Genomic DNA, 109,936 nt, shown 5'->3' with positions numbered 1-109,936 from the left:
TATGCACTGACAGGGGATGAAGTTAAGAAAATTTGCATGCAGCGGTTTATTAAGATTGATGGGAAAGTCCGAACTGATATAACTTATCCTGCTGGTTTCATGGGTAAGTGGTTAGTTGTAGGCATTTCCAAGAGGGTAGCTGGTTTGTTTGAATAGTGGTGGACATTTCCCATTTCTTGGCAGTTAGATCTGGGGAATAAAGATTTGAGTGCACTTTAAATTTTTCAGTGCAGTGTAGACAAAAATCTTAGAAAACGATCCTTTTTGAGATGGGAAGCACATGGGGCTGTCTTGCGGGTTCCTGGGTGCGTGATGTTCAGTGTGGAATTGTTGAGAGGTAACCATATTAACCTTACTTATTGCTTGATATCAGATGTCATCAGCATTGACAAGACAGGAGAGAATTTCCGTCTGATCTATGACACCAAGGGTCGCTTTGCTGTGCATCGTATTACTCCTGAGGAAGCCAAGGTGAGTTATTGGGAGCAGGCCCATTAAATTTGGTTGTAAATTACTGGAAATACTGTGACTCTGCTGGCATTTAAAGTCCTGGTGGTAGTTGTTGAAGTTAACGTCTCTCGTGGCATAAATACCTGCTGGTTAAGTAAGATTGGCTTGAAAGCTGGTCTTGGTCGGCCCTTTGCAATGTGCTCTTTGTGGGCCTAGCTTTACCTGGGGGAGGAAAAAGTGACTGATCCTGGAGGCGGTAGTTGAAGAAAACTCAAAGAAGATTAGTCTTTGATTCTTTTTTAATCTGCTTTTCTGTGAATGGTTTTCACAAAAGTTTCGGGCTTCTTGAATTACTGGCTATAAATGAAGGTTAATTCAATTGGGTGATGCTCCAGCTTGTGCGGGCTGGAGGGCATGTCTAGTGAAATCTGTGGTTATCTGATTTACTTTAAGTATTTCTAAAATCCAAAATGTGGAATATTTGTTGATTAGATAAGCTGGCAATACAGTTGCAATTTGTAAGGCTAAACTCAGTTGTGATACAGAAGGGCCCATTAAGATAAGAGACCTGTTAGGAAACATTGCAGAATGTTGGAGGAAAGGCTAAAATATTGGAGGGGGATGATGGTGGTGGCGATTAGATCAGCAGTTTAGTCCGGCAATTGGGCAAGATGTGGGCTCTTCAATGCCTTGGTGATGTTAGCGCTGGAAGGAAGATGAATGTTAACACTAGCCTACAGAAAGGACGGTGTCTGACACTTGTGAATGGATTTTTTAAGTGAGAGGAGAGACAAATGTTCAATTCGCTGGTTTACTCCACAAATGGCCGCAATGGCTGGAGCTGAGCCAATCCGAAGCCAGGGGCTTCTTTTGGGTCTCCCATGCAGGTCCCGAGGACAGAACCATCCTTTGCAGTTTTTTCTAGGCCACAGTCAAGAGAGCTAGGACTGGAACCTGCAATGCTGGCGCTTGTAGGGAGGAGGGTTAGCCAACTGATCCAAAGTCACGGTCATAGTTCAGTATGCTATAATTGAGGAAACTTGTGGGTCCTGTGTAGATTATTGCCTTGAACTGCCAATTGCGTTTTCAAGGCAGTGACTGGGGATACCGTGCACATGAGGTAGACTGAGTAGTCCTTGTGTTTGTCTGCAGTACAAATTGTGCAAAGTGAGGAAGATCTTCGTGGGCACAAAAGGAATCCCTCATCTGGTGACTCATGATGCTCGTACGATTCGCTATCCTGATCCCCTAATCAAAGTGAATGATACCATTCAGATTGATCTGGAAACTGGCAAGATTACCGATTTCATCAAGTTTGACACTGGTAAATTTTTGTTTATTTTGCTTCCAGATAATGCTTCATTCCTTGAAGTTGGTCAGTAACTTGACTTCCCAGGGTAGATGGGCTGGAGTTCATCTTGGTTGTACATAAATGAGATGGAACAAAAATACGGCCCAAGTTCTAGTTCAATAACAAATCCTGTGGAGTAGTAAAGTCAGGAGAATGTTGAAACTTTGGATTATTAACAGGCTTGGTTCCTTGCTTGATATGGTTTTTTTCCTTTTGTCTAGGTAATCTGTGCATGGTGACTGGGGGTGCCAACCTTGGGAGAATTGGTGTGATCACCAACAGAGAGAGACATCCTGGCTCTTTTGATGTGGTGCATGTTAAAGATGCTAATGGCAACAGTTTTGCCACTCGGCTCTCCAACATTTTTGTTATTGGAAAAGTAAGTGATTTCTTTCTCTGGTTTCTAGGGAAACATAAATGCAGACAGCTGGGGGTACAGCACCTGAGATCCCAGTTGACTAAAACTAGCATGAAGCCTTTTAAAGGATGGGGATCATGCAGGGCTGGACTTTTTCAGCGTCAAAAAATCAGTGGGGAGTTTTGTTTGCTTTGGTTGGTTGGAAGTGGCAGTAATGGAATGAATAGAACTTACAGGTACCTTTTTAAATTGTTTGTGGCTGTGTTTTCTTGGAAATGAGCCAGCCTTAGGCAGTACTTAACTTTGACTTATTTCAACAAATGCTCTGTACCTGTGCCATATGCACAGTGTACCTTTTTTTTTTTTAAGATTTATTTTTATTACAAAGTCAGATATACAGAGAGGAGGAGAGACAGAGAGGAAGATGATCTGTCCAATGATTCACTCCCCAAGTGACCACAACGGCCAGTGCTGTGCTAATCAGGAGTTCTTCTGGGTTTCCCACACTGCAGGGTCCTAAGGCTTTGGGCCGTCCCTGCTTTCCCAGGCCGCAGGCAGGGAGCTGGATGGGTAGTGGAGCTGCCAGGATTAGAACCGGTGCCCATATGGGATCCCGGCACGTTCAAGGCGAGGACATTAGCCATTACATTATCGCGCGGGCCCACACAGTATACTTTTTAAAGGTGTTACTTGCATCTCCCTGTGGGTAAAGTGTTTTAATATTGGTCCCAGTAAGCAGTGAGTACTTTTGATTACTGGAATCTTGTGACTGGCTACTAAGGGAGTTGATGCATAGCAGATTTTCAAACTCCTTGTTTTCTTTTCCAGGGCAATAAACCATGGATTTCTCTTCCCCGAGGGAAGGGAATCCGCCTCACCATTGCTGAAGAGAGAGACAAGAGACTGGCTGCCAAGCAGAGCAGTGGATGAAAAAAATCTCTAGATGAAATGTTTTTTAAAAAGAAGCCTTTGTGCAGGGCTTAATTAAACACATGGTGTGATGAATTGGCATTTGTTGTGGCAGTTTCTTTGCATTTTAACACTGCAAGTGATTGAGTCGGCTTGGTCCATCTCTGTAACCCTTCCCTTCCCGTGTTAAGGTTGGTCAAAGGCAGTGGTGGGGCAGAGCACACCAGATTCTAAAGAGGAGCATGCCCAGGGGTCTCCTAGGTCCAGATTTGGCCCCATCAGGTTTTTCTGGCTTTCCCACTGACAATCATGGCATGGCTAGGGCTTGAACAGTGGAACCTGGGAGCCCAGGGGCAAGGAAGAACAATGTGTTGGCCAAATCCACTAGGGATATGAAAATTGGCTTGCTAGATAATTGCAAAGTGATTCCTGCTGGGGCTCTACCAGTTCTGGTGAGAGGTTAGGTCAGAAATAATGGAAATGGTGCCTTTGAAGAACAGCTGAGATTGAATGATCTCCAGTCTGTAATTAAGGTTTATTTATTTTACTTGCAAGTGGGAGGTCTGTTCCACATCTCCCCAAGTGGGTACAGCGGCCCAAAAGCTTGGGTCATCTTCTGCCCTTTTCTCAGATCATTGAAAGGGAGCAGTAGGGATTCATGCCAGTGCCATGGGTAGAGAATTTAAATTTTTAGCTAAGGATCAGAAAAAAAAATGCTAGAATATGAATGTCGTGGGAATGTAGTTTTGGGGGGGAGGGTTTTATTGACAGCTCTCATCTGCTATACATCCCCAGTTGGGCTGAAGCCAGGAACCTGTAACCCAATGTGAATCTGTCACGTCAGCATCCTAATTTCTGGGCCACATAACCTGCTCCCACTACCTTTAATATTTGTGATGTTTACATAGAGGGATACGTGCCTATGAAGGACTGCTGGTGGACAGATCCCACAGCCAGTAGTGTTGGGTGTCATCTGTCACTTGTATCAGCCAACACATTCCTATGCATATAGCTTAGTTCTACCTCAGCCCTGTATGTCACACTAATTGGCAGGTACTGTGTCCCAGCCCAGCCACCCTGTAATAGAACTGGTCCTCGGAATGCAGCAGCCTAGTTGGGGTAAGTCCAAGTAACCCTTATCCCGGGTTTTTGTCCATATTGGCTTCTACAGTGGCCTATCTGGGTCTACCCTAAATCCCCTCTGGCACACCTGTGGACTTAGTTCAGCCCTACCCAGCCCTTATGTTGACAGTATTCTACCTTGTCCACCCTGGCCCATCCCCAGCCCTGGTTCTTGATGCTCCCCAGGAATAGCCACAGCAGAGCAGGGGAGTGCCCATAGTTCCCTGCCAGTCATGTTCCCAGCCCTGGATCTTGCACCTGCCAGAGGGGGACTGTGGTCTATCCTGATATGACTTGTACCTAGTGCCAGCACTTGCCCAGCTATTGCTGTGGCCTAATACAGCTGACCCACACACATCTGGGCTCCTGGTGCATGCCAGTGGGTACAGTATCCCAGCCCAGCCTGGCAAACCCCTACTCCCTGCTTTCAAGCTCAGCAACGCAAGAAAGCAGCTCAGCAATTGAGTCAAGGTTCCCAGCCCTGGGTCTTCCTGTGCCAGCAGGTGCTGCAGCCCACGCTGAGATGGACTACCCCAAGTTTCTTCATTCACCAGTAGGTCCTCCAGCTTGTCTTAGACTAGCCCACCTCCTGTCCCAGCTCCTAATGGCAGGAGCAGCAGCGTAGCCCAGGCTGGCTCGCTGCCAGCCCTCAAGTGAACTGATGGGTATTGCAGTCCAACAATGCCTGGCCTGTGCCACATCCTCTGTGCCAAGTGTACACAAGTGCCAGTGTGTGCACTGACCCTCCCCAGCCAGCTCCCACATCAAGCTCACAACATAACGCCAACAGGTGCTGCAGCCCAGTCTAGTCTAGCCTAGTCTAGTCCATCCTAATCTAGTTCCCAAGCCCAGCTCTTGAACTCACTAGGTAGAGCTATGCCTAAGTAGGGGAATTCCTCATGTTTTCCTACCAGGCCCACTCCTAGCAATGGATCTTGTGTGTGCCAGCAGGTGCTGCTGCCTAGACTGACATAACTGACCCGTAGTCCTTGCTTGCACTCACTGGAGGGTACTATGGCCTAGGCCAAGTGGCCTGCAGCCTAGCCTGACTGACCCAATCCCAGACTGGTTCTTCTGTGATCAGCAGGTGCCACAGCTTAGCCTGGCCTGTCCCACACCCATTCTGTGTGAGCACCAGTGGGTGCTGGAGCTCAACTCAGTTTGGGCCATCCCCAGACCCAGCCCACATTTGTACCAGTGGGTACTGCAGCCTTGCCCAGCCTGCTCCACCCGCAGCCCACAACTCTGGCTCTTGCACTCACCAATGGGAGCTGCAGCTGAACAGGGTAGTCCCTAGAGTTCCCCTACCAGGCCTGTTCAGAGCATTGGGTCTTGAACAGCTGATGTATGCTTCGATCCAGGCTGGCATGGCCCAGCCACAATCTGAGCTCTCACTTGGTGGGTGCCCCTCCTCTAAAGCACTCTGTCTTAGCTCCCTTACCTACCTACAAGTATAGTAAGCTGGTCCAAAGAAGACCCCAGAAGTCATTTCTGCCCTGTCAAACATGCCCTCAGCCACCCTTACTCCAAAACATCCCCTGATCCCTTCCCCAGGACAATGTGCAGGTACCCCACTTGGGGGCCAGTGTGGCATGTCCCGGCTGGGAGTTCCATGTCTTTCCCATTTATCTTTAAAAAATAAAGAAAGAGGGCCTGGGGGCGTGGCCTAGCGGCTAAAGTTCTCACTTTGAACACCCTGGGATCCCATATGGGCACTGGTTCTAATCTCGGCAGCTCCATTTCCCATCCAGCTCCCTGCTTGTGGCCTAGGAAAGCAGTCGAGGATGGCCCAATGCTTTGGGACCCTGCACCCACGTGGGAGATCCGGAAGAGGTTCCTGGTTCCCGGCTTCGAATCGGCGCAGTACCGGCCATTGCGCTCACTTGAGGAGTGAATCATTGGACGGAAGATCTTCCTCTCTGTCTCTCCTCCTCTCTGTATATCTGACTTTGTAATAAAATAAATAAATCTTTAAAAAAGAAAGAAAGAATAAACAACTATGCCAACACACTGGTATAGTTAACACACATTTAGCATTAACCAGGCCCAGAATACCTGCCTGCTACTGGCTGCTTTTCTTCTTGCGGTGTAGCACTTGCCTAGGTACAAGGTAACTTAGGCAGTTGCTTACAGTTGGAGTTCTGGGTTTTTGAGTTTGGGCTGGCATCATGCCACAGGATGATTAAGCTGCCACCTGTGATATCAGCATCCCACATTAGTACTGGCTCTGGTCCCAGCTGTTGAGCACCTGCAAAGGCATCAGCAGATGGTTCAATTTCTGAGGCCTGTATTCTCCCAGATCTCTGTTCCTGGTTTCTGCCTGGAATAACCCCAATTGTTTGGGGAGTGAACTAGTGAATGGAAAATCTCTCACTCTGCCTTTCAAATCTTGGGGCCAAAGAGTACCTTGGAGAACATCTCATTAGGGAAGCACACAAATGGTCCTGAGATGAAAAAAAAAAAAAAAACTGAAGCAAAGCAGAATCTTAATGGATTGGACAGACTAAGCATCACCCAGTCAGGAACACAACACACCACGACTTTGAATAGAACAAATACAAATAGGACTTATGTAGTATTTTTTTATAACTTGCAGTCATTTTGGTTTTTAATATTCAAATTCTATGTTGTCTGTGCAAAACTAGATAGGGAATAACCTATCCCCTGTCCCATGTCATTTAGTCTGTATAAGCTTCCTCCTATTGTTACAATAAATTCGATTTTACTGATAACTAGTAAAGAGATGGGTCCAGAGCGTGTTTGCTTCAAGGTTTTTTTGAGAGTTAGGCATTTGGGATAGTAACTCGGGCTGCTGCTTGGGATGCCTGGATCTCTAAACTCAAGATGATCCGTGTGCTGTTTCATGGTTCCAGCTACAACCTATCCAAGCTGTTAGGAATTCAGGGAATGAAGCAGTGAATCTCTTGGAGGCTGGTGTTCTGGCAGCAGGTTACATGGGTACTTGTGATATCAGCATCCTATACTGGAGTGCCAATTCAAATGCTCTGTAGCCCATGAGCCCGGGAAAGCAGCAGAAGGTGGCCCAAGGGCTTGGATGCCTGCCATCCACATAAGAGAACAAGATGGAGTTCAGGTTCCTGATTTCATCCTGGCTCAACTTGAGGTTGTCAGAGGGAGTGAACCAGGAGGTGAATGGTTAGTCTCTCTCTCTTTCAAATAAGCAAATTTGATTTTTGAAAAGCATGTATAGGGCCCAGTGCAGTAGCCTAGTGGTTAAAGTCTTTGCCTTGCACACGACGAAGATCCGATATGGGTGCTAGTTCATATCCCAGAAACTCCACTTCCCATCTAACTCCTTGCTTGTGGTCTGGGGAAGCAGTAAAGGACAGCCTAAAGCCTTGGGACCCTGTACTTGCGTGGGACACCCAGATGAAATTCCTGGCTCCTGGTTTCGGATCAACTCAGCTCCACCTGTTGTGGCCTTTTGGCAAGTGAATCAGCAAATGGAAGACCTCTCTCTCCTTCCATCTATAAATCTGAATTTCCAATAAAATAATTAAAAAAATAAAAAGCATATATACTTGCCTTTCCAATGAAGTGAAAATAAGATTTAAAAAATTAAAGGGGGTGGGGGCAGCAAGTAGCTCAGAGGCAAACGCCTCGCCTTGCATGCACCGGCATGCTATATGAGCAATAACTCGTATCCCGGTAGCCCTGCTTCCCATCCAGCTCCCTGCTTGTGGCCTGGGAAAGCAGCAGAGGACAGCCCAAAGCCTTGGGACCCTGCACCCACATGGGAGACCTGGAAGAGACTCCTGGCTCCTGGCTTCGGATTGGCTCAGCTCCAGCTATTGCAGCCGCTTGGGAAGGTGAATCATCGGACTGAAGATCTTCTTCTCTGTCTCTCCTCCTCTCTGTATATCTGATTCTGCTATTGAAAAAATAAATAAACTAAATCTTAAAGGGGAGAGGGCTTGTATTGTGGCATACAGGTAAAGGTGCTGTTGGACACCAGTTCATATCTCGGTTGCCCCACTAAACATCCAGTGCCCTGCTTGTGGCCAGGGAAAGCAATGATGGATGCCCCGGGTTCTTGGGCCCTTGAACCCACATGGGAGACCCGGAAGAAGCTCTGGGCTCCTGGTATCAGCCTGGCCAGCGCTGGTTACTGAGACCATTTGGAAAGTGAACCAGCAGATTGAAGAGCTTTCTCTGTCCCTCTCTGTAATTCTCCCAAACAAGTAAATGCATATATTAAAAAAAAAAAGTTACATAATGTGGAAATCAGATCAGGCCACTCTGACCTACTGAATGGCTCCTATGTACTTACTCAGACTAAAAGCCACAATCATCACAAGGACACAGTGGCCCTCACAGCCTGGCTGCCAATGGCATCTGCTGCTCCTGCCTGGCTCAGATTGTTCCAGCTGCAGAGACCTTGCTGATTTCCAAACACAGATGGCACTCTCCCGTCCAGCTCTTTGCAACTCCTCTTCATTTTACTTATGGGATTTGTGCTATGAACATTCACAGGAACCGTGACAAAACAATAGTACAATGATCACCGAATACACACAATGGCTAAATTCAGTCATTGCTAACATTTTGCCTTATTTACGGACGGCTGTTTCATGATGAGATTACATCCTGAGAAACCCATCTAGAGTTGAAAGTAACTCTGTAAGTAAAAGTCCATTTGCCATAGCTAACCTACCAAGTAGCACAGCAGGGTACATCGTGGAGTGTCAGTTCTCTGCCACTGCGATCATACGGTTGGCTGGAAGCTACATAACAGGACAGTATCGTAGCATGTATAGGTAACCCAAGAGCTGAAAGCATAGTTACTACTTGATGCATATCACTTTCATAACATCATAAAGCAAAGCAATTGTAACTCAAATCAGTGTAACTTGACTATTTTTTCTTAAATCTTTTTAAAAGTTTTTTCTAAAACTTCGTTTATACAAAACAAAACTTTGATGGGCCCAGTGCGATAGCCTAGTGGCTAATCCTTGCCTTTCATGTGCTGGGATACCATATTGGTACCAGTTCATATCTCATATCCCAGCTGCTCCACTTCCCATTCAGCTCCTGCTTGTGACCTGGGAAAGCAATTAAGGACGGCCCAAAGCCTTAGGACCCTGACACCATAGGAGTGACCCAAAAGAAGCTCCTGGCTCCTGGCTCAGCTCAGCTTCAGCCCTTGTGGCCACTTGCGGAGTGAACCAGAAAACAGATCTTTCTCTTTGTGTCCCTTCTTTCTGTATATCTGCCTTTCCAATATAAATAAATAAATGTAATTTTTAAGAGTGTGCCATGTGCAGTTCTTTCAGACAACATGCTCAGTGGTATCATTTTTTTCAAAATATTTCATTATTTTAACATTGGGAAGTCAGATTTACAGGTAGAATGATAGAGAAAGAGAAAGATCTTCCTTGCATCTGCTGGTTCACTCCGTAAGTGGCCGCAACAACTGAGCTGCGCCGATCTGAAACCAGGAGCCAGGAACTTCCTCCAAATCTCCAACACAGGTGCAGGGTCCCAAGGCTTTGGACCGTCCTCTGCTGCTTCCCCAGGCCACAAGCAGGGAGCTGGATGGGAAGTGGAGCAGCTGGGATATGAACTGGCACCCATATGGGATCCTGGCCCATGCAAGGAGAGGATTTAGCCATGAGGCTACCACGTTGGGCCCCGGTATCACTTTTTAAAAGATTTTTTTTTTAATTTTTATTTTTTTGGAAAGGCAGATCAGGTTTTAAAGAGAGAAGGATATATACAGAGAAAGATTGTTCATCCTCTGGCTCACTCCGCAAATGGCCTCAACGGCCACAAGTGAACTGATCCAAAACCAGGAGCTTCTTCCAGGTCTCCCATGCGGGTACAGAGTCCCAAAGCATTGGGCTGTCCTCTACTGCCTTCTCAGACCACAAGCAGGAAGCTGGGAGGGAAATGGAACCGCCGGGACATAAACCGGCACCCATATGGGATATTAGTGCTTGAAGGAGGGTTAGAAAATTGAGCCATCGTGTTGGGCACAGAGGTATCATTTTTGTAGCTTGAAATCAGCCACAGAAATTGACAAGCACTACAAATCGGGACTTGGCTTGGTTCTGTTGATTGCTTTTTGTCATAAAAGATTCGTTTATTTTTATTTGAAAGGTAGATTTTACAGAGAGGGGAGAGACAAAGAGAGAGGTCTTCCATCTGCTGCTTGACTGCCTCAATGGCTGCAGCAGCCAGAGCTGAGGCAATCTGAATCTGGGAGCCAGGAATTTCTTCCGGTCTCCCATGCGAGTGCAGGGACTCAAGCTCAGGGACTCAAGCTCAGGGACTCAAGCTCATCTGCTGCTTTCCTAGGCCATAAGCATGGAGCTGGATTGAGGGTGGGCCAGTTGGGACACAAGCCATCATCCAAATGGGATCGTGGTGCTAACAGGCAGAAGCTTAGCCTAGAAGCCATGGCACAGGCCCCTGATATAGCACACTCTTACACAGTATGTCCATAGCACAGATATAAGAAGCATAATTAGGGCCCAGTGCCATGGCCTAGCGGCTAAAGTCCTCTCCTTGAACTCGCCGGATCCTATATGAGCGCCGGTTCTAGTCCCGGCTGCTCCACTTCCCATCCAGCTCCCCGCTTGTGGCCTGGGAAAACAGTCGAGGACGGCCCAAAGCCTTGGGACACTGTACCTGCATGGGAGATCTGGAGGAGGCTCCTGGCTCCTGGCTTTGGATTGGCGCACTCCGGCCGTTGCAGCTGCTTGGAGAGTGAATCAATGCACAGAAGATCTTTCTCTCTCTCTCTCTCTCTCTCCTCTTCTCCGTATATCTGCCTTTCCAATAAAAAATTTTTTTAATAAAGAGAGAAAAAGAAAATCAATGCTGGTATGAGCCAGTTCCAGCACAGCAATCCGTGTCTACTAGTACGTCACGCTGATATATTGAGCAGGTTGCCAAGGACTGTTGAGTGTGCTGGATTGGTACTCCTCTCATGGGCCTCTGGCTCCATCTGCTTGGTAATTTCTTCCACGGGCTACTTCCTCCGCTTCTTTCCAAGCCTCTGTTGCACACGTCCCACCCAATCTCTAGAGCACAGCTTGAACTGTCAATATCTCTTCAAAACCTCTTGTTCAAACACACTGCCAGTAGAATCCGGTCCAGACTCAGACATTGCTTCAAAATGTTTTGGCATTAATGTGGACTGGGTCTGGGGTAGGCTGGACTGGGCTAGACTCCAGCACCCACTGGTGCTCATGAGAACCAGGGTGGGTGTAGGATAGGCCGGGCCAGGTTTCTGCTCCTGCTGAGCCATGCATGAGCTGTGTCTGGGTGTGGACTAGGCGTGGCTGGGCTGTAGCATCCTACAGTAAGAACCAAAAAGAATGAGGACTGGTCAGGAGAGGCCACTGTTTCTGCTAGGACAGGAGGTGGACTAAGTAGGACTGGCCCATGGACCCACCAGTGTGCGCGAGATCTGGCATTGGGAGAGGTTTTGATAGAGGAGCCTGGGGAACTCCTCTGTCAGGGCATAGTCCCTGCAGGTGAGTGCAAGAACCAAGACAGGGTGCAGCCCAGACAAGGCCAGGTTATGGCACTGATGGCCTTACCTTTGCTTCAGGTCTGGGGCGAGCCAGGCTGGACCAGTTCATATCACCTACTGGTAAATCCAAGAGCCAGAATGGTGTGTGGGTCATGCCAGGTCAGGCCGTAATGCCAGGCAGTTCATATGAGGGCCGGGACCGGGAGCTGGCTGGGCTGGCTAGGCTGTAGTCCCCACCAGTATGAGCTGAAACTGGGGGTGGGCCAGGCTCTGCCAAGCTGCAGCACCCACTGACAAATACCAAGGTGAGGCAGGCCACACCAGACTGTGCTGTTGCACCCCACCAGCACACGTGAGACCCAAGGGACAGTGGGCAAACCCGGTAGGGGAGCTATGGGGGGGCTCCCCTGCTGGGCAACTATTCCCACTGGATAGCATGAGAGCTGGGATTGGAGGCAGACCAGGCCAGGCAGGGCTACAATAGGCCTGCATATAAGCTGGACTGGGGGAATGCCAGGCTGGGCAGACTGTACCTACTGGTACATGTAAAAGCCAGAGTGGGAGTGGGTTGATTGGGCTTTGTTGTAGCATCAGCTAGCAGATGGTGCCTTGAGGGGACGAACTCTGTGAAGTTAAACTGCAGTACCACCTGGAGAATGCAAGATCCATGAGTGGGAGTGAGCCCATGAGGGAAATAATGGGCACCTCTCTGATGGGCTGCAACTATCATTGATGAGCATGGAAACCAGGACGAGGGGTAGGCATGGCTTGATGGAGAGTGGCACCCGTTAGCATCAGTGTGGACTGGAAAGTGAGGCTGGTTGGGAGATCTAGGCTTCAATGCCCATTGACATGTACGAGAGCAGAATGAGATGTGGGACAGACTGGACCAGTTTGCCATACATGCTGGCAAACACAGAAACAAGGGCAGGGCTCAGGCCTGGTGTGGGTTATTGTGAGTTGCTGCAATTAGGCTACAACTCCCACTTGTTTCCATGAGGGCCAAATGTGTTGTTGGCAGGCTGGGCTGGATTGAAACACCCATTAGTTTGTGTAGAAGATAGGACTGGAGACAGAACTGACCCAGCAATTTCAAGTACCAGTGTGTACGTAGGTAGATTTGAGCCGGACCCTATATTGACATGCACACACAAGAATCAGGTCTGGGATCACCTCAGATGAGGTATCTTTGGGGATTCCCCCCAACTGAATCACTGGACTCAGAACTGCAAGTATGGAGAGAATTACAGGTTCCAAGTTCTGACTGTGGAGTGCATGTGCCAGAGCTGGACCTCCTCAGTGGCTTAGATGGACAGCATATCCAGATGCACATGGAGGATATGGCAGTATACTGGAGCCTGCAGAGGACACCTGGTACCATAACAGAGGATGGAGGAGAGAAGAAATTGACCAACAACCGCAGCCAAGAGTTGGCAATGAATAACTGCAAATGGAGACTCAGGTGGACTGTGTCAGCCAGGGGATTCGGGACAGATTTCAACATGAGAGGACTGGAAGGATGGGCAGCAATTCAGAACTGTTGAATTATCAAAACCATTCGAGCAGGACCTTCAGAGCATGCCCCACATCAGGGAACCAGGGATGGTTGGGAGAATGGGTGTGGCTTCCTATATCTCCCCGCCCCCCTTAAACAGTAATGAAAAAACAAAAAAAAGAGAGAATGCAAAAGCAATGGTCTCACCCACTTTCCTCTAGCCCTTGACCCTTTGCACTGCACTCTAATCAAATACGTTAAAATCATCAAAAATAAAATTTAAATAAAAAAAAAAGAATCCAGTCCAGACTTCTTGTACTATCCTTATAAGCCTTCCACAATATGGTCCTAGGCTATTTCCTCCACAGAAGGTCAGCACAGTAGTTGCCAATCCCCATGTCCCTGTTAATGCTCACGACTTCTTGAACATCAGATCCACACAGTCACCTGCCTCGTGGACATCTCCTGAATATCTCAAACTCAGCATGTGCTAAACCGAAGTCATCTTTTTCCCTTTCTCACTCCATCTTCAGGGTGCTTTTAGCACAATAGTTACCGGTTTTCTTTTATGCCCTTAATCCCATCTTTCCCTTTAGATTCTTTGGATACTACTTTTTCTCCCAGTAACATTTTTCTTTCACTCTGTTCCCCTGCTTGCCCCCTCCAGTGATTCATTTTCTGGCTCACTCTCATCCTTCAGATCTTTGCTGATCAACTGCTGCTTCCGGGAAACCTCTGGGAAGGTTAGAGGCTCACCCACACTATTTCCCTGTTCTTGCCATCCTAGAATTTGCCACATTGTATTTAAATCATGTATTTAATTGTCTGTCTTCCCTCAAAGACTATGAGGGCTCTAAGGCTAATACTGATCATCACTCTGAAACCAGAATTTGCCCACTCCCTAGCACACTGTGGGTAATAAGCAAATAAAGGAATGAATGAGAGATGTATCATTCATTTCCTCTCTAGACCCTCCCCTCTGTCTGTCTGATTTCTTCACAGTTGCCCAAGCACACCTTGTACTTTCTCGCTTTGGAAAACAAAAACAAAAATCCATAGTTTTTGCTTGCGCTTAAGGAGACTAAGTCGGAAAATGTCACATTCTGAAATTGGAACTAATACAATCAACATTGAATAGATGAGGTCAGCCATCTGTAAAGTAATCCACTTTAAACGGTTAGTTTGTAAATATGATACCAGTGAAACAAGAGGGCTTCTCAGGTCTCCATGGTGATCAGCATGCTGCTGCAGGCTGGGAATCTGCCAAATAGAGAGAACGTGATAATGTCAATCAATTGTAACCCGATTGCTAGAGATAATGCCGGACAAACAGGAGAGCATTGTCTGCAAGGGGTGTTGGGAGAGTTGAACCCAAGAGCACCACATTGTGTGTCATCATCATTAAATGTTCCCAACAGCCTTTTGCAATTTACAGGGTACTACCACATTATTTCCTCTGTGAATCTCCACAACAACCGGGCAAAGGGGGGGGGGGCTGATGCGCAATTTCAAAAGGTGACAAAGAACGCCCACACCTTCACTAAGTCACAGCAGATGAAAGGCTTCTAGACTCAAGGGCAGAGAAGTCATGGCAAGTTCTCACAGCGACCACGTAGTCAACCCACACACTTTGTTCAATCCCATTCTGTGCTCAGTGAGTAGCTTTCAGCTTTGAAGAGGTGTGACTCAGGAAGGAGGTGGCTAGGATCCTGTGAAGGGAAGCAGGTTGAAGGGAGGTGCTGACTGTTGCCAAATCAATCTGTGGTTCAGTTGGCATTTATTTATTTAATTTTAATTAATTTTAGAAATGATTCGCTTTATTTGAAAGAAAGGGGGGAGGGAAAGAGAACAGAAGAGAGACAACTCCCACCTACTGGTTAACTTCTCAAATGTCTGCAATGGCCGGTGCTGGGCCAAGCTGAAGTAAGGACCCAGGAACTGCATCCAGGTTTCCCTCATGGATGTCAGGAACCCAAGTGTTTGGGCCATGTTCTGCTGCTTTCCAAAACAGCTTAGCAGGGAGCTAAATGAGCAACCAAGCACCAGGACTCCAACTCATACGGAATGCTGAAGTTGCAAGCTGCAGCTTACTTCAAAGCACCACAAAACTGGTCCTGTTCATTTCTTCAACAAAAATACTGTGCCCAACAGAGTGCTAAGAGCTTGGAATAGATTGGTGAATAACACACAGGGCTGCTTGTCAAACTGACAACCTACTTCCAGCACCTGCATGAGTAGACTGTTGCAAATGTGGTCAATAGATGTTCTAAGAAGCCAGGATCAGGAATCTCAGGAAAAAGCCAGCTGCACAGGAGTGGAGGGTGGGGGAGGGGAGCAGGCCTGGGAAGGCTTTCTAGAGGAAAGAATGCCTAACCCACATACCTGAAAGGGATTAGCAAGACTCAAAAGGGCTGGAAGAATCACAGGATGGGGTGAGAAATGTCGGAGTCCAGCTCCAGCTGAGTTCGGAACTCGAGAAGGGTGCCTAGATGAGGCATAAAGAGGAAAGGAATGGAGAACTACGATTTCATGATCATAATGGACAATGTGAGAAAGCTGTCGCCTTTATTTATACAGAAGCAATCACAAGCCTTGGCACAGATTTTTGACGTCATGGTCAAGTGGGTGTATCCAAGAATAATTCTGCCAATTTATTTCACCTAAAAACTCCAGATTCCTGCTACAAATCTAATTCTACAACTCAATCTTGTATCACAAAGAAAAGGAGACCCTAAAGATCAAGGAAAGAATGAAACCCTAAATACAGGTCCCTTGATTAGCATAAAGTCAATGGGGACAGCCAAGACAGCATGAATAGAAGGTCCTTTTGCAAGACGTTATTATTGACATTAACCTCCAAGTTCACATTGAGTAAAAGGCCAACTCCAGAGCAGCAAACAATGCCTGAATGGATTAGAATTCTTAGGCAGGGTGGTCCAGTGTCCATGCAAAAGAAGGTGGAGTTGCATTCAGGTGGTTGTAGGGACATCCACTGGGCCCTGCCATGCAGCGGGAAATTCCTTGCGGCCCTGCCTGCAAAGGAACAATCCTCTTCACACCCTCATGTCCCTCACATTCACTGCACGGACCCCAGCAGAGAAGGAATTTTCAGGTGGAGAGAGCAGGAACTGAAAAAGCTGGGGGATAAGAAGTGAAAGGAAGAGAAGGCATTGTGAGAAACGAGAATCAAAAACCCAAATTAATATCACCATCTAACAGTAAAAAAATTGTAATACATTATAACAAGATTGAGCTACCCATGTGGATAACTTGCATGAAATTTTAGTTTCTGGGTTCAGCCTGGCCTCGCCTTTGCTGTTGTGGCCATTTGGAAAGTGAGCAGGCACATGTAAAACCTCTCTGTTTCTTTTCTCTCTGCCACTCTGTCAAATAAATAAACCTCTAAAAACAAGGGGGGAAATGTGTATATATGGAATACAAATGCAGTTCTTTCAAGTAGCCTCCTCCGCCCCACCCCCTCCCACTGGAAAGGCAGATCAGACTTAGGAAAAGAAGCAGAGACAAAGATCTTTCATCTGCTGATTTAATCTCCAAGTGGCTGCAACGGCCAGAGCTGAGCCAATCAGAAGCCAGGAGCCAGGAGCTTCTCCCAGGTCTCTCACATGGGTGCAGGGTCCCAAAGCCTTGGGCCATCCTCCACTGCTTTCTGAGGTCACAAGCCGGGAGCTGGATGGGAAATGGAGCAGTCAGGACACTAACTGGCACCCACTTGGGATCCCAGCGCTTGTAAGGTAAGGATTTAGGCATTGAGCCATTGCACCTCAGGGTGGAGGTGGGGCGGAAATAGTTTTATCTGCTATTTGAATCTCCAAAAACAACTGACTGGAATGTCTTGTCAAAAAAAAAAAAAAAAAAAAAAAAAAAAGGTTGGGGCAAAGCTTTTAAAAAAAAATGTTAGGGGAATTGGAAATCCTTAGCTCATTAAATCAATTTTAATTTATATCACTGGTCCTGATAATTTTGTAGTAACCAGAACTAACTGGCAGCAAGTGACTAAAATATATAGGTGCTATGCCCCTTGTCTCCCTCACAACCAGGACAGCCCTACTGGGAGAGTTTGGGTTTTTTGTTTTGTTTGTTCTAAGATTTCTTCTGTCCACTGGTTCAATCCCAAAATGGCTGCAATAGCTGGAGCTGAGTTGATTCAAAGCCAGGAACTTCTTCCTGGTTTCCCACATGGGTGTATGCTCCCAAGGCTTTGGGCCAACTTCTACTGCTTTTCTAGGCCATAAGCAGGGAGCTGGATGGGAAATGGAGCAGCCAGGCCACAAATCCAGCACCCATATGGGATCCTGGCTCGTGCAAGGTGAGAATTTAGCTGCATCAGGTTAGCCCTGAGTCTGATTGTTAGGTTTTTTTTTTTTCTTCTTCTTTCTTTTTAAAGATTTATTTATTTTTATTTGAAAGTCAGATTTACAGAAAGGAGACACAGAGAGAATGATATTTTATCTGCCGGTTCCTTCCCCATGTAGCCCCAACAGCCAGCGCTGAGCCTATCTGAAGCCAGGAGCCAGGAGCCTCTTCTGGGTCTCCCACATGGGCACAGGGTCCAAGGCTTTGGGTCATCTTCTACTGTTTTTCCAGGCCACAAGCAGGGAGCTGGACGAAAATTGGAGCAGCCGGAATACAAACCAACACCCATTTGGATTCTGGTGCTTGCAAGGCAAGGATTTAGCCAATAGGCAATTGTGCTGGGCCCTCAGATTTTCTTTTAAAAAGCTCCCTGGCTTAGGGGCAAGTGCAGTGCTTGACATATCCACATCTCATAGTGAAATGCCTGAGTTCAAGTCTCGGCTCACTCCTGACTCTAGCTGTCTGCTAACGTGCAACCTGGGAAACAGCAGTGATGACTCAAATAATTTGGAGACCAGGATAGAGTTCTCAGCTTGGTCCAGCCACAGATATCATAGGTATTTGGGGAATGAACCAACAGATGGGAAATCAATCTCTAATTCCACCCTTAAGATGAATAAGTATGTTTATTATTATTTCAGATAAATAAATAGATCTCTGAGAAGAGAGATTTTTCATCTTCTGGTTTACTCTTCAAAAGGCTGCAATGGCCATGGCTGGAATAGTTCAAAGCCAGGGACCAGGAGCATGTTCTGGATCTCCCACATGGGTGCAGGAGCCTAAGCACTCAAGTCATCTTCCACTACTTACCCAGGTATATTAGCCTCAAGCTGGATCAGAAGTGGAACTGTCAGGACTCAATTCCATATGGGATTCATCCATATGGGATACTGGCATCACAGGAAGCAGCATCACCTGATCAATAACAGTGCCATTGCCTTAACATTTTTTTTAACTTTTATTATTATTATCATTTTATGATACATTTCCATAGGTCCTGGAATTTTTCTTAGCCCTTTCCCAAGTCCCTTGCAGTCCTCCCCACCCCCCCCCCGAGTTCCCCTATATTATTACTAAAGTGTAGTTCTTTATAAACAATCATATGTCCATTGCTGTGTGTATGGACAATGGCAGAGAGTCCAGCTTCCTATTGTCAAGATATACCTAATAGTTTCATTAGTAGTCCATCTTTGATGTGGAAGTGGAGATGCACACTGCACTGCATCCTCACATCTGGACATTTTAGTCTCCATTACACAGGCACCACACATCCTTCTTAAATGAAAAAGCCACAATACAAAATCAACAACAGGAAGAAACAGAAATTTACGCCACCATGAATTTCTCAAGAGGTTTTGATAGTTCAGTAGTCCTGAATTGCTGGCGATCCTGGCACTTCAATCACAATGAAATCTCTCCCGAATCCTCTGGCTGCTGTAGTCCACCTTAGTGTCTCCGTCTGCCCAGATCTTCACTGCCACCGTTTGTCTGGGGTAGTTGGTCAATTTGTTCTGTCCTCCGTCCTCTGCCATGGTACCAGGTGTCCTCTGGAGGCTCCAATGTACTGCCAGAGCCTCCATGTACATTTGGATACGCTGTCCTCTGCTCCATCTGAGCCACTGAGGAGGCCCAGCTCTGACACATGCACTCCATGGTCAGACTATGGAACCTGCAATTCTCTCCATGGTTAGGCTTCTGAGTCCAGCGGTTCAGTTGATAGGGAATTGCCAAAGAAGCCTCATCTGAGGCCATCCAGACCTGATTCTTGCGTGTGTTTGCCAATACATGGTCCGGCACAGTCTGTCACCCAAATTGGCCTACACACACTAGAAGTTGCAATTGCTAGGACAGTTCTATCTCTAGTCCCGTGTTTTACACAAACCAAAGGGTATTATACTCCAGCCTGATCCTGCCCACCACATCCTTGGCCTTCACCCAAACCAGTGGGAGTTGCAGCCTAGTGGGAGTGACTTGCAATAACCCCCACCATGCCCACCCTCTACCCTGGCTCCTGTGTTTGCTAGTCCCGTCTGTAGCACATCCATTCATCTGTTGTACATGCTGATGGGCTTTGAAACCCAGTTCGTCCCAACCAGCCCCACTATCCTATCCACACTGGTGCCAGTGAATGCCACCATCTGTCTAACCATGCCTGCGCCTCACAAAATTTGTCCCCCTGTGTCCGCATCTGCCAGCTGATGCTGCAGCAAAGCCCAACACACCCACTACCCCTCTGACTTATGCATGTGCCAGGAAGTACAGTCAGCACTACCTGGCCTTCCCCTGATCCAGCTCATATGTAGGCCATCGGATGTGGCCCTGCCCAGCCTGATCTGCCCCCATCCCAGCTATCATGCTCACCAGTGGGAGTAGTGGCCCAGCAGGGGGGCCTTCATGGCCCCCTCACTGGGGCCATCCCCACCAGCCCCAAGGTTTCACATGTGCTGGTTGGGTGCTGTAGCCCAGTCTGGCACAACCCGCCTCACCTCGGCATTTGCCAGTAGGTGCTATATTCTGGCCAGGCCAGGCCCACCCCCAATTCCAACTCACGCTGATGGGGGCTATAGCCTAGCCCAGCCCTGCCAGACCCCAGTCCTGGCCCTCATGTGGACTGGCTGGTATTGCACCCTGACCTGGCCTGACACACACTCCATTCTGGCACTTGGATTTGCCAGTGGGTGATATGGACTGACCCAGCCTGGCCTGCCCCAGACCTGTGCCAAATGTATGCTGGTGGGTACCGTATTTTGTCCTGGTCTGGGCTGCTCCCCATTTTAAAAATAATCACCTGCAGGGACTGTGTCCTGACAGAGGAGTTCCCCAAGCTCCTCCATCAGAACCTCTCCCAATGCCAGATCTCGCGCACACCAGTGGGTCCATGGGCCAGTCCTACTTAGTCCACCTCCTGTCCTAGTAGAAGGTTCTTGTGCTGGGATCTACAGCCCAGCCAAGCATGGTATGCACCCAGACACAGCTCACACATGGCTCAGCAGGAGCAGAGACCTAGGCTAGATCATCCTACACCCACCCTGGTTCTCATGAGCTCCAGTGGGTGCTGGAGTCTAGTCCAGTCTGGCACATCCCAGACCCAGTCCATATTAATGCCGAGGTACCCTGCAGCCATATCCAAACCAGACCGCAGCCTCCACCCTGGCCCTCGTCCTCACCAATGGAATCACTCCCTGGCCAGGGTGTCTCCTTACCTCCCCAACCAGGCCTGCTCCCATCCACAGATCTTGCGCATGCCAGTGGTTGCTCTGACCCAGTGTGGCATAGCTTCTCATCTATCTTAGCCTTTGCCCTCAGGTGCTGCATCCTGGCCTGGCCCAGCCAGCCTCCAGTCCTAACTCTCGCTGGCAGATGCTATAACCTGGCCCTGCTCAGTCAGCTCCCATCCCTGACTCATGTGAACTAGTAGGTGTGATACCCTAGCCTGGCATAACCTGTACTCCATCCTGGTTTCTGCATTTGCCAGTGGGCTGAGTTCTGTTCAGCTCTGTCTGCCCCACCCCCTTCCAAAACCAACCCACACACTTGCCAAAGGATGGGGCTACTTTGCCCAGCTTGCCCACCCCCTAGGTCTATAACACATGTTCATCAGTGGGAGCTATGGCCCGGTAGGGGAGTTTCCCAGGTTCCCCCACTCAGCCCACTCCCAAACCCAGATCTCACATGCTCCAGCAGGTGCTAGGTCCTTGCCTGGCATAGCCTGCCCCTCCATCTTGGCCTTGTATTTCCACAGGGTTGGGTCCACATGTACCCCATGGATTCTACCCCTAGACCTGGTTCTCTTGTATGCTGGTTAGTGTCATGGCCCTGCCTAATGTGACCTGTCCCCTATTCCAACACTCAGACAGGTACTGGGATCCAGTCTGCTAGACAGGCCCCCAGCCGTAGCTTTCGTGTGGTATGGCATGTGGTGGTCAGCAATGCTCTGTGCTAATAAACCCATCTCAGGACTCCCATGTGGGCTGAATAATCAGTGTGACCCATACAGATCTTCCAATCTCTCACCTCAAAACCACCAGTTTTCAGTCCTCTCATTTACCTCCAAATACAGTAGCTTTGTCATTAAGTGTCTCTCATGATTCATTCCTCACCTACACATACATTGGCCATATCCAATGATGTCCCTAGGCAGTAATTGATGCACTCAAGACCCAGAGCTTGCTGCCGGGCAGCCAGCAGGTGGAGCCTGGAGCCACAAGCCCGGGACCCTCCCTCGACCCAGGAGCAATAGATGGAGAGCTAGGGTCCAGAGCAGGTAGCTTGGCTTGGCATGAGTTTTTCCAGCTACTATCACATGGCTGGGGGAGTAAGGCACCTGCTTTGCCGCTCAGACTTAACTGGGCTCTGCCCTAACATTTTAAAAAAGCTTTTGCCCAATTATTTGACAAGACATTCCAGTCAGTTGTTTTTGGAGATTCAAATAGCAGATAAAACTATTTCCGCCCCACCTCCACCCTGAGGTGCAATGGCTCAATGCCTAAATCCTTACCTTACAAGCGCTGGGATCCCAAGTGGGTGCCAGTTAGTGTCCTGACTGCTCCATTTCCCATCCAGCTCCCGGCTTGTGACCTCAGAAAGCAGTGGAGGATGGCCCAAGGCTTTGGGACCCTGCACCCATGTGAGAGACCTGGGAGAAGCTCCTGGCTCCTGGCTTCTGATTGGCTCAGCTCTGGCCGTTGCAGCCACTTGGAGATTAAATCAGCAGATGAAAGATCTTTGTCTCTGCTTCTTTTCCTAAGTCTGATCTGCCTTTCCAGTGGGAGGGGGCGGGGCGGAGGAGGCTACTTGAAAGAACTGCATTTGTATTCCATATATACACATTTCCCCCCTTGTTTTTAGAGGTTTATTTATTTGACAGAGTGGCAGAGAGAAAAGAAACAGAGAGGTTTTACATGTGCCTGCTCACTTTCCAAATGGCCACAACAGCAAAGGCGAGGCCAGGCTGAACCCAGAAACTAAAATTTCATGCAAGTTATCCACATGGGCAGCAGGGACCCAAGTACCTGGGCTATCTATCCTCTGCTTACTTCCCAAGCAGATTAGCAGGGAGCTGAATGGGAAGGAAAGCAGTCAGGACTCGATTTGCCACTCTGATGTGGACTGCTGGGCCACAGTGCAAGCCACCAAACCTTTTCTTGTCATTATCTATCTATCTATCTATCTATCTATCTATCTATCTATCTATCTATCTATCGCGATTTTTTATATGTATTGTGCATTGTAGGGCCTGGCACAGTAGCCTTAGTGGCTAAAATCCTTACCTTGCACATCCATATGGGTTCCAGTTTGTATCCCGGGAGCTCCGCTTCCCATCCAACTCCCTGCTTATGGTCTGGGGAAACAGGCAAGGACTACCCAAAGCCTTGGTACCCTGCACCCATGTGAGGGACCCAGAAGAGGCTCCTGGCTCCTGGCTTCAGATTGGCTCAGCTCCAGCCATTGTGGCCACTTGGGGAGTGAAACCAGTAGACGGAAGACCTTTCTCTCTTTCTTTCTGTAATTCTGACTTTCCAATAAAAATAAATAAATCCTAAAAAAACTTATTCCAGAAGCAATAAAATCAGTCTGCATGACTTAAAAAAATGTACCTTGTCTTAGGTGTTATAGGTAATGTAGAGATGATTTAAATTATAGAGGAACATAGGCTATATGAAATACAATGGAATTTTAAAAAGTTCTTGGAAAAATGAAATTGAAGGTGAGTTTATTTTGGCACAAAAATATTGAAACAAGTGCATAGGTATTGGATAGCGTCTTTTTCCATGAACTTTCCTAATTTTTTAAAGATTTATTTATTTTTATTGGAAAGTAAGATATACAGAGAGGAGGAGAGACAGAGAGGAAGATCCTTCGTTTGATGGTTCACTCCCCAAGTGACCGCAATGGCTGGAGCTGAGCCAATCTGAAGCCAGGAGCCAGGAACCCCTTCTGGGTCCCTCACATGGGTGCAGGGTCCCAAGGCTTTGTGCTGTACTCGACTGCTTTCCCTGGCCACAAGCAGGGAGCTGGATGGGAAGCAGGGCAGCCAGGATTAGAACCGGAGACCATATGGGATCCCAGCACGAGCAAGGCGAGGCCTTTAACCTCTACACTATCGCACTGGGTCCAAACTTTCCTATTTTTAAATACATGTACATTTATATATTTTTATTCGAAAGGCAGAGATCCTCTGTCCGTGGCTTCATTCCCTAAATGCCCACAACAGCCAGGCTTGGGATAAGATAGAATATTGTAGTTGGAACTTCAATCCAGGTCTCCCATATGGGTATTAGGCTCCCTAGCATTTGAGCCATCACTTTCTGCCTTCTACAGTGTGTATCAGTATAAAGCTGGAATGCAAGGTATAAATAGGACTCAAACCCAGGCACTGTGATACTAGATGCAAAGACTCCAAGTAGGTTTCTTCACTGTTGCACCAAGTACCCAATGCTAGGCATGAGCTTTTTTGAAGAGTCCTTGTATAATTGTTTTTTAATTTTTTTCCTCCTGAATAAATTTATCGTTTATGTCCTTTTTCTTTTTTCATGAATGGTTTGAAATACTCATACTACTACAATTTAGGACTTGAGAACCTATGGATTTTTGTATCTGCATTCCCAAGTGCCAGGTAAAGTGCTTTGGCATATAGCCAAAAGTGCCTGATGAATGAATGAAATTCCTTAGTAGGACAAGTCCACAGGAATAGGCAAACTCATCCCTTAATTTAGGTAGGTCACCTTTCTGCTTTCTCCTACCCACCCCTGAAATGCTGGCTCGGGCAAGAACCTTTGTCCAGTGTTCCTGCTTCCCTGTCTTCCTCTCCGAGCTCTCTCTCCCCACCCCTTCCCCAACCCTTTGCCCACCTGGGTCCAGGCTATTATGTGGGGATGATAATTATGCAAGTAAATTAAAGTTGTTTTGCATGGAGCTAGGCCTCACGCAGGTTGATTTGTGTGCTTTCTGGGCACTTGCGACACTCCAGAAATGCCATAGCAACGGCCGAGGGTTGCGGGGCTTGTGGGAAGAGAGTGGATCCAGCCGGGGTGTCAGCCAGGACCCAGGCCATCATGAGGCAGGGTTACTGTTGCCTTCTCAGCCTCTACCTCTCTGAGCCGGGGAATAACAACAGGCAGGGCATAGTGGGAGCAGAAATGAGCTGATGACTTGACCAACTGCAGGACGGTGAAACAAGGGCTGGCTAGTATTATGATGAACTATTATTATAACGACTCCTCTTGCCTGTGGCGTGTTATTTTTTCCTCCAGTGTTATTTATTTATCTGTATTGTCTTCTGCCACTTCTCCCCACCTTACCACGGTTCTCTGTCCCGCCCAAGCCAGTGCCTGCCAGATTTCATGTGGCAGAAGAGGGGTTCCCGCTGGTCCCCCTTTATTCTGTGCATAGATCACCTTCCCCTGGGACACTTTTTAGGGAGGAGACCCACAGAGAGACACTGCAGGCTCATCCTGCAGGGGTCGTGCCACTGATTAAATTACAGTCACTCTGTCTCTTTGGTTATTCAGATTGGCTGGGACGACGCCAGCTGGAATTAGTGACAAATTTAAAGCAAAGAATATTGACAAAGAAAGGCTGTTTTATTGCCTGCAATGACATACAATACTACAAAGGCGGCTCTCTAAGTTAAGGAGAGCTTTTAGCTAGTAAATTGACAGAAATTCTGCTAATTATCTGGATAGACACAGACCTCAAGCCCCCAAAATCAGTTTTGTCTTCTTAGGGAGTTGAAAAGCGACCCTTCCTTCTCCAACCCTTTCTTCTATCTAAAATCTTTTTTTCAGAGAAGGCTTTGCAAACTACAAAGCACCACTGAACTCTCCATTCATCCAAATATTGTTCCTTGCTCACTGTGTGCCAAGGCTATTGTCAGGACTCATGATAAAGACACAGAGCTGATATGCTGAAGGAGAAACAGATGACCTGGAAGTAACCAGAGAAAGGGGCAGTTTCTATCAGAATGAGACATGTGCAAATTATTTTTTTTTATTTTATTATTTTTAAGCAAATTATTTTTTAAGTTTATTTTTATTGGAAATGGTCTTTCTGATTTATAGAGAGGAGGAGAGACAGATCTTCCACTTGCTGATTCACTCCCTAAATTGTTACAACAGCCATTGCTGAGCCAATCTAAAGCCAGGAGCCAGGAGCTTCTTTCCAGGTCTCCAACTGAGTCAAGGATCCCAAGGCTTTGGGCCATCCTCCACTGCTTTCCCAGGCCACAAACAGGGAGCTGGACTGGGAGTGGAGCAGCCGAGCCTCGAACAGGTGCTCATGTGGGATGCTAGTGCTTACAGGCAGATTAGTCAGTTGAACCATTGCACTGGCCTCTACATGCACATTAAAAAAAAAAAAAACAACTTTCAAAATGTTATTAGTGATGATGTTTACATAGTTGATCAGGGTGGAAAGGGTCGAGGATCAGGGAGTATTGGATGAGATTCTTGTTTACACATTTTTTTCTTCCTGTATATGAAGGAGAGGGGAATACAAGCGGAATAACCATGCCCAGCTTCCCACCAGCCGCATTACCCCGGGGATTGGGAAACTGCTACCCGATGTTATCCCAAGTCCCCACTGTGGAGCATTTTCTAGTTCTGAGATGCTGCTGATATTGATCGCCACTCCACAGATGAGGAAAGCTTTCCAAAGTTGATTGGCTGTCATAGTCTGCCTCTGAGTCTTCATTGGCCCAGAAATTTGCTGTCAAGTTTCATCGGAGTAGTTGATCCATTTGTTCTGCCCTCCATCCTCAGCAAACCAATGGGTGCTGCAGCTTAGCCCAGCCCTGGCCAACACATGTTCAGCCCTCACGCACCATAGGAGGAGCTGCAGCCCAGTCAGAGCAACCCTCAGTAACTCCCACTAGACCAGCCCCCAGCTCTGGTTCCTGTGCCTGCTAGCATGTGCTGTCGACTGGTCCAGTCTGCCCCACATTCCATTGGGATCTTATATACATCATTGGGCATTGAAGCCTAACTCAATCCAACTGACTCCACCCTCCAGCACACACTCATGTCAGCGGGTGCCGCTGCCTGTCTAGCCAGGCCTGCCCCAGTCCTGGTTCTCTTGCTTACCAGTGGGAGTGGCAGCCCATCAGAGTGCTGTTTACAACCCCTCCAATGGACCCACTCCCCATCCCAGGTCTTGCACTCTCCAGGTGGTTTTGCAGTCTAGCTTGACAGGACTTGTCTCCAGTCCCAGCACTTGCCAGCTAATGCTGTGGCAAAGCCCAACACCCCTGCCCTTATTTCTGGCTCATGCCCGAACAAGTGGATACAATTGGCTACCCCAGCCTGACTCTCCCCCTAAACCTGGTTCACATATAAGCCAACAGATGTTGTAGCCCTTCCCAGCATGGTCTGCCCCCAGTTTCAGCTCTCAAGCTTGCCAGCATGAGTGGTGGCCCAGCATTGGAGTCCCCATTGCTCCCCTACCAGGCTCAATCCCCCCAATCCTGGTCTCGTGTGTGCTGGTGGGTGCTGCAGCCCAGACAGGCATAGCCTGTGTCACCTTAGCATTTGCCAGTGGATGCTGTAGTCTGGCCTGGCCCAGTCTGCTCCCTTTCCAGGTCATGCTGGTTGGAGTTGCTGCCCAGTCACAGTCAGCTCCCAGTCCTGGTCCTAATGTGAACTGGCTGGTGATGCAGCCAGACCCAGCCCATCCCGTATCCTATCCTGGTTCTCAGATCTGCCAGTGGGTATAATGAACTGGTCTAGCCTAGCTTGTCCCCATACCTGAGCCACATGTATACTGGCAGGTACTGTAACCTGGTCTGCCCTGGGCTGCTCCTTGCTTTGGTTCTTGTGCTTACTTGCAGGGACTGTGCCCCTACAAAGGAGTTTCCCAACCTCCTCTATTGGGTCTCTTCTTAGTGGCAGTTCTTGCACACACTGATGGGTCCTTGGCCCAGGCTGATTGAGTCCACCTCCTGTTCTGGCAGGAACAGTAGCCTTGCCCAACTGGCCCATATCCAATCCGGTTCTTACTGTTAGGTGTTACAGTCCAGCCACACCTAGTTCATGCCCTGATGTAGCTCTCATTTGGCCTAGTGGGAGTTGAAACCTAGTCCAGGCTGTCCAATACCCACTCTGGCTCTCATGAGCATCAGTGGATGCTGGAGTCTAGCCCAATCTGGCATGCCCCAGAACTTGTCCATGCCCACACCGAGGGACACTGCAGCCACGTCCAGCCCAGACCACCTGCATTCTGGCTTTCACACTTACCAGTGGGAAACACACCTAGCTAGGGCATACCCTAAGCTCCCCAACCAGGCCTGTTCCAGCCCCAAATCTTGTGCATGCTTGTGGTTACTCTGACCCAGCTCTGCATGCCCATCCCGTCTTGACCTTTGCCACTGGATGCTGCAACCTGGTCTGTCCCGGCTTGCCCCACACACACATTTTAAAAAGAAGAAACATTTCCTACTATTTATTTGAAAGGCAGAGAGAGACAGAGATACTTCATCTTCTGGATCATTCCCCAAATGACTACATCAGCCAAAGCTGGGTCGGGCTGAATCCAGGAGCCAAGAAATCCATCTGGGTCTCTTGCATGGATGGAAGGGATATGAGTACTTGGGCCAAAACCTGTTGTCTCCCAGGCTGCTCATCAGCAGGAAGCTAGATCTGGAAGCAGCATCGGGACTCAAAACCAGGAACTCGGATAAGAGATGTTGGATGTTCCAAGTGGGTGTCTTAACGCTGCTCCAAAGGCCTGCACAATTCCACTTTAAAATTTGAGCACTCTAAGGATGTAAAAAGGATCAGAGTGTGTTTAGCTACTTTAGAGAAGGTGGGTGTGGAAAGGTTTCACCAGAGAGATGGTTGAGGTCTGAGTGATAAGGAGCCAGCCACGCTAAGATTTTAGGTGAAAGTGCTCCTGGCAAAGGGAACTGCAGTTGCAAAGACTTGGCTGCAATGGACTTGGTTGTTGGAAGAGCAGAAAGAAATTCAATGTATCAGAAAAGAAATGAACAAACAGGGTGATATTTGAAAAGGCTGTAGCACAAAGGGTCTTGTGGATGATAGTATGGAGTTCACATAGTACTAACAGGGTACTGCTAACACAATGAAAAGTCTTAAGCAAGGGACTGACCTGATCTGGCCTGTAGGTTTTTAAAAAGGATTGTTGGGCACAGCTTGAAGCACAGATTAGATTTTCTTTCTTTTTTTTTTAAGATTTATTTATTTATGATTACAAAGTCAGATATACAGAGAGGAGGAGAGACAGAGAGGAGGAGACACAGAGAGGAAGATCTTCTGTCCGATGATTCACTCCCCAGGTGACCAAAATGGCCGGTGCTGCGCCGATCCGAAGCCAGGAGCCAGGAACCTCTTCCAGATATCCCACGCAGGTGCAGGGTCCCAAAGCATTGAGCCGTCCTTGACTGCTTTCCCAGGCCACAAGCAGGGAGCTGGATGGGAAGTGGAGCTGCCAGGATTAGAACCGGTGCCCATATAGGATCCTGGCGCATTCAAGGTGAGGACTTTAGCCGCTAAGCCATGCCGCTGGGCCCAAAGATTAGATTTTCTAATAAGGAAAATGTGTGTGTGTGTGTGTGTGTGTGTGTGTGTGTGTAGAGAGAGAGTAGGGAGTGTGGGGGACAGCCAAGAATAGGAGTAGGGAGACCAATAAAAAAATTTTTTTCCCCGTAAACTCCAGATGACTTAGGCTTGGATGGTTGCAGTGGACTTGGGGAGAAGTGAAGGACTCAGGATGTATTTTGGAGATGGAAATGTGATGCTTCTGGTTTCTAGGTTTGGAGATGAGATGCTGTTTCTAGCTTCCAGGTTTTGAGCTTGTGCAACTGGGTGGATGGTGGTGCTATTTACAGAGATGAGGGCGATAAGAACGTATCAGATTTGAAATGGGCTGGAAACTAACCTTTCTGCTTTGAACCATTTCAGTATGAGAGGCCAGAGAGACCTTGATATATATAAGATTCTGGAACTCCACGAGAATCTTGAACCTAAGACAGGTGTTTAGAAATCTTTAACATTTAGTTAAGAGTTTTTGAGATTCTTGGTGGTTTATTTAAAGCTAACTCTAGGCTAGGACAGAAGTGTGGCAAGATACCTGCTATTATGGACTACAGCTCTGTTCTTTTCCCCCACCCCTCTAAATGCACGTGTTGAAACCTGAGATGCTATAAGGAAGTGGAGCCTTTCTGGGGTGACTAGGTCATGGGAGTCATGTGAGTGGAGTCCATGCAAATGAGGTTATTGCTCTTCTAGGAAAGATCACACAAGCTCTCTCTCTCTCCATCAACACAAGACACAGGAATATGTTTGTCTGCAAAACAGGCTTGGGGTCTGCTGGTGCTGAGACCTTGGATTTCCTAGCTCCCAGAACTATGGGAAATAAGTGTTTGTAGTTGAAGTTACATCAGTCCATAGTACTTTCTTATAGCAGCCAGAAGTGATTAAGATGGCTGCCTCCTTCCCTGCCTCAGAAACAAACTTGCCCTCCACTTAAATGCCCTTGACTTATCTCAGTTGAGGTATTCTCTCTGGGCTGGCATTGTGGTGAAACAAGTTAAGCTGCTTCTTGCATCCCATATATGCATGGATTCTTCCTGGCTGTTCCACTCCCAACCCTGTTCCCTGCTAATGTGCCTGGAAAAGCAGCAGCTACTGGCCTAAGTATTTGCGCTCTGGCACCCAGGTGGAAGAACCAGATAAAGGCTCTCGCTCCTGACTTCATCTGGCCCATCCCTGGCTACTTAGGCCATATGAGGCAGTGAATGGAAAATTTCTCTCCCTGTCTCTCCCTTTCTCTGTAATTCTGCTTTTCAAGAAAGAGAGAGAGAGAGAGTGACAGAGAGAGAGAGAGAGAGAGAGAAAGGAAGAAGGAAGGAAGGAAGGAAGGAAGGACGGACAGACGGACTTGCCACAGCACTGGCCCCAGAATTCACCATTTTAAAGTGCAAAATTAAGTGTCTTTATGTTTTTGTATGAGTCAACATACAAGACATATTGATAAATGCCTGTCCTCACCTTTATCACCACCTGTATACTCCTATTTATGATAATGGCAGAGATCTTTTCTGATTTGTACCTTTGAAAAGTTTTTATAGAAAAACAAACCCTTGTTTTGACTCTCAGCTTCTTTCTACAAAAGTTCCAGGCTCTCAACCCTGACAAAGCACCCAGGGCCAGCATTGTGGCACAGTGGGTAAAGTTGCTACCTGTGATGCTGGCATTCATTATAGGCACCAGTTTTAGACCTGGCCACCCTGCTTCCCAATCCAGCTCTCTGCTAATGGCCTGGGAAAGCAGCAGAAGATGTCCCCAGAGAGAGAGATAGAGATCATCACCTCACCTATGGAGATTCTCTAAATGCACTTTCCTAGGCCCTATCTCCTAGGCAGTGTCACCACTGCCCTAGTGCTAATTGAACAGTTCCAGTGCTCCAGTTGATTCCTTTACTCCTGCCACAGGCAGCCAGCATTCATTCATTTAGACTGTTTTTGAACTTCATATAAATGATATCTAGGAGTATATTATTTCATTTTTTAGATTTGTTTATTTTTATTTGAAAGACAGAATTAGACAGAGAAAAAGAGAAACAGTGAGCAAGAGAGAGAAGGTCTTCCATCTGCTGGTTCACTCCCCAAATGGCTGCAATGGAGAGAGCTGAGCCAATATGAACACAGGATCCTGGAGCTTCTTTTGGGTCTCCCACATGAGTGGCAGGGGCCCATGCACTTGGGCCATACCTTGGTGCTGGCACTGCAGGTAGAGACTTAACCAGATATGCCATGGTGGTGGCCCAATATGTTTCATTTTGAAATTAAAATTTTTCAGTTAGCATTTTTCAGTTATTCAAATGCTTGTGTTGATCACTAGTTCATTATTTTGTACTGCTGAGTGGTGTTGTTTCATATGGATATATCAAAGTTTGTTCATTCACATGTCCAGGGACATTTGTGTTATTCCAGGTTTTTGCCTACTAAGAATAAAGCTGTGTCTGTGTGTGTGTGGGAGGGTGGGGGGGCTGATGTGGTGACATATTAGGCTAGTCCTCCACCTGTGGTGCTGGCATTCCATATGGGTGGCTATTCAAGTCCAGGCTGCCCCACTTCTGATCCAGCTCCCTTACTAATAGTCCGAGAAAGCATTAGAGCATGACCCAAAGCCTTGGGATCCTAAACCTATGTGGGGGATCTGGAAGAAGTTCCTGACTCCTGGCTTTAGATAAGCTCAGCTCTGGCCTCTGCAACCATTTAGGGAGTGAGCCAGCAGATGGAAGATCTCTCTCTTTCTGTGTATGTCCCTTTCTGTAACTCTTTCAAATAAAATAAATAATACAAAAGAGAACATTAAAATAAATGAATAAATAAGGAAGAATAAAGCTTTTGTGAACATTCTTGTTTAAGTCTATTGGTAGACACATGTACTCATTTTCTTAGAATGTAATTATTGGATTTTATACTAAACTTCATTTGAAGCTGCCAGATTCCCAGGTAGTAGTACCAATTTAGACTCCCACCAACAAGCCACGAGAGTCATAGTTGCTCCACATTATTGCCCACCCTTGGTGTTACCTGTCTTTAAAATTAGGCACTTTCTTAAGCTTATGTAGTGACAGTTCATCGCAGTTTTAAATCTCATTTCAATAATGACTATCTTTTTGTGTGCTATCAGTCATTCTTAATGCCTTTCTCATGAGATGTCTGTCCCAGTCTTATGCTTACATGTCTAAGTTTCAAATTTATGATTGATTCGTAGGGACTCTTCATACATTCTGCCTATTACCCCCTTATCATTTATATGTATCACAAGTTATTTATTGGTTTTAAAAGTCCCCAGAGATTCTGACATAATCCAGAATTGAGAACTGGTAAACCACAGGTCAGCTCCATATTCTCTTTATTTTTATGGGTGCCAAATCTGCCCCCTAGCAACTACGCCTGAGGACTAGGTTTATTAGTCCTTGTGAGTGTCTGTGGCTGCAGGGAAGTTTGAGAGTGAAGACCATTTTTCCATTCTTTCTCCTGCACATTTTGCTGACTTCTTGGACTGCTGCATTCCTGTGAACTCTTCTCTCACATTCCGACTCTAAGACTTAGGAAAGTCTCTTTTAGATTCTACCCTAGAATTTTTCATTTGTGAAACTTGATCTTATTGTCTGATTAATCCCGACCACATAGTGATGGTGTTGATCAAAGGACAAATGTATGTTATCTCCTGGCAGGGCAAGCTATGTCCTAGACAAAGCAAAGGTGTGACCTTAAATGTCCCTTCTCAGCCATTATTCCCAAGCTGCCTACCTGTCTGCTCAAAGAGGAAATCATTTTCTAGTAACCTTGGCAACCTGGTCTCATTGAATCTGCAGCAGACTGGCGACATGACCTTGAATAAGGCAAATAACATCTCTGAACCTTGATTCTGCAACAGGTAAACTTAGGTGAACATTTCTCTTGTCTCGAGGAAAGTGCCTGACATAAAGTAGTTATTCACATAGCATTCATAACATCAAGAAGGGTTCCGGCAAATGTGCTTCCAGGAGCAGCTGAACCAGGCTATGAGAGGAACTGTCTGCCCTAGAACTTGCTCTGCCCCTTGCCTCCGTGCCTTCAGAAGTCCAGACTGACCAAGACCACTGTTGCTGTGTTGTCCTCACCCTGCCCTTCTTGGCTAATTTGAACAAAGCATCCCAAGAGGGCCCGTAGGCTCTTTAAGCTCAGAGCAGATGGCTGGGAAGCCAATTCTCTGGGACGCAGAGTTCCTGACTCAGATCTGGGCAGGGGGCCAAGGCCTTCGAAGGGCTGTAGAAAAACTTAACCTTCAGTCGTATCCCACTCCTTTTCACCCCCAAGAATGCGTAGTTTTTACTATCTGAATCTTTTAGTGCCGAAGAGGAACAGAAAATGGGCCATAAATATTATGATGAGGTATTGGCTTAGAGTCCCTTCTTGGATTGGCAATGAGAAGAGGTTTCACTCCAGTTTGGGGGAATGTACGGAGTGTTTCTCTGCTGCTGCAGGAAGAGGATGGGGAGAGCTAAGAAAAAGCTCCTGGGGAGCTCCCAGGAATGCTTTTGACCCTAGAAACAAGTGTGAAAACAGTGTTCAGAGAATCCAGCAATACTAGGCACTGGCAGGAGCTCATCCACAGTCATGCATTGGTGACTGTGTCCAAGTCCAAAACTTCAGAAGGGAATAGAAGAGAGGTTTCCAGTTCCTGGGTGTAACTTAGATCCCACTGTGCTACTTCCAGGTTCATCTTGAGGCAGGTATAAGGGGGAGACAAGGGTCCAGCATAATGGCTCACTGGCTAATCCTCCACCTGCAAGCACTGCCATCCCATATCAGTGCCAATTTGTGTGTTAGTTGCTCCACTTTCCTTCCATCTCCCTGCTTGTGGGTTGGGCAAGTGGTGTAGGATAACCCGAGTGCTTGGGTCCCTACACTCGCTTGGAAGACCTGGAAGAAGCTCTTGGCTCCTGGCTTTGGATCAGCTCAGTTGCCCAGTGCTTGAGGCCATTTAGGGAGTGAGCCAATGGATGGAAGATGAAAAGAAAAGAAAAGGAAAGAAAAGAAAAGAAAAGAAAAGAAAAGAAAAGAAAAGAAAAGAAAAGAAAAGAAAAGAAAAGAAAAGAAAAGAAAAGAAAGGAAAGGAAAGGAAAGGAAAGGAAAAGAAAAGAAAGAAAAGAAAAGAAAAGAAAAGAAAAGAAAAGAAAAGAAAAGAAAGGAAAGGAAAGGAAAGGAAAGGAAAGGAAAGGAAAGGAAAGGAAAGGAAAAGAAAGAAAAGAAAAGAAAAGAAAAGAAAAGAAAAGAAAAGAAAGGAAAGGAAAGGAAAGGAAAGGAAAAGAAAGAAAAGAAAAGAAAGGAAAGGAAAAGAAAAGAAAAGAAAAGAAAGGAAAAGAAAGGAAAGGAAAGGAAAAGACAAGACAAGACAAGACAAGACAAAGCCAACACTGAAGTGGCTGGAATAAGTATGTTTTCCCTCTCTCCACTTTCTTGTTGCCTAATCCCCAGTGCAGTCTTGGCCTCATTTTCGTTCTCTAATACAGTGCCTATTGCTCCCCTTTTCATTCTTGTTTTTTAAAGATTTATTTATTTTTATTGCAAAATCAGATACACAGAGAGGAGGAGAGACAGAGAGGGAGCTCTTCCGTCCAATGGTTCACTCCCCAAGTGACTGCAACAACCAGTGCTGCGCTGTTCCAAAGCCAGGAACCAGGAACTTCCTCCAGGTCTCCCACGTGGGTGCAGGGTCCCAAAGCTTTGGGCCATCCTCTACTGCTTTTCCAGGCCACAAGCAGGGAGCTGGATGGGAAGTGGAACTGCTGGGATATGAGTCAGCGCCCATATGGGATCCTGGCGCATGTAAACTTAGGAATTTAGCCACTAAGCTACCACACTGGGCCAGGTATTTCCCCTTGGCACTACTTTATAATTGGAAATTTGAAACTTCTTTCTTCTGTTTTTAAATACAATATGCAGTATGTTATTGTGAACTATGGTTTTCCTACTATGCTATGTAACACTTGCTTTGATTTGAATTTGATTTGCCCACATTGCCAAACGGCCACTATTCCTTCCACCTCTCCAGCACTCCCCACCTATAGGAATCACCATTCTATATTTTTTTCCAGCTTCCACATGCAAAGAAAACCTGTGCTATTTGTCTTTCCATGTCTGGCATATATCACTTATCATGCCCTCCAGTTCATTCATTTTGTCGTAAATGACAAGACTTTATCCTTTTTATGACAGTAGTATTACTCTATTTTGTACATAAACCACACTTTCATATTCATTCTGGTAATGATGGACACCTTGGCTGATTCTAGTCTTGACTATCGTGAACCCTTTTTCATTAAACATGGTTGAGAAACTATTTCTTTGATACAATGAGTGCATGTCTTTTGGACATACACCCAGTAGTGAGAATGCTAGATCAGACAGCACTTATGTTTCTAGTTTTTTGAGAACCCCCCATTCTGTTCTCCACAGTAGCTGCTCCTATTTACATTCCCATCAATGTAGGAGAGCCCACCCCCTTTCTCCTCATCCTTGACAGCATTTGTTATTGCTTTTCTGATAATGGTTACTTTAACAGGGTGAGATGTTATCTCACTGTGGTTTTGATTTGCATTTTCCTGACAGCTAGTGATATTGAGCATCTTTTCATATATTTGTTGGACATTTATATTTCTTTTTATAATGATCTAGTCAGGTCCTTTGCCCATTTGTTATCTGTATTGGTTATTGGTCACTGTTGAGCTTTTTTGGGGAGGGTTGCTGGATGATTCTGGATATTAATCCATTGTTGGATAACTTACAAATATTTTTTCCCATTCTGTCCGATGTCTCTTCACTCTGTTGACTATTTCCTCTGTTCTGCAGAAGTTTCTGTGTTTTGTAATACTCTGTCTAGTTTTGTTTTTGCTGCCTTTGGAGTCTTCTCCAAAGAGTCATTGTCTATACCTATATCTTGAAATGTTTCCTCTGTTTTCTTCTAGAAATTTCAAATTTTAAGAACTTACATTGAGCTCTTTGATCCATCTTGAGTGGTTTTTTTTTTTTGCATATAATGAGAGGTCAGTACTAACTTGAGTTTTCTACATGTGTATATTCAATTTTGTCAACACCATTTATTGAAAGAACTCTTCTGGGTCTAGTGTTGTGGTAAAGCTGCTGCCGGCAATCCTCACATCCCATATGGGTGCCAGTCCAAGTTTTGAATGCTTCACTTCCAATCCAGCTCCCTGTCAATGCACCAGAGAAAGCAGTAACAGGTGGCCTAAGTTCTTGGGGACTATGCCTCACACATGGGAGTTCCACACTTTTGGCTTGCCCAAGCATGGTTATTGTGGTCATTTAGGGAGTGAACTTGCAGATAAAGAGCTCTTTCTCTCGCTCTGTCTCTCCCTCTATCTCTGTAACTCTGCCATTCAAATAAATAAAAATAAACCTAGTTTTAAAAAGATTATCCTTTCTCTAATGTATGTCCTTGGCACCTTTGTACCAGATCAGTTGTCTGTAGGTATGTAGATTAATTTCTGGGCCCTCTATTTTATCCCATTGATATATGTATTTGTCTTTATGCCAGTCCCATGCTGCTTTCACTACTATAGGTTTGTAGTATGCTTTGAAGCCAAGTATTGTGATGCCTCCAGCTTCATAGTTTTTGTTCACAACCTCTATGGCTATTCTGGGTCTTTTATGGTTTCATATAAATTTTAGTTTTTTTTTTCTAATTCTGTAAAGAATGCTGTTGATGTTTTGATAGAGACTGCATTGAATCTATAGAGCATGTTAGGTAGTTTGGATATTTTATTGATACTAATTCTTCCAATCCATAAACAAGGAATATCTTTCCAGGGTTTTTTTTTTTTTGCCCTTGCTTATTTCCTTCATCAATTAAATTTTTATTCTAGAGAACATTTACTTCTATTAAACTTGTTACTAAATGTTAAGTCTGTATAACTATTGTGAATGGAATTTTTAAAATTTTTCTTTTAGCAAGATAATTGTTGGTGTATACAACTTCTACTGCTTTTGTATGTTGGTTTTGTATCCGTGATTTTGCTGAGTTGGTCTATCAGCCTCTAGAAGCTTTTAGATGATGTATTTAAGGCTTTCCATGCACAAAATTATGTCATCTGCAAACATGGATGCTTTAGCTTCCTTCAATCCAATTTCAGTTGCCTTTATTTCTCTTCTCTAATTACTCTTGCTAATATTTCCAATACTATATTAAATAACAATGGTGAAAATATACATTATGGCCACATTGCACTTCAGAAGCTAAATAATTTTTCTTCCATTCAGTGTGATACTAGCTGTTGTTTTGTCATATACACATAATTTTGAGGTGTATTCCTTCTATACCTAATTTGTTGAGTTTTTGTCTTGAAGGGACATTGAATTTTATCAAATGCTCTTTCTACATCTATTGAATACTAATGAGCTCTTTAGGTGTTATGCTTCCTTGCTTCATTATGTTTCCTATATCCCTGGGTTGACATTTGTGCATCTTGTGCAATATTTCCTCCTTCTTTATGGGGTAGCTTTCATTGGAAACAACTTTTTTGTTGTTGTTCAGATGGAATGTGCAGTGTCAGTTAGGTAGCTGCTTTGGCTTTGGTTCCAGGTGAGCCAAAAGTATAACCACTGAGTGATGTCTTCAGTTGTTCTAAATGCCAGTAGTATCTATGAATATCACAGATGCCTAGTCTGCATCAGTTTGTGGAGGTGGTAGTATGACTTTGAAGTGGACAGGGCTTTCAAAGGTATGTATTTTCAGGTCCCAGAGAGTTGGATGTCAGTCACAACAGGATTTGTGATGTTAGGAGCCACAGTTCTGGTGTTGTGGGACCCAGAGGGGCTGTCCACTTGTCCCACCAGGCAAACCTGAGTAATGTTGGGGCTTGTGACTCCAACAGCTGTGTGCTAGAACTCTATGATGTGGATGAGACCTGCTCAGGTCCTGCTCTGTGGATGTGGGTAATGTTGGGACTTAAAGTACCTAAGATCCCAGTCCTGGCATTGGGAGATGTGAAAGGAACCTTGTCCAGGTATTTGGGGGTGAATGCAGGTTATACTGGGTGTTGTGCCATCAAAGGTACAGACCCAGAGCAATGGAAATGCAGAGGAGGCCTTCTTCAGGCCCCAAAGGAAAGTGCAAGTGATCCTTGGACTTATGGAAGCAACAGTGACAATCTCAGAGCTGCAACACACAGAAAGGTTTGCTCCTAGCTCCCGCAGGGCATGGGTGACTCTGAGGCTTCTGTTCCAGCCATTCAGAATCCTGTGTTAAGAGATGCTGCAGAAGACTTGCTCATGTGTGGTCCTCTGGGTCATTCTGTCAGCTGCTGTTGGCACTGAGCCCCAAGATGTCAGGGGAAACTTCCCTATATCAGGTAGCAAGTGTGGCTCCAGGGCTTGGGCAGCAGCAGGATGCCTAGGGGGCCCTTTGAAGCACTGATTCAGATTCTGGGAACTTCTGGCAGCAACAGTGCTGCATGCTAGCTGCTAAAGTGAAATGCTGTTTAATTGTAGCCCTACTGCAGCAACTTGGGTCTCAGAGTTTGGGGATATGGGTTCCTTTTTGGGACTAAAAGAGTTGCTCACACTCCAGTCAGTTTTCTGGCCTGGAGTTAAGGCCAGTGAGGTCTGTGGCATTTCCTGTATTTAGAGCCATGAGTCTGTGGCAATGACCGAGGCTGTGGAGCCTTCTGCTTATTTCCTGGCCACATGGCATGCTCGGAGCTGGACAGCTGGAGCAGGAGCTGCAGCACACTCTGCTGGCTATTGGAGTCTCTCTGCTGTTTACAGTTTCTGTGACTTCAGTGTTCCTTCAATTTATTGGAAACACGGTCATTCCTTTGTTGTTCTGGTTCTCTGACAGATATGAGTGTAAGGCCTCTATTTGGCCTCTTGGAGTCTAATCTTGCTCTCTTTAGGATTAGAGAATTGACAATGCATCCAGCCACTCAACAAATATTAACTAATCAGTTTGTGTAAGCTCTGTGCTAAACTTTGTAAAGCTGTAACTGGGAAAAAGTTATATCTCCTGTTGGGAAGAATCAGGATTGCCTCCTGGATGAAGGGAGACATGAACTGAAAAAAGAGGAGTGTATAGTGAGGTGAAAAAGAAAGCACTTGGGCCTAGTGCGGCAGCCTAGTGGCTAAAGTCCTTGTCTTGCATGCACCAGGATCCCATATGGGCGCCGACTCATATCCCAGCAGTTCCGCTTCCCATCCAGCTCCCTGCTTGTGGCCTGGGAAAGCAGCAGAGGACGGCCCAAAGCCTTGGGACCCTGCACTTGTGTGGGAGACCCAGAAGAAGCTCCTGGATCCTGGCTTTGGATTGGCACAGATCTGGCCATTGCAGCCACTTGGGGAGTGAATCATTGGACAGATCTTCCTCTCTGTCTCTCCTCCTCTCTGTATATCTGACTTCTGATTAATTAATTAATTAATTTTAAAAACTAGAAAGGACCCATATACTGGTGTTTGCTTCACTCCAAACCCTAGGAAGGAGACTTAGATGGCACTCATCAGAGACTTTCCGATTTGGGGTAAAGATTCTGCTAATAATAATCATAATAGGGCCCGGCGCGGTGGTGCAGTGGTTAAGGTCCTCGCCTTGCACGCCCGGGATCCCATATGGACGCCAGTTCTATCCCGGCAGCCCCGCTTCCCTTCCAGCTCCCTGCCTGTGGCCTGGGAAAGCAGTCGAGGACGGCCCAAAGCTTTGGGACCCTGCACCTGCGTGGGAGACCCCGAAGAGGCTCCTGGCTTCAGATTGGCATAGCACCGGCCGTTGCACTCACTTGGGGAGTGAATCATCGGACGGAAGATCTTCCTCTCTGTCTCTCCTCTCTGTATATCCGCCTTTCCAATAAAATAAAATAAGTCTTTAAAAAAATAATAATCATAATATATAATCCCTTTCCCCAATATATAATCACCTCCCCAATTCCCACCCCACCCCAGCCCAGTTCCTATCATCCCTCGCCAACCCAGGAACTAAATCAGTTGCCATTCTCAGGAAATTCAGTTTCTACCTCCCCCTGCTGGAGGAGACATAGATGACACGCGGCTGGTACAGAGCTCATTCCAGCCCTTTCCTTCTCCCTACTGCTTCTGGCAGGACAGAATCATCAAAACCTTAGTCCCAGTCCCCTTCTCCACGCCCCAACTACACCGCTTTACCAGATCTCCAGCCTGGAAATAATTAGGTCTCTGGGGAACACAAACTAAATCTTTACTGTTTCCAAATCCGCCCCCCCCCTTTTTTTTCCTGCCCCAAACTCTTGCTCTCCTTGCCTGTAAAAACTGCATTTGGTTTATGTCTAACTCTTAAAACTCTCTCTTCCAGAGACCAACACCATGTCATACTGTGCTGGCATCCTAAATGGGTGGTGGTTCGAGTCCCTGCTACTCCACTTCTGATCCCTGTTTATGGCCTGAAAAAGCAGCTGAGGATGCTGCAAGTCCTTGGGCTCCTTCACCCAGGTGGGACCCAGAAGAAGCTCTGGCTTCTGGATTCAGATTGGCTCAGCTCTGGCCATTGTAGCCATTTGGGAGCTAGATTGGTGGGCAGAAGATCTCTCTCTCTCCTTCTCTCTATGGAACTGCCTTTCAAATAAAAATTAAATCTTAAAAAACAAACAGAAAAAGAAAAAAGCAAAAAAGATACACAAACCACCAACAACAAAAAAACTTCTCTCTTCATTCTCAGTCTTAAAGAATAGAATTTGGGGCCCAGAGTGGTGGCCTAGCAGCTAAGTCTTTGTCTTGCACGCACCAGGATCCCATGTGGGCGCCGGTTCTAATCCCAGCAGCCCCGCTTCCCATCCAGCTCCCTTTGTGGCCTGGGAAACCAGCAGAGGATGGCCCAAAGCCTTGGGACCCTGCTCCTGCATGGGAGACCTGGAAGAGCTCCTGGCTTTGGATCGGCGCAACACCGGCCATTGTGGTCACTTGGTGAGTGAATCATCAGATGGAAGATGTTTCTGTCTCTCCTCCTCTCTCTATATATCTGACTTTACAATAAAAATAATCCTAAAAAAAAGAATAGAATTTGGACAGCCAATTTCCCTCCCTCCTCCTCACATGCAGGGAATCCATGGTCTGTGCTAGGAAGAGCACTAAGTTGGCAGTTGAGGAAACTAGGGCTTTTTGTTTTGTTTTGTTTTGTTTTACTTTTTGGAACCTAGGTTTAATGCCTTTCTTCTGCCACTGCTTTAGGCAATGACTTTGCATCATTCAGATTTTTCTTTCTTTCTTTTTTTTTTTTTTTAAAGATTTATTTTTATTATTTTTCCATTGGAAAGGCGGATATACAGAGAGGAGAGACAGAGAGGAAGAGCTTCCGTCCGACGATGATTCACTCCCCAAGTGAGCACAACGGTCGATGCTATGCCGATCCGAAGCCAGGAGCCTCTTCAGGGTCTCCCACGCGGGTGCAGGGTCCCAAAGCTTTGGGCCGTCCTCGACTGCCTTCCCAGGCCACAAGCAGGGAGCTGGAAGGGAAGCGGGGCTGCCGGGACTAGAACCGGCGCCCATATGGGATCCCGGGCGTGCAAGGCGAGGACTTAACCACTTGCGCCACCGCGCCGGGCCCCAGATTTTTCTTTCTTAGTGGAAGTTTCCTCACTTCTGGCACTGGACTGGACTCCAGAAAAAGTTCCAACTCTAGCATCAGCTTTCTCAGTTCTTCGTATCAATCAAACTTTTTCTTGTCTTGAAGCCCTTGGTCATACCATTCTCTCTTCAGGAAACATTCCTCCCTTCCCTGTTTAATTCCTCCATATGCCCTTCTGCTCCCAGCTCCTCCAGACATGGTAAGCTTTCAAAACTTCCTGTAGTTTTCTTTCCAGCAGTCATCACATTTGTAACTTTGCACATACCTATGTGATTATCATTACAAGTTCATGGGACCACTGTGTGGTATAGCACACTAAGCCTTTGCCTGACAACACTGGGAACCCACAGGTGCCGGTTCTAATCCCAGCTGTTTCACTTCCCATCCAGCTCCTGCTTGTGGCCTGGGAAAGCAGTTGAGGACGGCCCAAAGCCTTGGGACCCTGCACTCATGTGGGACACTAGTAAGAAGCTTCTGGTTCCTGGCTTCAGATCAGGTCAACTCCAGCCATTGCAGCCACTTGGAGGAATGAAACAGGGGATGGAAGATCTGATCTTTGTCTCTCCTTCTCTCTGTAAATCTGCCTTTCCAATAAAAAATAAATACTTTAAAAACAAGATTTATTTTTTATTTGAAAAGTAGGCACATTAACGGGGATCCAAATCAGAAGTGGAACAGCCTGGACTGGGACTGGTGCCCATATGGGATGGTGACAATGCAAGTGGTGGTCCTGTTACACCACAATGTTAGCCTCACAAATAAAATCTAAAAAAAAAAAAAAAAAAAAAAAAAAAAAAAAAAAAAAGAAAAGAAAGAAGAAAAGAAAAGAAAAAAAGAAACAGAAAAAACTAAACTCTAACCGCAAGAACTTGGATTTTTGCCTAGCCCCCATGGTAAAGGTCTAACACATATTTATTAAATAAATAATTAAATGAGTGGATAAACAAATCCCTACCTTCACTTCAGGTATTTATTTATTTATTTTTTAAGGAGGATATTTATGGGTCTGGCACAGTGGCCTAGTGGCTAAAGTCCTTGCCTTAAACGCGCCAGGGATCCCATATAGGTGCTGGTTCTAATCCCGGCAGCTCCACTTCCCATCCAGCTCCCTGCTTGTGGCCTGGGAAAGCAGTCGAGGACAACCCAAAGCCTTGGGACCCTGTATTGCATGGGAGACCTGGAGGAAGTTCCTGGATCCTGGCTTCGGATCAGCATAGCATCAGCCATTACGCTCACTTGGGGAGTGAATCATTGGACGGAAGATCTTCCTCTCTGTCTCTCTTCCTCTCTGTATATCTGATTTTGCAATAAAAATAAATAAATCCTGAAGAAAAGAAGAATATTTATTTGGAAGGCAGAGTTACGGAGTAGGAGAAATAGACTGAGGGACAGGGAGAGAGAGGGAGAGAGAGAGGGAGATCTTCCATTTGCTGGTTTACTTTCCAAATAACCACATCTGCCAGGGCTACACCAGATTAAGGGCAGCAATGCAGCCAGTGACTTAATCTACTGTGCCACCAATGCTAGCCCCTATCAGGTGCTTTCTGTATGAAACTAGTGTAGGATTTAAGACTGCCTGGAAAAAAAAAGACCGGCAACTCACAAGCTGAGAGAAAGTCCATCTTCCTATGCCTCTGTTTCCTTAATAATAGAGGATAATAATAGCATCAGGTCCCTAACAGGCTTGTTGTGAGGATTAAAAGATTTGTATTTGTATTTGTGTCTATGTTGGGTCAGCATTGTGGCTCAGCAACAAAAGCTGTGCTTATAATACCAGCATCCCAGTCTTGAGCACCAGGTTGAGTCTTTGCTACTCTAATTCACTTCCTGCTAGTGTCTGGGAAGGCCATGGGAGTTGGCCTAAATGCCGGGCCCCTGTAACCCAGGATGGGATTCACGGCTCCTGACTTCAGCCTGGCCATGATTTTGAGCATTTGGAGAGCGAACTAGAGATTTCCCTCACTCTATGCTTTTATTTTACTTTCCCCCTCACTTCCTCTCTTCTCGGTCACTCTGCCTTTCCAATAAATAAACAGATCCATCTATATATTTTAAACAAGGCTTAGTGTATGTAAAGCATACAGAACAAGGCCTGGCATTTATGTGCTATATGAGAAGTTCTCAAAAGTTTCGTGGAAAACACATACTACAAAAAACATCCTTGGATCTCAAAACTTTTTACATCCAAAATAAACTTACCTTTTAATTCCATTTATCATCAGGTTTTGAAGCACCCTTATGAGTAATAGCCAATTGTTCTTATTCTGCCTCATCTAGCTCTCCATTTACTCATTCTGAAACACTCCTACAAAGCCTCATTATCTTATTTCCGGTCTGTGAGTGCCGGTGAGTCAGTGCAATTTGCAAATTAAGCTGGAAGTTTTGCTTTAAAAATTTTTTATTATGGAAATTTTCAAATATAGAAACACAGAGAAGAGGATAATGAACCTCTGTAACAAGCTTCAACAATCATCAACATTTTGCCAATCTTTATTCATGTATAGTTCTTTCTTTTTTTCTCCCTACTGGAGTATTTTAATTTTAGTCCCAGATGTCATATCACTTTGTCTGAAAATATTCCAATATGTGTTTCTAACAGATGAAGGCTCGAAAAAACTCCCTGTAACAGTACCATTAGCACTCTTAAAAATTAACAGTAATTAGGGAGGGCTTTTGCAACACCTTTCCCTTGAGAGAAGTGGGGGGGATGGGAGCTCTCTCTTCAGGCTAAATGGGGAGTGAGGAGCAGCCGAGAGAGTTAATATATGTAAAGTGCTTTAAACAGGGCCTGCTACATGATAAGTGGGATAGAGCAGCAACTATTATTTGGATTCTTTTTTATTTTCTCCATTTATCCACTCTAAAGCCCCTTGCACCCCTCTTCTTTCTTGGCTATGAACATGGATGACCTGTTGCTTGTGCTGCGGTGTTTCCTTGGGTCAGTGGAGCTCTGCAGTGGGAGCTGGGACTCCAGACAGCATCAAGAAGGGCCCAAAGCTGCCCTGTGGCATACTGACTAAGCCACCACCTGCAAAGCCAACATCCCATATAGACACCAGCTGATTCCCAGCTGCTCCACTTTGTGTGTTGGAAACACAGCATAAGATGGCCCAGGTGAATGGGCCCCTGCTACCACATGGGAGACCTGGAAGAAGCTTCTGGCTCCTAGTGGTCATCTGGAGAGTGAACCAGCAGATGCAAGATCTCCGTTTCTCTTCTTCTTTCTATAGCTATTACTTTCTTTTACAAAAATTTTTTTAAAAAATATTTTAAAAATTTTAAAATATTTTAAAATATTTTTTTAAAGATTTATTTATATTTATTGGAAAGTCAGATATAGAGAGAGGAAGGGAGACAGAAAGATCTTCTGTCCAATGACTCACTGCCCAAGTGACCACAATGGCTGGAGCTGAGCCATCCAAAGCCAGGAGCCAGGAACCTCCTCTGGGCCCCCCACGCGGGTGCAGGGTCTCAAGGCTTTGGGCCGTCCTCTGCTGCTTTCCCAGGCCACAAGCAGGGAGCTGGATGGGAAGCGGAGCTGCCGGGATTAGAACCGGCACCTATATGGGATCCCGGCGCTTTCAAGGTGAGGACTTTAGCTGCTGGACCACCGTGCCGGGCCCCAGATTTATTTATTTTTATTGGAAAGTCAGATACACAGAAAGAAGGAGATAGAGAGAGAGAAAGATCTTCCATCCTCTGTTTCATCCCCTAAGTGGCACAAGGGCTGGAGCTGAGCTTATCTGTGGCCAGGAACCAGGAGCTTCTTCCGATTTCCTACATGGGTGCAGGGTCCCAAGGCTTTGGGCCGTCCTTGACTGCTTTCCCAGGCCATAAGCAGGGAGCTGGATGGGAAGCGGGGCTGCTGGGATTAGAACCGGCGCCCATATGGGATCCCGGCATGTGCAGGGAGGACTTTAGCCACTAGGCTACTGCCAGGCCCAAATAAATTTTAAAATAATAAAAAATGGTTCACTTATTTTTATATGAAAGGCATCATTGCAGAGACAAGGAGAGACAGAAAGATTGCCCATCCCCTGGGTCTCTCCCCAAATGGCCAAAATGACTGGAGTTGAGCTGATGTGAAACCAAGACCTGGACCTTTTTCTAGGTCTCCCACATGGATGTAGGGTCCCAAGCACTTGGGCCATGCTCCAGAATTTTCTCAGGCCTATTAGCAGGGAGTTGGATTGGAAGTGGAGCAGCTGGGACTTGAAGTAGCGCTCAAATGGGATGTCTGTACCACAGGCTTAGGGCCAGGGCGGCAGCCTTGGCCTGGGAGTTTAAAGGAAGCAGAGCCCTGCAACTGTGTAGAAACAAGGTCAAGCAAGGAAGTCCAGTATTCACAGGGCAGACAAGTGGACGTTTCCTCCTTCCTTCCCAGGGATTAGGCCTGTGTGATTACTGCCAGCTGGAGATCAGAGAGGCAGTAGGCAGGTTCTGGGTGGCAGTTCCTATTAGCCTTTCTTCACAGCCCACAAAGGCCCACAAAGGGACCAAAGCCCTACTCTGCTTCATCTCGAATTCTCAACATTTGTAGGGATATTAACGATGATGGTGCAACCCCAGCTCTAAGTGCAAAGAGGCATGGCTTTCCTTGGACTCTGGAGGAAGGTTTCAGTGCTCTCATTTCATGACTTGTCTACCTACTTCTTCCCTATGTGTTCCTTATTCTCCTCTTCTCACTCTTCATGTACCCAGGACACCTGGACACTCAACCTACTCTTAGTGCATATGCGTTACTCTAACAAAATACCATGGGCTAGGTAATTGCTAAAAACCAGAGAATGTTGTTCTCATAGTTCTGGAGGCTGCATAGTTTGTGATCAAAGTGGCAGCTGGGTCGCTTTATGAGTATTGATCTCCACTTCCAAGATGGTGCTTTGTTGTATCTGGAGATGGTACAACACTGTGCTCTCACATTGAGGGAGCGTAGATACACAAAGGGGCTATTTAGTCTCTTTAGCTTTAAGGCATTGATCCATTCATACCTTCAGTGCTTGTTAAAGGTCTGCCTTGAGGGATAGGCACTGTGGCACTTCGGGTAAGCTCCCATTTGGGATGCCTGCATCCCACATTCAAAGTGTCAGTTCAAGTCTTGGCTACTCCACTTTTGATCCAGCTTCCTGGTAGTGCACTTGGCGGCAGTGAATGGTGGCCCAAGTATTTGGGTCTCTGTCATCCATATGGGATACCTAGATGGAGTTCCTCCTCACTTGTAAATTTAGCCTGGCTGAGCCTTGGCTATGGAAGGCCTTTGGAGAGTGAACCAGCAGACAGAAGATAGGTTTCTCCCTTTGTTACTGCTCTACCTTCCAAATCAATCAATCAATCAATCAATCAATCGTTTAATAAAGCTCTACCTCGGGGCCAGCACAATGGCTCAACTGATTAATTCTCCATCTCCAATTCCATATGGGTACTGGTTTATGTCCTGGCTGCTCCACTTTGCATCCAGTTCCCTAGTTATGGCCTGGAAAAGCAGTGGAGGATGGCTCAGATCCTTGGGACCCTGCACCCATGTGGCAGAAGACCTAGAAGAAGCTCCTGGCTTTGAATCGGCTCAGTTCCGGGCGCCGTGGCTACATGGGGCATGAACCAGCGGATGGAGGATCCTTCTCTCTGTCTGTCCTTCACTCTGTAGATCTAACTTTCAAAAAAAAGTAAATAAATAAATAAAATAAGTCTTAAAAAACAGATCTACCTTGGGCTGTCCACTTCCCACATGGGAGTGCCAGGTTTTGTCCTGACTCAGCTGCAGAGAGTTTCATGCAGAAAATGGCCTCAAATTTTTGCACCATGTGGAACACCTGGATTGAATTCCTAGCTCTTGGCCTTTGGGAAATGAACCTGCAAATAAGAGATTTCTCTGTACTTTTCAAAAATAAAATAGTTAAATAGATTCCTTTTTTTTTTAAAGTAGATTCTTTTAAAAAGAAATGAACAGTGCTATCTATAATCATAAATTTTTCTGAGGCAGTAATATTTTCAAAGGTGAAAGTCAGGGGCCAGCGCTATGGCATAGCAAATTAGGCCACTATTTCTATCAGCAGTGTGCTGGCTCAAATCCCAGCTGTTCCATTTTCCACATAGATTTCTATTAATGGGCCTAGCAGAGCAGTAGAAGATGGCTCAATGCATAGGCCGTAAAACCACCTGGGAGACCTGGATGAAGTTCTTAGCTTCCACCAGCACTGGATCTAGGTGTTGTTGCCATTTGAAGAGTGAACCAGTGCAGCGTCTCAAGGCTTTGGGCTGTCCTCCACTGCTTTTCCAGACCACAAGCAGGGAGCTGGAAGGGACGCGGAGCAGCGGGGATGTGGATCCCGGGCGTGCAAGGCAGAGGATTTTAGCCACTAGGTTACCGCGCTTGGCCCCCAAGGCCAGTCTTAACTACCCTAAATGCCCATCCCCCTACTTATTTCTTCGGTGAGAACTTTCCTTTGGTTCTTTACTACGATCCTCCCTCAATCTGAGTGTGGTCATGGAGACTACACCTTCCTGGTTGTTTAAAGTACGCTCAGTGTCAAGTCACTGGCGAGCAGCTACAAGAGGGGAGTCTGGAAACCCAAGAGTGGGGTGCGCAGGAGGTGCGCTCATAACCACCGAGCGATATTGTGAGCAAGTCTTACAATGACAGTACATACACCTATCGGCCTAAGCAGGGATCGGAACGGCTTGTAAATGAGACAGAGTGACGTAATCCGACCCGCGCCAGAAACGCAGCGATTGTGTCGTAGCTCCAGCGAGTTTAGGCTCAGGCGCAAGCGCAAGACCTTCGTGGGCGGGACTCAGGCTTTGGTGCCGGAATGCGAGGCCGCGGATTGGCCTGCTGTAAAGCCGACGTTCTGCCGTCTTTGGTGGGCGCACAGAGCATGCGCGGGGCGGGAGCGCGCGAGATTGAAGCGCCCGCCGAGATACTTGAAACTCAACTCGGTCATGGAGCCGTCCCGGGGCTTTGCGGAAGCCGAAGCTTTGAGCCCAGAGCAGACCGCCCGTTATTTGAGGTATATTTGGGATGCCAGGCGGGCCTGGCTTGCAGGCCCTGGTCCGGGGCCGGGGTGGGGTGAGTGGTGGAGTGGCCCTCGGACCCTCCATCGGGCCCGGACTGCTGAGGCGGAACTATGTGAGGCTCGCGCGGTCCAGAGACTCAGCTCTGAGCGTAGGCCAGGTTTCCGGAGGCTAGAGAACGCTCTGGTCAAATAATCTTCCAGTCCGAGTGCTTTCAAAGCTATAACTTCAGTGGACTCTCTCCGGCGTACCAAGCTCTCAGGCTTAGGGGACACAGAGCTGAGTAAAACACCGGCCCTGCCCCCACGGTCGTTTAGAATCTGGTGGAAACGGACCGACAAACCAGGCATTTCTGCAGTGTTTGATAACTGCTTGTAAGAGGTGTAATGTGCAGAGCACAGTGTTGTAGTAAAAGAGATGGCCAGCTACAAGGGTCAGGGGAGGAAATATTTGAGCAGTGTGTTGAAATTGTGCTAGAATAGACATTAACATTATACATAATAGAGTAATAGAATAGAATTATACCTAATAGAATAACATTAAGTTTGCCATCGTAATGGTTTTTAAGTGTACAGATCAGTGGCGTTATGTTTTCTTTATTGTACAGTCGTTGTCACCGGTCATCTCCAGAACTGATTTAGTTCTACCAGAGTGCTACTATTTCCGCTAAACAACTTCCTTTTTCTCCCTTCCCCAGTCCTTAGCAGCCACCATTTTTCTGTCCTTATGAACTGACCACTGTATGTTGATTACCTAAATGGAGGGTGTTCAGTGTTCACTTACCATAAGGTTCATGCTGTACCATATGCCAGATTTCATTTTTCAGACTGAGGGTATGTTTACTATCTGCTGAAACTTGCTGGAGTTGCTTCTGTTTCTTGGCTGTTGTGAATACTGCTGATGTATATACATGGGTATGTATGAGGAACCTTCGGAAAGTTTATGCAAAATAGGGCCAAAAGATGAGTTTGTTTTGCTGTAATTTTTTGAAATCCACACTTTATTTTTTTTTCACAAGTTATTTCATAGTAAAAAAAAAATCTTGAACTGTTTGAAGATCATCTGTATGTAGTTTCACTTTTTTTTTGCACCAAAATGAATTAATCTTTTAAATCAGTTTTTCCACAGACTTCTGCTTTGAAATAATCAATTTTATTTGTTTGAAAGGCAGAGTTAGAGTTACAAGGCGAGGATTTAACTACTAGACCATCGCACCTGGCCCACGGGCCCTCAAACTTATTTTAAAAACAGATTTTTTTTTTTAAGATGTTGTTTATTTTTATTGGAAAGTCACATTTACAGAAAAATCTTTCATCTGCTGGTTTACTCTTCAACTGGCTGCAACGACCAGAGTTGAGCCCATCTAAACCCAAGTGCTAGGAGCCTCTTCTGGGTCTCCCACGTGGGTGCAGAGTCCCAATGCCTTGGGCCATCCTCTGCTGCTTTCCCAGGCCACAAGCAAGGAGCTAGATTGGAAGTGGAGCAGCTGGGGCACGAACTGGTGCCGATATGGGATCTCGGGGGCATTCAAGGCAAGGACTTTAGGCACTAGGCTACTGCGCTGGGCCCCACACACTTCTTGAATTACTGTTGTGAATAGTCTTTTTGAGCCTGTGCTTTCAGTTCTTTTAGATGTACACGAAGAAGTGGAATTGTTGAAACATACAGTAATTCTTTTGCATTTTTATTTGTTTTATTTATTTGAAAGGCAGAGAAAGGGGAGAGAGAAAGCCCAAATGAGTACGGGAGCACTCCCATCTGCTGGCTCATTCTCCATATGCTTGCAACAGCTCCTGAAGTCTGGAGTTTGGAACTCAGTATGTGTCGCCCATGTGACTGGCAACTCCCAAGAAGTTGGGCCATCACCTGCTACCTCCTAAGGTGTGCATTAGCAGGAAGTTGGAATCATTTGCAGAGCTGGGATTCAAACCTAAGCCTTGAGCACAGCATTTCCTTGTGTGATGCTGAGATTCTTCCCAGGGCCCTAATTGTTAGGCCAAATGCCTGCCCCGTCTGTTTTTAGATAGTTGCCATCCTAATGGAATAATGTGCTATCTTGTGGTTTTGATTTGCATCATTAGATAAGTGATGCTGAGTATCTTCGCAGTGTGCTTATTGGCCGCTTGTATGTCTTCTTTGAAGAAATGTCTCTTTAACTTCTTTGCACTCTTTTTAGTTGGGTTGTTTCAGTATTGTTGACTTGTAAGATACATATATATATATATATTTTTTTTTGTGGGCGCCAGTTTATATCTCGGCTGCTCCATTTCCCATCCAGCTCCTGCTTGTGGCCTGGGAAAGCAGTCGAGGGTGGCCCAAATTCTTGGAACCCTGCACCCATGTGAGAGACTCGGAGGAAGCTCCTGGGTTCAGATTGGCTCAGCATTGGCTGTTGCAGCTACTTGGGGAGTGAACCAGCAGATGGAAAATCTTAAAATTTTTTAAATGCATTCTAGATAGTAACCCCTTATCTGATACGTGATTTCCAGGTATTTCCTCTAGTTCTGTAGCTTACCTTTCCCTGTGTTGATTATGTCCTTAAAAGGTGTTAAATTTTAATGTAGTAAAAAGAAATGTTGGATAGGAATAATTGTCTCCCTTTTTAAAAATATGCTTTTTAAAGATTTTTTTTTTATTGGAAAGTCAGATTTACAGAGAGGAGAGAAAGATCTTCCATCTGCTGATTCACTCCCTAAGCAGTCATAACGGCTGGCGCCAAGCCGATCCAAAGCCAGGAGAAAGGGTCTTCTGGGTCTCCCATCCTCCACCGCTCTCTCAGGCCACAAACAGAGCTGGAAGGGAAGTGGAGCAGCCAGCGGGGACACAATCGGCGCCCATATGGGATCCTGGCACATGCACGGTGAGGACTTCAGCCAGTAGGTTACTACACCAGGTCCCCCCAAAATATAATCTTTAAACTGTTTAATTGTTTGAAAGGCAGTGACAGAGAGAGACCAATAGAAATATATTCAGTCTGCTGATTCACCCACCTACATGGTTTCAGCAGCTAGGTCTGGGCTACACCATAACTAGGTCAGCAACTCTAGCCTGGTCTTCCATGAGGGTGGCAGAGGCCCAAGCACTCTGGTCATCTTCTGCCTTGCCAAGTGCATTGGCAGGAAGCTGGACTAAGGTCACGGCCTCCAGGACCCAAATGAACACTGCAGTATGGACTGCGGTGTCTCAGGCTGTGACATAACTTGTGCCATAATGACAGCTCCCAAAATCATGTTTTTAAAGGCTGTTAGAGTCAGAAGGTCTCTGTACAGAGGAGTAAAAGTATATCTTTGGGCAAGTTATGTAACTTCTTTAGAGATAACTGGGAAAGCTGTGTGGTGCGCTAGAATACTGATGTTAGAAGTGGGTTATTTTGAGTAAATCAAGCCTCTGTGACTTGTAGCTCGGCGACCCAAGGAAATCGGTTGACTTATCTGAGCTTAAGCTTCAATTTCCTCATTTGGCAAGTGGTGGTATTGAGCCCCAGGACCTTACCTTTAGTCCCTGTCTCCCTTCCCCTGAGCAAGCAAGTGGATTTCCTACCACCCTAAAATTGTGCCCCTCATTCACTCCCCTCACAGCTTCTCTCTTGACGTTTTCAGTCTCCACAATTCCCACTCCCCGAGCAATCACGTTTTTCTTTCAAAATCCCTACCTCTCTGCCTCTCATAGTTCCCATGTTTCATGACACCTCCACTCTTACAGTCCCTCTTCTTTTCTTTTTTTTTTAAGATTTATTTATTTTATTACAGAGTCAGATATACAGAGAGGAGGAAAGACAGAGAGATCTTCCATCTGATGATTCACTGTGCAAGTGAGCGCAATGGCCAGTGCTGTGCCGATCTGAAGCCAGGAACCAGGAACTTCCTCCAGGTCTCCCATGCGGGTGCAGGGTCCCAAGGCTTTGGGCCGTCCTCGACTGCTTTCCCAGGCCACAAGCAGGGAGCTGAATGGGAAGTGGAGCTGCTGGGATTAGAACCGGTGCCCATATGGGATCCAAGCGCGTTCAAGGCGAGGACTGTAGCCACTAGGCCACACCGCCGGGCCCCCCACTTCTTTTTTTAAGATTTATTTATTTTTATTGGAAAGGCAGATTTACAGAAAGGAGAGGCAGAAAGAAAGATCTCCTGTCACCTGCTTCATTCCCAAGTGGCCGCAGTAACTGGTAACTGATCTGAAGCCAGGAACTTCTAGGTCTCATGTCCCAGGTGCAGGGTCCCAAGGCTTTGGGCTGTCCTTGACTGTTTTCCCAGGCCACAAGCAGGGAGCTGGATGGGAAGTGGGGCAGCCAGGAAACAAACCAGTGTCCATATGGGATCTTGGTGCTTGTAAGGCGAGGAGTTAGCTGCTGAGCCATCCCACAGTTCCTCTTCTGTACCTCCTAATCTTTGTCAGTCTCTCCTGTCCTTGCTGATCCCCTCATGGTCTTCTAACAAAATGTCCCCTTCTCTGTAGCTCATAATTTTGCCCTTTGCAACAACCCTACTCTTTTACACAGTCTCTCTCCTTCCCTGTCTCGCTTCTTTGCTGTGTAATTCCTGAAACGAAACTGAAACTTGCTGTCACATAATCTCTGGAAACATCTTACTTCTTTTTAAAGGTTTTTTTTTTTTTTAAGATTTGATTATTTTTAATGGAAAGTCAGACGTACGGAGAGAAAGGTCTTCCTTCTGCTGGCTCACTCTTCAGGTAGCCTCAACAACCAGAGCTGTGCTGATGTGAAGCCAGGAGTTTCTGGGTCTCCCACGTGGGTGCAGGGTCCCAAGGCTTTGGGCCGTCCTCGACTGCTTTCCCAGGCCACAGGCAGGGAGCTGGATGGGAAGTAGAGTAGCTAGGACATGAATTGGCACCCATATGGGATGCTAGCACATGGCAAGGTGAGGAATTTAGTTACTAGGCTATCCTGCCAAGCCCCACGTTTTATTTTTGTTATATACATTTTTGAAAAATTATTTTCATTTCATCTGGAAGAGAGACATATATTCAGTCCTCTGGCTTACTCCTCAGATGCTTGCACTTTGGAGGGCTGGGTCAGACTGAAACCAGGAGCTCAGAACTCCATCGAGGTCTCTCCCATGTGGGTGGCAGGGGCCTAAGATATAGAGCAGTCACCCCCTGTACCTCAGGGTGTGCATTAACGGGGAGCTGGATCGGAAACAGTGTAGCTAGGACTTCTTTCAAGCACTCAGGGGATGTAGGAGGCCCAAGGTACAACTTGAGCAGCTTCCCCTAACACCCACTACTGCATATGTTTCCTCCCTCCTCCTCTCCTTCCTTCCCTCCCTCCCTCCTCCTCTCGTTTTCTTTCTTCCTTCCCCCCCCCTTTTTTTTAGGATTTATTTTATTTTTATTGGAAAGTCAGATATACAGAGAGGAGGAGAGACAGAGAGGAAGATCTTCCGTCTGATGATTCACTCCCCAGGCGACCCCAACGGCTGGAGTTGAGCCAATCCGAAGCCAGGAGCCTCTTCCAGGTCTCCCATGTGGGTACAGGGTCCCAAAGCTTTGGGCCGTCCCTGACTGCTTTCCCGGGCCACAGGCAGGGAGCTGGAAGGGAAGCAGGGCCACCAGGATTAGAACCAGTGCCCATATGGGGTCCTGGGCAAGCAAGGCTAGGACCTTAACCACTGCGCCATCGTGCCGGGCCCTCTTTCTTCCTTTCTTGACAATATATTGATTTTTATTGCAAAGGCAGGTTGTAAGAGGAGCCACAGCGAAGACCTTCCATCCACTGGCTTATTCCTAAGTGGCCACAACAGCAGGAGCTGAGCCATTCTGAAATCCAAGAGCCAGGAGCTTCTTCCGGGTCTCCCACATGGGTACAGGGTCCCAAGGCTTTGGGCCATCCTCTACTGCTTTCCCAGACCACAAGCAGGGAGCTGGATGGGAAGTGAAGCAGCCAGGACCGGAACCAGCGCCCATATGCGATCTCGGCACATACAAGGCAAAAATTTAGGCCTGAGCCATCTCCTGCCCCCCCCCATAATATTCTTTATCACATACTTTCATTTCCTGTCACATACAGCAGCTCTGAGCTCTTACCCACACTGTTGAAGAGAGGCCCACTTGTGCTGTCTGTAGCCTTGCTGCCATTCTCTGTCTCTGCCTTTTCCCCTACTCTGTCTGGCACATACTTTGAGTCTATTGTTCACACTCCCTCTCTGGCACTCCTTTTCTTTCCATTTCGGCCCGTCATTCACCAGTTCCTTCTTTTCACTGTTACCTCTCTGACCCCCACCTGTTCATACCCTCACTCATGTGCTCACGCTGTCATGCATTCTCTCTGCTGCTGACTTGCTTTCTCTGAAATGTCACCATCTATCGTCCTCCCTATACTGTGTCCCCTGATTGTACCTTTCCCACTTATGTCACCCAGCCTCTGCCTTTGTCTGCCAGCTGTTCCCTTTCTGATGTCTATATTTTCCTCGTTGCGTGTCTGTCTGTTGTCACCTGTCTTTCAGTTACTATATAATTTTGGAACTATGTGGGAGATAGAAACCAGAGTGTATTAAAATGGACACTTTTAATATGAAGAATTATTGAACTGACAAATAAACTAAGAGGTATCCTGGAGCTAAGGGAGAGTGCATAAGGAAGAAAAATTGGGCTATGTTTCTGGCGTCCTTGGAGAAAGTGTGGGTCAGCCTACTGGGTAGCAGAGGTTGACTGGTTAGCCCAGGCTGGAGCTGGTGTGCAGTCCCTAGGCCAGCTGACTGCAGATCTCTGGAATACAGGGCTGAGAGACCAAGCCTTCAGCGACAAGTGGCATGGCTGTACAGAAGCCTACCCAGGGTCCTGTGGAGGAAATGAAGGTGTCAACACAGGCAGGGAAATGTGGTCAGGGTTCGGGAGCTAGTGTCCATGTAGGGAGTGATAGGTTATCTGCAGCCTGGCAGAGATGTTCTAAGGTCATTGAAGTACTGAGCACTCTGGGACAGAGGCGTCATGTTCATTGTGTGACTAAGGCAGCTGCTGGAACATCAGAGGAGCGCCTTCCTCTGGTAATGTCCCTCTAGCGCCCTCTGCTGAGGAAACCTAACATCGTCCTAGCTGTAAAGGATTTAGATGCTTAAAAGGAATTTTGTCTATTATCATGGAGCCGGTATGGAGGGATGAATTCGGAACCAAGAAGCAGTAAACAATAACTGAAAGTGTCTCTTACCCTCCCTGTTTCTCGCCTTGTCTCTGCTGTTCACTGTGTCTCTGTCATCCACTTGCTTGCTCTCAGTTCTTGCTGTCACCCATGAGCTTTCTGTGTGATTCACCTCCTCTCTCCTCTTGGGTTGCTGTGTCTGCCACCATTCTCTGTGTCTTTTTCTTGCCATCTTCTTTACTTTTTCCCACTTGTTCGTTCACTCTGCTGCCTACACTTTCTTTCTCACCCAGTTTTCTTTTATTTATTTTTAAGATTTTATTTTTATTGGAAAGTCAGATATACAGAAAGGAGGAGAGACAGGAAGATCCTCCATCTAATGACTCACTCCGCAAGTGGCTGCAATGGCCGGAGCTGAGTCGATCTGAAGCCAGGGATTTCTTCTGGGTCTACCATGTGGGTGCAGGGTCCCAAGGCTTTGGGCCATCCTCTCCTGCTTTCCCAGGCCACAAGCAGGGAGCTGGATGGGAAATGGAGCAGCTGGGATTAGAACTGGCACCCATATGGGATCCTGGTGCATGCAAGGTGAGGACTTTAGCTGCTAGGCCATGCCGCCGGATCCTGTCACCCAATTTCTATACTGCCCAGCTTCCTTCTATTGCCTTCCTTTTTTTTTTTCTTTATTATCCTCTGGATGGCTTTCCCCTTTTCTCACTCTGACCTTTATTGAGATAGTTTGCATATTGTACAGTTTATCTGTTTAAAGTATTCAATATCAGTGGCTTTTAGTTTATTCACCAACTTTGTGTATTCATTACCACAATCAATTTAGGACATTTTTGTTTCCCCAAAAAGAAACCCCATATACCTTAGCCTTTGTCTTGATTCTCTCCCTCATGCGAGCTCTAGACAAGCCTTAATCTACTTTCTATTGATTTGTCTGTTTGGCGTTTCATGTAAATGGCATCCTGTAATACATGGTTCTTTGTGACTTTTTTGATTAGCATAATAATTTCAATGTTCATCCATGTTCAATTTATATCAGTACTTCATTTTTAATTGGCAAATAAGTTATGGCTAAGTCACATTTTACTCATGGACTCATTGGACTCATCAGTTGGAAGACATTTGAGCTATCTACCTTTATTTTTTTTTTAATGCTGTAGAGTGCATTAGTTAGAAAGAGACACAGAGATCTTCCATCCTCCAGTTTATTCCCCCAGTGGCCACAATGACATGGAGCTAATCAGAAGCCAGAATCCAGGAGGTTCTTCCAAGTCTCCCACACAGGTACATGGTCCTAAGACTTTTGGCCATCCTTCACTACTTTCCCAGGCCAAAACCAGGAAACTGGATTGGAATTGGAGCAACTGGGATGTGAACTGGTGCCCATATGAAATGCCAGTGCTTACAGCTGGAGGATTGGCAAGTTGAGCCATCATGCTGGTACCTGGAGTATCCACTTTTTGGCTATTACTAATAACACTTATAAACATTCATGTGCACTTTTATTTTATTTTATTTTATTTTTTTTATTTTTTATTTTTTTTAGTTTTAAAGCAAGATTTATTAGAAAAGCCGAGAAGAGAGACTCCCGTCCTAGTGATGGGAGGGGGCTTTGAAATAGGAAGGACCCTTACCCTCTGCCATAGTGACAGGAGGAAAAGAAGAACCCTCATGTGCACTTTTAAAAATATTTATTTACTTTTATTAGAAAAGTAGATCAGATTTACAGACAGGAGGAGAGAGAGAGAGCTCCCATTTGCTGGTTCACTTCCCAGGTGGCCTCAACAGCTGGAGCTGAGCTGCTCCAAGGCCAGGAGTTAAGAGATTCTTCCAGATCTCCCACGTGGGTGCAGGTTCCCAAGGCTTTGGGCCATCCTCTCCTGCTTTCCCAGGCCGCAAGCAGGGAACTGGATGGGAAGTAGAGCAGTTGGTGCTAGACCCAGAGCCGACATGGGATGCTGATGCTGCAGGTAGAAGATTGGCTGCCTAGGCTACCATGTCAGCCCCGTGTGTTTTTCATTTCTCTTGAGTGTGTACCTAGAAGTAGAAATGAAGAGCTACCAGATAATGCTAGACTGTTTTCTAAACAGCTGCACCCAAATTTCTCTATACTATCACCAATGCTATCTGTCTCTTTGAATATATGAAATATTTCATCATTGCTTTGATTTGCATTTCCTTGTTCTTGGTGTATATGCTTATTGGCCATTGTATATCTTTGGAGAAATATGTGTTTAGATCCTTGGCCACTTTTTTTAATTGAGTTATTTGTATTTTGTTATAAGATATTCTTTAAGATGGGCCCGGCAGCGTGGCCTAGCAGCTAAGGTCCTCGCCTTGAACGCCCCGGGATCCCATATGGGCGCTGGTTCTAATCCCGGCAACTCCACTTCCCATCCAGCTCCCTGCTTGTGGCCTGGGAAAGCAGTCGAGGATGGTCCAAAGCCTTGGGACCCTGCACCCGTGTGGGAGACCTGGAGGAAGTTCCTGGATCCTGGCTTTGGATCGGCATAGCATCGGCCGTTGCACTCACTTGGGGAGTGAATCATTGGACAGAAGATCTTCCTCTCTGTCTTTCTTCCTCTCTGTATATCTGACTTTCCAATAAATAAATAAATCTTTTTTTAAAAAAAAGATATTCTTTAAGCTATTGTAGCTTTTTTAAAAAGTTTATTTTTATCAGAAAGTCAGATTTATAGAGAGGAGGAGAGACAGAGAGAAAGATCTTCCATCTGCTGATTCACTAGCTAAGTGGCTATAACGGCCGGAACTGAGCTGATTCGAAGCCAGGAACCAGGAGCTGCTTCTGGGTCTCCCAAGCGGATGTAGGGTCCCAAGGCTTTGGGCTGTCCTTTGCTGCTTTCCCAGGCCACAAGCAGGGAGCTGGAAGGGAAGTGGAGCAGCCGGTACACAAACCAGTGTCCATATGGGATGCTGGCACTTGCAGGAGGACGATTAGCTGCTTGAGCCATTGTGCTAGGCCCTATTACAGTTTTTTTTTCATTCTTTTGGAATGAGTATGAGCGTACTTTGAATGGTTCGTAGAAAATGTGTTATGAAAAACCATTGGATTTAAAGTATTTTTACTTCAAAATAAACATTAATTCCATTTTGCAATGAGCTGTTTGAAATATTCCTGTGGCCTTTGAATTTTTGTTAAAAAGAGTTGTTGGGTCTTAGAGAATGTGCATTTTGGGCCCGGCAGCATGGCGCAGGTGGTTAAGGTCCTCGCCTTGCACGCCCAGGATCCCATATGGGCACCGGTTCTAATCCCCGCAGCCCCGCTTCCCTTCCAGCTCCCTGCTTGTGGCCTGGGAAAGCAGTCGAGGACGGCCCAAAGCCTTGGGACCCTGCACCTGCGTGGGAGACCCGGAAGAGGCTCCTGGCTTCGGATTGGCATAGCATCGGCCATTGCGCTCACTTGGGGAGTGAATCATTGGACGGAAGATCTTCCTCTCTGTCTCTCCTCTCTGTATATCCGCCTTTCCAATAAAAACATAATAAAATAAATCTTTAAAAAAAGAGAATGTGCATTTAAAATTACCAAATGAGAAAGACATACAAGCTTCAATTCAATCTTTGGCAAGTGAGTAGTTGTTTGTCTTGTCTTGGGCCAGCATTTAATGAGCCATATGAGTCCATTCATAAGTTAGGACAGAGGCTAGTGCTATGGTGTAGTAGATAAAGTTGCTGCCTTATAGTGCCAGCATCCCATATGGGCCCCGGTTCATTTCCTGGATGTTTCACTTCCCTACCAGCTCCCTGCTTGTGTCCTGGGAAAGCAGTCAAGGATGACTGAAAGCCTTGGGACCTTTTTCCCGTGTAGAGACCAGAAGAAGCTCCTGGCTCCTGGCTTCGGATCGGCTTATCTCTGGTCATTGTGGCCATTTATGGATGAGCCAGCAGATGGAAAATTTTTTCTCTCTCGTTCTTTCTGTAAATCTGTCTTTCTAATAAAAATAGTAAATCTTTAAAAATAAATAAATCTTTAAGAAAATATATAATTTTTATATTCAGTGAGCAAAAGCTAGAAGTTTTTAAATTTTGGGGCCTGGTGTGATGAGCTGGTGGCTAAATCCTTCTATGAGTGCCCGGCAGCGTGGCGTAGCAGCTAAAGTCCTCACCTTGAATGTGCTTGGATCCCATATGGGCGCCGGTTCTAATCCCGACAGCTCCACTTCCCATTCAGCTCCCTGCTTGTGACCTTGGAAAGCAGTCAAGGATGGCCCAAAGCCTTGGAACCCTGCACCCACGTGGGAGACCTGGAAGAGGCTCCTGGCTTCAGAACGGCACAGCTCCAGCCATTGCGGTCACTTGGGGAGTGAATCATCAGATGGAAGATCTTCCTCTCTGTCTCTCCTCCTCTCTGTATATCTGACTTTTTTTTCCTTTTTTCTAAGGATTTCTGTCACAGTTGGTGCAGATATCAAGACTGTTGATTATAAACACATACAGACCCCTCACCCCAGGAGGATATTGCAAGTTTTTTTACTTCTATAGTGAAGCTTTCTGGAAAATACAGGGCAGGTTACTGAACTTAGTGTGAAAATGGTTTGATAGAGCAGGAAAAAGACCTATGTTTTAGTTTTTAATGATATGCAAGAGGTAGATATGAGCTGACAGCTGAGAACTTGACTTTCTCTCTGGTACATGTTTGTTTCCTTTTTGTTTGTTTGTTTGGTTTAATTTTGTTTCTTTGCTTCGTTTTGTTTCTTTAGATTTATTTATGTATTTGAAAGATGGAGTTACAGGGAGAGAGAGAGCTTTCTTATTTGCTGGTTCACTGTCCAAATGGCTGGGACAGGGCCTTGCTTCCAGGTTTTTTGGGTTGGTACAAGCAATCAGAAGGGGACAAACTGCTTCTCCAGTATCAGCCTACCTCCCAGCACTGTTTCCAGTATTTTCTACCTTCTGGAAGGTGGATGAGATATTTAGGCTCTAGCCCAGTCACAGCTAATCCATCTGTGCAAGAGATTTCATCATGTGTAACCAGCTGGTTCTGACTTTGGGTCCCCACTCTCTCTCTCATAATGACCATCAGGATTGCTCCAGAAACCCCTCAAAACAAACTAACAAATAAACAAACAAAAAAACCTAGAGTAGATGGAGAACAGCAAGGAAAGCTCAGAAACAGGAAATGGGCAGTGAGGATGCACTTATAACTCACTGGGTGGGACACGAAGATTAGTTACTCCTCACTAGGGTATTGAAGATTTCTCTGCACACCCCTCCTGAAACTGTTCACCTAAACTGTTGACACATGTCTTGTTACAGTTACGGAGTTAGACTACCCAAAAAACAGCCAGGTTCTGCAAAATTATGATTCAACGCTATGAACTGCTAAATACTGAAATTAAAATAGACATGAGACAGCTGAATAGTAATCTGTAGCCATTTTAAGGTGTATAGAACCCAGCTGTATATAAACTAATAATTGTAATGTCAATGTAGAAGTCATAGGATGTGGTTCAGAACTTGCACTCTTTTTTTTTGTTTTGTTTTGTTTTTTCTCTCTCTGTTTGAACATGCTGGTTACACAATATCATGTCAACTAATTCCAGTACGTTATAAATTGTTACTGATGTAATGTCGGGGCTTTCAATTGATTGGGATGATACTCTGCCGGCTCAACCTTCAGACCAGAGACTGTCTCCTCATGAAACTGTTGAACTTATCTGCAGAATAAGATGCTGAACTCTATGCTTTGTAGATGCTTGCAAGGAAAAAAAATCTCAACTGAATTTGACCTGTGGTAATGCAACAAGATGGTAGAATCCACCATAGGGGTGGGGGGAGCGGGTTTTGGGGAGGGGAGGGGGAAATCCTAGTGCCTGTAAAACTGTGTCGCATGATGCAATGTAATCAATAATAAAAAAAAAAGATTTATTTATTTTTATTGGAAACTCAGATACACAGAGAGGAGAGAGAGAAAGATCATCCATATACTGATTCATTCCCCAAGTGACTGTAACAGCTGGAGCTGCCCTGATCTGAAGCCAGGAGCTTCTTCCGGGGCTCCCACGTGGGTGCAGGGTCCCAAGGCTTTGGGCTGTCCTCTTTGACTGCTTTCCCAGGCCACAAGCAGGGAGCTGGATGGGAAGTGGAGTTGCCGGGATTAGAGCCAGCGCCAGTATGGGATCTCGGCACAATCAAGGCGAGGACTTTAGCTGCTAGGCCATGGCGCCGGGCCCTGTAAATGTTCTTAACGTTTAAATGCCATGCCTTTTAAACAACTCTCCTTCTGATCTTATTCAGACTGTTGGCTTTAAATTCCGTCTTTATGCTGAACATTTTCACATTTTTTAGTAAACTTTATTTTAGAATAGTTTTTAAGTGTTTTTTAATTGACAACTCAGTGTATATTTATATGGTATTGTTTGGTTTTTTATGGTTTTTTTTATTATTGTTATATTATGATACAGTTTCATAGGGTCTGGGATTTCTCTGATCCTCTCCCCAAGTCTTCTGTCCTCCCCTCCCCCCAATGGTTTTTTATTACAGTGCACAGTCATAAGTCCATCATTATGAGCAATGACAAAGCAGACAGTCCAGGATCCTGTTGTTGAGACATATTTAGCAGTTTCATTGGGAGTACATCTTTGATCTGGAAATAGAGATGCATACTGCATTGTATCCTCACATCTGGATATGATAGTCTATTACACAATTACTATACATCCCATTGAATAAAAAGCCACAACACAAAATCAACAGGAAGAAAAATAGAAATTTACAACATCTTAAATAACATGCTACTGAATAACTTATGTGTCGCTGAAGAAAACACAAATTAAGAACCTTGAGGAACATGATGCTGTTGTGACCTATGAGCCAGTGACAAATTAAATTGGAAAAAAACCCAATTTTTGAATAAATGAAAATAAAAATGAAACCATCAGAATCCATGAGATGTGATTTCCGTTGATCTTTGTTGGCAACAGCTAGATGGGTTTTGTTTTTTTAATCCAGTCTACTAGTGTATGACATTTGATTGATGAGTTTAAGCCAATTACATTCAGGGTTAATATGAATGGGTGGTAATTTGGTCCTGTCATTTTAGCAATGGGTTGTTATTGTTTGATTTAGTCTTCTGTTGTTATTTTACTGGGATGTTATTCACATTTGCCTTTGGTTTTGTTGGGTGCTATTCCTTTTCTCTGTCAAGAGAACATCTTGATGTATCCTTTGTAGGGCAGGTTTAGAACAGGCATATACTTTTTTTTAAAGATTTATTTATTTATATTACAAAGTCAGATATACAGAGAGGAAGAGAGACAGACAGGAAAATCTTCCACTCCCCAAGTGACCACAACGGTCGGTGCTGCGCCAATCCGAAGCCAGGAACCAGGAGCCTCTTCTAGGTCTCCCATGCGGGTGCAGGGTCCCAAAGCTTTGGGCCATCCTCGACTGCTTTCCCAGGCCACAAGCAGGGAGCTGGACAGGAAATGGAGCTGCCGAGATTAGAACCGGTGCCCATATGTGATCCCGGCATGTTTAGGACTTTAGCCGCTAGGCCACGCCGCTGGGCCTGGGCTTTTCTTTACTGTGGAAGAATTTTATTTCATTTTCAAAGACAAAGGAAAGCTTTGCTGGGTATGACTGAAGAGAGCTTGATTATCATGTGTCGAGGTGAAGTTTGCTTTTGGTCAACCCTATTGGAAGTTCTGTGCTCCTTCTGTATTTTGTTTCCCAATTCTTTTTCCAGATTAGGGAAGTTTTCCTTTATTATTTCATGGAATACATTTTTAAATCCAGCTTCTCTTTCTGTACCTTCTGGAACTCCCATAACTGTTATATTTAGCCTTTTAATTTTTTCCCTTAATTCTTGAATACTTTGCTTAGTTTGACTCAATTCCTCTTCTAACTTTTTAATATCTTTAAATTCTTCCTTTTTTTTTTTTTAATAAAATGTAAGGCGCACTCCGAGAGTCCTGCTCAAGCAGTTTTGATAGTTCAACCCTTCTGAATTGCTGCCAGTCTCGCTGTTCCAATCACAATGAAACCTATTCAGAGTCCACTGGCTGACAGTCTCTTCATGGCTGGGGTTCTGAAATCAGCAGTTCAGTTGGCGGGATCTCAGAAGAAACTTCATCTGAGATGATCCCAGACCTGATTCTTGTATGAGATTGCTAGTACAGGGTCCAACACTGTCCGTTGCACCAATCAGCTTTTGCACATGCTGGTCGTTGCTATTGTTGGGCCGGTTCTGTTTCCAGCCCTGTCTTCCTCGTGAACCAACGAGTATTGTAGTCCAGCTCGATCCTATCCACTTCATACTCAGTCCTCATGCAAACCAGTGGGAGCTGCAGCCTAGTTGGGGTGACTCCCCATAACCCCCACCGGGCCTGCCCCCTACCCTGGTTCCCATGTATGCCAGTATGTACCGCAGGCCTGTCCACATCCCATTTAGCTCTCGTACATGTCAATGGACATTGAAGCCTAGTTCAACCCAACCAATCTACTATCTAGCCCACACACATACTGGCAGGTGCCTTTCTGTCTAGCCACCCCAGCCCCTGTCCTGGTTTTCTTGCTGTCCAGTGGTAGTGGTAACCCCAAGGGAAGTGCCCATTATCTCCCTACTAGGCCACTCCCACTCCCGGATTATGGACTCTCCAGGTAGTTCTGGCATTTGACTTGACAGAATTAGCTCCCAGTGTCAGCTTTTGCCATCTGAGGCTGCGGCTAAGCCCAACCATCCTTCATCCACTCTAATTTTTGCTTGCACCAGTCAGAACAGTCAGCCCACTGTGGCCCTTTTCTTGTCTAGCTCACTTGAGGCTCACAGGTGTCGTAGCCCTGCCTAGTCTGATCTGCCCCCGCTCTGACTCACATTTTCCTTTGTCACATTTTCCTTAATTTATTTGAACTATTGCATGTGCTGCTCATTGTTGATAAGCTTCATAACAAGTGTTTTGAATTCTGTGTCCCCCATTTTTTCGATGTCTTCCTCAGTTAACTCTGAGGTTGTCAAAGGCTTTTGCCCCTTTGCAGGGGAGTCTTCAGTAATATTCATTGTGTCTTTGTCTCTTCTTTTGCTCATGGTCATTGTACTTCTGGTTATCAGATTCTTCTGGGGCAGGTTTCTAAGCTGTGTGACCCACAGGTCTACAATGCGATTTTACTTATTGTGGTTGATACGTGGTTCTTTGCAGTTACTTGTGGTACTCCCTCCAGCGAGTTTTGAGTCTGGGTTCTTGTTTTAGACTTCCATTAATATCTCCGTAACCCCAGCTCCTGGCTCACTAGTCTCCACCTCCTGTGATACCGTGCTGAGTCTGTACAAACTGTATTCCACTTCTGGTTTGGGTAGTTCCCAGGATTAGGGAAACACCAGGTGTTCTAAATAGCTAGGTTGTTGGTGGTGTTGATTTTGCCAGAACCTGTTGGCCGTTAGGTCTGAGGGCTACACGGGGTTATTTTGAGTTGTAAGATGCCAAAGTCAGTATTATTTTCTAAGTGTAACCAGTGCAATGCACTCAGCTCAGTGAATTCTCTCCCAGTTTAGCTTGTTCTCAGCTCTTTGCTGTCCCTCCACTCTCACAGCGTTTGCCACATTGTACAAAATGGTTCCTGATGTGACATTGGTAGAGTCCTGGATCAGCTGGCTGTTAGGTCTCGGGGATACTTGGACCTATTTTGGGTGGAATCTGTAGGATGCCATGTCAGCGCAATGGACTGATCCAGCAATCATTTCACTCTCAGCTTTGTATAATCACAGTCCCATCTCTTTGCCTCCCTGGACAAAATTGCGACTAATGTAGCTCTGGTTGGGGTCCATGCTGTGAAATCCATCCTGTTTCTGCACCGCCTTTTTGGGGTCTGCTGCTCTGTCTCTGCTTCTGTTCTAATCAAACAAACAGCAGGATGGGCAGTTCTTTGTAGGGTTCACCTCCTGAGCTGGTGAAGTCTCTTTCCCATTTGGCTGCTGGTGGAGATCCAGCTGCTAGTAAAGCTCAGATTGAGTTCTCTTACTGTCACTGGATTATCTGGTCACTGTCACACCATACCATTGTCTCTGCTGCTTTCTCATGTCTGTCAGTCTCCATGTGCTCCTCTGCCATCAGCCTGTCTTCTATTTCCTGGAATGTGCCCTCTCTGCTTCACCCTGATTACCAATTCTCCATTGTTTAAACATGTCCTTTACCCTATTTTATCATCTTGGTTCTCAGTTTGATGTTTCAATACTTATATAATCAAATTAGATGATTGGCAATACATCACTTCAAATAGGGTGAGAACACTTAAAAATACATTCTTTGAGCCATTTTGAAATAGATTTTTTTTAAAGTTTTATTTGAAAGGCAGAATGCAGCAAGAGGAGGAGAAACAGAGAAAATCTTCTGCTGGTTCACTCCTCAAATGACTGCAATGGCTGGGAATGGGCCAGGCCAAAGGTAGCAGCCAGGAGCATCTGGGTCTCCCGCATGGCTATGGGGGCCCAAATATTTGGGCAAGCTTATGCTACTTCCCAGTTGTGTTAACAGGGAGTGGAATCCAAAGTGGAACAGTTGAGACTCAAACTGATATTCATGTGGGATTCCTGTGGAGGCTTAATGTGCTGTGCCACAAATTGGCCCCAGTAATACTGTTAACCATGGTCCTCATGCTATGCAGTAGATCAGGAGAACATATTACTTGTGTCAAACTGAAATATTATGCCGTTTGACTAACATCTTCCTTTCCCTGTTCACAGCCTGTGGTAAATAGTTTGACTTTCTACCCAGCTTGATTTTTTTTGTTTGTTTGTTTTTAGATTCTGCATGTGTATTTTTCTTAAATGACATATCAAAATTTCCTTTTATTGCAATTTGAACATTTGAAAACCAGAATACTGGGCCCGACATGGAAGCCTAGTGGCTAAAGTCCTCACCTTGCATGTGCCGGGATTCCATGAGCATGGATTCTAATCCCAGCTGCTCCATTTCCCATCCAGCTCCCTGCTTGTGGCCTGGGAAAGGAGTGAAGAACAGCCCAAAGCCTTGGGACCCTGCACCCACGTGGGAGACCTGGGGGAAGTTCCAGGCTCCTGGCTTCAGATTGGCTCAGTTCCGACCATTGTGGCTGTTTGGGGTGTGAATCATCAGATGAAAGATCTTCCTCTGTTTCTCTTCCTCTCTGTATATCTGCCTTTGTAATAAAAACAAATCAAAAAACAAACAAAAAAAAAGAGAACTAGAATATCTATTCCCCCAAATTATGCAGACAAAATATATAGTGTTTCATTATATTCCTTTGTCAGAAGTTATTGTGCACAACAGTTCTCAGTGCACAGTAACTTCATTTCATTGACCTTAGTCTTCTAAAACATGGGAATACTTGAGAAACTTACTGGTGCTTCTTCTCTGAACCAAATTGAAGACAAAAAGAACTAAAGTATATCAAATCGTCCCAACTACTGATTCCATGAATTACTGGTGACGAGGTAGGGAGAGAAAAACAACACAACTAATTTCTTTTTTTAAAAAAAAATATATATTTATTGGGCCCGGCGCAGTGGTTAAGGTCCTCGCCTTGCACCCCGGGATCCCATATGGGCGCCGGTTCTAATCCCGGCGGCCCCTCTTCCCATCCAGCTCCCTGCTTGTGGCCTGGGATAGCAGTCGAGGATGGCCCAAAGCTTTGGGACCCTGCACCTACGTGGGAGACCTGGAAGAGGCTCCTGGCTTTGGATCGGCATAGCATCGACCGTTGCGGCTCACTTGGGGAGTGAATCATTGGACGCAAGATCTTCCTCTCTGTCTCTCCTCTCTGTATATCCGCCTTTCCAATAAAAAAATAAAATAAATCTTTAAAAAAATTATATATTTATTATCAATTACATTGCATTATGTGACACAGTTTCATAGGCTCTGGGATTTCCCCAACCCCTCCCTGTACCCTTCCCCCATAGTGGATTCCTCCACCTTGTTGCCAACACAGCTAATTTTAGACATTATCAAAATGATTGTCATACCAGTCTACCTTAGCATAGAATAGTTTGTGTACTACATACAGTGACTGGCAAGAATAATAATATAAGGATTATGCCTAAACTGACTCTTTGTCCTAATCTATTCCTGTCCTTGTGTTCTCTGAAAGATCCCACTCATTAAATAGGCAGTAATTGCAGCGACATCCAAATGGCTCACTTGTTGCTCTCTGAATTCTGTTAAGACCACTGTCTCTGCGCTCTCTTTTAAGCCGAGAGTGTCTCAGCTTAAAGATATCTTATGTATCTCAGCTTGGCCAGCCTTTCTCTCCACTCCCACAGCAGTGTTCTTACCCCTTTCCTCTGGCTTTAGAATAACAAAGTCAAGCTTCTGGTGGTAGTAGTATGTGGGGGGTCAATATTCTGGTACAGGGGGAGGGATTTTCACAGTAGGTTCAAGTGTCAGTTTACTAAGGTCCTTTGTCAACATTTCTGACTCCTCACAACTTTCTCCCCTGGACATCCAGAAAGATGGCAGGGTCACGGTTGTGTTACTGCTTGGTAGTAGCACACTGATACCCGTGCCAATCTAATGACATCTCTTAGGTGCTTGGCTCTCAGGTAAAGGAGTGCTGGACTCTAGTGACTCCTCAACAGCCCAGAAAGACACTGAGCCACCAACACTGTGGTGAAGGAACCAAGCTGCTGGGGAAAAAAAAAAATCTCTTCACCCACACTTAAGTACCTGGTTTATTTCACTTAGGTTCAGTCGTGTTGATGCAAAGAACAGACTTTTCTGCTTTATAAAGGTTGAGTAGAATTTCTTTGTGTACATATATCACATTTTAAAGATTGATTCATTTATTGATGGGCACTTCAGTAGTTGCCTTATCTTGGCTACTGTAAGCAGTAACACATGAAATATTAAGATGTACAACATCTCTTCTCAATACTGACTTCAACTCCTTTGGCTATACATCTAGCAGTGGAATTGTTGGGTTGTATGGTAGTTCTTTTTTTTTTTTTTGAGGAGCACCCTACCACTTTCTTAAAATATTTTATGTTAATTTTAATTTATAATATCACCAGCAGTATATAAGGGTTCTTTTTTCTCCACATCCTAGCCACAGCACCAGCCTTTCCATCTTTAGGGTTTTCTACATATAAGATCATATCATCTACATTTAAAATTTTTCTTCCTTTCTAATTTGGGGATCTTTTTTTTCTTACCTAATTATTGTGTCTAGAACTTGTATTACTATGTTGAATAGAAGTGATGTAAGTGGTCATCCTTTCACATCCTGGTTTTAGAAATCAGCTTTCTTTTTTTTTCTTTTTTTTCTTTAGATTTATTTTATTTTTATTACAAAGTCATATATACAGAGAGGAGGAGAGATAGAGAGAAAGTGGAGCTGCCGGGATTAGAACCGGCGACCATATTGTATCCTGGTTCATTCAAGGCGAGGCCCTTAGACACTAGGCCACGCCACTGGGCCCAGACATCAGCTTTCAGTTTTTCAACACTGAGTATGATGTTTGCTGTTTTTTATTTTAAGATTGTAATTATGTTGAAATAGTTGTCTTCTAAGTTTGCTGAATTTTCTTATAAAGATTTCATTTTTGAGACATCTTAAACAAGACCATATCACCTGGTCTCTGCTTGTTAAATGTTCTCAGCTTGCTCTTCAGCTGCCATGGAGGGTTGAGTGAGGGAGGGAACAGGGAGGCAGAGCCTGGCTGTTGTCACATCTGCTTGCCATGTCATCTGACTGCTTCTCCAGCCATCTGTAACATGCTGTGTTCATATTGACTCTGGGATGGAAGTTCAGGGTTTAGCCTAAAAGGAATGACAGGAAACTCCTTGATCAAGCCCTGCCTTGTTGAAAACCTATCTGTGCTTCTCCATAGTCCTAGTAAAGCTCTCAGCAAGTTTTCTTTTCTTAAAGATTTATTTATTTATTGGAAAATCAGATATACAGAGAGGAGGAGAGACAGAAAGGAAGATCTTCCGTCCGATGATTCACTCCCCAAGTGAGCGCAATGGTCGATGCTATGCCGATCCGAAGCCAGGATCCAGGAGCCTCTTCCAGGTCTCCCACGTAGGTGCAGGGTCCCAAGGCTTTGAGCCATCCTCGACTGCTTTCCCAGGCCACAAGCAGGGAGCTGGATGGGAAGTGGAGCTGCTGGGATTAGAACCGGTGCCCATATGGGATCCAAGCGCGTTCAAGGCGAGGACTTTAGCCACTACGCCATGCTGCCGGGCCCAGGTTTTATTTTCAAATAGTCTTTTTTTCTGTCCTTGGATTCTGTGGGAAGCCAGACAGCAAGAAGGTACTGGGGAGGCCAAGAGTTGGAGTGCAAGAGTGACACGTGACCAAGAACAAAGGTTTAATTTTTCATTGAAAGTCAGAAAGACACACAGAAGAGAAATCTTTCATCTGCTGGCTCACTCCCCAAATGGCCATAATGGTAGGAGCTGAGCTGGTCGAAAGCCAGGAGCCAGAAGCTTTTTCTGATTCTCCCATGTGGATGGGGGTGCAGGGACTCAAGGACTGGGCCATCTTTCTGGTGATTTCCCAGTCACATGAACAGGTCCCTATACATCTGTTAGAAAGAGAATACAAGCAGTCAAGAAGACCAAGGCCTGTGTCAGAGTGTGTGAAAGGAGTGTAGAATGCCTTCTACAGTTTCAACTTGAAAAGCAATGCTGCTTTTGATTGAACTGGGAAAAATACCCTCTGGCAGAACAAACAGGAAGATAGCATCTTCCTGCATGCTATCAACATGCCTTCAAAACATAGCTGAACCTGCTGGCTAATTACTCCAGAAAATATAGCTAATTAGTAATTATGCCAAAACCAAATTAGCTTTTTTTTTCTGGTGTAGCAGATGTGTTTAGGCATCCAGATGGATCATACCAGCCAATGTTCTTCATCAAGAAAAATGCTTTCATTACTGAGGGAAGCGTTTGATGACTAACACCTTGACTAGCCCTTTGGAATAAAGTCTAATTAAAAATGAAACATTCTTCTGGAACAAGATTAAGTTATTTATATTAGAAGCAGATTTCAGTACTTCAGCCTGTTAATCTTTCAGCTAGTGTTGTATGGTTAACCACTGGCAGATACAAAATGACAAATATTGGATGATTCCACCTATATGAAATATGTAGAATAGACAAATATATAAAGACAGAAATAGATTAAAGATTACCAGGGACTGGGAAAGGGAGGAAATAGGGAGTTACTGCTTAAAGGCTAGAGACTTTCTGTTTGCGGTGAGGAGAAATATGGCGATGGTGCACATTATGAATTATGTCACTGTCGATTGAAATGGTTCAAATGGCAAATTTTATATTATACATAATTTCTCAAAGAACAACCCAGAAATTTGTTCTCTGATGGTTCCATACATGGAATTTAGAAGTCCAAATCAAGGTGTCAGCAGGGTTAGTTTCTTAGAGAATATGAAAGAGAATATGTTTCATGCCTCATGTAGTGCCAGCAATTGTTAGTGTATGTTTTGGCTCATAGATGCATCTCTACAGGTCACACTCACAAATTTCAAAAATGAAATTTGTGGGAACACTATTCAACCCAGTACAAGGAATTTCCAGGGGTAAAATTTTCTGGGAAAAGTATTTAGAGTCATAAAAGCATTGACAACAAAAAGATCCTGAAATACCAACATTTATATTGGGATGGGCAGAGGGAGAAGGAATTGTTAGAGAGGAAGAAATCTAGGAGTGAGTGGTAGGGTGTACCAGATAAAAAGTAGAGTGGAAACTTCGAGAGGGATATTTTAAACAAAGCAGAAAGGTCAAGAAAAAGACCAAGAAGTTAATTTGGAAATATAGAGATCATCGGTGCCCTTGGTCAGAATTTTTTTGTAGTTAGTTAAGAAGCCAAGTCATAGTATGCTGAATTATGAACTCTGGTCTTATGAGCCTTCAAAGTGAGAGCCAGATATCGATGGACAAAGCAGGCTTTTTAGTCCTTTTTCCTTTCTTTGATCCACCACTTACATTATTTTAAAAATAAACAGAGAAATCTTCCATCTGCTGGTTCATACTACAAATGCCTACAAAAGTCAAGGTTGGGCCAGGTTGAAGTCAGGAACTCAGAATTCAGTCATTCTCCTACATGGGTTGCTGAGGCCCAAATACTTCAGCCATTACTTGCTGCCTTGCAGGGCATCATAAGTAGAGGCAGAACTGAAACCATGACACTGTAGCATGAGAGATTGAGATATCCCAAGCAGCATGCTAGCTGGTGCTGTGCCAAATGCCTGCCTCCACACCCAGATTCTATTATTAACAGTTTAGTATACTGCATTGTATACCTATTTTTATCATATATCTATTCCATTAGTGCATTTTACTTTCTTGGACGCATTTCAAAGAAAATTTCAAACATCAGAATATTTTCTGCTCAGCTATTCCATGTACAAATCATTACCTAGCTTCATACCAATTGTACATTTGGTGTGTTTTGACAAATGTATATACCTGTATAACCCTGTACACAAGGGTGTCAAGATATAGAACAGCATCGTCACCCTGGCAAATTTTGCCCATACTGCTTGCCAAGCAGCTTCCAGCCACACTTTCCAACTCCAAAGGCTACTGTTGTTCTGCTGTTTTCTACCATAGGTCAGTCTTGTGTATAAGAGAAATCACACTTTCTGCTCTTTTGTGCCTTTCTTAATGCGATTTTGATACACATACATGTGTGAATTCATTCATGTATTAATACATGTGGTAGTTCTTTCTATTGAGCAGTGGTCCATTTTATGAGTATACCACAGATTGTTAATCGAAGCTGAACACTTGGGTTGCTTCCAGTTTTGGGTATTATGAATAAAGCAAAATGGTTTTTTAAAATTCTCAAGTATCTATCATAAATGGAGTTAAGCAGGGGGAAATATCTTTTTAAAAAAGATTTATTGGGTCCAGTGCAGTGGTATACACACTAAGCATTCACCTGGGTGCCAGTTTCTGTCCTGGCTACTCCACTCCAATTCCCTGCTTGTGTCATCAAGGCTTTAAAGGATCACATTTCAAATGCTGGCATTCAAGTCACCTGAGTTTTCCCATCACCATAGGTTTTATTTGATTTTGATTGGGCATAGAAAATTTATCAATTGTGTCTAATGTATCCATATGCACTTTGACAAGTAGATTAGACAAGAGATATTTGGACAGCAACCAGAGTGCTTTCAGTTTTGGCTGTTATGAATAAAGCAAAATGATTTTTTAAAATTCTCAAGTATCTATCATAAATGGAGTTAAGCAGGGGGAAATATCTTTTAAAAAAAGATTTATGGGCCTGGCGGCATGGCCTAGCAGCTAAAGTCCTTGCTTTGAACGCGCCAGGATCCCACATGGGCACCGGTTCTAATCCCAGCAGCTCCACTACCCATCCAGCTCGCTGCTTATGGCCTGGGAAAGCAGTCGAGGATGGCCCAAAGCCTTGGGACCCTGCACCCGTGTGGGAAACCTGGAGGAAGTTCTTGACTCCTGGCTTTGGATCGGTATAGCATCAGCCATTGTGCTCACTTGCAGAGTGAATCATTGGACGCAAGATCTTTCTCACTGTCTCTCCTCTCTGTATATCTGACTTTCCAATAAAAATATAAAAATCTTTATATAAAAAAAGATTTATTGGGTCTAGTGTGGTGCTATATGCACTAAGCATTCACCTGGGTGCCAGTTTGTGTCCTGGCTGCTCCACTCCGGTTCCCTCCTTTATTTGTATTGGAAAGAGAGAAGGAGGGACAGAGATTAACATCTTTCATCTGCTGGTTCATTTCCCAAATGGCCGCAATAGCTGGAGCTGAGCTGATCAAAAAACCAGGAGCCAGGAGTTTCCTCCAGGTCTCCCACATGGGTGCAGGGTCCCAAGGCCAGTCTCACTGCTTTCCTAAGTCACAGGCAGGGAGCTGGATGGGAAGTGGGGCAGCCGGGACACAAACTGGTGCTTCGATGGGATCCCGGTACTTGGCAAGGTGAGGATTGGCCAATTGAGCCATTGCATGGGCCCCTATGGACGGTCAGTCTCTCTCTTGTTTTTTTAAAAGATTTATTTATTTATTGGAAAGGCAGATATACAGAGAGGAGGAGAGACAGAGAGGAAGATCTTCGTCCGATGGTTCACTCCCCAAGTGAGCACAGCAGCTGGAGCTGAGTCAATTAGGAGCCAGGAGCTCTTCCAGCTCTTCCATGTGGGTGCAGGGTTCCAAGGCTTTGGGCCATCCTTTCCTGCTTTCCCAGGCCACAAGCAGGGAGCTGGATGGGAAGCAGGGCCGGCAGAATAGAACCAGCGACCATATTGGATCCTGGTGCATGCAAGGTGACGACTTTGTTCACTACACTATTGTGGTGGGCCCCCCCCCTCTCTTTTTTTTTTTTTTTTTTAGTTTGAATTTTATGGTACAATTCTGTATAGTCTGAGATTTCCCTCTTCCCAGTTCCCACCCCCCAACTGATTTTCCCCCATATTGTCACAACATTCCTTAATAAGGAGTTACAGTTCCATCAGTCTACTATTTTAAGTGTGCCCCGGGAGAATCAAGATGGCGGAATAGGGTAAGGACACGTTTAAACAGTTGGAGAAACATTTAATCAGGATGAAGCAGAGAGGGCATATTTCAGGAAATAGGAGTGGACAGAACAACAACAGAGGGGTACCTGGAGACTGTCAGACACAGGAAAGCAGCGAAAACAATGGTATGGTGTTGCAGTGACTGATAATCCAGCAGCATTCAGCGAACAGCAATCTGAACTCCACCAGCAGTCAGGTGGGAAGTGACTTTCACTAGGAGCTTGGGAGGTGAATCCAGACAAAGAACTGTCTGTCCTGATGGTCTGTGATTTGACCAGGTGTAGAGACAGAGCGGCAGATCCCAGATAGGCAGTGCAAGAACAAGGTGGATTTCACAGCCCAGTCTGCCTCCTAGATCCGAATTAGATGCCATTTTGCATAAGGAGGCAAGGGCTATGGGCCAGGGCTACACATGTACTGAGGTCGGAGTGAACTCATTTTTGACTCGGTGAACTGCATTGATATGGCATTCTATAGGTTCCACCCAAGACAGGTCTGGGTAGCCCTCAGACCTGATGGCCAGCAGATCAAGAACTCTAGTAGTGGTACATCAGGTGCCATTTTGTACAGTGTGGCAATGGCTTTAGGACTGCAGGGGACAACAGTGAACTGTGCATGTGCTGAGCTCGTGAGAACTCGCTGAGATCACTGGATTGCACTGGTCCCGCAGGAAGAAAATACTGTGGCATCGTATGGGTCTGTGTGGCACCAGACCTAACGGCCAACAGGTTCTGGCAAGTTCAGCACTACCAAGAACCTAGCTATATAGGACACCTGGTGTCTCCCTAATCGTGGGACATGCTCCAACCAGAAGTGGGAGAAAGGTTGCAGAGACAATGGTGCAACCTCAGCATGCTATCACAGGAGGTGGAGAGTGGTGAGCCAGGAGTTGGGGCTGTGGAGACCATGGTGGAAATCTAACATAAGAAGCCAGGCCTGGAACTTGCTGGAGGGAGTGGCACAATTGGCTGCAAGCATAGAGCTGTGTACCAATGGCAATAAGTAAAATCACATTGTAGACCTGTGGGTGACAGAGCTTAGAAACCTGCCCCAAGGAGAAGACTCTGCTCACCAGAAGTACAATGTTCAAGAGGAAAAGAAGACACAAAGGCACAAATAGAAGAAGACACAAATAGAATGAAGGAGGCAGAAGAAAGAATCTCGAAATTAGAAGATATTTCCTGTCACCAGGTGGGGTAGAGACAGAAATGACCAGGTGATTACAACCACCTGATGTGTGTGATGGATTGAAGCAGATCCCGCACTGGTTGGCAGACACAGGAGTCAGGTCTGAGGTCACTTCTGGTGAGGTTTCTTTGGAGATCCCCCCAACTGGATCACTGGTCTTAGAATTCCAGCCGCAGCAAAAGTCACAGGATCTGTGGTCTGACCCTGGGAGTGCATGTGTCAGAACTGGGTCTCTTTATTTGTGAAAACATGGGCAGTAGATGGCATGTCCAGATGCACATGGAGTACATGATAACCAGTTCATTGAGGGCTCCAGAGGATGGCTAGTACCATGGAGGACAGAACAAATTGGACAGCTCTCCTTCTTAACAATGTAAACATCATAAAAAATAATTTACTATAAAATTACTGCTTATTTTATGTAATTTTTATGCTCAAATATCTCAGTGCCATATGATGTTGACTACTTTGTGAACGGTTTCTTTTTTTACATTTGTTTTTATTTATTTGAAAGAGTTACAGACAGAAGGAAAAGCAGAGAGTTCTGTCCAGTGGTTCAGTTTTCAGATGACCACAACAGCTGGAACTAGACCAGTCTGAAGCTAGAGCATCTTCTGGATCTGCTTTGTGAATGCAGGGTCCCAAGCACTTGGGTCATCTTCAGCTGCTTTCCCAGGTGCATTTGCAGAGCTGGGTTGGAAGTGGAGCTGCCAGGATTTGAACCAGTGCCCATGTGGGATGCTGATGCCACAGGCAATGGCCTTATCCTTTATGTCCTAGTGCTGGCCCCAAGTGAATGGTTTTCTTTTGTGTCACATAATGTTTTCAAGGTTCATCCAGTTGTAGCATGAGTCAGTATTCATTCCATTTTATGGGTACATGATATCCCATTGTATTAACATAGAATATTTTTATTCCTTTCTTGAGCATGTATCTAGGAGTGGAATTCTTGCATTAAAATTCAGTGTGTAAGTTAAATAAAAATATTTACTTATTTGAAAGGCAGAGTTGATTTCATTCCCTAAATGTCTGTAGTAGTCAGTTTGGGCCAAGTTAAAGCAAGGAACCAAGAACTACATCTGCATCTCCTATGTTGGTAACACAAATCCAAATTTGTGTTTGGTTTTTTTTTTTTTTTAAGATTTATTTATTTTTATTGGAAAGTCAGATTTACAGAGATCTTCTGTCCGCTCATTCACTCCCCAAGTGGCCACAATGGCTGGAGCTGAGTCAATCTGGAGCCAGGAGCCAGGAGCAAGGAACTTCTTTCAGGTCTCCCACGTGGGTGTAGGATCCAAAGGATTTAAGCTGTCCTCAGCTGCTTACCCAGGTCACAGGCAGGAAGTTGGATGGGCCACTGGGACACAAACTGGCACCCATATGGGGTCTTGGCATGTGCAAGATGAGGACTTTAGCCACTAGGCTACTGCGTTGTACCCTGTTTGGTTTTTCATCTTTTTTTTTTTAAAGATTTATTTTTATTATGTTTTTATTGGAAAGGCGGATATACAGAGAGGAGAGACAGAGAGGAAGATCTTCCGTCCAATGATTCACTCCCCAAGTGAGCCCAATGGCCAGTGCTATGCCGATCCGAAGCCAGGAGCCTCTTCCGGGTCTCCCACGCGGGTGCAGGTTCCCAAAGCTTTGGGCCGTCCTGGACTGCTTTCCCAGGCCACAGGCAGGGAGCTGGAAGGGAAGCGGGGCTGCCGGGATAGAACTGGTGTCCATATGGGATCCCGGGTGTGCAAGGCGAGGACCTTAACCACTTGCGCCACCGTGCCGGGCCCTGGTTTTTCATCTTTTGTCTCCAACGGTGTTTATTAGCAGGAAACTGGAACAGAAGCAGAGGTACTGGGACTTGGAACTGGCACTGTGAAATAAGTTGTAGACATCCCAAGTGGTGCTTGACATGCAGTGCCACAACACTGGTCTAATTTCTGTGCAACTTTTTAAAACATTAGTTACATAGTTGAGGGATGCTTGCTCATGTGGATCTCTGATTATGGTGACGAGGGTTGAGGTATAGAAGAGGATGAGAGGAACAGATTTTTTTTTTCTTTTTTTTTTTTCCCTGTGTCCATGGGATGGTAGGGTGGGAAGGGGGCCATCCCTTGCTATCAAACTATGTCAGCACCTGGGGCTGGCGGACAATCATTTGATTTTGCTTTAGAGATCCTGATGTTGGGAAGCAGGCCTGGCAGGGGAGTTCCCCAAGTTCTCCTAACAAGCCCATTCCCAGCCCTGGATCTCATGTGTGGCAGTTGGTGCTGCGGCCCTGCTTTGCATAGACTGCCCTCAGTCCTAGCCTTTTATGTGCCAGTGGGGGCTGCAGCCTGGCCCAGCCCACCAACTACCTGTGTTAGGTCCTGCTGTCCAGCCTGGCTCAGCCTGTTACCACCTGTAACTTTCTGTGCAAACTGGCTGGTGTTTCTGCTCCCAGACCTGGTTCTCTTGTGTTCTGGTGGGTGCTGTGGTCTAGCTTGATGTGGTTCGCCCCCTGCTCTGACACTCACAGCAGGTACTGTGGTCTAGCTCAGACAGACATGTCCCCCAGCTCCAGCTTTTGTATGTACCAGGAGGTGGCAAACCGTAGTATCTCCCACATGGGCAGTTGCTTTGGCCAAACCCGACATGCCCTCTGGTGTTCCTTCTCTAAAAAACTACTCCGTTTCAAATCCCTTGCCTATTTATTAGTGTAGTGGCCTGGTCCATGGAAGTCCCCAGAAGTCATTCCTCCCCTGTCAAACATGCCTTTAACTGCTCCCACTCCCTGAGCCCTTCCTTCCCCCTGGCAGTCATCCTCATGGCTGATGAAGTGATAACTCTCTGGTTTGGTTGAATTTCCCTGATAAGTAACTGTTGAACATCTTTTCATGTCCTTATTTGGCAATCTACAATCTCCCCACCCCCCACACACACCTGGGTTGTTTGTGTGTTCAGCATCATATCTAAGAAATTATTGCCAAATCCAGGGTGCTACAGTTTGAATGATATTTGGCCCTGCAATTCACCCAGACTATGACATCTCAGTCAAGGATCAATGCAATTATAATTTCCAGGGTAGATCTAGTGGAGTTCCTTAAGACATTGGAGATGTGCTAGAGTGCTGGTTATATAACCTTGAGTTGGACCCAGCCATTCTTACTCTGTGCTTCCTGGTTCACCATGTGATCCTTCCTCTGCAGATGTTCCACCTTCTATCATCCTCATTAGCTGTCAGGCCAACAAGAGCCACCCAGTCTTAGACTGTGAACTTCAGAAATCATGAACCAAAATAAGCCTTTATTTTTCATAAATAGCCTATAACAGGTATTTAGTTACAGTGATGAAAAATGTATGAGATTGGCATCTGGATTTTCTTCTAGGTCTTATAGCTTTAACTCTCATATTTAGGCATTTGATCTATTTTGTGTTAATTTTTGTGTGTGGTGTGAGATGAGGGGATCCTGTTTCATGCTTTTGCATGTGGGCATCCAGTTGAAGAGACTGGTCATCTTTTGTCAGTGACTTTTTTTGACATCTTTATTGAAATCAGTAAATATTGTAAACCACTGAAGACTTTTAGGGGAGGAATCACATTATTTTATTTTTTTTTTTAAGGATTTATTTATTTGAAAGAGTTACAGAGGAGAGAGAGATCTTCCATCTGTTGGTTCACTCCAAATACCTGCAGCAGTCAGAACTGGAATGATCTGAAGCCAGGATCCAGGAGTTTGTTTCAGGTCTCCCACATGGGTGCAGGTGTCCTAATAGTTGGACCATCCTTTGTTGCTTTCTCAGGCATATTACTAGGGAGCTGAATTGAAAGTGGAACAGTCAGGACTTAAACTGGCATCCATATGGGATGCCGGCATCATAGGCAGTGCTTTTACACATTATACAACAATGTTGGCCCCGTTTTCTTTTATTCATTAAGCTGATATTGATGACTATATATAAGGGCTTTGTTGGAAGGGGCAAGACAGATATAGGGAAACCAGCGAGTTGGAAGTTGAAATTCCAGGCCAGAGATGATGATGACTTGGGTCTCAGAAGTGGTAGTGGAGATGGAGATAAAGAGGTTGTATTTGGGCAATAAGCTGAGTAGGACTTGAGCTACTCACAGGGTGGATGGCATAAAAGAGGGGCAAGGTGAAAGATGCTTCATATTTGGGGCGTGGTCAAGGATGCTCTTCAGATTCTAAGTTTGGGTGGTTAAGTGAATGATAGTGTCATCTACTACCAAACACATGGAGTATATTTTTAGAGGGGAAGTAATGGTGTTACTTGGGATGAACTAAATTTTGGGTGCCTGTGAAACTTTCAAATGGAGATGTTCAGACGGCAGTTGGAATGTGGATACAGATCTAGCTTGGGTTGGAGAGAGTGACCTGGGAGTCCTTTGTGTGTAAGATATGAGTAGAGGCTCTGGGAAAGCCTGAGGAGAGAATATAAGCAGTAAGAAGAGGTTCCAGGACTGAATCTTCTTCTGGGAGGAAGAATGAAAGTTCAAGAAAAAGAGGAAATGGCCAGTGATGGAGGAGGAAAATTAGGAAAAATCTGTAGGAAATTGGTAGAAGCAGAAGGACTTTTATTTTATTGGAAAGTTAGATACACAGAGTGGAGGAAAGACAGGAAGATCTCCTGTCCGATGATTCACTCCCCAAGTGGCTGCAACAGCCCAAGCTGTACCTGTCCGAAGCCAGGAGCCTGGAGCTGCTTCTGGGTCTCCCACGAGGGTGCAGGGCTCCAGGGCCTTGGGCCGTCCTCCACTGCTTTCCCAGGCCACAAGCAGGAAGCTGGAAGGGAGGTGAGGCTGCCAGGATTATAGCCGACACGTGCAAGGCGAGGACTTTAGCCACTAGGCTACTGCAACCTGGCCCTGATAACTAATCTTAAAGGCAACTCAGAGGTCAATAAAATAGGCCTGAGAAGTGCCCATTTATTCTTCCTATTTATGTATCTTTTACAAAAAATTATCAACCCATGTTTCTCATGGTTGGCAGGTTTTCTGAAATACCTTTATACTTTCATTCTCCACAATTAGTGCCTCAAGGTGTGCTGGCAGTGTCTGGTGGATATTTGTGTCTTACATGATGTCAGCTTTCATTGGCATTTTCTGTGCTAGCCTTTTCCATTCTAGATGGAAAATATTAAAATTGTGCAGTTTTTATTCCAAAGTGAACTCCAGAGTATTCTTACACTGAATGTTCAATGTTTCCTTCCTTTTCTCCTAACCTTACATATATCTTTTTAACCTTATTTATAGATATGTGAAAGAGGCCAAAGAAGCAACTAAGAATGGAGATCTGGAAGAAGCACTTAAACTTTTCAACTTGGCAAAGGACATTTTTCCCAACGAAAAGGTGATGAGCAGAATCCAAAAAATACAAGAAGCGTTGGAGGAATTGGCAGAAAATGTAGATGATGAATTTACAGATGTGTGCAATTCAGGTCTGCTGCTCTATCGAGAACTGCACAACCAACTCTTTGAGCATCAGAAGGAAGGCATAGCTTTCCTCTATAGCCTGTACAAGGAGGGAAGAAAAGGTGGTATTTTGGCAGATGATATGGGATTAGGGAAGACTGTTCAGATCATTGCTTTCCTTTCTGGTATGTTTGATGCTTCACTTGTGAATCATGTGCTGCTGATCATGCCAACCAATCTTATTAGCACGTGGGTGAAAGAATTTGTCAAGTGGACTCCTGGAATGAGAATCAAAACCTTTCATGGTCATAGCAAGGATGAACGCACCAGAAATCTCAACCGGATTCAGCAAAGGAATGGTGTCATTATCACCACATATCAAATGTTAATCAATAATTGGCAGCAGCTTTCAAGCTTTAATGGGCATGAGTTTATGTGGGACTATGTCATCCTTGACGAAGCGCATAAAATAAAAACCTCATCTACTAAGTCAGCAGTATGTGCCCGCGCTATCCCTGCAAGGAATCGCCTCCTACTTACAGGAACACCCATCCAGAATAATTTACAAGAACTGTGGGCCCTATTTGATTTTGCCTGTCAGGGTTCTCTGCTAGGAACACTGAAAACTTTCAAAATGGAGTATGAAACTCCTATTACTAGAGCAAGAGAGAAAGATGCCACCCCAGGGGAAAAGGCCTTAGGATTTAAAATATCTGAAAACCTAATGACAATCATAAAACCCTATTTCCTGAGGAGGACAAAAGAAGAAGTACAGAAGAAAAAGTCAAGCAGTCCAGAGGTCAGACTCTGTGAAAAGAATCCAGATGTTGATGCCATTTGTGAAATGCCTTCACTTTCCAGGAAAAATGATTTAATTATTTGGATACGCCTTGTGCCTTTGCAAGAAGAAATATACAGGAAGTTTGTGTCTTTAGATCATATCAAGGAGTTGTTAATGGAGACACGCTCACCTTTGGCTGAGCTAGGTGTCCTAAAGAAGCTATGTGATCACCCTAGGTTGCTGTCTGCACGGGCTTGTCATTTGCTAAATCTGGGGACTATAAGATTTTCTGATCAAGATGAAATTGAGGAGGAAGAGTCCTCAGGTATGTACCCTATTGATCAAATACCTGATGATGCATTAATGGAAGAATCTGGAAAAATGATATTCCTAATGGACCTGCTGACAAGACTAAGAGATGAAGGACATCAAACTCTGGTGTTTTCCCAATCGAGACAGATTCTAAATATCATTGAGCGCCTCCTAAAGAATAGGCACTTTAAGCTATTGCGAATTGATGGAACAGTCACTCATCTTTTAGAAAGAGAAAAAAGAATTAACTTATTCCAGCAAAATAAAGATTATTCTGTTTTTCTGCTTACTACTCAAATAGGTGGTGTTGGGTTAACATTAACTGCAGCAACTAGAGTGGTCATTTTTGATCCGAGCTGGAATCCTGCAACTGATGCTCAAGCTGTGGATAGAGTTTACCGAATTGGACAGAAAGAAAATGTGGTGGTTTATAGGCTGATCACTTGTGGCACCGTAGAGGAAAAAATATACAGAAGGCAGGTTTTCAAAGACTCATTGATAAGACAAACTACAGGTGATAAGAAGAACCCTTTCCGATATTTTACTAAACAAGAATTGAGAGAGCTGTTTACGATTGAGGATCTTCAAAACTCTGTAACCCAGCTGCAGCTTCAGGCTCTGCATGCTGCTCAGAGGAAATCTGATAAGAATCTAGATGAACATATTGCCTTCCTTCATTCTTTGGGGATAGCTGGCATCTCAGACCATGATTTGATGTATACACATGATCTGTCTGTTAAAGAAGAGCTTGATGTGATAGAAGAATCTCACTATATTCAACAGAGGGTTCAGAAAGCTCAATTCCTTGTTGAAGCAGAGTCTCAAAATCCAGCGGAAAGACAGACAACCGGATACAAGGAGAGTTGGCAAAGAGCAGCAACTGTATTTCCTTCTCAAACAAAGAAGAAACAGCCTAAATTGAATAAACCACACTCTCAGCCTTCACCTCTTATTACTCATTACACCCAGGAAGAAGATATCAGTTATCAAATGGCAAGTGTAACCATTGATGATCTTCCTGAAGAGAGTGAGACAAAAAATCTTTCCACTATAATGATGAACATTACTTCCCAGCAAGGTGGGAGGGATCCACATGAAAGTACATTTAATGCTGACTCTGTAACTACCGAGGGGTCTGGAAGTGTAGAAGAAATTTGGACTGACTCTGTACTGGGAACAGTCAAGAGCTTTGCCACTGAAAAGGAGGCTCTACAGGAAGAGGCATTACCAGAGGGGTCTAAGCAGGAGGCACTACCGGAAAACTCTCTGGGAAGTTCTGATTTACTTGGCAGAGCTGATCCTGGACCAAATTTAGATCTACTAAAAGATGAGATTTTACACCATTGCAGTTCCTACTCTATTAATCCCAGAACACACGAAAATCAAAATACAGAATCGAATACATCTGTTATTGAAATACATGATGATTTGTCAGCATCCCATAGCGTACTGCAAGATGCTCAAGCAAGTGTGGCCAAGTTGGAAGAGGAACCTTTAGCATCTTCACTACAGTATGCATGTGATTTCAATCTTTTCTTGGAAGACTCTGTAGACAATAGAGAAACTCCTGGTCAATCTTTGGAACATGTCGAGGAAGAGAAAAGTTTGTGTGGCTCTGCAGCTCAGTCCAGTGCGGAGTCTGTGCGTGGCAAAGAGTGTGTCACTTTGGATTTTTCAGAGCAAGACAGTGAACCAGAAGAAGTTGCGGTTAATGTTAAAAGCAGAAGTAAGGCTAGAAGAATTTTTTCAGATGATGAAGAGGATGATTCAGTTAAAGGTACTTCAAGCCCAAGTCCATTCAGCACATCTCCCTTTCCATTCTCAGCTGTTAAACAATTTGATGCTTCAACTCCGAAAAATGACACAAGTCAGCTTGGAAGTTTATTCTCACCTAAAATACCTGGTAGTGAAGATAAGTCTAAAAACTCTAGAAGGTCTCTGGCTTCTAGGAGGTCTCTTATTAATGTGGTCTTAGACCACGTGGAAGATCTGGAGGAGAGACTTGATAACAACAGTGAAGCAAAAATGGCTGAAGATGATCCGGGAGAAGGAGCAGAGGAAAGCAGTGATGAAGGCTCTGAGTATATAGAAGAGGATCCTTCCGGAGAGAGAGAAACACTGTCTTCAGAAAGCAAGTCCAGTGGCTTATCTGTGTCTAAGCCTGGTGCTTCAGCGCTGGAGCCCTCTCCTGCCGACCCTGAGCCTTTGTCAGCTGAACAGCTGATTGCTTCTCCTCAGAATGAGGCAGCTGAGGCTACAGATGACTATGAGACTCTTGTAAAGCGTGGAAAAGAACTTAAGGAGTGTGGAAAAATACAGGAGGCCCTAAACTGCCTTGTTAAAGCACTTGACATAAAAAGTGCAGATCCTGAAGTCATGCTTATGACTTTAAGTTTGTATAAGCAACTTAATAACACCTGAGTTAGTAACCTGTTTATTGTGTTTTAAAGCGAAACTGTATAAGGGAATTTTTTCATGCCATAAATGTTATCTTTGGGAGCATGAAACATCTAGACTTAAGAAAGAGCTCAAAAAGCAACTTATGTCTCTACCCTCCCGTTTTTACTCCCTCTCACTTCCTGGAATACATATATCCTGGTATTCTGAGCACTATGTTAATACTTCATCAGTTGAATATTGTTATATTTTTCTTTCAGGAATGCTGTAGAAAACTAACAGAATTATAGTTAAGTTTGGTTTTTAATTAACACTTCATAGATGAAATTTTCTAAGTTTTACCCCCAAAATGATCAACTTTGTGTAGTATAGTTCAGATAAGAAAATTAAAATAACTTTTCTCAAGTGTTTTCGTCATTTACCTTCTTTCATCGGAGATGATGGGAAAGCTGGATTTATTCCAAGTTCTAGCCTCTGTGTGGGAGAATTCAAAGCCGAGACTCAAAGTTCAAGAAAGGGAACAGGATTATTTAGATGTAGAAGATACACGTTCAGAAGCAAATGCAGGCAGTCTTGTTTGGCAAGATGCACGTCATGAGAATTGCATGCCAACCCAGTTTAGTTGCCCCCTTTATTGGGTAGGGGATAATGGACAAATTGAATACTCAGGGTCAAGTGTGTGCAGGCTTCAGTGCTCATGATCATTTCTGGGAAGGATTTATGGTGTCTACGTGGGCCTCGGTATACTTCTGTTCCTTAGTTTATGTTGGAGCTTGTCATTAGTGTTATGAATTTAAGTTCCTTATTGGCATGCTATTGTATGCTTCCAGTTTAATATGGCACTAGGTTGGGTGCCTGGTGCTAGGGTTCTTTATCATTGTTATTGCTAGCCTCTCTGGAGTCACTTTGCTGACTATTTAGCAAATCATTTAAGAGTTCTCCTTTTCTATATTTGCATATGTTATTTTGACATATGCCTGCTTAGTTATAGACTGAAAGGGAGTTTCATTCCCTCTCAGAAACATGAAGTGCAGTATAGCAGTCTCTACACTGTCACCAAAGAGACTGAGTTCTTCAAAAAGGTCATCAAGAAAAATGCTTATATAAAAAAATGATTGCACTGAAATAAACTTTTAATTCTGGTTTCCATGAACTCTGAAGTATCTTTGTATCATTTGTCAAGTGCCTGCTATGTACTTGGTATTCTACACAGGCTTCTTTAATCCTTACCACAGTCCTTTGAGGTAGAAGGGGGATGGCATTTTCATTTTTGAGAAAACTAAGTGTCATCATGCTGGGATCTGCCTATATTGACACAAGAGTAAAACATTTTTTATCTTGTATTAACTAATGACAAGCCACTGTAATACACTGAATTATTTTTGCTTTGCAGTACTTCTGATACCAAGTATATAAGGCTTTTCCACTCCAAGCAATTCTCAAACATTCTAATGATAGCAACTGGGTGTCCTGTAATTCAGTTCTGATGCTAACTACCTGGAGGTTAGCACCAGACTCCCAAAAAACTGCCCTTACCTCAGGTCACTTCTAATTACTCAATTATCAGGTTATCCACATTTCTGTTGAATTTGGTGATTCTCCTGACCCTCTCCTACAGAAGTTCATAGAACTCAGGAGTTTACTTATTACCAATTTATTATAAGGAATGCAACTCAGAGCCAAAGGGAAGAGAGGCCTAGGGCAAAGCATGCCCTCTAGGCACACTACCTAGCATGTTTATGTGTTATGTGACACAGCTTCCCACTATTTAAAGCCTTGTGTGGAGGTTTTACCTGGGCAACTAACCATTGGTGATTCACTCAGTCTAGCTGCTTTCCCTTCCCTGGAGGTTGAGGGTGTGGCTGAAAGTTCCAACCTTCTAATCATGTCTCAATCTTTGTGGCAACCAGTCCTATTTTCCAGTAAATAGTCCTCTCTCTCTTTAGGGGACCAGACAATCATCATTTAGGGGATTCCAAGGGTTTTAGGTCAAGAATCAAAGGCCACATTTTTCATTATGTCACATACACGTTAAAAGTTACTTACAAATGAAGTGCTATACACACCAGTATTTTCATGTTTATTACAAAATATTGCAAATAAAGGTTTGAGGGGCAGGTATGTGGCCTAGCAGCCAAAACATCAGAGACTCTTGTCCCAGGGTGCAAGTTATGCCACATATGCTGGTTCACTACAGTCAACTCTACTCTCAGTGTGCACCTTGCTAAAACATGGAAAGCAAAATGTGGCCCAAGTGCTTGTGCCCTTGCCATTGCACCTGAGTAGAGCTCCTGGTGTCTGCTGGTCCAGCCACAGCCATTTGGGGAATAAACAAGTGAATGAAAGATCTTTAACTGTCTTTCAAACAAGTATTGAAAAGACCAGTATTCCCATGTTGAAGTGCCCAGGTCTGCCTCCCACTCCTGACTCCAGCTTCCGGCTGCTGCAGACCTTGGAAGACAGCAGTGATAGTACAAGTTATTGGCTGCTGCCTATGTGGGAAACCCGGATTGAGTTCTTGGCTTCTGGCTTCGGTTCTGATTAGAGATTGTTGTAAGCATTTGCAGAGTGAATGAGTGGATGGAAACGTGCTATTTCAGTTTCCCAAATGAACAAGTTCAAACAGCTTACAAGAGAAATAGGTTATTTCTTTTTTTTTTTTTAAACTTGAAAGGCAATTTGAGCAATCAAGAGAGAACTTCCATTGGCTTGTTCACTTTCCAACTGGCTTTTGGTGGTTGCAGCTGGGTCAGGCCAAAGCCAGGAATAAGGAACTCCATACAGGTGACAGGGGCCTAAATCATCTGCTTTCCCAGGGACATTAGCAGGGTTGGACTGGAAGCAGAACAGCTAAGACTCAAACTGGTGCTTCAATATGGGATGATGTGTCAAAAGTGGCAGATTAATTTGCTGCAACACAAAACCAATCCTGAATATATATGATTTCTTCTTTTAAAAGGCGGGCCAGGCATGTGGAGCAGAACCTCCACTTCATCAACCAATTTTGGCTGATGAATGGAGGGCGCAAGCTGCACCCGGCTGCTTTTACAGCAGCGAGCACCATCTTTACTCAGGCACCGGGGCTTTGCCCACTGGCTACCCGCTGATGAGCTCTGGGGACTTGGGCTTGGGGGTGACATTACTGCCCAGGGACATTCATGGATACAGACGCTGTATGTAATAAGAGAGGAATGAATCCTGAGGAACACATAACAATAGGACCATTGCACTGGCTGGTAAGTGAGGGGACTGAGGCCTGATGGTATGGAGAGGAGAGGTTGGAAGATTATGTATGGGTCAGAATAATTTACCAGCCCACATGGGAGACCTGAGATGGGCTTGTTAGCGCAGAACATCACTGACCGCCACATGCCACCCCACAGGAAAGCTATGGCTGGGGGCCTATCTAGCAGACAGAGTTAGAACCCAGTACCTGACTGAGTGTTGAAATGGGACAGATCACATTAGACAGGGTCATGACACTAACCAGCATGCAGGAGAACCAGGCCTGGGGGTAGATCCTGTGGGGATAAGTGGGCCCTACCCTATGGAAATGCAAGTCCCGCTGGTTAGCTCAAGAGTTGGGGTGGTGACTGGCTGAACTAGGAGAGAACATGGAATCCGCCAACACTCACAGGTACTGAGGCTGATAATAGGCTGGGCAGGTCCAAGCTGCAGCACCTGCATGTGCATGTGCCTCCTGAAACGGGTGGGGTGGGGCTGCCCACAACATCCAAAAGAGCATACAAACGCCAAGATGGAGGGGCAGATTATGCCAGGCAAGGGCCTAGTACCTGCTGGAGCATGTGAAATCTGGGTTTGGGAGTGGGCTGAGTGGGGGAACCTGGGAAACTCCCCTACCGGGCCATAGCTCTCACTGGTGAACATGTGTTATAGACCTAGGGGGTGGGCAAGCTGGGCAAAGTAGCCCCATCCTTTGGCAAGTGTGTGGGTTGGTTTTGGAAGGGGGTGGGGCAGACAGAGCTGAACAGAACTCAGCCCACTGGCAAATGCAGAAACCAGGATGGAGTACAGGTTATGCCAGGCTAGGGTATCACACCTACTAGTTCACATGAGTCAGGGATGGGAGCTGACTGAGTAGGGCCAGGTTATAGCATCTGCCAGTGAGAGTTAGGACTGGAGGCTGGCTGGGCCAGGCCAGGATGCAGCATCTGAGGGCAAAGGCTAAGATAGATGAGGAGCTATGACAGACTGGGTCAGAGCAACCACTGGCATGCACAAGATCTGTGGATGGGAGCAGGCCTGGTTGGGGAGGTAAGGAGACCCCTGGCCAGGGAGTGATTCCATTGGTGAGGACGAGGGCCAGGGTGGAGGCTGCGGTCTGGTTTGGATATGGCTGCAGGGTACCTCGGCATTAATATGGACTGGGTCTGGGATGTGCCAGACTGGACTAGACTCCAGCACCCACTGGAGCTCATGAGAACCAGGGTGGGTGTAGGATGATCTAGCCTAGGTCTCTGCTCCTGCTGAGCCATGTGTGAGCTGTGTCTGGGTGTGTACCATGCTTGGCTGGGCTGTAGATCCCAACACAAGAGCCAGAATGGGTGAGGGCTGGTCAGGAAAGGCCACTGTTCCTGCTAGGACAGGAGGTGGACTAAGTAGGACTGGCCCATGGACCCACTGGTGTGCGCGAGATCTGGCATTGAGAGAGGTTCTGATGGAGGAGCTTGGGGAACTCCTCTGTCAGGACACACTGCCTGCAGGTGATTATTTTTAAAATGAGGAGCAGTCCAGACCAGGACAAAATACGGTACCCACCAGCATACATTTGGCACAGGTCTGGGGCAGGCCAGGCTGGGTCAGTCCATATCACCCACTGGCAAATCCAAGTGCCAGAATGGAGTGTGTGTCAGGCCAGGTCAGGGTGCAATACCAGCCAGTCCACATGAGGGCCAGGACTGGGGTCTGGCAGGGCTGGGCTAGGCTATAGCCCCCATCAGCGTGAGTTGGAATTGGGGGTGGGCCTGGCCTGGCCAGAATATAGCACCTACTGGCAAATGCCGAGGTGAGGCGGGCTGTGCCAGACTGGGCTGCAGCACCCAACCAGCACATGTGAAACCTTGGGGGTGGTGGGGATGGCCCCAGTGAGGGGGCCATGAAGGCCCCCCTGCTGTGCCACTACTCCCACTGGTGAGCATGAGAGCTGGGATGGGGGCAGATCAGGCTGGGCAGGGCCACATCCGATGGCCTACATATGAGCTGGATCAGGGAGAATACAGGCTGGGCTGACTGTACCTTCTAGTACATACATAAGCCAGTGTCGGTGTGGGTCAGTTGGGCTTTGCTGCAGCATCAGCTGGCAGATGCAGGCACGGGGTCAAATTCTGTCAAACGCAGGCATGGCTAGACAGATGGTGGTATTCACTGGCACCAGTGTGGATAGGATAGTGAGGCTGGTTGGGACGAACTGGGTTTCAATGCCCATCAACATATACAAGAGATGAATGGGATATGGGACAGATGGGACCAGTCTGCTGTACATACTGGCAAGCACGGTAACCAGGGTAGGGGCGGGCCTGGTGGGGTTTTTGTGGGTCACTCTGACTATACTTAAGCTCCTACTGGTTTGCGTGAAGGCCGAGGGTGGGTGGGCAGGATCAGGCTGGGCTCCAATACCCATTGGTTTGTGTAAAACACAGGACTGGAGACAAAGCTAACCCAGCAACTGCAACTACCAGTGTGTGCATAGGCCAATTTGGGTGACAGACTGTGCCGGACCATGTATTGGCAAACACACGCAAGAATCAGGTCTGGATGGCCTCAGATGAGGCTTCTTTGGCAATTCCCTATCAACTGAACCGCTGGACTCAGAACCCTAACCATGGAGAGAATTGCAGGTTCCATAGTCTGACCATGGAGTGCATGTGCCAGAGCTGGGCCTCCTCAGTGGCTCAGATGGAGCAGAGGACAGCGTATCCAAATGTACATGGAGGCTCTGGCAGTACATTGGAGCCTCCAGAGGACACCTGATACCATGGCAGAGGACGGAGGACAGAACAAATTGACCAACTACCCCAGACAAACGGTGGCAGTGAAGAGCTGGGCAGACGGAGACACTAAGGTGGACTGCAGCAGCCAGAGGATTCGGGAGAGATTTCATTGTGATTGAAGTGCCAGGATCGCCAGCAATTCAGGACTACTGAACTATCAAAACCTCTTGAGAAATTCATGGTGGCGTAAATTTCTGTTTCTTCCTGTTGTTGATTTTGTATTGTGGCTTTTTCATTTAAGAAGGATGTGTGGTGCCTGTGTAATGGAGACTAACATGTCCAGATGTGAGGCTGCAGTGCAGTGTGCATCTCCACTTCCACATCAAAGATGGACACCCAGATCAAAGATGGACTCCCAATGAAACTATTAGCTGTATCTTGACAATTGGATGCTGAACTCTCTGCCATTGTCCATGCATGCAATGATGAACATGTGGCTGTTTATGAAGAGCTATGCTATAGTAATAATATAGGGGAATTCAGGGTTGGGAGAAGATTTGGGGAGGGGGCAGGGGAAATCCTAATACCTATGGAGCTATATCATAGAATGATGATAATAATTTAAAAAGAAGTAAAAATAGAATAAAATAAAATTAAATAAAACTAGAATCACTCTCTGGGTACCTGCAACTGGAGCATAACTGGGAGTTTAGAGCTCAACCCAAGCTTCCCACATGAGTGGCAAGAACCAAATCTCCAGGATCTGCATTAGGAGGAAGTTGGGGTTAGGAGAGGTAGAAGGTATCAAGCCCAGGCACTCATTTGGGCTATGGGCCCTTTCTGGGTCAAGCACCTGCCCCAACTCATTTTTGAAAATAAAATGGCATAGCAGATTGAGCCTTCATTTCCATTGCCAGCATCCCATGTGGTTATGGTTCAATTCCTGGCTGCTGCACTTCAATCCAGCTCCCTGACAATGTGCTTGGGAAGGCAATGGATGATGGCCCAAGTGCTTGGGCCCCTGCACCCACACAGGAAAGCGGAGGATGTACTGGGCTCCTGGCTTCAGCGTGGCACAGCACCGGCTATTGTGGCCATTTGGAGAGTGAAAAGATGGAAGATCTCTCCTTGTTCTTTCTGTCTCTGTAGATTTTTTTTTTTTATTGTTGCTTACCTTGTATTATGTAGTACAGTTTTATAGGCGCTGGGGATTCCCCCCACCCCTCCCATACCCCTCCCCCCATGGTGGATTCCTCCACCTTGTTGCATAACCATAGTTCAAGTTCAGTTGAGATTCATTGCTTGCAAACACATGCCTAGCATAAAGTTCAGCGTCTTATTGTCCAGATAAGTTCAGTGGCCTCTTGGGGAGACCTTCTATGGTCTGAAGATAGGTCTAACAGAGTAAAGATCCGGTCAGTTAAAAGCCCCAACAAGGCCTCAGTATCAATATACAACATTATGGAATTAATTGACATAGTATTGGGTAAACAATATGTTAAAAATAATGCAAGTTCCCTTCTTCGAAACATCTGGGTTGAGACAGTATCAATGACAGGTTCAAAAAATAACAAACAACCAAACAAAAAATTACAGGTTAAGAGGAGGAGAGACAGAGAGGAAGATTTTCCATCTGATGATTCACTTCCAAGTGACCGCAATGACCGATGCTGTGTCGATCTGAAGCCAGGAAACCTGATACTCTTCCTCCAGGTCTCCCACACGGGTGCAGGGTCCCAAGGCTTTGGGCCGTCCTCCACTGCCTTCCCAGGCCACAAGCAGGGAGCTGGATGGGAAGTGCAACCATTGGGACTAGAACCGGTGATCATATGGGATCCTGGTACGTTCAAGGTGAGGACTTTAGCCTCTAGGCTACTGCATCGGGTCCCAAGTTGAAGTGCCAGCTCACCTCCTGGCTGCTGTGCTTCCAATACAGCTTTTTGTTATGGGTCCTGGGAGGCTGCAGGTAACGACTCAAGTGCTTGGGCCTCATCACCCATGCAGAAGGCCTGACTGAAGTTCCAGCCGTCTGCCTTTGGCTTGGCCCAGCTCTGGTTGCGGTTATTTGGGGAAGTAACCAGAGGATGGAAGATTTCCCTAATGCTTGCTCTGCTTTTCAAGCACATTGAAATAATTTCTAAGCTCAAGTCATCATCGTCTCCCCATGCGTTTCCGCTTGCAGTGCAGGTGGTTGTAACCCTGCATGTTTTTCAGTGTCTTCCATCAAGCATATGCATGTTTGTAGAATCCCGTTAATAAATTCCTCATGACTTGTTTGCCTGCCTTGAGGCTGGGTTGGTTCCTAGGGGAAGAAACAAAATGTGCTCCTTGGGTGTGTATAATTACTATTTTTGTTTGGGGGAAAACATGGACAATGGTGAACATTCCAGTAATATCCAAAGCATGTAATTCATAGCATTCAAGTGTCTACACCTGAAGGAAAATAAATTGAAACTATCTTTTCCCTCCTCTAGCCTGTATCTGGAATTTAACATTTCCTTTCGCTATGAATCTAAGCAACAGACGGTACAAGTATTAGGAGTAACTGTGGCTTTATGAGCAATATAAATTATACAAACTTTGATTATCGCAGTTACCTCAAAATACCATTGATATTTACCACTGCAGAAACACTGGCTTTTAGTCTTGCCATTCAATACTGCTTTATCATAGAGGCAGATGGACTGGTGTCATGGTGTCATGGATTAAGCTAACTTTGATCCCAGCATCCCAAATGAGGAGCACTGGTTTTGTCTCGACTGTCCCGGTTCCAAGCTAGCTTCCTGCCGCTGTGACTGGGAAAGCAGCAGAAGATGGACCAGGTACTTATTAATAGGCCTCTGTCACCCACGTGGGAGATCCAGATGGAGTTTCAGGCTCCTAGCTTCACTTGGGCTGTTGCAGCGATTTGGGAAGTAAACCAGCAAATGAAAAGACCTGTCACCTTACCTTTCAAATAACGAGAGCTATTAGAATTTAGAATCTTTTTTTTTGCTGTATTTTAGTATCAGTATCCTTTGTAATATCTATTTTCTGCATTTTAAAATGTACTTTTATTTAGAAGAGTTAAAACAGCGAAGCAGACACAGATCTTCCACCTGTTGTTTCACTCCCAGGGAGCCACAATGGCCACGGCCAGGCCTGTCTGGTGCTGGGAGTTTCTTCCAGGTCGTCCATTGAGCGTAGGGGCGCAAGCGTTTGGCCTATCTTCTGCTGCTTTCTCAGGTGCATTGGCAAGGATTTAGAGTGGAAGTAGAGCAGTGAGGACTTGAGTCAGCACCCACATGGGATGCCAGCACCTAACTTCCTATGCCACGATGCCATCCCCTATGTTATGCATTTTCTTAGTATTCTGGGAGAGAGAATGTCACGAGTGAAGGACACTAGCTAGGCAGTGTCACAAATATGAAGCTGTTGGGAAAACTTGAGATTTTCAGAATGTATTACCTTTATTTAGACACAATTTTTTAAAAAAGATTTATTTTTATTGAAAAGTCAGATATACAGAGAAGAGGAGAGACAGAGAGAAAGATCTTCCGTCCGATGATTCACTCCCCAAGTGTCCGCAATGGCCAGAGCTGAGCCAATGTGAAGCCAGGAGCTTCCTCCAGGTCTCCCACGCAGGTGCGGGGTCCCAAGGCTTTGGGCCATCCTCGACTGCTTTCCCAGACCACAAGCAGGAAGCTGGATGGGAAGCAGGGCTGCCGGGATTAGAACCGGTGCCCATTTGGGATCCTGGCACGTCCAAGGTGAGGACTTTAGCAGCTAGGCCACGCCGCCAGGCCTAACACAATTTTTTTTAAAGATTTATTTTATTTTTATTGGAAAGTCAGAAACACAGAGAGGAGGAAAGAGGAAGTGGCTGCAATGGCCAGAGCTGAGCCAATCCAAAGCCAGGAGCCAGGTCTGCTTTCCCAGGCCACGAGCAGGGAGCTGGATGGGAAGCAGGGCTGCCGGAAATAGAAATGGCGACCATATGGGATCCTGGCACTTACAAAGTGAGGACTTTAACCACTAACTATGTTATCGTGCCGGGCCCTATTTTGTACTTTCAAACTCACGCTGACGCTGACAGTTCGCAAAAGATTGTTCAGTCCTCTCAAAGAAACAAAACATCTCAAATTTATTTATGTGATTTTATTTTCTCCCTTCAACCATAATAATATGATAGCCAAATTTTGTCTTCACTGGTGGGTCTGTGAACACAGGTTTATCCATTCCACTTACAGGCAAGGCAAATGCTGCTTCTTGAAATGGTCCCACCATGGACCCTCTGGTCATCCAACCCAAGTCACCCTGAAAAACACAAAAAGACAGCTGATATCAAGTGACACTGAAAAGGGAACAGTTTTGTAGCTTGATTTTCCTAGTATGAATGCTAGGGCTATATCTGCTGAATCACTTGGGCTGCATCAGGAGGCTCAGCCTAAGCTGACCACATCAGCACTCAGTACTGCTGCACTCTGAGCTTAGCTGTGCGAGTCCGGTCGTGACTAGGTTTAGACCCAAGTGACTGTCATTCCACTCTTCCCAAGTGGGACATTCCTGCTTTTAAGAACTTTAAGCCAAAATGTGGCTACAATCAATGGCAGAACCCAAACCATTCTTGTGTTTACTCTGAAGATGGCAGCAAATTTTAAACAACAGCAACATACCCCTTGCCTGGCTTTATCTTCGCTATATTGTGCAGCCACTTCACTGAATTTCATTCCAGACTTCAGCTTTTCCATGGCTTCCATAATCTTGCCATGCTTTTCACACAGAATGTGTCTGACCTGTGGGAAGAGAGTACGCACATATAACACGGAGAGACCCCAATGCTTCCTCAGTTTAGCAGTGACATCCTGATTACCCGATGAGCAATGGAACACGTGAGCTTGTGACAATGGAAACTCCTGGAAGCATGCCCAGCTGAGTGCTGGTGACAAAGCCATTTCCCTTACCAGGACAGCATTGCAGAACCTGATGCGGACGATGAACAGGCCCCCGGCTGCAGGAAGGTCCCATATTCTAGCATGCTTCTCAATGATAGCAGGACGGGGAAACATGAGGATGGTTGAGACCCTGGTTTTTTTTTTAATTTAATTAATCACATACTGCATTATGTGACAGTTTTATAGGCACTGGGATTCCCCCCACCCCTCCCCAAACCCTCCCCCTATGGTGGATTCCTCCACCTTGTTGCATTACCACAGTGCAAGTTCAGTTGAGATTCTTTCATTGCAAGCATATACCAAGTATAGAGTTCAGCATCTTATTGTCCAGATAAGTTCAACAGCTTCTTAGGGAGACCTTCTCTGGAGACCCTGTTTTTTTTTTTTTTATTAATTTATTTTTTATTGCAAAGTCAGATACACAGAGAGGAGGAGAGACAGAGAGGAAGATCTTCTGTCTGCTGATTCACTCCCCAAGTGACCACAATGGCCAGAGCTGAGCCAATGTGAAGCCAGGAGCCTGGAGCTCTTTCGGGTCTCCCATGCAGGTGCAGGGTCCCAATACTCTGGGCTGTCCTCGACTGCTTTCCCAGGCCACAAGCAGGGAGTTGGATGGGAAGCAGGGCTGCTGGGATTAGAACTGGTGCCCATATGGGATCATTGCATGGGCAAAGCGAGGACTTTAGCCACTAGGCTACTGCGTAGCACTCCCCCCCATCCACTCTTTTTTTTTTTAAGGTTTATTTATTTTTGGGCCAGTTGCAGTAGACTAGACTAATGTCTTCACCTTGCACATGCAGGGATCCCATATGGACGCCGGTCGAGGATGGCCCAAAGCCTTGGGACCCTGCACCCACATGGGAGACCCAGAAGAGCTCCTGGCTCCTGGCTTCAGATCAGCACAGCTCTGGCCGTTGTGGCCCGTTGGGGAGTGAATCAACAGACAGAAGATCTTCCTCTCTGTATATCTGACTTTCCAATTAAAAAAATAAATCTTTAAAGATTTATTTATTTTTAATTGCAAAGTCAGATTTACAGAGAGAAGGAGAAATGGAGAGAAACATTTTCCTTCTGCTGTGTTTGCTCCCCAAGTAGCCACAATGGTTAGAGTTGAGCTGAAGGGAAGTGGAGCAGCTAGGACAGAAACCAGCACCCATATGGGATTCTGGCGCATGCAAGGTGAGGACTTAAGTCACTATGCTACTGCGCCAGGCCCCAGCAAGTGCTATTTCATCAGAGCAGGGATGATATGAGTATTTCCAATAGGAAATATTTCTTTGCCAGTCTCCTAATGTATAGAGCCTCCCTAAGACACAACACTGTGAAAAAGGATCATGTTAAATATTCAGAATCCTTAACCCCAGTAAAGTATTCAGATGTGATCTATATTTACATTCAGAAATTGTTTCATAAGAACACCGCCTGGTGGGGGTTCGTGTGGGTCGCTAACTAGGCTGCAGCTCCCACTGGTTTATGCAAGGGCCAAGTATGTGCTGGGCAGAACCAGGCTGGACTGCAACACCCATTGGTTCCAGTGGAAGACAGCGCTGGAAACAAAACCAACCCAGCAATTGCAACCACCAGCTGATTGGGGTGATGGACTGTGCCGGGCCCTGTGCTTGTTAGAACACACAAGAATCTGGTCTGGGAACACCTCAGACAAAGTTTCTTTGGGGATATCCCCAATTGAAATGCTGGACTCAGAACCCTAACCAAGAAAAGACAGAAGACAGAACAGGTCAATCAACCATCTGAGCTATATGTTGGCAGAGAAATACTGGGAAAACGGAGACTTTATGATGAACTATGTCAATTAGTGGATTCTTCAAAGACCTCATCATGCTTGGAGTGGCAAGATTGGCAGCGATTCCTAACTGGTGAACCATCAAAACCACTTGAGTAAGAACCTCAGAGCATACCCCACATCTGGGACCTGGGTTGGGTGGGAAACTGGGTGGGCCTTCTCCCTTAATATCCTCCTTTAAACATGAAGGAAACAATATGGAAATAATAGTCTTACCCACTTTCCTATAGCCCTTGGATCTTTTTACCCCAATTAACTATGTAAAGATTGTCAAAATAAATAAATAAATAAATAAAAAAGAACACTATAGGGTTTGGTGCGATGGCTCAATGGCTAAATCCTCACTTTACAATCTCCAGGATCCCATATGTGTACTGGTTTGTGTCCTGGCTGCTCCACTTTGCATCCAGCTCCCTCCGTGTGACCTGGGAAAGGACCTCACACCTGCGTGGGAGACCTGGAAGAAGCTTCTGGTTCCTGGCTTCTGATTGGCTCAGCTCCAGCCCTTGTGGTCATTTGGAGAGTGAACCAATAGATGGAAAATCTTTCTGTCTCTCCTTCTCTCGACAAATCTGATCTGCCTTTCCAATAGTGGAAATGACGGAGTAGTGGATGGTTGACCCAGATCCACATTCAGGATATGACAACCTATTGGGGCCTTCAGAAGACATCTGTTACCATAGCAGAAGAAGGAGAACAGAACAGACTGGACAACTACCCCAGCCCAAATATGACAGCAAATATCTGGGCAATTGGAGATTCTAAGGTGGATTACGATAGCAGTGGACATCGAAAGTGTTCCCTCATTCTTGGATTGGTGAGACTAACAATATTTCAGGACTATCAAAATCATCCGGGCAGCATCCTCAGAGCGTATGCCACATTAGGACCCTGGGTCAGTCTTGGGTGGCTAAGCTGTTCCCCATCCCTGGGTACTGGGGCAGCTAGGAGGCTGAGTGTGGCTTCTCTCCTTCCCTCTCCCCTTTCCCCAGATAGAGGAAGAAGAAATGGAAAACTTGGAAACAATGATCACAGCCACGATTCCCTGACTCCCAATCCTTCCCATCCCGAGCTACCAGGTAAGCATCATCTATAGTAAAAATTAAAAAAAAAATTATAAAATAAAAAAGGAAAAAAACAGAACACTAAAGTCTTAAAGATTATCCTGTCAACATAATTGTTTTTGCAGGATTTCTCATTTCTCATTCAAACAGTATCAGTTGATATATTGGGGTAGGGACTAAAGGTTGGTCATTAGAGACAAACAACCCAGGTTATCTTCAAGGGTTAACTGCTGGAATGGAGGGTGGGGAGAGCATTCTTGGTCCAGGGGAATAATTCTGACTAGAGGAGCAACACAAGAGATATGAACATATCAAAGGAGAGGGATGTGCCCAATACTGTCCAGGAAAGGGGGATGAAGAATATCCAGTTACACCTATGGAAAAAAGGAATGGCTCGTTTGGCATTCATGCAGCATGGTCAGAACAGCTGCTGCTTCTTCTCTTTTTTTTTTTTTAAATAAAGATTTATTTATTTATTTATTTATTTATTTAGGAAAGGCAGATTTACAGAGAGAAGGAGAGACAGAAACAAAGATATTCCATTTGCTGGTTTACTCTCCCAATGGCCAGAATGGCTAGAGCTGAGCTGACCCAAAGCCAGGAGCCAGGAGCCCCCTTCAGGTCTCTGACTTGGGAGTAGGGTCCCAAGGCTTTGGGCAATCCTCGACTGCTTTCCCAGGGCACAATCAGGGAGCTGGATGGGAAGCAGAGCAGGTGAGACATCAACTGGTATCCATATAGGATGATGGCACTACAGGACAAAGGATTACCCATTTGAGCCATCACGCCAGGCCCTAGAACATTTCCTATACTGCGTCCCTCTTTCTGCTTCCACACTCACAAGGCAACCTTCTGATTCAATTACTAGGAAAGTACATTCAGCACTCATAGAAAGAGATACTGGCTCCTTCTTTACAAAGGAACAAACAAGTGGCCTGATTTGGACTGTGTGATTGCAAGTTTATAGTACCCATGAGGCTTGCAAGTGTTACTGGCCAACATGCAACTGTGTATTTGCATCTTGGAAGAGAGCCAAGCTACAGAAAAAGCTTGGGTGTGGTAAGCAGCTGAAGCTGCGGGAGCTGATGAGATCACCCAGGGAGGCTGTGCAGAACGTGAAGAGGAAGGAAGGCTAACAACAGCCTTGGAGAAGATCCATGGTTCAGCAGCATCAAAGAAAACAGCTCCAAAAGCAGCATAAAAAGGAAAGATCGAGCAGGGAGGACAGAAAGGGCAACAGAAACCAAGAGAGGAGAAAGTTTCAAGGAGGACATGGTCAACAGGGCGAAGGGCTGCAAGGAGAGCAGATAAGGAATGCACTAAGTTAAGCAACGACTAATGACCTTGGCAAAAGGAGTTTCAGAAAAGTGCTAAGTGTGGAGGCCAGAGCATAAGAGGCCCACTGAAGAAGCAATGCAAAGTGGGAAGGGAACATGTCATGCGGGGCCACTCGCTTGACTCATTTGTTTCCAAAAAGGAGAAGGGCTCTGGCAGAGGAAAAAAAAAAATCACACACACATATTTAAAGATCTCTGAATGTATTTTCAGAATGAAGATACTGTAAAGAGGGAAAGGTTAAAGATAAAGCAGAGAAAGGAGGGCAGAGAAAAACCAAGGACCAAAGCTTGGTATTTAGAACACTGGAAAACTAGCCTTAAAGAACAAAAGGTGATGAGGGAGGTATGATCAGATTAATCTAAGGCATTTTTTGTTTTAAAGATTTATCTATTTGAAAGTTTTGGAGAGACAGACATACAGAGAGAGACCCACTGGTTCACTCCCTAGATGGCAGCAATGGCCACGGATGGGTTGTGCCAAAGCCAGGAGCTAAAAGCTTCCTCTGGGTTTTCTCACATGGGTGCAGAAGCCCATTGTCTGTTGTCCTTCCCAGGCCATTCTCAGGGCACTGGATTAGAAGTGGAGCAGCTAGGACATGAACTGGTGCCCATATGGGATGCCTGGACTACAGGCAGTGGCTTTACACACTATGTGACAGCACTGGCTCCTAAAGCAATTTCTTAATGTCATTAGACCATCTAATTCTTTTCTTTTTAAAAGATTTATTTATTTTCATCAGGAAGGCAGATTTACAGAGATGACACAGAGAGAAAGATCTTCCATCCACTGGCTCACTGCCCAAATCGCTGCAACAGCTAGGGCTGAACAGATACAAACCCAGGAGCCAGGAGCTTCTTCCAGGTCTCCCATGCAGGTGCACAGTTCCAAGGCTTTGGGCCGTCCTCTACTACTTTCCCAGGCCACAAGCAGGAAGTTCCATGGGAAGTGGACCATCTGGGATACAAACCAATGACCATATGGAATCCTGGTGCTTGCAAGGGAGGATTAACCAATTGAGCCATCATACCAGACCCAGACCATCCAATTCTTTAAAAGAATATTTGGAAACAGTAAAAATACTCCAAAGTTACCAGGACCTTAATATTTGCCAGGCGCTGTGTTAAGTGCTTTATGTACATCATGTCACTAAGTCTTCACACCAACCTTGTTAGGACTAGATCAGTGTTTTTCAATCCTGGCAGCATATTGAAATCACCCCCAGAGCTTCTAAAAAAAGACTCGAATGTAGTATAGTACAATAAAAGAAAATAAATGCCAGGATCCAGGTTCAACTCCCAGAGGGTCTGTTGCAATTGGGACTGGCGTGGAAATAGAGGCATTTCTGCAGAGCTGCCTGGATGAATCTGACGTCCACCCAGGGCTGAGAACCACGGGAAAAGATCCTCCTCTAACTGAGTGAAGGTGGGCGGCAGATGGCATGAGGCAAATGGCCAAGGGCTGCTGAGCAGGGCTGAGGGGTTACTTAGCTTAAGGCCAGGCCCTCGCGGCCTCAGTATCAATAGCTGTATGTCTCTCCAGGAGGGCCCTGCAGGGCTGTGTTTCAGTAGGAGGAAAGCAAACCCCTGGGTTGATTCTGCTTTTTAGTTTGGCAGGTGGATGCAGGCAGATGACTGAAAGGCAAAGGAGCCAGAATTCAATCCAGTGCTCAAGTTGTCACATCTAGTTTTGAGTTTACAGGAAATAGAGGGGAGAGGAAAAGAAACACAGGATGCCTGCGGTATGTGAAGAGAACAGAACACGGCCGAAGGAGGCAGGAAGACGACGGGAAGGTGGAAAGCTGTGATGAGAGACAGCACAGTTCATAGTGACGCAAGCACAGGGCCTGGGCACCTGGCTGAGGTCTGAAGCACAATGGCACCCTGGGAAGGAGCTAGGAGCCTAAGAGGGTGGAAGGCCTTGGGTTCTTCACCTGCCAGGGCTTTCAAGAATGCTACAAACCAAGCCAGCTGCACTTCAAGAGCTAAATGGTTTAACCTCCAATAGCACTCCCACTCAGGAAACAGTGCTCAGTAATGCGAAGGGACAAAGTATCGTTAAACATAACTTGGAACACAGTCTCCAACTACGCTGAGTGGGAAAAAAAGGCCAACTCCAGAAGGCTATCCACCATGATTCAACAGCGCTGACATGCAAGATTACACTCTTCCAATGCAACTTCCCGCTGATGCACCCGGGAAGGCAGTGGTGGCCAGCGTACTTGGTCCCTGCCAGCCACGTGGAAGATTCCCATGGAGTCCAGCTTCAGCTGTTGCAGGCATTTGGGGAGTGAACTTGCAGATGAAGGATGGATGGATGGATGGATGGGGATGGGTGTGTGTGTCTGCCTGCCTTTCAAATATATGAAATCTCATGAAAGGAGGCAGAGCTAGGAGCAGGAGGGAAGGTGTGCAGATACAGGACAGGCAGGATCCTGACTACACTTTTTTTAAAAAAGATTTATTTTATTTTTATTGGAAAGTCAGATAGACAGAGAGAGGGAGAGAGAGAGAGGGAGAGGAAGATCTTGTATCCGTTGAGTCACCCCCAAGTGGTCGCAACAACTGGAGCTGAGCTGATCCGAAGCCAGGAGCCTCCTCCGGGTCTCCCACATGGGTGCAGGGCCCCAAAACTTTAGGTGCCCATATGGGATCGTGGCATGCAAAGCGAAGACTTCAGTCACTAGGCTACCATATCAGCCCCAGCAGGCAGCTTTCTAAGGAAACTTTCTACCCTTACTTGCTCGTTTAGCAGAGGTGTCTTTTAGCAATTATCTAAGTTCTTGGTTTCATACAATACTTTTTTTTTTTTCCTGAGAAATGGCCGATTCACATACTAGGAGGATCTAAATACATTTTTTAAAAGATTTATTTTAGTGTCTATCTCCTGCCTCCTGGCTTTGGATCGGCTCAGCTCCGGCCGTTGGGCAACTTGGAGAGTGAACCAGTGGATGGAAGATCCTTCTTTGTCTCTGCTTCTCTCTGTAAATCTGACTTTCCAATAAAAAATGAATAAATCTTTAAACAACAAACAAACAAAAAGATAGAAAGCTCCCTGCTAGTAAGCCATAAGTCACAGCCTTGATCTGGAAAATGGAGGTGAGAGAAAATAAGCAAATAATTACTTGAAGTCTTTAACCTAATCCTAGCAAAAAGTCTGCTGTGTAAAAATTTAATCCTCTCTGGACAATAAGATGCTGGACTCTATGCTTGGTATATGCTTGCAAAGAACCCCAACTGAACTTGAACTGTGGCAATGCAGCAAGGTGGAGGAGTCCACCATGCGGGGAGGGGTGGGGGGATCCCAGCGCCTATAAAACTGTGTCACATAATGCAATGTAATTAATAATAAAATATAATTAATCCTCAGTCAGAACTACACTACCCAGTAGTATGTGGCAAGATAATTTCTATATTTCGGACAGGATATGAGAGCCTATTCTTGGATTCATTAGTTCATTTAGGATTTAGTGGCATCTGTTTTGGTGCCAATGTGTTACACTTTGGAAATTAAGCAAAACAAAAACACTGAGTAAGACATGGTCCCTGTTACCATCGTCTAGGTGGGAGTGATTTGTTAAAGGAAGTTAACTACTATGTCAGTGTAGCAGTGTGACTGCTTCATCTGCATTCAGCCATGTGCAGAAAGGGCAAGAGGAAAAAGAGAAAATGTAAATGGTGAGATGGTCCTGCTCTTGAACTTGTCCCCCTGAGGGACGTGAATCTGCTTTTCCAGTAGTTGGCCTCCATTCTTAAATCAGCATCCAACAAGTAAAGTGGAATTCTGATGTCCAAAGTTAAGCTTTCATAAAACATGGTTCTCAGGTACTGCGTGCGGTACAGCAATGAAGTGGCCACATCCTACTCGTGTGGTTCAAGTACGAGCTCGCCGCTGTTAGCCAGCTCGTGCAAATGCCCACCCTGAGCGGCAGCAGGCCGGGGCTCACGCACTTGGGTGTCTGCTCTCTGTGTGGGAAGCCCAAACTGAATCCTTGGCGCCTGGCTTTGGCTTGGCCCATCCCTCATTACAGTGAGCCTTTGGCAAGTGAACCAGCAGACAAAAATTCTCTGTCCATCCCTGCTTTCAAATTAAATGAAAATAACATTTTTAAACAAACTTGACCCCTAAGTACAACCCGGGTGCTTGATATGATATCTGACTGCCAAAGGGGTCATTATTACCATCTGGGTGATGAGGTTATTTGGCTTTTTGGGGGGGCTTGATGAGAACTGATAATATTGATCTCTACTAAGACATGTTCTAGGATATCTTTGGCTATATGAAATTTTTGCCTTATAAGTTGCTTTTTAAAATCACCTACCCTGAGAAACTCCTATACTGCGTATGGCTTTCAAAAGATAACCTGGGGCTAGGGTAGTGGGGTAGTGCACTAAGCCTCCTACTGTGGCGCTTAGTGCTGGATCATGTCCCAGATGCTCCACTTCCGATCCAGTTCCCCACTCACAGCCTGGGAGAGCAGTGGAGGATGGTTCAAAGTGTTGGCTGCCTGCACCCATGTGGGAGACCTGGAGGAAGCTCCTGGCTCCTGATCGGCTCAGCCCTGGCTGTTGCAGCCATTTGGGAAGTGAACCAGCAGATACAAGTTTGTTTTCTCTTTCTCTCTCTCTCTCTTTCTCTTTGTAGGTCTGGCTTTCAAATAAAAATAAAATAAATATATAGGGCCCGGCAGCGTGGTGGCCTAGTGGCTAAAGTCCTCGCCTTGAACGCACTGGGATCCCATATGGGCGCCGGTTCTAATCCCGGCAGCTCCACTTTCCATCCAGCTCCCTGCCTGTGGCCCGGGAAAGCAGTAGAGGACGGCCCAAAGCTTTGGGACCCTGCACCTGCATGGGATACTCGGAAGAAGTTCCTGGATCCTGGCTTCGGATCAGCATAGCACTGGCCGTTGCGCTCACTTGGGGAGTGAATCATTGGATAGAAGATCTTCCTCTCTGTCTTTCCTCCTCTCTGTATATCTGACTTTCCAATAAATAAATAAATCTTTAAAAATAAATATATATATGTAAACAATATCTTGACTTTCTGAAAAAAGTAAGTTCATTATGGCCATCCATGAAGAGTGTGCAGAGGAGTGGCATGGAACTAGCTGGGAAAGTAGGTAAGGGTTAAATCTTTCATTAAGTTTTTTTTTTTTTTTTAAAGATTTATTTTTATATATTTTTTTTTTATTGGAAAGGCAGATATACAGAGAGGAGAGACAGAGAGGAAGATCTTCCGTCCGATGATTCACTCCCCAAGTGAGCGCAACGGCCGATGCTATGCCGATCCGAAGCCAGGAGCCTCTTCCGGGTCTCCCACGCGGGTGCAGGGTCCCAAAGCTTTGGGCCATCCTCGACTGCTTTCCCAGGCCACAGGCAGGGAGCTGGAAGGGAAGCGGGGCTGCTGGGATAGAACCAGCGCCCACATGGGATCCCGGGCGTGCAAGGCAAGGACCTTAACCACTTGCGCCACCGCGCCGGGCCCGTTTCATTAAGTTTTATTGGAAATAATTGCAGATTCTTGTGCGGTTGTGAGAAGTAGCATGTTGTACCTTTACCCATTTTGCCCCAAGTGGTGACATCTTAAAAAAAAGTGTGGCACAGAACCCAGCACCGTAGCCTAGTGACTAAACTCTTTGCCTTGAACACGCCAGAATCCCATGTGGACACTGGTTCTAATCCCAGCAGCTCCACTTCCCATCCAGCTCCCTGCTTGTGGCCTGGGAAGGCAGTCGAGGACGGCCCAAAGCTTTGGGACCCTGCATCCATGTGGGAGACCTGGAGGTTTCTGGCTCCTGGCTTCGGATCGATTCAGCTCTGGCCTTTGTGGCCACTTGGGTAGTGGACCAGCAGATGGAAGATCTTTCTGTCTCTCCTCTGTAAATCTGACTTTACAGTAAAAGTCAATAAATATTAAAAAATATGATTTATTTGAAAGACAGGGCAGGTACAGGGGCCCAAGCAGTTTGGACATCCTCTGCTGCCTCCTCAGACACATCAACAGGGAGCTGTTTCAGAAGTGGAGCAGCTGGGACACAAACTGGTATCCATATAGGATGCCATGGCACCAGCACCTAACTTAATATATTTTATGGAACAATAATTTATGACAAAATCCTGGATTTCTGAGAAAAGATTTGAGAAAATATCTCAAAGGATTCACTTCTCATGAGACTGGTCCATGTTTTTTAACATCGTGTTGTTGTGATTTTTTTTTCTATGAGTGCTAGGTTAGCCCCTAAGAATGAGGTAAGCTGGGGGCAAAAAGGGAACTGAAACTCACCTTCACCGCATTGCCACCACCTTTGGGACCTTGAGCCTTCTTGTCTGCATTGTCACTCCCCGAAGCTGCTCCTCCTGGAGAGAAAAGGCGACAGGCACTCATTTAGACTGTGCCCTAACATTTACAGAAGAGTCCAACACACGAGTTGACGTTTTCATCATGGCACCAAGCTTCTGAAGCACATTCTGCCACTTGACCACATCAAGCTGAGTGAACCTGACACTTACCTCGATTAAGCAGGATATCCATGCCTTACAGAAACCCTTCATGGGAATCACACACATGCATAAGCATACTAATGGGTAAGCAAGAGCCCTCTGGCTCCAATTTCAAATCCAATCTTCCATGGGCACGACCTTTGCTCTTGTAAGATTTCTCATATGTTCCAAATTATGTATTCAATAAGTCACAATTCTGGTAAGTAAAATATTTGAGAACACATCCTAAATAAAATTTTCCACTACCCATATTGGCCTAAAGAACACACTCACACCCAAATTCCTCAACGCTACGCCATTGCTTACCGATGTTTTCCTAAGAAATGTCACTGATATTCAGATTAATAATCACTGGCAGCATTTGCTAGTATCAAATTATATTAACTCTGTTGCCAATGGCTACATACTTATTATTAGACATTCCTAAGAACTATAACTGGATTAAGTGTCCAGTTCAACATCCATTTCCTAAAATACTATTACACTGCGAGTCTTCAGTCTTGGTCAGGTGCTCAGCTGTGAGGTTAATACTTTCACTTACTTCATTCCCTCTCCCATTACGCTACTCAGACCTTTAGCACTCCTCCAAAAATATTACGGAATCCCAGCTCCTCAGTCTGAAAAAAACAGCTCTTTATCACTCGAGGCCACTAAACACAATCTCTTTAACGCCATCCTGTTTCCCTTCCTGCTTCCAATTTTCACAATCAATCCTTTGTCTCTTTATGAAGCATGATGTGTCCCTTCTCAAAGGCCAACTGCTTCCCCATAGTGCTAGCCCTTCCTTTCTCCTGTATTGCACTCCTAGCATCTTCACGTCTCTATTGGATCCTTCAACTAAACCGTGCGAGGGTTCCCCATGCAGAAGAAATTCAACAAAATAAAACTTTCTTTTAATTGTTTTTCTTCTATCATCCTACTTCCATTATTTTCTCATTAAAACCTTAAAGGTTGGGCCTGGCGTGGTAGCCTAGTGGTTAGGGTCCCTGCCTTGCACACACTGTGATCCCATGGGGGCACCAGTTCGTATCCCGGTAGCCCTGCTTCCCATCCAGCTCCCTGCTTGTGACCTGGGAAAGCAGTTGAGGACAGGCCAAAGTCTTGGGACCCTGCACCCGTGTGGGAGACCTAGAAGAAGTTCCTGACTTAGCATCGGCCATGGCTATCACTTAGGGGAGTGAATCTGTGGATGTCTTCCTCTCTGTAAACCTGACTTTCCAATAAAAACTAAATAAATCTTTTTAAAAAAAAATCTTATATGGCTGTACATACTGATTGTCCGCAACTTTAGCCCTTCCTTGTCAGTCCCTGGTCCCTGTAATCTGACTCCGGCCTTTCTCCCTCTGCTGCCTAAGGCCACCTCTCATTCCCAAATCTAACAGTATTGTTTCCAGTCCTCCTTTTTGTTTGAAGATTTATTTATTGGAAAGGCAGATATACAGAGAGGAAGAGAGACAGAGAGGAAGATCTTCAGTCTGATGATTCACTCCCCAAGTGACTGCAACGGCTGGAGCTGTACCGATTCGAAGCCAGGATCCAGGAACTTCTCTCCAGCTCTCCCAAACAGGTGCAGGGTCCCAAGGCTTTGGGCCGTCCTCCACTGCTTTCCCAGGGCACAAGCTGGATGGGAAGCAGGGCCGCTAGGATTAGAACCGGCGCCCATATGGGATCCTGGTGCGTGCAAGATGAGGACTTTAACCACTACGCTATTGTGGCAGGGCCCCCAGTCTTCATTTAATCGGGCCACTCTGCTGTGCTTGATAGGCCATACCCGCTTTCTCCCAAACTGACTGGTCTCTCCAGGTTCTGGGCCATCAGTCCATTGCACAATCACTGTTTTTTCTCCCATAACCACTACCTTAATTCTGGCCACCCCCTGTCTGTCACCAGGACCACTGCAACAATCTCTTTTCACAGCTTCCTGATTTTGAAGCAAAAGTCATACATGGCTACCTCAACATTTGTAGAAAACAAGCATTAAAAAAAAAAAATGGAAATGAATGCAGTTTTCTCATAGTAAAAATTTTAGTGAACTTTCTGAGATCTCTCCTACAGTATTTTTCATGATTTGGTCTTAGTTTCTGCTTTGAATTTTTATCCTAGCAAAACTGTACATGGTTTGTGCATTATCGCCCTATAGTTTTGGCTGGTGGGAATGTTTTGGTCATCTTGGTCTGCCTAACTCGCCTCTAGCAGTCTTCCCTTCTCTGCTGGGGTTAGATGAAGCACTTCTTCAGTTTCCATGTTTCATACACATGTCTCAACATTGCATTTATTATGTGTTTCATAATCACTATACTTCTGTCTTCCTCACTATGTCCGTAAGATCTGTGTCTTGCTTTCAAACCCCCAGAACTAAGCACTGTGCCTAACACACACATTTCTGCTATGTAGATGACTCTTTCCCACGTATTGGGCACATCATTCTGTAAGCCATATCTTGAGAACATAACCAATGTAGATTTTTTTAAAATGAAAGTCACTTTTACAGCTCTAATAACCTAGAAATGGCAGCCCCAATTCTCGCCTCTAAGGAACCACCCCTTAGTACTATTTACTATCCAGCACTGCATCTTAAAGGATTCCGACAGCTCCGCCAACCTTCCTACCCGCCCCTGCCCTTCATGCCTTTTTTCTAAGCCTCACCGGAGAAGAGCCAGACAAACAGTGCCGTCCAGTGGGGACACTGGCCACTCAGTGCCTCCGTCTCGGCCTCCGGGAGTCTCTTGTTTCCTCCCTTATCACCCCCTCCCATTCTCCCTGACTTCTCTGACAGCTCTACCTTTGCTCCCTTTTCCGGAACCACTTTTTCCTTTGGGCGGCATCTTGGACACTTGCTTGTACGCTCAACTACCGGTAGTCGCACAAAGCCCCGTCAGGCCCCCACGGACATGCCGTAAGCAATGCCTGCACGCGGCATCACAATTGACCGTTTTCATTGCGGCTCCGGAAGCAGGCACAGCTTGGGGCAGACCCAGGCCTTTGCCTCTCGGACCAATGGCGCTGAAGATGTCTGACCAATAAGAAGAGTGGGGTCTTGGTAAAGGCACATAGCCAAGTTTGGTTGTGACCAAACCCCGCCTCTGCGCTTTTTGTTCGTTCACTCGAGGTTATTTGCACCAGCACTCCTGCTCCCTCCTCCCCGGCCCCTTTCTCCACGCATGCGCAATAGGAGCCGGGCGGGAAGGGGGCGGGGGTGCTCTGCAGTCCCCTGACGGGTTTGGCCAATCCCGTAGGGCCACCAGACAAAGGGAAAATAGGAAGAGCCATGGTAACGGCCCCCCTCTGCCTTCCCCTCCTGCACACAGGCCTGCTTTCCCTGCAGCTTTTTAGGTTTTTAATCTTATTTGCAGCTTTAGCTGATTGAACTGAAAAGGTCGCTTTTTTTTGGTAAATCTTATCCCCCTCCTCACCCCTGCCCACCCCACCCTTTGCGGAAAGCGGTCATGCAGAATCACTGAAAACCATCTAAATGCACCTCATTAAGAGACTGCTTAAATAAGTACTGTTTCAAGCACACAAATAGATGTTATGCCCTGTTTGTGTACAGATAGAGAAATATCTTCAGGAAGGTTACAGACCAACATTGAGAATGTGATTTTTTTTTTTAAGTATGTGCATTATACTATATAGCATATACTGCAAAATGTGACCAGTGGCCTTCATACATATACATGCTCATTTATGTTTCTGTGAAATTTCCAAGGTGTCTATACCGATGCAGAATCATGTAGTTAGAAGCATGGATTTTGGAGCCAGATTGCCTGGTCTCAAATGCCTGCCCCACCATATTGTCTGCTATTTCTGCTACCTTGAGAAAATTACCTCACTTCTCAATGGCTCAGTTTCATCATCTGCGAACTGGAGCTGTGATTACAGTACATACTTACAGAGTCTTAAGAGAATTAAGTTTACATTTATAAAGCTCATAAAATAATAGCGAGTTCATAGTATTAGCCCAAGATAAATA

General features: G+C 45.6%; 3 protein-coding genes across 4 annotated transcripts in view; 2 read left to right on the top strand and 1 right to left on the bottom strand.

Annotated features, from left to right (window-relative positions):
• Positions 1-3,170, top strand: part of RPS4X (ribosomal protein S4 X-linked) — a 4,647-nt gene extending 1,477 nt beyond the window's left edge. Inside the window, exons 3-7 of the mRNA XM_040999745.1 lie at positions 1-103; positions 374-471; positions 1,603-1,774; positions 2,023-2,180; positions 2,988-3,170. The exon at positions 1-103 is cut by the window's left edge and continues 78 nt beyond it. Of these exons, the coding sequence (XP_040855679.1) occupies positions 1-103; positions 374-471; positions 1,603-1,774; positions 2,023-2,180; positions 2,988-3,089 (633 nt within the window). The 3' untranslated portion in view covers positions 3,090-3,170. The remainder of the gene's footprint in view (positions 104-373; positions 472-1,602; positions 1,775-2,022; positions 2,181-2,987) is intronic.
• Positions 3,171-48,551: 45,381 nt separating this feature from the next.
• ERCC6L (ERCC excision repair 6 like, spindle assembly checkpoint helicase) lies at positions 48,552-85,521 on the top strand. The gene is made up of 2 exons (XM_040999802.1): positions 48,552-48,680; positions 80,730-85,521. Exons 1-2 carry the CDS (start codon positions 48,613-48,615, stop codon positions 84,400-84,402), a joined length of 3,741 nt encoding a protein of 1,246 aa, XP_040855736.1. The 5' UTR covers positions 48,552-48,612; the 3' UTR covers positions 84,403-85,521.
• An 8,907-nt stretch (positions 85,522-94,428) lies between these two features.
• Positions 94,429-108,863, bottom strand: PIN4 (peptidylprolyl cis/trans isomerase, NIMA-interacting 4). Of its 2 annotated transcripts, none has more exons than XM_040999804.1 (4): positions 108,749-108,863; positions 105,749-105,822; positions 94,985-95,104; positions 94,429-94,625 (listed from the first exon to the last, which is right to left on the bottom strand). In XM_040999804.1, the coding sequence occupies exons 1-4, from the start codon at positions 108,789-108,791 to the stop codon at positions 94,467-94,469; spliced, it is 396 nt and encodes a 131-aa protein (XP_040855738.1). In that variant the 5' UTR covers positions 108,792-108,863; the 3' UTR covers positions 94,429-94,466. The 2 variants fall into 2 exon arrangements, with proteins under 2 accessions (XP_040855738.1, XP_040855737.1); XM_040999803.1 differs by lacking the exon at positions 108,749-108,863 and adding an exon at positions 108,613-108,709.
• Positions 108,864-109,936: the final 1,073 nt, after the last annotated feature.

The sequence above is a fragment of the Ochotona curzoniae genome, unplaced genomic scaffold (genome assembly GCF_017591425.1).
Source record: "Ochotona curzoniae isolate NIBS_2020 unplaced genomic scaffold, NIBS_Ocur_1.0 scaffold_1852, whole genome shotgun sequence".
Taxonomy (NCBI): Eukaryota; Metazoa; Chordata; class Mammalia; order Lagomorpha; family Ochotonidae; genus Ochotona; species Ochotona curzoniae.
This window is presented reverse-complemented; position numbering and strand designations above follow the sequence as displayed.

Bases quoted from the DNA above. Each gene is read 5' to 3' on its own strand.
- ERCC6L (XM_040999802.1), top strand. From the start codon at position 48,613: ATGGAGCCGTCCCGGGGCTTTGCGGAAGCCGAAGCTTTGAGCCCAGAG. The intron at 48,681-80,729 runs GTATATTTGGGA...CCTTATTTATAG, and splicing joins CAGACCGCCCGTTATTTGAG to ATATGTGAAAGAGGCCAAAG.
- PIN4 (XM_040999804.1), bottom strand. From the start codon at position 108,791: ATGCCGCCCAAAGGAAAAAGTGGTTCCGGAAAAGGGAGCAAAG. The intron at 105,823-108,748 runs GTAGAGCTGTCA...TTTTCTCTCCAG, and splicing joins TTCCGGAAAAGGGAGCAAAG to GAGGAGCAGCTTCGGGGAGT. The intron at 95,105-105,748 runs GTGAGTTTCAGT...CTCTTCCCACAG, and splicing joins GTGGTGGCAATGCGGTGAAG to GTCAGACACATTCTGTGTGA.